The 144,179-nt window shown below is 44.9% G+C and overlaps 1 protein-coding gene and 1 pseudogene across 1 annotated transcript; both read left to right on the top strand.

The window, feature by feature from the left end:
• The first annotated feature begins 24,224 nt into the window (after nt 1–24,224).
• ANKH (ANKH inorganic pyrophosphate transport regulator) lies at nt 24,225–141,435 on the top strand. The gene is made up of 12 exons (XM_070411920.1): nt 24,225–24,666; nt 94,946–95,162; nt 103,022–103,140; nt 106,049–106,132; nt 111,202–111,372; nt 113,919–114,053; nt 116,226–116,318; nt 120,281–120,376; nt 136,042–136,171; nt 138,651–138,774; nt 139,314–139,413; nt 140,022–141,435. The coding sequence occupies exons 1-12, from the start codon at nt 24,571–24,573 to the stop codon at nt 140,133–140,135; spliced, it is 1,479 nt and encodes a 492-aa protein (XP_070268021.1). The 5' UTR covers nt 24,225–24,570; the 3' UTR covers nt 140,136–141,435.
• LOC139008369 (cilia- and flagella-associated protein 36 pseudogene) lies at nt 83,377–89,670 on the top strand (annotated as a pseudogene).
• Nucleotides 141,436–144,179: the final 2,744 nt, after the last annotated feature.

Here is a 144,179-nt window from a genome sequence, read left to right as displayed (position 1 = left end):
CAGGGTGGGGCAAAAGTAGGTTTACAATTGTGAGTACACAAGACATAGAGTTTATTCTTGTATTAATATTTAGTAATTATTTTCCATATGAATAAGTGTAAACCTACTTTTGCCCCACCCTATACATGTTACATACCAATTAATAGGCTAGGACTAAACCATTAGTTCTTTCACTGGACTTTTTGATAGGCATCCATAGCCCACTGATTAGAATCAATTTCAGATACAGAGAGGTGTTCCCAGATTAAAGGGATTTTTTTTGCCTGCCATAGTGAGCATCGGGGCTGGATTATCACAGTTAGAAAGTGTAGACCAAAGGGGCCACATGCTAACCTAACAAGCTCAGGGAAGGCCTGTGTGGTAGACTTGCAAACTCAAAGACCTAAAGTAACCACAAAGGATGGTCTAAAATTAAACTTTAACTAAAAGCAGTTATGGTGGGTAGTTAACATCCTAGGCCAGTATCTTCACTGTGAAGTTAACTTTTATATTAACTGAGCCTATCTGTCTTTCTGCATCTTTGATAACATATCCTTGAAATGTCTGGGTAACTTGTAACTTCCCTTTTTCTGGACCCCTTGGGGTCCTTTATTGTTATTGTTATCATGTTAATTGTTGACCATTGACTATCCTGTACCCACCTAAGTATGTGGCTATTATTTTACTTTTTATCTCCTCCCCTTCCCGGATTTGCTTTCTCCCACCTCTCTAATCTATCACCAATGGATTTCATGTAACCCACCTACTTGGATTGAAATGTATAAAAATGGATGAAAACCTGCCATTCTCCGGAGCATTATCTCAATCCATTGAAGTTCTGCTTCCTGGCAATTGTTGACAGTTTGGCTCAAATAAACTCACAAAAATTCTTTACAGGTTTCAGTGTTTTTTATGTTAACAAAAGGACTGTCACGCCCAGCCAGCATGGCTCAATTGTTGAACTATGAACCTGGAGGTCATGGTTTGATTCCCAGTCAGCGCACATGCCTGGGGTGTGGACTCACTCCCCGGTGTGGGGTGTGCAGGAGGCAGCGGATCAATGATTCTCTTTCATCATTAACGTTTCTATCTCTCTCTCCCTCTCCCTTCTTCTTTGAAATCAATAAAAATATTTTTTTTAAAAAGAAGAAGAAAAAGAAAGGGACAGTCCTTTAGAGTGACTGTGTTTTGGCTGAGAATATTGTCACTGGCTTCCTATTGATATAAAATAGCAACAGCTGCAAAATAACAGGTTGTCCTTCCTCTATGAAGGAAGACTACAGTGTACGTGTTAGCCACAGAGTAGGAGGTGTAGGAGGTGGTATGCAGTAATAAGACGCCCTCAACCTAATGACTGGAAGTGACTGAATTCATCTGAGGGAAGAGGTTAGCTCTGAGGTTCCCACAGGAGCAAATATTAGGGAAATCGCCCACCTGGCCTGTCTTGCAGCCAGAAGCCACTCCCTTCCTGAGGCCTAAAGGCCCACTAGAGGAAATCCAAAAAAAATAAGCCTGAGGACCAGGAAAAACAAATTTGCAAAAGAGGTAGGATGAGTTTGAAGTCTTCTTATTGGATTAAAGGATCTTACAATCAGCTTGTATCCTATATTGGTACAGTACTAGTGGGAGTATCAATTCCCCAAACTTTTGGAAAACCATTTTGGTAATGTGTATCAATAGCCTTAAAAATGCCCATACATTTTGAACCCATAATTCTATTCCTGGACATTTATCTTAATGGAATAATCAGAAACGTACGATGCTCACAGTCTCATTATTTACAGTGACTAATCACTGGAAATAGTTTATATATCTAGGTATGGGAAAATGATAGAATAAATTGTAATTTATGCAGAAGATGAACTATTTTGAAGCCACTGAAAGTCATGTATTTTTTTTTTCTGTTAATCCTCACCCCAAGATATTTTTTCATTGATTTCAGATAGATTGGAAGGGAGGGAAAAGGGGAGAGAGAAGAAGGGTGAGAGACACACAGACATGAATGGTTGCCTCCCCCACCACCCTCACTGGGGCAGAAAGCAAACACAAAACCCAGGTATGTGCCCTTGACTGGGAATTGAACCTGAGACCCTTCAGTGCAGGGAGAGGGGCAGAGGGCTCTAACCACTGAGAAACATTGGCCAGGGTGATAGTCATGTCTTTAGATGATGACAAAGGAAAATATAATACGTTAACTTTAAAAAGCATTTTATAAAACTGTATATACAGTACAATTTTAAATATACCATTTATATACACATCGTGATAGGACAAAATGATGACAGCGATCATGAAACCGGACAACCAATGGGTCCAGGTTGCCTGTCACTACTTAAGCCAATTCAGCAGACAGGGTTGAATAATATATGAGCATTTATTCCAGTACTGCTGGCAGTATGAGAGAGCATCAGGTCATCCACATCTGCAACCCCCCATAAACTACCTGCTTATATTAGGTAGGACAAAGATTACATGGGGAAGTAGGGATTGCAGGCATGGGGAAATAGGCAATGCAGGCTTGGGGCGGGGTGGGGTGGAGGGGGTGACTTCATTGTTTGATCAATAAGGTTTTTAATCTTTCCATGATAATAGGCAGTTCTTGAATGAGAATGGACCACATTCCAGAGTTGACTCCAAGATCTAAGGTTGACTCCCAGGTTCCAGGGGCATATAACTCCCAGCCAGGATATAATGTCCTTTCTTTAACCAGGACAAGGCAATCACAGTTAACAGAGCATGATTAATATTTCCCATAACCATAGTTAGTCCCCAATATTCTATTTTTACCCCTAACAATTATATCTAAATAGTTACTTGCTTCTTCTATGCTTTACTTTTTAAATTTTCTACAATGGGCACAAAAAATTTTCCTACATAATAAAACGCTAATATGCAAATCGACCAAATGGCAGTACGACCAGTTGCTATGACGTGCACTGACCACCAGGGGGCACACGCTCAATGCAGGAGCTGCCCCCTGGTAGTCAGTGTGTTCCCACAGGGAGAATGCTGCTCAGCCGAAGCTGGGCTCATGGCTGGGGAGCACAGTGGTGGTGACAAGAGCCTCTCCTGCCTCCGTGGCAGCACTAAGGATGTCGATTGATGGCTTAGGCCTGCTCCTGGACTGCGAGAGGGTGCAGGCCAGACTGAGGGATCCCCCCGAGTGCATTAATTCTGTGCACTGGGCCTCTAGTCTATATATATAAAAAGAGGTAATATGCAGATTAGGCCAGGACGCAATAACAGTCACAACCAGCTCAGGAGGAGGGGCCTGGCACAGGCCCAGAGCCTGAGAGAACAACACGCAGGGGGCCGGCCCCCAGCCCCAGCCCCGTGGCCGCAGCGCTGGGCTGCTGGGGCCAAAGTGGAGACACAAACCAGCAGGGGGGCCAGGTTCAAATATTTGAGGAGGAGGAGGAGGGGGGGGAGGGGGAGAAGGAGAAGGAGAAGGAGAAGGAGAAGGAGAAGGAGAAGGAGGGGGAGGAGGAGGAGGAGGAGGAGGAGGGGGAGGAGGAGGAGAAATAGAATATTGGAGATGACATTTGAGTCCACTTTGTTCCTAGTCTCAGACCCTCTCTTCCTGAGTATACATTCATCTAGTCTGGGGTTTTTTTAAATTAATTTTTATATATTATGCTTTTATTAACATCATACAATATTGCCTTTTGTGTACTTCAAAGTTTATGTATATTTTATTACACTACGACCTACTTTTTTCACTAACATTAGATTTTGAGAGTCATTCAGGTTGCTATGTATTGAACCAATTTATTTATTTTGACTGCTTTAGAATGCTTATTAAATATACCATAATTAATTCATTCCCTTATTGACAGACATTTAGGTAGCTTCCCATTTTTACCTATTACAAAAAAGCCTTCATAATCAGAAAAATGTCACTAAGTTTAAGAGATGGATAAAAAGATGAAGAGCCTACTAAATCTAATGAAAGGGCACTTTCGCTTTCCAGACTCTTTGCCCTGGGACCCTCCAGAGGCCACCTGCCTCAGGGTTCCTTCTAATGCTATAAAGATGACCCAAAGGCCCAGGGGTCCTTGACTAGGTGTCCTCTCTCCTGCCCTGTACCTTTGCACCAATACCTTCAAGTGCTTGGACACCTACAGCTCAAGCAGTGCCCCTGAGATGGCTCACATCTGAACAGTGTGCTGGGAACACAGCAACCTTATCAACTTGTTTATCTTCATAACAACCTGATCTACTTGTCTAATCCTCACCATGACATTATCACCTAGTACCATGGTTTCTCCTGCTTTTCAGTTAGGAGGATGAGGCAGAGAGTGGAGTAACTTGCCCAAGGTCACACAGTAAGAGTTAGAACTGGATTCAGACTCAGGCAATGTGACTCCAAAGTTCACACTCTTATCCTCTGTACTCTGTGGCCTCCCATAATTTGCCACTGGCCACTCCTTATCTCATTTCTCTTTTCAAAGCCTCACCGCTCCCCTGTTTCCAGGGAGAGAAGAAAGGCTGTCCTGCTTCCCCGGGCCTGGACTCTGACTCCTCTCCCTGGTTGTCAACCACACTGGCTCCTGCACTCACTGCTTTAGCCTCTTAACCACGGGTACCCCACCCCTCAAATAAATCTTTGTATTTATAATTCTGGTTGTGTCATCACTTGTATATTTCTTGAGCCACTCAAATCCTAACTATCCTGGTCTCTTTATTTCTCCTAATGGTGTAGGCGGTGGGAACGGTACCAGGTGTCCTACCGGTGAGGTTAGACCAAACCTGGATTTAGCAACCTTGGTACTTGGGTTCTGGCTAGAAAAGAATCAGAACCAAGACCCAAACTGTAAGAGACCATGTATCTGGTAAATCACAGACATAGAAGAAGTAATTCCTAGAAGAAATGGACTTAGGAAACAAGTTATGAAGGTAAAGGAAGGGCCCTTGGAGCTTGGGCGTGAGGGAGCTAATGGTAAGGAGCCTGAGGGTGAAAGGTGGGAAGGGAAAGGGAGAGGCATAGGCGTGCTCCTAAGGGTTTTAAGGGTAGAGATTTTAGGGGAGGTCCCAGGAAAAGATCTTAATAGATTATTCAGCCTTACCCAGTTTGGCTCAGTGGATAGAGCGTCAGGTCCCGGGTTCGGTTCTGGACAAGGGCACATGCCCAGGCTGCAGGCTTGATCCCCAGTAGTGGGCATGCAGGAGACAATCAATGTTTCTCTCTCATCATTGATGTTTCTATCTCTCTATCCCTTCTTCTCTGAAATCAATAAAAAAAATATACATTTTAAATAGAATATTCAGCAGTTGTCCGAGTATGTCCTTTCAGGGTTATGGTCTCCACTGATTGATTGGCGGCACCAGGGCAGGGAGTCATTATTCCATGCAGCTGATCCCGACATCAGTGCTGGCTGGTTTTGTTGCTTTTCTGGGCCTGGAGCTGCAATACAACTGAGGCCTAGATGTTATCTCTAGGGAGGTAAGGTCAGGGGGTCCATACCTCATGGCCAGAGATGTGCTAGGGGAGGAAAAGGCACGCTAGGGGTGAGCTCCCACCCCACAATCGATTGTCCTTTGCTAGGTACCCGGGGCTTTCCATCCTGGCCCAACATTCTTGCTCTACTTCTGTACCTGGCCCATCATCCTTGCTCTGCTCGTGTCTGTCGAACTGCCTGAAACACTAATTTCCCTTCACCGAAGCATTGGAAGGTAGGAAATAAAGCGGGAAAGTTGCAAGCTATTCCCACTCTATCTTTATAGAATGTCTGTGTAACTACTATAAGGAGGAACCTTTTTAATAAATAAACCAAAAACTGGCCAACACTTTGGAGACGCCCATGATTTGAGGATTGAGCTGAACTAGTGCTTAACCATGGACAGATGGATATAACCACCGACATCCATCTGTCGGTGGTTAAGTACTAGGTCATCTCAATGCTCAAATCAAGTTGGTAAATTGCATTGCTCAAATATTTTGTTGTGTGTACTGACTTTTTTCATGGAAGAATGTCCAAAACTGTAGAGAATTTTCATAAAAATTTAGTTGAGCCAGAAAGAGGATAAGAAGCAAGATTTCAACAGACTGAGATAAGTGTTTTGGATAATTACAGCTTACAGCTTCTTTTATGCATTTGAAATGACAGAGGGAATCTAAGGAAGATTATGTGAAGGGGAGAGGAAGAAATTTAGAAATAGGATTATAGGGGAGTTAAGATTATGTGTTCTCTTGGTGGGTCTGAAAGGGGGTATTTCAAAGAAACAATTGGACAGGCCTTGCTTAAGGCAAAGATAGGCCTTTTACGTAAAGAAGTTACAGGCCTGGGGCATGACTACCCATCATGATCTGCCCAGTTAGGAATTTATGAGCAAATCACTGTTTGACTTCACTTTCCATAGAACCTCATGTTTTGTCCACACTGCTTATTCCATCAGTTACTGAGAGATATGTGCAACAATATCTATAACTCTAATGTGGATCGTTTTTTGTCCTTTTAGTCCTGCTAATATTGGCTTCATATGGTTTAAAGGCATGCTATTAGGTGTATACGATTTAGGATTGTCATGTGTTTTTGTTGAATAACTTATTTTATCAGTGAGATATTTCCTCTTACCTAACCTACCTGGTTTGATCCTAATATCACCACAACAGCCTTTGGCCAGCTAGTGTTTGTGTGGTATATTATTCTCCATTTGTTGGCGTTCAGCTTATCTGTGTTTTTCTATTTAAAATGTGTCTTTTACAAGTAATATATAGGTTATTTCTCATTAAGAATGACAACCTTTGCCTATTAATTGCAGTGATTGTCTATGTGTTAGTTTCCTAGGACTGTCATAACAAATGACCAAAACCGGATGACTTCACTGAAATGTATTCTCTCAAAGTTCTGCATGCCTGATGTACAAAATGAAGGTGCCAGCAGGACCACACTTCCTTGGAAGGCTTTAGGGAAGAATCCTTTCTTGCCTCTTCTCACTTCTGACGGTGTGGCAGCTCTTGGCGTTTCTTGGCTTGTGGCAGAATAACACCAGCTTCTGCCTCCATTGGCCTCTGCCTCACATGCCTTCCTCCCTGTTGTCTGTTCTGTCTCTGCGTCGAAACCTTCCCTTCTGCTAGTGACAGCAGTCATTGGAATAAAGGCTCACCTAGCTCAGTGCGACCTTAACATTTTCTTTCCAGTTTTATTGAGATATAATTGATATACAGCACTGTATAAGTTTAAAGTGTGCCAAATGTGTTGATTTAACATATATTGTAAAGTGATTACCATGGTAAGTTTAGCTGACATCCTCTCATAGAAATACAAACACAAAAAGAAAAGAATTATTTTTTGCCTTGTGATGAGAACTCTTAGGATCTACTCTCTTATACCTCCTCTCAACTTGATTATATATACAAAGACGCTATTTCCAAATAAGATCACATCCACAGGTACCTCTGGATGTACTTGAACATACTGTATCTTTTGGGTGTGCACACAATTCAACCCACTATAGTCCATGATTACTGATACTGTTGTGGGGTAGGAAGGAGGTGTTAACGTGCACCAACAGCATAGGTCAAAGCGTGGAGGAGAGCCTTCTGGTGGCCACTGTCCTTGGTTAGTACAGATCTCATGGTTCTGTGGTGGAATTAAGTTGTCCACTAGAACAAATCAAATAAAAATAAATGTGTTGTTATCATTCCAGACTGTTTAGAAAGTTATTGCCTTTCCAGTATTTGTGAAGTGACTTTTGTAAATTTTCTTTTACTCTAGATGGTTCTCAGATGTGTCCTCTTGCTACTATGCTCCACAGCCTTTGTTTTGTCTTTTTGGCGATCTCAGGCCTCTCTCCCTCCTGCCATACCTCCACCGTCTCTTCAGGGTTGTCCATAGAAAGGACTGATCAGCTCAAACCCCATTCCTCTAGCCAAGCACTTACAAAGCTATTTTATAAATGCTAATGCTCTATAAAGTGCAACGTTTATGACCTGCTCTGCTAGCAAAGAAAACAAAAGAGTAAGTAGTATCTGCTGAGTTGGCAAATAGCAGTATTGTCTGCAATAATCACATACAGAATAAAAGTCTTCAGTCTGGTTTTCAAAGCTCCCACAATCTAGGCCCATCTTGTCTCCCAACCTAACTGTACTGCTCATCACTAGGAGCCCTACTTTCCACCTGCCCAGGTTACCCCATGGAAAAAAGCCCTGTGCTTTCAGACTCATGCTGCTTCATCTTCTAGGAATGCATGTCTTGATGCACCCTAATCTTAATTAGCACAACCCCAAATGTCTCAGGTCCTCTTCTAGACCCCACCCTGAGGGCTCAATGCAAATGCCAGCTGTTCTGTGAAGCTGTCCTCCTTGCCCCAGCCAGGAGAACTCCCTGCCTTCTCACCACCTCTGTATCTCTCTCCAGCCCTTCATCACTTTCTACCTTTTATTAGGGTTATGCATATACATATCTTATATCCCATCTAGATTGTAAGCACCCTGAGAACAGAGACTCCATCTTGATTGTCATCCCACTGCCAGTCTCCAACGCTTCCCTGGGAGGCCAGACGCTGAGAGTATTTGCTCAGTGCTTTCATTGGAGATCCATTATATTCTGAACCTACAAATACTTTAATCCCACCCTCACCCACAAATCAATAAAGATATAACATAAGTTTAGGGGTCAGCTCTCTCATAGTGAAGAAATATTCCTGGGCCATTCTCTCCTTTGCCATTCAGAAGTCCTTGTCCCTTTCTAATATTGAAATATTTAAAAATGAGAAATGCCACCAGATTTGATTCTTAGCCATTGCTAATTTCAACATTATCTGGTTCAGAAAAAGAGGCGATGTACATGAGACATAATAAATCCATTATGCGGCGGGATCATTCCAGTTCTGGTCATATGCAATCTTTCTGATGTTGCTCTGATGCTTGTTACCTCATGTAGGTGGCTTTTTAACTTTTGAGCTACTCAGCATCGAGGGGTAGTTTTACTACCTGGGTGGTGAATTCTGCTGGAAAGTGTGTCAGCATTTATTGGGTGCAGTGATTCATGACTCACCAAGGGGACAATAAAAATGAAGCCTACCACATACCACGCCCTTTCTGGGGTCATGGTACATGCCTAACTGTCTCTCATGTTTTGTGATCTACTGCTTGACTTTTGATATTCCTGTAGCTGTGGGTACCAGATCAGTTCTGTTAGGTAAGGCTGCGTGTTGTAAAGTGTGGGTAAGGAAGAACATAATTACCCATATTTATCCTGTCAGTCACTCTAATCAACAGCAATGATATGAACACAATGAGAAAGAGATCTTGCATGACTCTAGTCTTCCTGAATTGGAGAAACTATAAGAATTCCACCAGCTCATTTGACAATTCCATGTGGAAACTAGCCCATTTTTTATGACATCATGGGAGTTTTGTTTGTTGTACTTATTTTTATTTGGACTTTTGCTTTCCCCATTTCTTTTTTTTTTTAATTGAGATAACATTGGTTAATAAAATTACATAAATTTCAGGAGTACCACCATTGTAATTCGATATCTGTATAATCATTGTGTGTTCACCACCAAAAATCTAGTTTCTTTTTAAAATATATTTTTATTGATTTCAGACAGGGAGAGAAAGAGAGAGAGATAGAAACATCAATGATTAGAGGGAATCATTGATTGGCTGCCTCCCACATGCCCCCTACTGGGGATTGAGCCCAAAACCTGGACATGTGCCCTTGACTGGAATTGAACTTGGGACCCTTCAGTCCGAGACCAAACGCTGTATCCACTGAGCCAAACTGACTAGGCCAACAATCTAGTTTGCATCTGTTACCATATATTGGTTCCCTTTACCCACTTCTCCCTTCTCCCACCCTCCTTTCCTATGGTAATCACAATTCTGTTGTCCATGTCTATGAGTTTATTTTGTCTTGTTTACTTATTACTTTTTTGTTTCATATTCCACGTGAGTGTCATTACATGGTTTTTGTCCTTTTCCGTCTGACTTACTTCACTTAGCATAATACCCTCAAAAGCCTCCGCATTCTTTTATCTTCTCTCTGTGCATTTGATTGCCAATACTCTTGGGTATGCCCATTATTTAAGACTTGCTCTCACTAGCTCTGTTCCCTCACTCAAACACTCCTGGCCTCTCTGGGAAGTGCCCTGTTCTCCTCCCTCTACTCACCCCTCAACCACCCTCCTGCCTGGAATTCCAGCTGCCTTGCTCTCAGTCTTTAGAAATGTATGCTCTCCAAGGACCTCATTTGAGCAGAACTTTTAAAAAGACAAAGCTTGAAACCATTTTGCTCAAATCAAAGGGGTGTTCCTCTCATGGATTTGGTGTGGGGGGGGGGGGGTGTCTTATGAAGGCCTGCTCAGAGTCAGCAGAGCATGATGGGAAAAAGGATATTTCTGAGAAGTAACTCTTATTGCAATCTAACAATCATACACTAAAGGCACCTGCCTATCTGCCCTCAAATAGGGACTTTGGTTGATTGTTTCTTAATTGTCTCTAGAACAGTCATTCCCAGGCATTGGGATTTCACAGAAGTCTTTTTTTTTTAAGGGATTCCAACTAAAAAATGGTCAATTTTGCCAAGTAAAAATGTTAAAAACAACAGCAACAACAAAAAACTCTACTAATAATGTAAAAATATCAGAAAAGAATGGACATGATCTTTCATAAAGGAAGTTCTTTAAAAAAAATGTTTTCATTGATTTTTTAGAGAGGAAGGGAGGGAGAGAGAGAGAGAGAGAAAGAGAGAGAGAGAGAGAGAGAGAGAGAGAGATAGAAATATGCATGTGAGAGAGAAACATTGATCAGTTGCTTCCCACACATCCTCCAACAGGGAATCAAACCCAAAACCTGGGCATTTTTTCTGATCAGGAATCAAACAAACGAACCCTCAGTGCATAGGACAATGGGATGGCGCTCAACCAACTGTGCCACACTGGCCGGGGCATAAAGGCAGTTCTCTAATAGAACAAATTTATTTTATATTCAGAATATTCTTATACTAAAGACTGGTAAATCTTTAGTCCTGAGCTGACTCTGGCCCATGGACCAGCACTGGGAACCATTGCTCTGGATAGCACGTGTGGCCTGCTAGGGAGGAAAAATTTTACTCTACCCTTCTAGGTTCTTCTGGCTGGTCTAATCATAAAATTGGCATGAGATAGATTAGCAGGAGAAAAACAAATTAAAGTTTAATAATATGTATACCTCCTGTATACACGGGAGGGGCCCAGGTAAACTGAGTAACTTGCCAAAGACCAAAGCCATCACCTTAAATACTACCTTCAGCCAAAGACAAAAGGAGATGGTGGTGGTGGCGAGTCAGTTAAGGTAGGTGATGGGGAAAGCACAGTAAACAAGCGTAGGATGGTTATGCAGATTTAAGTCCTACCTTCTCAACTGAAAAGAGTTTCTAGGGATTTAGATATGCACCTCTTCCTAGTACACCCTCCCAAATGGGGATGTCCTTTTACAAAAAATAACTGCTAGTTTTTAGAGTTTCTCCCCTGTCTGTTGTTTCTTAAAGTATCCAGCCTAAATGATCAATATTCTCAAAGAGACATATTTTGGAATGGCAAACTCTGGTCCTATGTGGGGTAAAAGCTATGATTAGCCACCTACGCTTTGCAGGTTATGGTAAACATAAAGTTCATTGTAGGTGCATTTACTCATTCAGTCATTCCAAAGTGATTAGAAAGAATGTGGCTGAGGAGCCAGACATACCTTCATCCAAGGCCCAGTTCCACCACCTGACAAATGGGTGACCTTAGGTCCATCACTTAACCTTTCTAAGTTTCTGTTGCTAGGTCTACAAACTGGAGCCATGCCTGACCAGTGTGGCTCTGTGGTTGAGCAATGACCTATGAACCAGGAAGGAATTAACGGTTCGATTCCCGGTCAGGGCATATAACCGGGCAGTGGGCTCGATCCCCAGTGTGGGGCGTGCAGGAGGCAGCCGATCAATGAATCTCTCTCATCATTGATGTTTCTATCTCTCCCTCTCCCTCTCCCTTCCTCTTTAAGTATAATCAATAAAAATATATTATAATTTAAAAAAATGGAGAGAGAGCAAAAATTCACTGCATAGTTATAAGGATTAAATAAGGATTACCAAAGAGTGTTTGTCTTGTTGAGGTAAGAACGTCCAAACCTGCAAGAATTTTTATGAGTTTGTTTAAGCCAAATTGATGACAATTGCTGAGAAGCAAGATCTCCAATCTTCTGGAGAATGCCAGTTTTGCAGTTTCTTATATGCATTTGAAATTAAGGAGGGAACCAAAGGGTAATTACGTGAAGGTGGGAGAAAGCAAGGCAGGGATTAGATTACAGGATCGTTAACAGGGCCATGTGTTCTCTTGAGGGTGGTTACTCTTCCCAGGAGTCTGAAAAGTAAACATTTCAAAGGTGTGTTAACCTACATGCACAGAATCAATGAGCTGGGCTTGCTTAAGGCAAAAATCCACCTTTCACTAAAAAGTTCTATGCCTAAGGCATGACTACCCACCAAGACCTGCCCAGTTAGGAATTTATGATCAGATCACCCTGTGAAGTTCCTTTCAGTTGGATTTATTAAGGAGCCTTTTCCCCCCCACAACTTTTATATGGTGGGTAGAATAGTGCCTCCCAAAATATACCTCCAAACCCTAAGCCCCAGAACCTGTAAATGAAATATTTTTTTAGAGAAAAGGGTCTTTGCAAATATAATTGAGAATCACGAAATGAGATAATCCTGGCTTTCGGATGGGCCCTAAATCCAATGGCAGCATTCTTACCTGAGACAGACAGAGATTGGGGTGGAAGCCCAGGAAACCAAAGGCAGGAATTAGTTCCGATGCCACAAACCGGGGGATGCTGGAAGCCATCAGAAACTGGAGGAGTCCCAGGAGATGCTCCCCTGGAGGCTCCGGAGGGAGCATAGCTCTGCCGACACCTTGATTTTGGACTTCAGGCCTCTAGAACTGTGAGAACATAAATTCCTATTGTTGTAAACCACCCAATTTGGAGTAGCCTAGGGAGCCTAGGAAGCTAATTCAGACTGAAATTAAGGGTCTGTTCTTCTGTAACCATCATCTAAAAACTATATTGGCACCTACAGCCTGTAAAAGGTACCTACTCTAGATCCATTCAACTTTAGATTGGGGAACTTAGATTTGAAAATCTATGTTCAATGTAGTACTGATTTTAAGAACATACCAGCAGGAAATAATATATGTAAAGTAGGGCAGTGTATTAGCTACTTTTTTCCTCAAAAATTGAAAATGCCTTTTTATGCAAAATATTTTGCAGTCAATACATAACATTCTTTAGTTACTTATGCTATTTCTACAGTGTCCTAATTAGGTTTTTTAATGTGCACTAAGCATAAAAGAGAGGAAAAGAAAAAGAACAAACACAAAGAGTTTAGATTGCATACACAAATCTGTTTTGTAGCCTGCAACCTCTCAGAAAAGCCTGCAAATTCCCCACTACATTTTTTGGCATAAACACTTTTTATTTTGAGTCTCTCTCTCTCTCTCTCTCTCTCTCTCTCTCTCTCTCTCTCTCTCTCTCACACACACACACACACACACACACACAAACACACATACACACACACAAGTGCATGCTAATAAGAACATTATAAAGCAATCATGAGCTCAAACTGGAGAAAAGTGGTAAGGCAGGGTTCTCTTAAATGCGCTTATCCTCTCTCTGTCCTCATTTTGAATCATTCTCTCAAAAGATTTTGCAATAATCTGTCACCCTCCAAATGGAGCGGAGATAGGCTTCTTCCTTAGAGCATTGTCCCTGTTTACCTGGGAGGTGAGGTGAAGAGTCCATGACTCACACACTGGAAGTAGGAAGGGAAATGGGTGCCCCAGCGTAGTCCAGGCAGGGAGCTGTGAGACCTGGGCTTAGCCTGGCTGGTGTGAGCCCCAGCAAAGTTACTAAGCCTCTCTGAGTCTTGCTTCCTCATTTAGAAAGTGTGAATAATTCTAGTACCCACCACACAAGGTTTTGAGATTAACGGAATGCGTGTTGTTAAACCCTGTGGCCAATTCTAGCTTCATCTTACTTACTAATGCACTTGATGCAGTTGGTCACTTTCTTGATTTGATGTCAAAATAGGCACTTTCTCTTGGTTTTCCTCCCACTTCTTTGAACTCCCCTGAGCACCTGTCCATGTCCTACCCAAGCATGTTGAAGTACTGTATCTTCTCATCCAGGCCCATGACTTCACATAGCACCTTTTTTGCTGATATCACCAGATTCTAATCTCCAGCCTCCCCTCTGAGCTCCAGGCTAATTTACCACTCAACTGTCTCTCTGACATTTCCACCTGATGTGTAATAAGCATCACAAAGCATCACTAAACTTGATTTTCATCTCCAGGTCAGCTCCTCCTCCGGTACTGCCCATGTCTGCAAATGGTTTTGCTAGTTTGGATTCAGGTCAAAACATGCCTTCTCTCTCGTTCTCACCACACATCCAAATCCATCTGCAAATACAGCCATCATAACTTCAGGGTATTTCCGGAATTCACTTTTCTCACCTCCTCTAATTAAGCTTATGGCTTCAAGCCATCACCATCTCCCTCCTAGACAAATGCCGTAGTAGCCTCCTAATTGGCCACCCTGCTCCCAACCCAGCTTTCCTCCACTCAGCAAGTGGACAATTCCTTTAAAACCTATATCAGAACATGTCCCTGTGCAATGATCTCCAATGGCTTCACCTTCCACTCAGACGCCCAGCCACCCCAGGACCTCCTCACCAATCACTCTTTCTCTTGCTCCCTCTTTCAACACGCCAAGCCCTTCCAGGTTCAAGGCACTGCTATTCCCTCTGCCTGAAAAGCAGACAGATACCTACTCAGCAGAACAACTTCCCTTGGTCCCTCTCTGTTCCTCTTTATCTGTGCTCAGATTTATTTTTCTTCTTAGGGCTTGTCTACTTTGCATCATATGTGTATTTGTTTGTTGTCTGTCACACTACTAGAATGTAAGCTCCATGAGAGCAAGCCTTCGTTTAATTCATTGCTGTATCCTTGGCACCTTGGCACCTAGAATGCTGCTTGACTCATAATAACTGTTGAACAATTGAATGAATGAAGAATGGATGAATGAATGAGGAGGTACTGCATTAAAGCACTGAGTATAGTATGGCACCTAGTATGTCACTGATAAATACTACCTGCCGACGTGCTTATTATTTTTATTATTAATTATTATTTGTCTAGGTGCTTTACACATCCTGCCTTTCTTCCTGGCCCTTCAAAATCTAGACCGCCCATGATCACACCCAAACCTCTGCACTGGAACCTAAGAACAGTAAGAAGAAAGAAATGGAGATCACCAAGGCAAGAAGGAATGTCATTGGCTAACCCTCTTCTGTTGTCACAGGGTTTGCTTCTGCCAGATACACACATAAGGAGGACAGTTGGACTAAATTGTCTTCTCGTACAGCCAGCAAATGTCCTGGACATTTTTTTTCCAATTCCAATAATGTGTTCTTTCATTTTTACATTCCAGCTAAAACTTAGATTTCTGCCTCTAAACTACACCTCTAAGACTGGCTTTGGAATGTAACCAAAGATAGTATCTGGAGTTCAGAACACAGACTCAATCTTACCTTTAATGACTATTGTGCTGTTTTGAAGATTGTTTAGAGTTAAATATATGGAATTTGGGGGAGAAAAGTTAGGGAAGTCCTGGGAAAGCAAACCAAATAAACTGGTCCCATAATTTGCATGGGAAACTGCTGTCCAATGGCTCTCTCAAATCTAATTTATTATTGATCTACACATTTTTTAAATGTGTTTTTAATGATTTGAGAGAGAGAAGGGAGAGGGAAAGAGAGATAGAAACATCAATGATGAGAAAGAATCATCAAGTGGCTGCCTCCTGCACATCCCATACTGGGGATCGAGCCCACAACCTGGACCAGAACTGAAACACTGACCTCGGATTTGAGCTACACATTTTTTGAGCTTTGGCCACATGTTCTGCATGGAACACCAAGAAGAGGTGAGCACATGAGCAATACATCCTTGTGAACATGCCTTAAAAGCATTAAGCAGAGTTCTTGGGAAATGCTGGGGCAAGTATGAGATGCTTTTCTTTACTGCTTGGATGAGGCCTCCTGCAAAACAACTCTGGCCTGGTAGGCAGCCAAGCCACCCCAAGATAAGGCTCCTCGTGGATACCTGGTCTGGTAGACACCCTGGCTACGGGAGCTGATGGGGTTAGTTAGTGTCAGATTCAGGTCAAACGTCCACCTGGAGCCCAGCACCAGGAGAGAACTGGAAAATTCCCAACTCCAAGCTAAGAGGACTCTGTCTCATTCCAGAGCCACCTGAGCCCCCATCTACCCTAAGGGCAAAACATTCTTTTGGAGTCGAACTGGCAGCATTCTTAGACAGAGGGAGAAAAAAATCACTGACTCAGGAAAACCAGACCCTCTCTGGAGGGGCTAAGTCTCTTAAGACATGACTGGAACATTTCTTGGGTTAGGCATTTCACCAAAAAACAAACCTAGAGGTTCACCTCCAACCAAAACAAGTCTCTCTGTGAGCAGCTCCCAGCCACTGCCTCCACCGGGGTGAAGCCACTCCAGCTTCCCTCAAGTCCAATCTTGACCTTGGCCACAGAGACCACACCCTGATGTGTCCCAATTCCTGACTTGCCACAGACCCCAGCCCTGCCTGCAGGCTTCCCTGCCTCAGTCCAATTTGGGGCTGCCTTCCTCAGCAATTCCTAGCTCAGTCCACCTCGGGCAGCAACCCCAGCTCAAACTCAGCATGGATGTGGCCAAGCCAAAAGGAACTTAAGAGAAAGTAACTGGGGGAACTGGCTTTGGAGTCAGAGAGACCAAAAATTCTATGTCCACCGTTTGCAGCTGTGCAGATGTGTAGGTCTGCCTGGTGAACTACCATGAGTGCTTTTCTGTATTTTTGTTTCCTGGCAACCAGGCAGTGGGTCCAAGGACTCAATTCTACCAAGCCAGCCACCTGTCAACCACGCTTAAATGAACCAGGAGGCCAAGGGTCTTAGGATCCACAAATCAGAACCACAACTAGGCCATAGCCAGAAAGGAGAAAGGAAAGTTGAGAGTTTTTATAGTAAAACGCACATTCTTAAGAAGAATCCGGCCTACATTCTTAGCCTCTGGATTGGTCCCTGGTTCTAGTCCTTTCCTGAGGGAAACTGCTATGGGCTTGGGTTCTGTGGGTCATACCTGTGTCTTCATAATAAATCCTTCTTTTCAGCTCAGGCTAGTTTAAGATAACTCCTCTTACATTCAACAAAGGGACTCAACTAATATACCTTCTCTTAGATTAGTTGTGAGAAATGAATGGTTTTTGTATGTGGTTTGTGCTTTTGATGTGGATCCAAGAAATCTTTCCCTAATCTAAGGTCACAAAGATTTTTTTTTTTCCAATAGGAAGGGGGAGGGAAAGAGATAAAAACATCAATGCTGAGAGAGAATCATTGATTGACTGCCCCCTGCATGTCCCACCCTGGGGATCGAGCCTGCAACCTGGAATCGAGCTGTGACCTCCTGATTCATAGGTCGATGTTCAACCACTGAGCCACCGTGGCCGGACACAAAGATTTTTCTCCTATGTTTTTGTCTAGAAGTTTTGTCATTGCATTAAATCTATAATCTAATATTTGTCCATTTGTATATATGACATGAAGTATGGCTCGAGGATTATTCTTTTGCATATGGATGTCCAATTGTCCCAGCACCATTTGTTGAAAATATTATTCTTTCGCCATTCAATTACCTTGGTGTTTTTGTGAAAAATCAATTGGCCATATATGTGAGGATCTATTTCTAACTCCTCATGCTATTCCCCTGGTTTGTATGTCTATTGTACCAGCATCACACTGTGGCGATTAAGTCTTGAAATCAGGTTCTCTGCGTTCTCCAGATTTGTTCTTCACATTGTTTTAACTATCCTCCATCCCCTGCTTTTCTTTTCCAAAGGATTTTGATTAAGATTATGTTTAATCTGTAGACCAACTTGGGGAACATTAAAGCTTACTAATGGTTAGGTTTCTGATCCATTAACACATCACACCTCTCCATTTATTTAGGTCTTTTTAAAGTCCTACTGTTCGTAGTTTTCAATATACAGGCTTGTACATGTTTTGTGGATCTATTCCTAAGTATTTCACAGATTTTAATACTATTGTAAATGACAGGGTGTTGTTTCTTTTTTTCATTTCAATTTCCAATTTTTTACTGCGAGTATATATAAGTACAATCATTTATTGTATATTGACTTTGTATCTATCCTGTGACCTTGCTAAGCTCACATATTAGTGTGTAGTTTTCTTATAGAATCTCTGGGATTTTCTATGTGAATTATCTCGTCATCTGTAAATAACAAATTATTTTTTTTCTTTCCAATGGTGTATGCCTTTTATTTATTTTACTTTCCTGATTGCATTGGCTAGGACCTCCAGTATGGGGTTGAATAGGAGTGGTGAGAGAACATGTCTTTTATTCCGAATCTTAGTGGGGTTATGCTTGTTTTATTCCATACTACATACCCAGCACATTGCACCAGGCCTGGCACACCGTAGCCACTCAAAAGAGGTTGCTGAATGAATTAAAACAACTTTAACTGATCTATATGGAGATTTCATTAACACCTTGCTTAATTAATCAATCTATTGAGTCACAAGTGAAGTTATGTAATAAGTAGCAGGATACTATTTTAAAATCAGGAACATTTTGAAATAAGCAAATGCTCTGGTAGGGATATAGGAATCTAAGGATATGCTATAGGACTAGGTTAATGTGAAGGTGACACTGTACTACATATTTGTCTGATGAATTAATACCTGCTCTACTTTAATGAGTAACACTAAAAAGAAAAAATAGATTCTATTAAATAGAGTAGCAATCAAAAGAAACATTCTCTGTCTACTGCTTCTCTGGGATAGTAAGGTCTGAGAAGCTAGGAATCTGATTTCTATGTATTATTAAAATGTTAAGGATGCCGATGTACAATGGAAAGGATAATACACTTGTCAATTTGCAGATTAAACATTAAAAACTGCCCTGGCTGGTGTGGCCCAGTTGGTTGGGCATCTTCTTGTGCACCTAAAGGTTGCTGGTTCAGTTCCCAGTCAGGCACATGCCTGGGTTGAAGGCTTGATCCCCAGTAGAGGTAATGCAAGGGGTAGCCGATCAATGTTTCACTCTCACATCACGTCGATGTTTCTTTCTCTCTCCCCCCCCCCCCCCGCCCCCCACCCCGCTCCCTTCTTCTCTCTCTAAAAATCAACAAAAAAATAATGAAACAAACATTAAAAACTCAATTCAAAACGTATTATTTAGTGCCTATTATTGTCTGAGGAGGGGAAGTGAAAAGTAGGGAGGAGAAAGAAGATAGAATAGTATTTTAAATAGTTCCCAACCTCAGGAAATTTAATATTTTGTGATAGATATCAGACTTATATACTAGAAATAGAGACTAATGCAGCTCTCACTCTGATTGCCAAAATATAAAATGAAAGAGAAATTATCAAAGTGAGATAGAATTATAGAGGAAATATTTAAGACACAATATGTTTAAAGAACTTTAAAAGGTAAGTAGACCTTGGATAAGTAGTAAGAATAAAAATGTAAACATTTAAAATATTTTTAATTATAGGCATTTTATGTTATTTTGGTCACTTAAATAAAACAAACAAAAGCAGAAGTTGAAGAGAGAAAAAGGGGAACAAAAAGTAGTTACATTTTAATCTTAGTTACATCTTCCATTTCATTCGCTTCATTAAGAATTGCCAGACCTTAGGTTTGCAGGGCAGGATGAGTTACATACACACTGACCTCCTGTGTTTCACCATAGAAGCCAAATATAAGTCAGCAAATCATCAAATGCTCACCTACAAAAAGTGCATCTGTTTCAGAGCTCTGAAAGTCAGGTGATGGTGGTGGTGTTCTGAGTGGCATGAGCAGAATCCATCTCCAAACTTTTGTTTCGTAGGCCACTACTCAGATGTAGGAGTGAGTTAATAATTGCCAATACACAATGTTGTCAAGTTACATAATTGACCTGGCAAGAGGCTCCCAAATGTTTTATTTTCTAGCAATTACAGGAAAATAAAAATTTATAAAAGTGGTTAAGGCATATATCCTGTATATCTCTGCTCTGATGAAAGCTGCCTCAAATCCTTTTCTCATATTAAAAGAGGAATAAATAAGAAAAAAACAAACATGACATTTATGTTTGCTGTCAAAAATTCTTTTCTTTCCATTTAACTTTATGTACAACACTAGAGGCCCGGTGCACGAATTCATGCACCAGTGGGGTCCCTCAGCCTGGCCTGTGGGATCAGGCTGAAACTGGCTCTCCAACATCTCCCGAGGGGTCCTGGATTGTGAGAGGGCACAGGCCAGGCCGGGGGACCCCACCGGTGCATGATCGGGGCCAGGGAGGGGAGTTTGGCCAGCTGGGGAGGGACTGCAGGAGGGCTTCAGAGCATGTCCAGCCCTTCTTGCTCAGATCGGCCAGAGCCCAGCAGCAAGCTAACCTACTGGTCAGAGTGTCTGCCCCCAGTGGTCAGTGCACATCATAGCAAGCGGTTGAGCGGCCTTAGCATATCATTAGCTTAGTACGCTTTGATTGGTTGAATGGATGACCGGATGACCGGATGAACAGACATTTAGCATATTAGGTTTTTATTATATAGGATGAACATTTCCAAAGCCGGAAGTAGATAAGGAGGTACATTCAGAGTTCTTCTTCCATCCCTATTCTATCGTGTCCTCTTCCTCCTAAATTAAAAATTATTTAGAAATTTTTGTTTTATACTTCCAGTGTTTTTTTCCACAAATATAAGCAAATACACATATGCATACACAACCATATTAATATTTCTTTCCCTTTTTACCACAAAACTAGCATATAATTTTATAGTCTGGCATCTCATTTTTTTCTCAAGTGCCAAAATACTCTGCAGATCACTCCATACCAGCACGTACAAATTTTCCCCTTTCCTTTTTTAACAACTCAACATTTTGAAAGCATCCATGTATTTTAAAAATACACATATGTAATTTTTAGTTTCTCTTTTTGTATTAGCTTCTTCAAATATTGGAGTTAATAATTTAAGGCATCAAAATAATAATATATTGCTGGTCATTTATAACATTGTTCTGGGATAATAACTTTTCTGTGCTCTGAAATCAATGCTAACTTGCACTTCTGATGAAGCTATGTAAATATTTTTTTTATTACTTAAGGTATTACAAATGTGTCCTCATCCCCTGTAAATATTTTTAAAGCTCTTTTTTTTTTTATAAATGTATAAATGTTCATTGAGTTAAAAACAGAAAAGGTATAAAAAAATATGAGTACTGATAGTAATAATAGTAAAAAATTATAATAATGTGGCTATAACCATTGTTAATAGTTGAGCATATTTTCCCAGTACTTTTTCCTACACTGTATGTACTTTTTTTTCTTACACTGTTGCATATAGCAATCAAATCTAACCTGAAGACTTTTGAATTGAAGATAAAGTTATACCCTCTGAAAAATAACAACCTCTGGATCTAATTTAAGTGACTGGGATGGCTTCTTGGTGTTCTGGGTAAGAGAGAAAACTTCCTATTAATTATCATCACTTATATTCTGAAGTTGTCTTTTCAAACAACTATTAAGTTAAAAAGAGGAAGAGAGAGAGAGACCAAAAATTTCCCTAGAAATCTATCTGATTTTGATAGTTTTTTCTTTTTCTTTTCTAAATTAAATCTTTACTGTTAAAAATATTACATATTTCCCCCCCCTCCCTCCCCCATTGACCTCTTCTAGCCTGTCCCCCGCCTCGGCTCAGGCCTTCACCACCCTATTTTCTGTGTCTATGGGTTATGCATATACTAGTATGCATATAAATTCTTTGGTGAATCTCTTCCTACCCATCCACCCTCCCCCCCTTCCCTCTGAGATTTGACTGTTGTTCCATGCTTCAGTGTCTCTGGATCTATTTTGTGCATCAGTTTATTTTGTTTCTTTGACTCCACATACGAGTGGGATCATGTGATCCTTGTCTTTTTCAGACTGGCTTATTTCGCTTAGCATCATACTCTCCAGATGATTTTGACTCTTTGATAGAAAAAAATAACTAAATGTCTCATTCACTTACATATTGCCACAGTGTGATTAAAATTGAGGCCTTTCAAATCTAAAAAGTGCTCTTTGCCATAATCAAAGATGATGCTCTTAAATTGCTCATTAAAAAAATACACTTTTAGAATACTCGAGCAGGGATGATGATATTTCATTGACTTACTAGAACTCTCACCATTCCTCCTTTGGGTCGCAGGTGTGTGTTTGCATCAGTCAGCAGCAGCCGTGTATCCTGTCCTTGTCTAGGGACCAGCCAAAGCAAACTGCACTTGATGAGGATTGATCCGGGACCTCACCAACCCACAGTCTAGTCAAAGGCCAGTGTAATTAGATTGTTTTAGGTAGAATGAGCCCACAGAAACCTAGACTAACAGAATGGATAAACTGTAAGGTGATATTTGCTTTAGAAAAGAACTCCTTCCCAGAGAATTCCTTTAATAACAAGCTCTCTTAGTATATTTAAAATGAGATTTGACTATATTAAAACACACCCTTCAGGAATTTTCTACTCAGGAGAGTCCGAAACATGAGAACTTCCTGTTTTGCTGGGCAGTCTTTTCAATAAATTATTTGACACATTTATAGTAACACAATAAATAATTACCAAAATTTCTTTTTAATTACCGAGGATGCAATTTGAGGTTACATCAGAGCCACAAGGTAAATTAGCTTCCTCTTTCTCAAGGCCTTGTTCGCACTGTGTGGGTTTTAAAAAGGTCTCTTAAAGGGCATAAAATATGGAAAACGTATAATACTTCCAAATAATTGCGAAACATCGGAAACCAGGGCGTCGAGGTCTCAAGCTCACTATTGACACAAGCTGTACAAAGCTAAATGTGAGGTGACATTCCTAGGTGCAAACTTACTTTATTACTTTTAATAATAAATTACTTTAATTCAATATGCTAATTACACGTTAAAAGATGCTTGTGGTAGTGGGGGGAGTGCAAAACAGTGGGAGCAGGACTGGCTTCGTCATTAAACCAGCCACAGGTCCTTCTAGGTGCCGGGACCTTGGTGAAAACTGCACATGAAACTGGCCATACACGAGGCTCTCCCCCGCCCCCCCCATCCTTTTAATAGTCCCCCCCCCCCCCCCGTTTTTAGCAGTTTTTGGTTCAAGGAAAAATTGAGCGAAGGCACGGAGATTATCCATATATCCCGGCCTCCCAGGCCCTTCTCATTCGTCAGGGCCTCGAACCCTGTCACAGTGCGCTGGGTGCAGAGACGGATGCTGGCCAAATTTGCTGTCAGATGGCTCTGAAGTTTTAGTTTACGTAAAACACTCCGCACAGCTCTTATCTGCTCTGAAATCCCTGAGCCACAGTATTATAAAACAGATTTGTCTTTCTTTCCCCTGGTTTATTTCAAAAGAGACAGACTTTTCTAGTTTTTGTTTTGTTTTTTTACAACCGTGCTGCATCAAGAAGAATCTCGGCTCACTGTCAGCAAACTGTGGCGGGGGCAGGTCTGAACGCCCTTCAGGGCGGCCAGCCCAGCCTGAGCATCTTTCTCAGTGTGTCCAGAGGCGACGGTGACCCGCGTTCCCGGGGCAAAAGGCGCAGTGGGCCTCCCAGAGGCACCTCCGTCTCTCCGGGTCCCTACTTGCCCGGGTGTGCCCGAATCGGACTACAGCCCCGGCCCGGAGCAGGCGCCTCCGCACGTCCCCGCTGCCCAAACCCGCTCCCTCCGGCCACTGTGCCCCCGATGGCTCACACACACACACGCAGATCGGGGACCCCAGCCCCGCACCGGGATGCAGAGCCCGACCTCCCCTTCCCTCTTCCCCCTTCCTCCGGCCTCCGATCGCCTCCTGCCCCCGCTGCTCAGTCTCCCCCCGCCCGGCCCTCGGGCTCCGGGGCGCGCCGCCACCCCCGGGCCAGCGGGAACTGCCGCGAGTCCCAGCCCGCGCGCCCCCGGACGCGGCGGAGGCGGCAGCTGGCGGGTGGCCCGGGAGGCGGCTGCCCGCGGCCTGTGCGTGCGCAGCGCCCCCTGCGGCCGCGCCTGGCGAAGGCGGCGGTGGGAAGGAGGGAGCCGCCCGCCCTCCCTCCCTCCCTCCCGCCCGGCCTCCTCCCCAGCCCGCCACCCTCCCACCCTCCCACCCTCCGGCTGCCGGCGGAGTCCGCGCCTCCGCGCCCGCCCCGATTTCCTCCGCACGGCGGCGGCGGTGGCGGCGGCGCCTCGTGCGCGCGGTTATTTATTTATTTCCGGGCCCGGAGCGCTTATAATGGAGCCGCTGTCAGCGGAGCCTTCTGCTGCTGCTGCTGCTCCTGCCGCCGCCGTCCCTCCTCTTTTTTTTCCCGGCAGATCTTTGTTGTGTGGGAGGGCAGCAGGGATGGACTTGAGCTTGCGGATCTCCTGCTAGAGCCGCCGCGCTTGGAGAGGGCGCCGCAGCAGCGACCAGGAGCCGCCGCCGCCGCCCGAGGCCCCGCTCGGCCCGCGCGCCCTGAGCCTCCCGGCACAGTCTCTTCGCGGCGGCAGATGTGTGTGGGGTCAGCCCACGGTGGGGACTATGGTGAAATTCCCGGCGCTCACGCACTACTGGCCCCTGATCCGGTTCCTGGTGCCCCTGGGCATCACCAACATAGCCATCGACTTCGGGGAGCAGGTAAGCCCCGCCGCGCCCCCCGCCCCGCACTGGCAGCGCCGCCCCGCGCCCCGCTCCGGGTTCGCTCTGCCTCGGCCTTGGGCGCCCTATGGCCAGGGGATGGGGGCAGATGGGAGTCACCTGCTCCGAGTTGCTTTTTATCCCGGAACAGTTGGTTGGGTTTGCCGCCTGTCAAGGATGACTTTTCCAGCAGTCCATTCCCCCTCCCCCAGTTATTCAGCAGAGTTTTCCAGCTCTCGCTTTCTCTCTGGAAATTGTTAAAAGATAGGCGGGTTTGACGCTTCACCTATAGAAGGGTTTTTCCGTGCACAGTAGGGGTATTATGTAATTTGTGATTATGTAAACCGCAGGTCTGTAAGTAAAAGGTAGTTTCTAGTAGTTCAGGTGCTGGTTTGTTATTTATCCGGGGTCGGAGGTGATGGTGATGCTGATGATGGGGAGATTTGTGTTTTCAGCCCAGCTATGGATTAGGGGTGTCCCCAGTGTGTCCTGACAAGCGACCATTGATCATCTCTACTTTAGGATTTGGGGGTGTGTGTTTTTTCTTGCACCGCTAAAAGGGGGGGGGGTACATTTTTGATCGTTGCTTTCTTGCCCTTGTTTCTTTTCCATGTTTTTCACCATTTGTCTCCATGTGGCGTCATTGCAAAACTGGCGCTGCAGGCTCCCCAGCAGCGAGGCATCGGTGCTCTGCACTTAGCCGGTGGGGACCGTTTTCTCGCAGGGCCTCAGCGGAGTGCAGTTGCATTTTAAGGCCAGAGAGAGGAGGGGGTGGGCAGGAACATGCCACCTTAATGTGCAGGAGTTGGAACTGGCCAGCGTGTGTAATGGGCAACACTCCGGGTGTTTCGTAGCACCTTATTTATGTTCTTTTTAAGTCAAGACATTTCAGAGGATGTTCTATTTTTTAAAATGCACCTATTTTGATGAACTTTTAGTTGTTGTTTTTTTTAAAAAAGAACCGGGTGTTTTTTGTTGTTGTTTTCTTTTCAGAAATGCATTGATTTGGCACCTCCTTTTGGTGAATATCTGCTTGCATTTGCTTGTTTGCTGAGAACTTCTGATTGATTGCTACTCTATAAGCTCCCTGATACTTAGTGACATTGTAAGCTACTTTTACTTCGAATTTTATTGCAGATACGTGTCCGCAGTGTAGCACAGTCTCTAGAGACCTTTGTCTGGAAGCCCAGTAATTTCCTTTGATTAGCTACGATATCTTTTCTGTTGCCTCTGTGCCCTGTGAGTACCACCTCAGTACTTCCCTGCTGCTCCACCTTCTTCCTGCCCACCTTACCCTCTTGAATAATTCACTGGTGACTTTGGGCATTTCCTATCATCTGTGGAAAGGCTTTTAGACCCACATTTACTACATGGCACATTTAAGGTGAGTCAAATGCTGTATGTTCACCTGAACCTTTTACTATATTAAGGCTTATTTTCTTGGAGCTGCTCTAAAGGTTGTCAGCACAAGGATGCTCACCTGATCGCTTCACCCTGAACTGTAGTGTGTGTGTGTGTGTGTGTGTGTGTGTGTGAATTATATAGGGATAACTGGAGGAAACAAGAGTATTCTTTGTCATAATTAAATGGCCTGAAGCATGTCATAGTGTTGTCTCACATTTGCTTTGATATTTTAAAAAATATTTTTAAATATTTTTTATTGATTTCAGAGAGGAAGGGAGAGGGAGAGAGAGATAGGAACATTAATGACGAGATAAAATCATTGATCGGCTGCCTCCTGCATGCCCCGCAATGGGGATCGAGCCCACAACCTGGACATGTGCCCTGACCAGGAATCGGACCGTGACCTCCTGGTTCATAGGTCAGTGCTCAATCACTGAGCCACGCTGGCCGGGCCATTTACTTTGATTTAATACAAGGCTAATATTTGATTTTAGGGTAAGGGAAAGGATCTCCTGAATTACAAAAGGGTGGATAGACATAAGAGATGACTTTAGATGGTTTACCCTAGTGGGTCTACTAATTCAAACTCATCCTTACAACATTGCTAACCTCATCATCATGGCTGACATAAGCAACGTACTAGAACAGTTATCTTTTTGCACAGAAGCAAGTTTTATCAACAAACAAATGTTATTTGAGGTCCTTATCCCTTAAATGCCGGCATTCGTAGGAGGGGAAAGGCTGCCTGGAAGTGGAGATATTTTATCAGAGTTAGGGGTGGAAAGATGCAGGGAAGAGATTCCTAGGTTCCCAAAGCCTTGCTTTGCCTTCCAGTAGCAGATGATAATTGTTTTGCAAAATGTGCAGGGTGAGAAGAATGGAGCTTTTTTTTTTTCTTAATTTTAAATGAGGGAAGAATTACAGTGTGAGCTAAAGCATGACCTGCTCATATGTGGGTAATGAATACAAGGGCATTTACCCCAACTGCTTCCAAGCACAATAAAGATGAAGAGAAATGCAGCTATTTGCAAAAGTGGGTCCATGTTAAACTTTGAAAACATACAGTTCTTGACATGAATTTTTATTAAGTTCTAGACAGAGGGACACATGCAGATCTCTCCCATTCTTCTTTCAGAATGAGCGGGTGTCTGGTGCCTTGGCCTGAGTGAACAGTGATTTCATATTTCAGTAATTGCCTAATCGTAAAGTATGGAGGTGACATGGGAGTGTAAAGATCCATAAACAACCCCTGGTTCTCATGCCTTTGAGATAATTAAGAAACGCAAAATTAGAAAATAAAACATCTCATCAGCTTTTAAGTCTGACTTGTCTAGGACAAAAGGATAGTAAAATCATTTTAAACGTTTCTTAGAGGAGGGTGTGTTTATGATTATAAACATCTCGGTTTGTGGTTTCTGTAGAAAATGTGGGCAGAACTTTTAAAAAAACTTTTTTATTGATTTCAGAGAGGAAGAGAGATAGAAACATCAATGATGAGAGAGAATTAATAATCAGCTGCCTCCTGCCCCTGCTGGGGATCGAGCCTGCAACCCAGGCATGTGCCCTGACAAGGAATCAAACGGTGACCTCCAGATTCATAGGTCAACGTTCAACTGCTGAGCCACACCGGCTGGGCCAGAACTTTTAAAATGGAAATCCAACTATATATAAAAGATTCCACTGAAATTTGAATAATTGGCACATATGTGATTGTGTATAGGAATTGCACATTAATTATCTCAGCTATTAGTGTATCTCAGCTATCAGTGCCTGTGGGGTTAGGGGTCACGAGGAAGCCTGTAACGATCTATCCAGAGTGTCCTGATATTCTCCATGAACATTATCGGCAATGTATGTAGATTTCCCTGCAATTTCATAGCTCAATCAGGGAGGAACCCAAATATTATGGGCTATTTACTCTAACAAGACTAGCAAAACCTATTACCATATTTTCAGTTTTGATGGTGGCAGTCATTTAAGGGAGGAGGGAAGGTTGAATTCTACACTGAAAATAAAAACTATATGGAATAGAATGTCCTGCTTTATAATATTAAACATAGGGACCATAGAAAAGAATGTGAATATATTCATTATTGAAAAATGTAAAATGACATTTGTAGAGCCCGGTAGGTGAGTAGATACTTTATGATACGTACAGTATATCTAAAATTATCATTTTGTGTTTATTTTTATAGATGGATAATCAAAAGTACTAATTACTTCCAGTTTTTGAGCACTTCATATGTGCTTACAATAGCTCAATACATGTTCAATGTGAGGAAAGAATGAGAGGCCTAAGCATGTTACTTGTCTAAGATCACGCAGGCAGTGCAGGGCGGAGCCTGGATTCACACCTATATCTGCCTCTTCTAGTTACACTCACACACTGAGATAGGCCCAGGAGTTTTTATTATTATTATTTTTTGAATATATTTTTATTGATTTCAGAGAGGAAGGGAGAGGGAGAGAGATAGAAACATCAATGAGAGAATCATTGATCAGCTGCCTCCTGCACGCCCCCTACTGGGGATCAAGCCTGAAACCAGGGCATGTGCCCTGGCCAGGAATTGAACCATGACCTCCTTCCTGTTCATAGGTTGACACCCATGAGCCACACTAGCTGGGCTAAAGCTAAATTTTTAAATAACTGTAAAGGGGAAACCTTTCCCCTTCCAATTTATTCTACACTAATGGAGTAAGTTTCAAAATAATGTTTATTTTTCTAATTATAAAAGGTATATGTGCTGTTTGAAGTTTGGTTAAGTATAGAGGGAAAAATAACTATAATTATGCTCTAAAGAAAAAAAGAACCCTCCTTTAACATTTTGGGTATCTCCTCCCAATCTTTTCTTTCTCCAACATAATTGAGGATCTTCCTCTGTTTCTCTCCCTTCCCCCATCTCTCCCTCTCTTCCTCTCTCTCTCTCTCTCTCTCTCTCTCTCTCTATATATATATATATATATACATGCACATTTCCCATATATTTAAAAAGTCTTTAAGTATGATTTTAAGTAGCATAATATTTGATTATATTCGCATACTATAATTTCCTTTGTGGTATATTCCCCTATTGTTTAAATGGTGAGTTTGGGGGGGGGGGGGGTTGTTATTGTTTGGTTGGTTGTATTTTTGTAATATAAAATTTCAGTGAGCCTCTTTTTTGTAATAAGGTGATAATGTTTTCTCTGACAACCTTGGGCTTTCTGCTTGGCATAACTTGCTGCCTATTTCAGCTTCTCATTCATACATAGAAAATGAGGTCACTCTCTTCTGGCAGTCCATATTTAGTCAAGGACACAGTGACCTCCTTAATACAATTGATACAGACTTCTCTGCCATGTTTCCCAGTTCCCTGCAGATGTACTTCTACATTTAAAGGTTCTCTTTCGATGTACTTAGGAACGCAGACTGTTCCTAGAGCCATGACGGTATAATCAATCCTATGGTTAGTTTGTTTGCACATTTATTATTATTTTTTAAAATATATTTTTATTGATCTCAGAGAGGAAGGGAGAGGGAAAGAGAGATAGAAGCATTAATGATGAGAGAGAATCATCAATTGGCTACCTCCTACATACCTCCTACTGGGGATCAAGCCCGAAACCGGAATCGAACCTGGGACCCTTCAGTCTGCAGGCTGATGTTCTATCCACTGAGCCAAACCAGCTAGGGCTATTTGCTCATTTATTTATCAAGGTGGTTTGATGGCCTACCTAACTATTAATTTGTCAAAATACTTCTTTCCAAGCATGTCCTTCACAAATATTCAGATACCACACACATCAAGACAATATCTAAATCCCTTTCTAGTAATATATCGAATTCTTTAAAAGCAGTTTTTAAAGTGTTCTTTGTGCTATCGTTTATGCTACTGTCGCACTTTGTAGTCGTGACAAGCGCAGTTTTGTATTAGAGGTAAATAATTTGGTCTCTGTGCCGTTTCACTCTCACTTGTCTGTTTGAGGCAGTGAGGCAGAGGGTTTGTTGGGGGATGGGGGGACAAGAGACCATGTGTGTTGGAATAAATAAATCTCATTAAACTGCTGGTGTAACATACTTAAGTGACTTGGATGATGTCTACATTTAAGAAAATCAGTCTGGAATTTTTTTAACATCTGTGATTCTATTAGTTGCTGTGGAGATGAATTAAAAATATAGAAAACCATTTTATGCAGTGTTATGTGGGTATGAACTATCTATGTGATAACTGAAGCTTATCCTTTTTAAAAAATATATTTTATTGATTTCAGAGAGGAAGAAAGAGATAGAAACCTCAATGATGAGAGAAAATCATTGATCGGCTGCCTCCTGCACACCCCACACTGGGGATTGAGCTCGCAACCTGGGCATATGCCCTTGACCGGAATCAAACCTGGGACCCTTCAGTCCGCAGGCTGACACTCTATTCACTGAGCCAAACCAGCTAGGGCTAAAGCTTATCCTTTAAAATGCAAATTATTGCTTTTTTCTTTTTTTAGTATGAAAATTATTGTTGCTGGAAATCTGTGTTGCCCATTTCTCTATTGCCCATTTCTCTATCTTATTAAATAAACATAATATACAGAATGTACCATAAAATATTTTTTGGTAATTTGTGAATGTCTGTTGTTGTATTGGGCAATTTTTGGATATACACTGCAGGTGATATTGGCACCAACCAATAAAGTAAAAATAATCCTATATAATAAAAGCCTAATATGCTAAGTGTCCGGTCTTCCAGTTGTCCATTCAACCAATCAAAGCGTAATTTGCTAATGATATGCTAAAGCTGCTCAACCACTCACTATGATGTGCACTTACCACCAGGGGGCAGGTAGTCAACCGGTTGACCAGTCGCTATGATGTGCACTGACCACCAGGGGGCAGACACTCAATGCAGGAGCCAGGCTCACGGCTGGCGAGCACAGCTACGGTGGCAGGAGCCTCTCCCACCACTGTGGCAGCACTAAGGATGTCCGATTGCCAGCTTAGGCCCGCTCTCTAAGTCATCAGTCGGACATCCCACGAGGGCTCCTGGACTGTAAGAGGGCAAAGGCCGGGCTGAGGACCCCACCCTGAGTGCATAAATTTTATGCACCGGGCCTCTAGTAATCTTACTAGAAAGAAAGTAGAAAATAAAAGAAAGAAAGAAAATAAAAGTAGCTAATGCATTTGACTACTTGCTTTTTAATTTTCTGCTTTGGATTTGCTCTGGGTACCTAAACTTCGTTAGCATTCCATGAAATATGAAGAGCAAATAATTTTGGAGGCCTCCTTTGGGAAAAAACATCTATGCTCTGTGCCTTTTGCCTTCCTACCCTGCGCGGATTTTGTTTCTGTTCTAGAGAGATTCTAGTTACCAACAGTGACGTGACCTGAGCACAAGAGAAGCGTTGCCATATTTCACACAGCCCCTGCCCTCAAATTGCTTGGATCTGGGTTAAGAAAACATACATGAGCCCTAGCCAGTTTGCTCAGTGGATAGAGCATCAGCCTGTAGACCAAAGGGTCCCGGGTTTGATTCTGGCCAAGGCTCCTTCCCTGGCTGGGCCCTGGTCAGGGCACATGCAGGAGGCAACCAATTGGTGTGTTTCTCTCACATGGATATTTCTCTCTGTCTTTCCCTCCTCTTCCACTCTCTCTAAAAATCAATGGAAAAATATCCTCACATGAGGATTTAAAAAAGAAAGAAAGAAAGAAAGAAAGAAAGAAAGAAAGAAAGAAAGAAAGAAAGGAAGAAAGAAAGAAAGAAAATGTACACAAAACACCTTTGCAGTCAGCACCGTGGGGCAGAATGTCTAATTGCACAGTGCAGTTGATGATAGCATATGGCGAGGTGCTTAGAGATTGCAGTAGAGCAGCAAGAGTGTGGTCGAGGCAAGCTGTTTAGACGTAGTTCTCATCTGGAGGTTGTAGCCTCTGCTTCTAAATGGACAGCACCCATCTGAGATGGTAAAGATAGTTAGAAGGTAGGTAAAGTAGCCGACTTCCTATCAAGCCCTACAAACCCAGATTTTGTTCTTCATTTTTGCTATTTCCATGGTGTTGAAATCATTCAGCTGCTATTACAGCAACCAAACACCACTCGCAGTGCTGAGAACAAATGAGCTGAAAATGACAAAGACAATAGTTATCTCTGTCAACTAGAAGACGTATGCATCCCTGCTTTCTGGTTCTGCTATGTGGTTGCTTCTTCAGACCAAAAGTGTTTTCAAAGTCCATCTGAGAAGGGGCGTAAACTTGATTATTTGTCAGGGCAAAGAGGGTGCTTATTCCCCTAGATCAGTGGTCGGCAAACTCATTAGTCAACAGAGCCAAATATCAATAGTACAACGATTGAAATTACTTTTGAGAGCCAAATTTTTTAAACTTAAACTATATAGGTAGGTACATTGTTATTAACTTACTTAGGGTACTCCTAAGGCTTAGGAAGAGCCACACTCAAGGGGCCAAAGAGCCGCATGTGGCTCACGAGCCGCAGTTTGCCGACCACGGCCCTAGATAAAGAGTTATCAAAGAACAGGCTGCCCATCTGGTTCAGGAAATGCCATGGGGTCCCTAGACAGATGGACCAACTTCATTTCTAGTTGGGAGGAATACAGTTTGGTTTGTTAGCTCACAGTTCCTGGCTGGTTTCAGATTTTTTTATGGTGTTTTGATCTGACTAGATGGATATGGTGAGGCTTTCAATGAGTCGGACACCTTTGGCGCTGTTAGAGGATTGCCTCTCTGTAAAGATGGGTTTGCTGGTATGAATCGGCAGTCCTCTTATTGACATGTGTCAACGTCTCTGTCCCCAACCTTAGGGCTGGAGGAGGGACTGTGTGTATGGCTCCTTAACCTGGAGCTTAAGGAGGTGAGAGGCAGCCCCATGCACCTCCAAGCCCTCGTTCCCAGCGCACTTCCAATGCCCCGCCAGTGTCTGCAGGTTGCCTGTAACCCATCAAAGCGCCTGGACAGAGTCTGGCAGTGGAGACGATGACTCAAGACTGGGAGGATTTTAAAAGCCAAAGTGGGGATTCCTGGATAAGAACTTTCAAAGATGACTAGGAAGGTGAGGCTCCTCTGGGCATGTAGTTGGAATTAAATGGCTAAAAGGCAGAATGTCTTATCAGTAGGAGCACGATGAGCCAAGAAGAAGGGGCAGAAGTTGACCAAGGGGATATAATTTTCCTAGCAAGGGAGAAGTTAAGGTAGCTTATTTTTTGAGACCCAAGGAGGACTAGCTTTCGGGATCATTAGTCTGGTCCCTCAGGTTATTGTCTTCCCTTAATGAGTCCACACCAATACGTTTTAATGTTATTAAAAATATAACATTAAGTCTATGGAAGTATTTGAGTCCCTGACTGTCCCTTTCTAATTTGGCTTCGGTGTGTGGCTGTTTTGTTTTTAAAGCTGCTTTTTAGACCCATAAGAAATCCGTGTGCTCTTGAATGCTGCTCCACGGCAACCCAAGATCTGCCGGCCACTGGGCCCTGCATTTCAATAAAAGGACGTAGTAGTGTGGAGAATCTAAAACAGCAGATTACAAAAGGGGGAAAAAAGTTGTCTGACGGTCTGAGAGCTTTAAATGGCTTGGCAGGAAATTCACGATGACTAGGGCAGAGAGGCCTCCCACAATGCGTAGCCTAAACTTGACATTCCAGGAAGACAGACTGAGCTGAGGAGAGTAACAAATAACCACAGACATAAGAAAGGTAACTTTCGCCCTGGCCAGTGCCGAAGCCGGAAGGACACCTTGCACGCAGCCTGAGTCCGGCGTCTCAGCTCCAGACTCCACACTCGGACGTGGTTCCCTGGCCCGCTCTGAGACCTCGTTTCTCCTCTGGGATGGGTATGGTCCTTGCCCGCCCTTTTCAGCATTTCCTCACCAGGAGCCCGGTGTGCAGTCAGGTTGTACTGCTTTCTGCTCCCACACAGCTGCACACCTTTAGGTGTTTCGCCACCTGGCCTCACCCCTGGTGGGCGGTGTACTAAACCAGGGCAGGTTCCTGGCACTGTCTACAGTTTGTCCACCATGCGGTCCCCAGACTTCCCCAGACAAACCAGTGTTTCCGAAGCCAGGACTTATTTCCAGGGGTGGTGGAGACCCACCGAAGGGTCCCTAAAGCAGAGGGTGGCAGTGAGCGTCAGAGGCTAACCTGAAGAACCACTTTAGTTTTTCTAACATTCTTATTTACTCTCATTTCCTTTAGGCACAACCTGCCTTCTTTCAGAGGAGGGGGCTGTTTTCCTCTCATCTTTAAAAATCAAAGTAAAATTTACATACAGTGAAATGTACAGATCTTATGTATACAAGTCCACAGGTATTGACAAATGCCAAATGCCTACCTGTACAGAAGCCACACCCCAATCAAGGTGTGGGACATTTCCATCAGCCCAGGCGCCTTCCCCCAGCGACAGCCACTGTTCTGAGTGGAGAGCCTTTTTAATTGCTTGTCACACAGGCATTTGGTCCCAGATAACTGCATTGGGGGTCACTGATGTTATTACTCTGTGTAGCACTGTTATTCTTTCCCGTCGCAAAATAGGGCTCAAGATTGTGAATTTTCGTGGATTTAAAGCAGCTAGACTCAGAGTTTGACTTGGAGTAAAATAACTTTTTTCCTTAATTTGTACTATTTGGTGCTTTTAATTCTTCCATTGACATACATCCTTCATTTGTATGAACTGCTGATCATTTTGAAGTTCAGGCATGCTTAAAATTAAAAGTCTGCCTAGAAAGCTAACATCATAAAACAAAATGTGATCTGTACATACAATAAACATTTATTCAGCCCTAAAAAGGAATGAAATTATGATGTGTGCTCCAGCATGATGCTACATGAAATAAGCTAGACACAAAAGGACAACTATTATATGCTTCCATTATCTGGGGTGCCTACAGTAGTCAAATTCATAGGGCCAGAAAGTAGAATAGTAGTTACTAGGCTTTAGGGAGAAGGAAAAAAATGGGGAGTTATTTTTTTAAATATATATCCTTTATTGATTTCAGAGAGGAAAAGAGAGAGAGAGAGAGAAGAAATATGAGTGATGAGAGAGAATCACTGATCAGCTGCCTCCTGCACACCCCACGCCGGGGATTAGGCCCACAACCCGGCCTTGTGCCCTGACCCAGAATTGAACCATGACGGTTTGCACAATAATGTGAATGTACTTACACCATTGAACTATATTAAAAATTGTTAAAATGATCAATTTTATTTACATATGTATATTTTATCAAATTAAAAAATTTTTTTTAATTAACTCATTTTTTCCCATATATTTCAGCATGTTTTGGACCAAATACGTACTCTGAGTGAGGTCAGGCATAAGCTCGGAAGGCAAAGGATTGTGTTGGTTTTATTTCCATTTTTCTGGGAAGATACCTGTCCCTGCAGGTTTCAAGGCAGAGAAAATGCTCTGTGCACGCGTGCGTGTGTGTGTGTGTGTGTGTGTGTGTGTGTGTGTGTGATGAGTTCAATGAGGCTCAAGGAGTTTTCTTCCCACAACTTCCCAGTGAACATGTGGGAGAGGAGAATGTCCTGACCTTTCTAGGTGCCCAGGCCTGCTCTAGACACATGGGGTGTCACCTTGCCTACTTTATTTATTTATTTTTTTTACATATATTTGTATTGATTTCAGAGAGGAAGGGAGAGGGAGAGAGATAGAAACATCAATGATGAGAGGATCATTGATTGGCTGCCTCCTGCACTGGGGATGGAGCCCGAAACCCAGGCATGTGCCCTGACCGGGGATGGAGCCCGCAACCCAGGCATGTGCCCTGACCGGGGATGGAGCCCGCAACCCAGGCATGTGCCCTGACCGGGAATAGAACCGTGACCTCCTGGTTCATAGGTCGACGCTCAACCACTGAGCCACGGCGGCCAGGCATCTTGCCCACTTTAAGCATGAATTGAATAGCTGTGCCAGGTCAGCCTCTCTACAGCAACCTGGCTCCTCTGGCTGATGGCTCATGCTTAGCATCTCATAGGACATTTGGTGTTGGCTGTGTTCTTGGGATACGGGAGCTAGTGACATTTAGGGAGATGGAAGAGAAAATGTTCTCTCTTTCCTACCACCCTGACCACGGTTTCCTCCATCTACCCCGGTCTCCTTGCTATTTACAGGCCACCTTAGAGGAAAGGGGCAGAGCAGAGGGAGAGGGCAAGAGGTTCCTGCTCATTCTGAGGTGCACGTGGCTGCTCCTCCGAGGTTTCCGGCAGTGGTGCAAGCTGACCACAGCGTGGCTGAGAGGAAGAGCACCCACTCCTGACAGTCAGGACCCCTGGATCCGGCCTCTGCCCCTGCACCCACTGGCCCTATGACCTTGAGCAAAGAATTTGACCTCTGTTGGATTCAGCTTTCCCAACTGTCAAATGGGGATAAAGGGTTTACTTACCGTCTTGTGGAGGTGTAGACCAAACAGAAACTGGGCACAAAAGTGCTTTGAAAAGTGGGAAGTGTTACACAAAGGTAAAGTAGTATTGCATAAGACTTGAGCCTGGTATGCTGCTGCTACACCTGTTTATTTTTATACATTGACTAGCTGACTTTTCTTGCTTTTCATTGATTCAGTGACTTGCATAAAGGGGATTTCTTAAATTAGAACCAGTTGGGTTGAAGGCTAGCTGAAGCATGCTGGAGGACAGATGCTGGGACACTTGGATTTTATATGTGTGTTAGCAGTATTGTTGCTGCTGATTGTGTGTTTTTTTAAAAAAACATGTTTGTATCGATTTTTAGAGAGAGAGGAAGGGAGAGGGATAAAGAGAGAGAAACATCAATGAGAGAGAAACATCATTGATCGCTGCCTCCTGCACACCTGCTACTGGGGATGGAGCCCACAACCTGGGCATGTGCCCTGACTGGGAACTGAACTGGTAGATCCGTGCTAACCACTGACCCACACCAGCCAGGCTTGTTGCTGCTGGTTTTTGTTTGTTTTGTTGTTTTTGTTTTCATACTTTGTGGAAAATACATTTAAGGCTGGATTTGTTCAGTATAGGTTTTTTGTTTGTTTTTTTAAATATATTTTATTGATTTTTTACAGAGAGGAAAGGAGAGGGATAGAGAGTTAGAAACATCGATGAGAGAGAAACATCGATCAGCTGCCTCCTGCACACTCCCCACTAGGGATGTGCCCGCAACCAAGGTACATGCCCTTGACCGGAATCGAACCCGGGACCCTTGAGTCCGCAGGCTGATGCTCTATCCACTGAGCCAAACTGGTTAGGGCCAGTATAGGTTTTTTAATGGAATTATTTGGATTTAGGCAATGCGCTTTTTGAAATGATGAGTTAAATTTAATTTCCCTTTGATTATAGGCTGTTGTTGGACACAGCTTTGGAGGAAGGTGGCTACATATACCACTGACCCCTTCTCTGATCTAGATTTACCAATGGGACCGAGCTTTTCTCTGTTTTGTTGACAATCATGGCAGTAACACACCAAGGTGTTTGAAGTAATGTATGGTGGCTGCTTAATGAGATGAAGGTTATGCCTCACTTCCCAGGTGCTAATACACGACTTGGAGTGTTTTCACTATTAAATAATGAGGACTATGGAACACAGAGGGCAAAGGTGTCTTCATGAGTGAGTTCATTCAGCAAATGTTTCTTGGACACCTACTACGTGTTAGGCAGTCACAGGACAGAAGAAGAAAAGGACCGATGCAGTCCTGGCCTGCACAGAGATTTATCCCGAAGGGCAAGCAGCCAGCAGGCGCTTACCAAATAGTGTGGTCAGGTCTGAGACAGAGGAAGAGCAGGGTGTTCAGAGGATTTGTTTCAACAGAGGGTTCAAGGTTCCTCTTACAGAAGGAGCCTTTAACCCGTCATCCTAAGGGTCCACGAAGCTTTCTGTTCAAGCAGAGACCTGAGACCTAAGGCGGATGGTGTGTCCCTATCCTGGAAAGCCAGGGAGTTTCGGGTGAGGAAAGACGGGTGCTTGGTTCGGTGCTTAGGTGCTTAGTTCAGTTGGAACAGGGCAAAACCAGGAGGGAGCAGGCGGCGGGATGAGAGGGTGAGCAGCCCCCAGTCAGCGTAAGAAGCTAGGCCTGGATCCTGAGAGCCCTGGGAACTGGGGAGGTTTCTTCGATGGGGTGTGGTCTGATTCGCATATTTGAAAGATAATTTTGGTTTCAGTGTAGCTAATGAATTAGAGGGAGGTGAGAACAGGGGCAGGGAAATCCATTGAGAGGCTCTTGTGATGACTACCAGAGAGGTGGAGGTGGCCTAGATTCTGGATTAGGCATGGGTGGGCCGGGGGGGGGGGGGGGGGGGGGGGGGGGGGGGCCGCGGGGGGGGGGGCGGGGGGGGGGGGGGAGAAGCTAGAAGCAAATGGATTTTGGCCGCATATGATTGGGGTGGGAGGGGATGGGCGGGTGAGGTCACCACCAAACTTTAGAAGAACTTTGGGAGCGAAGAAAATGGGTTGCATTTCAGTCACGTTGTTTCTTTAATACATTTAGTGAAGTGTTTTAAATTGCTTGCCTGAGAGAGAATACAAGTTATGCATAATGGTGGGAGTGTCTGGATAGTTTCTCCCCCCACCCCCCTCACTCTCTCTGTCTCCCAACCCCCTCCCTTGACCTCTCCCCACCTCCCTTCTTCCTGGGGCAACTTCATTAGTTCTCTGTAAAAGGGAGATTTTTGTATTTTTACCTAAATGCAAATGCTATAAATATTTATTTTTTTTCTTTCAAAATGTAAATCTACTTCATTATAATGTAGTCAGTTCTCAGCTGTTTGCCTTAATGAAACAGTCCTATGGATGATTCAAAAACATTTATGAATGTTTGGCCTTGGAATACGCTATTAGGACTTGGAGGGAAGTCCTCATTTCCCTCCGCATCACCTCACCGAGCTCTGCTGAGGATAGTGTCAGAGTTGGACCAGGTGCCTGGTGACAGGAGAGGTGCCATCTGGATTGGCTCTGCTGCGCTCCCTCAGTTTGCTCTGTCTGTACATTAAATGTTTACTGTGTAAGCAGCAGGGAGCAGGCTAACCTTGGACCGGCTCCTGTCAGGGCTGTATGTTTGTTTTTCATGTTGTCCTCAGCTTGTAGTCTGGTTGTAATTCATAAAATGATTTTAAAATACCTTTTCCTATGGAAATAATATTACAAAATCATGGTTAGGTTTCCAGGCCACTCCACCACAAGTTATGTAGCCCCTAGTATTATTAAAATATTACATATCTGCCAGGAAGAGGAGTAAAAAACCACAGTTAGAATAGTAGTCACAGGGAAAGCAGTCATATGGAAATCTATTTCTTGTCTTCGTTGACTTTAAGAATAGTTGGTTTAATAACAATGAAAGGAAGGCAAGGCGGGTGCCAGTTGGGAGGGGGGAAGGTTGGTGCCACACCTTACAGATTGGCTTCATTTACAATCAGCTTCTTCTGGATGCACGTGACTCTGGCTGTGAGCACGCTAATTGGAGTGCCACACGCTCCCAGGGATGACTTGACAAAACTTGGAAGAGAGGAGGATGGATGTTAATTCCCTGAGTGGAATTAACGAGTGGGGCTGGGGTGAATTCTCCGGAGTGGACTGTGAGAGACCAAGGGCAGAGGAGCGAGAGACTGGACGGCTCTGTGGGCTGCTGCCGGATCCTGCTTCCCTCTGACCCCGGCAGCAGGGTCGGCTGGGGGTGGTGAGCCAGGGTGGAGGAGGCTATGTGGGGTCAGCCCTTTGCGTGTGAAGCTGTTGCCTGTGACTTGCCACAGTCCGAAACATGCTGGTGGTGAGCTGTCTGCTGGAAGGCAGCGTTAAATGCTTCACACGGAAAATGACCGATTTCTTTATGGTTAGAGAAACACTTGTCATAATCAGTATCCACCTGGATGTAAAGTTCCTGTGATTTATTGTTCCCCAGCCACGTCTCGCATGCCCAGTTAGTTTCCAAGGGCCCTGCCACTTCCATGTCGTGTTTCCTGTTCCCTGATCAGTCCTTCAGTGGCATTCAAGTTCTATTTTTAAATGTATTCTTGCTATGTTTTCTAGTGAGAGTGAAATTTAAAAACACCTACCTGCAGTTACAGACTTAGGCTTACTTGTGTCTCCATTCCATGGACATCGGCAAAAAGCAGCAATTACTAGGAAGAGATCATAGCTACAAGGAAGAGCAGAATTTTCTGTAATTAGACCACGTCCATATTGTAAAAGAGATACCTCTAATCGTATATATTCTATTCAAACACTCACATACGCTTACATTCACATCTTCTTTATTTTAGAATCAACCAGTATAATACAGATGGCTTAGATTGAGAGTATGGAAAATAAATGCTTAAGCCCTTTTTTTTTTTTTGTTTACTTGAGCAGAATTGGGCGGTCTGATTTAGGATGCAACAAGAGAAACATTGCCCTTTCCCTTGCCTGGTGCACGCTTCTCATGCGTAGAGTACTTTATAGTTGGTACATATATCCTCATTACATGTAATAGTGGGTCTAAAATGCACAGGCCCTGCCTGGGAGCAGGGGGAAGCCACCCCCAGCCTCACCTGTAGAGGACAGGGGAGCCCGCTGGCCCCAGCGCCCTAGGCCCTCCTGCGAGGAGAGCTCCATTTCCCTCCCGCATCCTGGCAGGTACTTCCTAGCGGGACTGCAGGGGTCCCCTCAGAGTGCAGAGGAGCATGGAGTCCAGTCGTGGAGTTATAGAAAACTGACCCGAGAGCAGAGAGGCGGCCAGGCTCAGAGCTGCAGACAGCCCACGATTGTGCTTGAGGCAAAGGGCCACACCATGGACAGCTGTCCCTTCTCGGGATGCTTCTGAGTCCGAACTGAGTCCCGACCTCCTCCTGTCCCCTGTTTGAGGGCCTGCTCTGCCACAGTGAGGAGGATGGGTACTCCTGTCAGCACTGGGGGCGTGGGGGGTTGGGTGGGGGGGAGGTGTCAGCACAGCCTGGCAGGTGCAACGTCACCTGCAGGTTCTGCCCAGGCTCCTGAATTCTGACCTTATACACACAGCTCCCTAATTCCTTAAACATTCATGACGGATGGCTCTGCCTTCGCAAAACCACTGGGCCTTGTTTCACCCGGCCCCACCCTGCCCTCCTCAGAACTAACACGAGTGCCCCAAGTTCCTTATCTAGGCTGCAGAGTATTGTTTTTCTTCCTTCCTTTCTTTCTTACTTATTTTTATTTTTAAATTAAATTTATTGCCTGGCTGGTGTGGCTCAGGGTTGTGTGTCGACCTATGAACCAGGAGGTCATGGTTCAATTCCTGGTCAGGGCACATGCCCAGGTTGCAGGCTTCAATCCCCAGTAGGGGGCGTGCAGGAGGCAGCTGATCAATGATTCTCTCATTGATGTTTCTCTTTCTTTCCCTTCCTCTCTGAAATCAATAAAAAAATATTTTTAAAAAATGTATTGGTGTAAACTAGTTAATAACATAATTTTCAGGTGTACAAGATTTTAATTCTACCTCTGTGTACTCTGTTGCATGCTCACCACTTGAAGTCTGATTTCCTTCTGTTTTGACCCCCTTAATCCACTTCACTCTCCCCCAAGTATTACTTTCTTAAAATCTAATCATCAGGTGAAAAATATACTCAGTGGGGCTCTCTGGGCTTTAATTGGCTGAACCTCCTGGCAGACATTACACTTTTCTTTGCTTTTCAGCACCTTTTCATAAATCAGGTGTCTTTTTTTTTAAAGATTTCTTTTTCCTTCTAAGCATTCATTAAGTTCAGATTAGGTAGCCTGCATGTCTATGGTGATGAGTTTCTTGCCTTTTCATGGCAGCGGCTCCAGAAGAGGCCAAGAGAGTCACATTTATTCCGCCTACTGGGAGGCGCCAGGGCTGCTGCCATTGTCCGGTGCCTCCTTCCGTCTCCGAAGTCCACCCCGAAGTCCACCCATCGGCACATCTGTCTCCTCATCTCCCCACGAACCCCCGAGGGTGGGCTGGTGTGGGGCTCCTCCTTGAGCCTGCCTGCTGGTTCCTTCCCTGCAGCACTCAGCACAGAGGAGGAACCTGAGAAGGTGCTGGAATGAAATAAATAGATGAAGTGACTAGATGCCTGAACATAGAAGCAACAACAAATGCAGCTTGCTCAAGGTTAGTGCAGGCGTCCCATCTTCTATCAGCTGAAGCACATCTGTCCCTCTAAACGAGAGGACAACAGAATTTATTATGTTTCCCCCTGTGCACACTCCCCGTGCATGCACTTAGCTCAGGGGGCGTGGCAGGAGGATGTCGATGTGTTAACGTGCAAACAGAATGGCCTCCCTTCACTGCCACGTTGAGTGTGGGACCCTGTCAGGGAGGGCATTGCTAGTGGCATGGACTTGATACTTGGGTTTGTCTACTGGTTGTCATGTAGACACCAGTGGCACTGACTACCCTGACAAACAATTTGTTTAAAATATTTTTTTTATTGATTTCAGAGAAGAAGGGAGAGGGAGTGAGAGAGATAGAAACATCAACGATGAGAGAGAATCATTGATCAGCTGCCTCCTGCATATTTCCTACTGCGGATCAAACCCACAACTTGGGCATGTGCCCTGACCGGGAATTGACCATCGGATTCATGGGTCTGTGTTTAACCAGTGAGACACATTGGCTGGGCTATTCTTGAGTTTGGGTGGGAATCCTTTCCTGGTGAAAGAAAACATGTACAACCAAGCCTTTTGCATGAGGCGATTTCACCTAAGGGAAGAAAAGTCAGGCTGATTTGAGTGCCATGGAGTTGCTCCTGGTGAGAAGGAGGAGATGGGAGTGCAGGTGGGAGGGATGCTGGAGCCCCCTCCCCACCACTCCCAGCCCTCAGCCCCAAGAGTCCACAGAGAAGACCAGCTTCTCTCCAGGGGTGCATATCCCAGTAACCGTGGAAGCGGAATCATAGGGGATGGCAGTCTGGTCTGATTGACATGCATGTATCTCCATCCAGGGAGAGGGATCATCCCGCACAGCCATGGCTAAGAATTGGACTGAACAGACCAGATGCAGAGCAATTCGAATGAGAAAGAGTGGCTATTATGTTAGCTATTCTCTCCTAGTAACGAGCATTCTGCACTTGGCACTTTTGATCGTCAGAGTGGGCTGTGGCCAAACCGAAAAGCTTTTAATATGCCATAATAATATGTAATCATAATGGCAATGTTATATGGCACATCATAGCATGGAATCCAAACAGAGAATAACTAATATGTCAACTAATGGCTAGTCAGCAATATTGCTATTAAGTCTTCTCCACCACTATCACCATCTATTAAATTTGTAGGGAAATAACCTGTGATAAATTTCTATGCAAAGAATGTTAACATAAATTATGGACTATATATATTTAACATTGTAAGAGGGGAGATTCCTTTGCTGTGGGGATTCTGAATTTGTCACCTCCCTTACGATTAGACAAAGGGAGGGGCGATGGTCCAAAGTAGAACTAGAATGCTTTCCCGCCCAAAGTCCAAATGAGAAGATAGAAGCAAAAGTGCATTGGGGACTTAACCTGCCTTCCAAAGTTTATAAAGAAGAAATCTTCCCTCTAATACTAGTATATGCCAGCTCCTTAGCCACTGAGGTGGAGATGCAAAGTCTAAAGGGAAAAAATGGAAGTAGGAGTGATATGTTTTCAAAACACAATACTGTTTGGTAAACTAAGGCCCTGTCTTCCTTACTTTTTAGGTTCTTAAATCATTGACTACATGACCTTGGCAACATTTTGATAATTTTCTGTGGTTTTCTGTAAGGGGTATTTCCCTTAGCCTGATGTAAAACATTATGGATTGTTTCAAATAAGCCAGATTTAAAAGAAAAAAAAGGATGGTGTTCCATTTTTTAAATAAAGAAAGTAAAAACATTAGCAAGCAAAGCATGGATTTGCCATAAAACTGATAGGAGGGCTTTGAAAATAAAGCCTGCAACCCAAACTGGATGGGAGTTAATCTTTTAGCAACTCTAGGCTCCCATAGTCTACATATTATTATTTCTACATGTCAGAGGGTAGGAGTAACCTTCTTATGCCTGTGCTATTATTATTGTTATAGGAATGGACAGTTCCTAGGCATAAAAGCATTTTTGTTCTTTTATCTTCTCTTTGAGGTGTGTTTTGTTTGTTTGTTTGCTTTTTATTTATTTATTGTTATTATTATTTTTTTTTTTGGAAGGCTGGGAGGATGGGGGTGGGGTGAGGGGGAGAATGGAGGAAGATAAATCACTATTTTTCTTTTTCAAATAATTTATAATTTAACTTCTCATAACAAATAGCATTTCCTTCCTAATAATTACTACTGCTTTATCACAGAAAGATGCAAAATGACACACGAAGATTCCTTTCTCTTAGAACAGAGTGTAACATTTTAAAGAGCAAATCAAAAACCCTTATTGACTTTTCGACTGTCGTTTCCATTGGTTTCATAATGAGCCCTGGTTTTTTGGAAGCATATGGTCCCCATACTGAATGACAGAAACTGCTTATCCTAAGAGTGTCAGGAAGACTGGACCCATACCTACAAGCACGAAACACATGGACCCTTACGTATGTCTTGGCAGCCTGAGCATCAGATTGTCCCTCAGCTGATGGCCCCAGGCAGTCATGGACCGAAGCACAGCTGAAATGAAAGGCTTGCCCTATGCATAGGTGGCTCCCGGTAACACAGAGGCCACCCTTGCCACGCCATCCTTCTTGATTATGACCCTTTTGTTCACTTAGCTGCACTGTGAACTTGCTGCTTCTCTTTTGCCTTCTCTCATGTCCTGAAGGATTACACGCTACCTCCGTTTTTAAAATTTTTTCATTTATTGTTGAGAGAGAGAGAGAGAGAGAGAGAGAGAGATTTATTGTTCCACTTATTGATGTATTCATTGGTTGATACTTGTATGTACTCTGACCGGGGATTGAACCCGCAACCTTGGTGTATTGAGACAACGCTCTAATTCTAACCAACTGAGCTACCTGGCCAGGGCAGACTCCCTTCCTTCCCCCTCCAGTCAGGGCATCCTTCTAACAGCAGGTATTCAGAGCACAGTGGTGGCAGCCTCCACAGCAAAGTCAATTTTATTGTTTTATTTTATATTTTTAAATATTTTTTTTATTGATTTCAGAGAGGAAAGGAGAGGGAGGGAGAGATAAAGACATCAATGATGAGAGAATCATCCATCAGTTGCCTCCTGCATGCCCCCGACTGGGGACCACGCCCGTGACCCAGGCATGTGCCCTGACCGGGAATGAATTGCGACCTCCTGGTTCATAGGTTAATGCTCAACCACTGAACCACGCCCACCTGGCAGCAAAGTCGATTTTATTTCAAAAATCATTAATAGCAGTTTTTCCCCCTCAATGACCTCAGTTTTCTTTACTGGCTACATAATCATTCATTTTGAGGTGCCTACGTTTACCTCTTTGTCTTCCCCCCTCCCCCGCACCCCCCCCCCCCATATGGTTGAAAATAATACAAGAAAGATTTTGCTCTTGCCCACTGTGCTTTTAGTGGTTCCCTGGCCCCCTTGCTCTCCTTGGGAGCAAGGCACTGCTTGTGATGAAAGGCCCTTCATCTTACAAGACAACCTGCAAGGCTCCGGTTTGAAAAGCACCTGATTTGAGACTCATTCTCGGCAGTGCATTTCGCCTTAGCCGTGCACCTCACCACTTAAGTGTGCCCGCTCCCTCTCAAATGAGTGATGCAGAGCGACATGAACTAGTCCCAATAGAAACAGCCCCAGAACAATCAGGAGGTGCGTATCTATGGTTTTGTCGTTTACTCTTGAACTCCCATTGCCCACTTATAAAATGATTTTAAAAAAGAAACCCTCTGAAAAACCAAATGACCAAAAAGCACTTCCGAGTGATTATTAAATAAATCTGTCCACGTCTTGTCATAGTCCAAGCTCTGTCACACCTGATATATGTGAATGCATTGTAAAGATGGCTGTTTCCTACCGCTCCTATTGTGTGTGCTTGTTGTAGGGAAATTAAAGGAAAGAGGTGAGGGTGCCTTCTTGAACCCTGGAAGTAGAAGTCTTAGACAGTTTGGTAGCAGTCCTTAGACTTTTAGAATTATAATCACTTCCTGGCAGTTTGAGGTGGTACTTTAAGCCTGATTTACCAAAAGTTACAAGGTTGAGATTTCACTGTGTCAAAATAAGAGTTTTACTAGAATCTCTTAGCTGGTGAAAAGCCTGCATAGGGATTTTCTGTGGCCACAGTTTATAGTACCAGGGTGATTAATCCATTACTTTTGGCTCATCGCTAGTCAGACACCCTAGGTCTTCTTGCACCTATGGTCATTGGCCAGTGTTGTAGGATGTTAAAGCCACCCCACAGAGCCCACTGCGGGGAGAGTCACACTGGGCTCTGCCTGGCTCCCTGGATGGGTTGGAATCCTAGGGGAACTCGAGCACCCCTGTGTGGTTTCTCTGAGGGCTGGGCCCAGGGGAACCTTCTCTCAAGTCACTGCCAACCCAAGTCTTTGTGTAGGGGTTCGGAAGACCCTGTACATATATGGCACTATATGACAAGGGCAGGAGGCACTAACATCTTATGAGGCACTCTTCCAAGATAGCTCTTCCTGGACACACACCCCTAAACACACACACACACACACACACACACACACACACACCATTTTGATTACTTTATGTTGCCTTGTATCTTCTTAATTAAAGCAGAAAAGTTAAAAAAAAAAAAAAAAGCAAAAAACACAAACCACCATGTGTTCTGCTGACAGTGAAGCCTTAACCTCAGAAGGGTTGTCTCAGGTATAGAACCAGGGGCGGGGAGAGGCGGGGAACAACTTGGCTCATTTCCACCCAAACTAGGCTCTCACCATAGTCACTCATTAGGTAGACAGGTAACATGATGCTTGTTGGTGTTTTTTTTTTTTGCCAAAATAATGAAATGGGGGAGTTACTGGAAAGCATGCTTCTGTCCGCACCATTAATCTGGATGTTAAGTGATCAGATGCGTGGTTCAGGTCTCGCCTGAAAGTTCCTTGGTAAAGAAAGGCTTTTCCCCTCCCATGCTTATGTACCCGGGATAGGAGAGCAGGAAGAAGTGACAGTGTGATCGGTTGGAAAGCAGTTTCTCCCCCTGAGGGAAACATTTTTAAGTAGAAAAATGATAGCCACCTGATGGTTCCAGAGCTCCTGGAAAACAGTCCTAGAAGTACCGGAATCCTGGATCCAGACAAAGAACGTGTTATACACAGAGAAGGGGAGGGGTGGGGGAAGAGTGGGGGGGAGGGGGCACAAAAGACAGAAATAACTCTCAAACTCAGGCAAATGAAAAATCCTTCAGGTGTGAGGAGTGCCAACCAGCACATCCCGGATCTGCAAGGTCTTCTTATGCGTCCGTGAAGCAAATGTGGCAGCTGGTGCAAGGGGTCCTCTTCACACAGCCGCCTGAGGGAGGCACATGGCCAGGCTTCCGCGTGCAATTGAAAACAGAAAAAAACAAAAAATGTTGCCGAAACTGGTTTGGCTCGGTGGATGGAGCGTCGGCCTGCGGACTGAAGGGTCCCGGGTTCGATTCCGGTCGGGGGCATGTACCTGGGTTGCGGGCACATCCCCAGTGGGGAGTGTGCAGGAGGCAGCTGATCGATGTTTCTCTCTCGTCGATGTTTCTAACTCTCTGTCTCTCTCCCTTCCTCTCTGTAAAAAATCAATAAAATATATTAAAAAAAAATGTATCCTTCACCTCCGCTGTCCTCCAGATCTGAGCGGTAGCCACGACCCCCTAACAAAATGGAAATAGCCACAACGAAGGCCCAGCAAAGTGAGAGCGAGTCAGAAGAGCTGGAAGGCCGCAGTTGAGAAAGAGACAGCACTGGTGTCTTTTAGGTTGAAGAGCCTCTTCTAAACAAAAGTCTAACTGCTGCTGATGAGCTAGGAGCCAAGAAGTCTGGAGAAAGCACTGAAATAGTGCGTGTAGCTAGAAACACCTTAGGCCAAAAGTGAGGTCAAGGAAACTTGGCAAGTAGAAGGTAATTGTGTGTTTTAGGAAATAAGCAAGCCTGTTGGCTTATTGTGTAGAGAAAGATGGACTTCGGGAGAGAAACAAAACATCGGAATTGTCCCAAGACTGCCAACCTTGGGGAATCTTAAAAAGAAAAAGAAAAAAGACTTTATGTCATAGCTAAATTCGGGGGAACTAAGGCCGGAGGCAGAGGGAGACAGCTCCCGCAGCCCAGCTAAGGAAGTCGCCTGGTCTGTAGCCAAGGCCGCTTGCTCTCCTGTCCCCCAGCGGAATCACAATGGGAACAGAGCGTGCCCGGCACAGGACACGGCTGCCCGGCACAGGTGTTCGATCTCAGCTTCTTTATGTGCTCTGCCCTGTGTGTCCAGAACATTCTGCTCTAGGTGCCACTACTGAGAGAAGAAGGGGAAGTAAATCTCCATGAGGTGGTGACATGAGCGGTCAGTCATGGCTCACGGGCACTTGGTGAATGGAGGACACACTTCAGTGTTTGTCACACTAAAGGTTTTTTTTAAAAAATATATTTTTATTGATTTCAGAGAGGAAGGGAGAGGGAGAGAGAGAGAGATAGAAGCATCCATGATGAGAGAGAATCGTTGATCGGCTGCCTCCTGCACGCACCACGTTGAGGATCGAGCCCGCAACCGGGTAGGTGCCCTGACCGGGAATCGAACCATGACCTCCTGGTTCATGGGTCAACACTCAACCACTGAGCCACACCAGCAGGGAGCACTAAAGGCTTTGACACTCTGCAGGCCTGGATGACCCGTTCATTTCAGCTCCCCTATGTCTTATGCAGAGTGAGGCATAGCTGGTTGCTAAGGCCCTAGGAGGGCCTGAACCAATGGGTATGCTATGGGCCAAACCACACTACCCAGGACTGAACCACCGAGGCTGCCCCAGGACTCCATAGAGTTGCTGAACTGGTGTGGGCCTCCCAGGCCAGTCTCTGGGCATGTTGCTTGGTCACAACTGGTCTCTGTCCTTGGCTTTCAGATCTGCCAGTGAGCTGAGCTTTACATGTGGTTCACTCCTACCTGAAACCATCTCCATACCCAGCAGGTAAAGAGATGATTGGCAGGGCGATGAGCCAGTGAGAAGCCACACCCCACCCTTAGGGAGATAAGCGCTATACAGAACACAGCAGCTAGCTGTTTCACGTCACCAACTTGGTAGAAAACTGTAGCAGAAGCAACTTTTAAAATGTGGTTCTGACCTAGGACAAAATGGAAAATGATGGGTTTTGCTGGAATAATATAATGTTCCTTTCTAAAAATCTTTGAATCTTATCTCAGATACAGAAAGAGGAAAAAATGAACTGTTATAAGAAAAATTGGGGGAATTCCTTGTTCTGGCCAAATGCTCCATTTGTTGAGAATGAAAGATTGTTGGAGTCTCTTTATGAACAAATCTGTCCATAGGGTATGTGGTCAGGATGAAAGCAAAGTGTTACCACCCATCACTTATATGGCTCTTGCCATGTAAGAACTTGCATTTAAGAACTTTCCATAGTTTGATCTCCAGTCGAGGCACATGCAAGAGGCAACTGATCGATGTTTCTCTCTAACATCAATGTTTCTCTCTCTCTCTCTCTCTCTCTCTCTCTCCCTCCCTACCTCCCTCTCTCTAAAAACCAATAAATAAATTATAAAAAAATAACTTCTCATATATTTTCTAGCTCATTCTCTGAGGGTTTCTGTGACATTCGTAGAGGTTGTCACTAAATGTTATGGACAAGGCCAGCGTGGACATTTGTTTGTTTTTTAATATATTTTTATTGATTTCAGAGAGAAAAGGAGAGGGAGAGAGAGATAGAAACATCAATGATAAGAATCATCAATCATGGGCCTCCTGCACACCCACTACTGGGGATACAGCCCGAAACCTGGGCATGTGCCCCAACAGGGAATTGAACTGTGACTTCCTGGTTCATAAATGGACTCTCAGTCATTGAGCCATACCAGCCAGGCAGCATGGACATTTCTGATGCTAGTTCACAGAAAGGTCAGGCAGGTATCGACCATTTTCTCTGGTTCAACCTGCAGTTGGTTGCATGGTGCTTGATAGTCAAGACCGAGTTTCTACTTCTGACAGTGTGTGTCCCATCTTCACATTTTTCACAGGTGAAATTAAACCCTGGGTTCTACAGACACCCACGACATGCATAAAGTGTCTTCTTTGTGGTGCAGAGTTAGAATATGGAGCCCAAAAGCTAACAAGTGAGTGCCATTAGGACTTTCATTCTGTTGTCCAGTGTCTTGCAGTTTCTTCCAGGAAAAGGAACATCTAGGGCTTGGCATTTTCTAGTCTTGATTTCAGGCTGAAAGTAATATGAGTTTGGAGACTGATCAAAATCTAGCCAGCCTTGAAAATAAAACCAAACAAAGGCTCTTTTATATACTTAAGATGAACAAAAAAATGGTCTCTCTCTGGGTTTTGTTCTAACTGATAAAACTCTAAGAATTCCGTCTAGACGCTTACCTTTGACAGAATACACCCGTATATTGTGCTACAAGAGGTATGCCAAAACCGTGTGTGTGTGTGTGTGTGTGTGTGTGTGTGTGTCTTCAACTTACAAGGTTTTTAATTTAACTTACGTTAACATTTTTAACCTGTGTTCAATACTCTCTATATTAAGGATTAAAATGAAATAACATAATCTTTCCTTTTCCAGAAATAAAAAAGTAAGCCTGTATCTTTTCTAATTCAGCACTTAGGTTTAAACCTAAGGATGCAATTTAGGAAGTGAAAAATGAGTGCCATGGTCACTATGGCAACTCACACATACATCTCATGCTTTATTCTCAAGACCTCACCCCTCTGTTAAACTTCGTGGATAGCACTAGGCTCAATTTGCTAAAAGTGCAGGGCAGATTAAGTCAAAATCACTTTCAGGATCTTTGCTAAGACTTTTATGAATAGTTTTTCATTTGGGTTGTTGTTCAAAGAGATCCTCAGACTGTTTACAAACACCCGAGTCCCCAGGGCTCAGGCCTGTGGTGCCCTTTACCTTCATGTGGATAGTGATTCTCTTTCGAGGCCAACATATGTACACCTTTGGGGCCAGGAGGGGTTTGGCTGGGGGTTGCCTGCGCACACCTATGGTTTGTATACCCTGGCAGAAAAATTCACACTGCACAGTGCTTTGTTCTGTGCATTAAGTGACTTACTGGAAAAATAAAGTTTCTAAACTTTCCTCAGTCAAAAAGTGTGCAAAGAATCATCTGCCAAATAAAATAATCCCATTGGAGTTAAGCAAACAGCTCCTATCTTGGGGACCCGTTGTTAGCGTTGGGGTTTCTCCCTTCTGTCTCCCCTCCTGTCTCCTCTCCCATCACCTCCGGCAGGCAGCGGTCCCTCCCGCAGGCCAGGCGAACTTTCTGACTCCAGGCTTGCAGGTAGGAAGGGCATGGCTCCAAGTGAAAGATGCATGTGGTTTTCTAAAGATGGAGAGGGTTGCCCCGGAGTGTGATTCTGTCAGGAGACAAAGAGGGTTGAGTGGTGAAGCAGAAAGACAAACAGGAAAAGTGATTCACAGCCAGCAGGAGCAGCTGCCAGACTGTCACATGCCAAAAGGTCACAGTAAACGCTGTATGGGTGTCTGTGGATCTCCTGAGGGCTCACTGTGGACTAATGCTAAGCTGGGTGAGCTGGCAGTTAGGGCAGAACGTGGGATCTGAGCTGCTTCTTATCACCAACACACCACGCTACCGGAAGGATGAATGGTGTGGTTATAAAATTGGTTTTCAGGGTCAGTAGTGCCGGACTTGATAAGCATTTCAACATGTACTGCGCTGGGTACGGGCTGTTAGGTGTTTCTAAGGTTTCCTTTTACAACGAGACACACTCTCCCAAAGACAAATTATTCTAATGATTAACCAGAGGCACACATTCATCTCTTTAGCAACATCAGTCTCTCTTAGTCTCAGAATAAACAATAAGCATGAAAGCACTCAAATATTTTATAAGCTCTGTCCAAATCCAAATTATTCATATGTATTGATAGCACCATAGAAATTAGTTGTATTAGTATCAGGAGTTTGATTCATTAATATAATTGATATAAATAAGCTTTCTTTCTGACATTGGCTGAGTATCTGAGTTGAGAACAGTGCTTTTCTTTGGCCTTACGATGGTACTAGCAGTCATGTAGCCTGGATTGCTCTAAGTGTTTTATGTATATTAACTCATTAACCTGCTAAATAACCCTACTGTTATGATCCTCTTTCTCCAAGTGAGGAAACAAAGGTACAGAGACATTAAGCAGCCTGCCCATGACGACACAATTGTCTTTACACTTTTTTAAGAATCTCGAGAAATGCCCTAGTAAATCAGCAATACATATGGGCTTCCCTACTAATGGTGTCCATTTCTCCCTGTGCTCTTTGAGCCTGATTGCCTGTACTGAAATTAGCAGTAATAATCCTATGTAATAAAAGCCTAATATGCTAAGTGTCCAGTCGACCGGTCAGTCGTTCCACCAATCAAAGCATAATATGCTAATGATATGCTAAGGCTACTCAACTGCTTGCTATGATGTGCACTGACCACCAGGCAGCAGATGCTCCAACTGGTAGGTTAGCTTGCTGCTGGGGTCCAGTGATCAAGACAGAGATGAGCAAGATGGGCTGGACACACCCTGGAGCCCTCCCTCGGTCCCTCCCCTGCTGGCCAACCTCCCATGTCTCTCCCCAGCCCCTGATTGTGCACTGGTGGAGTCCCTCGGCCTGGCCTGTGCCCTCTCCAATCTGAGACCCCTCGGGGCATATTGGAGAGCCAGTTTCAGCCAGATCCCGCAGACCAGGCCAAGGGACCCCACTGGTGCACGAATTCATGCACCGGGCCTCTAATAATTAATAGCAGTAATAATAAGCCAACACTATTTATGGAGGGCTTATCACTCTAGGCCTTATAAAGACTAAGCATTTTTTTATATATCTTTATTAATGTCAGAGAGGAAGGGAAAGAGAGATAGAAACATCAATGCTGAGAGAGAATCATTGATCAGCTGCCTCCTGCACGCCCCACACTGGGGATCAAGCCCGAAACCCAAGCATGTGCTCCAACCGGGAATCAAACCATGACCTCCTGGTTCATAAATAGATGCTCAACCACTAAGCCATGCCTGCTGGGCGAGCATTTTAAATGAATGCTTACCCTATGATGCACTGCTGTTATCCCCATTATACAGATGGGAAACGAAAGTTAAAGACAGCAGATAACCTGTCCAGGGTCAGACAGCAGAGCTCTCCTGCGTGCCAACAGGCCAGCGGTAGTGCTCACGTTTTTTACCACGTCCTCGGTCCTTTTTTCCTTGCACTTCTAAATTTTACATAGAGTCACTATAGTCTGTCTTGGTACCTTAAAGATGCTTATGAACCCCGTGGAAGGGAGCCACATTCTGCATTTAGGCCAGGTTGGTGCCTGAGCAAACAAGAATCTTGTTTTGACCTCTCTTGCTCCCGTTACTATTAAAATAGGTATTTCCCACTGCTAAACAGGTTAGTTAAAAAATGTTTTTAAATTTTTAAAGCTTTTCTAATCTGTTACTCATTATCCCGGATCACTAACACCCTTGTTTGTGAATGAACAACCACCACCACCACCCATGCTCCCACCAAAGACCTGAGCTGTAGACAGCAGGGGGTGTTGGACTGTCAAGATATATCTCATTTTTAATAGTGTGTCAAGCCAGTTTTTATTTTCAGTGTTAATTCTCTGATAGAACTTCCAACAGAGATGGCTAAGCTATGATCTGAGAATGGAATGGGTGTTCCTCTGCCCCTGGGACATCTGAAGATACCATGTTAAGAAACAAGCCTTCACAAGGCGGTTCTGTTTGCTGCCCATCTGCTCTGAGACAGGAATAAGAATGCCAGTTGACGGAGCCTCCCCACCAAGCTGGCCCAGCTCGGGGTCCACCAAAGCAGCAATATGACTTCATCAGGAGATTGAAAACATCATAGGCACCAGAAATTGCCTCTGGCCACTCTCTCATTGGGTTGTAGCTAGCTATGTTTTCGTTGTCCATTGGAAGGCAGGCTGGAAATAATTTTTGTGAATTAGTTCAATTTCTCCTCTTCAGAAAGGTTAGGTGTTGGTTTATTTTCCAGTATCTCAATGGTCGTATGTCTTCCAAATTTTTCATTGCTTTCATGGGGGAACAGCGATCCTTATCCCTATTTTAGAGTTAGGAAACTAAAATATAAATAGTAATTAAAGCTTATTTTAACCTTTTTTAGAAATTTACCTCCTCCAACTCTTCTTGCAAAATTTTAAAAACTTTTTTATTGAATTTATTGGGGTGAATTGGTTAATAAAATTATATAGGTTTCAGGTGTACAATTCTGTAATACATCATCTGTATATTGTATTGTGTGTTCACCACCCCAAATTAAGTCTTTTTTATCACCATTTATCCCCCCTATACCCCCCTAACCTCCTCCACCCGCCTTTCTCTCTGATAATCATCATACTGCTGTCTGTGTCTATGGGCAACAGTTTCAAATAAATCTGTTAGAACTTGTTTTTAATTCTTATACCGTTTTCTAGATGACTTGATCAGTTCTATAAACCACTTTTTTACTGAATGTACTCTGTTCATTTTCCCCGGTGTGTAATTACCCTTAGAACTATTACTTAGCAATTTGATCATTGACTTTGGTTATTGAATTTTTAAGAAAAGATACTGCTTGCTTATAATCTAGAACTATTTCCGCCCCCCCATTCTATCTACTTTGGAACCTTATAACAAAGTACAATAGTGGAGATGATATTTATTTACACATGAAAAGCTGTCAGAATTTCCACTGAGACAATAAACTTTTGGCTGTGGTAGGAGCCTTTAGTAACTTTTAAATACTTTTTATTATGTTTGATTTTGAAAAGGTGACTATTTGAAGACTGATTTCTTAGTATAATTCTTAGGTCAAAAAACCTATATTGGGAGGTTATTGATCTAAGAATTGTTTTTCTGGGAGGAGGCTGCTGGAAAATTTCACTGTGATTTTGAGTAGAGCTGAGCACTGTTGGTGCTGTGAGCTGTGAAGAAATACCAGTAGAGAACTGGATATTTCACTTGGCAAACATTTCTCCCCCTCAAAATTTAGAGTAAGTTTTATTTATTTATTTATTTATTTATTTATTTTAAAATATATATTTATTGATTTCAGAGAGGAAGGGAGAGAGAAAGAGATATAGAAACATCAATGATCAGAGAGAATCATTGATCGGCTGCCTCCTGCACGCCCCCACTAGGGATCAAGCCCGCAACTTGGGCGGGCATATGCCCCAACCAGAAATCAAACTGTGACCTCCTGGCTCACAGGTCAACATTCAGTCACAGAGCCTCACCAGCTGGGCTAGGGTAAGTTTTAAACGAAAAATTTCTTTCATAAATGATTAAAGCTTTGTTCCTTAAAGGTTATCCCACTTCCTTATCTTTCTTGGTAATTTAATTTGGCGATAAAAGGATTAATCTATGGGAAATAGTCTATGGTTTGGTAAATGCTTTTCCCTAATTAGCAAGATTAATATGCTAGTTGAGGGAAAGATACTGTTTGTTTTCAATTCTGTTTGTTTTCAATTCTACCCCCATACTCTCTTAGTTGAGCTAGTTTCCCAAAATACGCTGCAGGATAAGAAGAAGTCTTGGGTGAAAATTGGGCCCTATGACCAAGTAAGTTTAGGAGGTGAGAATTCTGCCCCTGAACCATGAGTGCCCAGATTCAAGTAAGGCTGACAATATTGGGTTGACTACAATAAAGTAATTTTCAAAGATTTTTTTCCTGATCCCTGACCTTTGTAAAGGATTAGTATATATTTAAATAATCATGGGGGGAAAAGGGGTTCTGTGATTTTTTCAAAATCAGCAAATGAGTAATAGTTGTCTCCAGAATCCCAAAGCAGTGACCTGAGGGAAAGGGCACCATTGGCAGGCAGCCTGGGGTCATGGAGGAGCCTGAAGGGGCATCCAGGGCCTGATGCAGTGCCCCAGGCATTTGGCTACAACTTCGGCCAAATCGTGGTCCTGCCAGAACGAGGAAACTTCCTTGCGTCCTGGGCCCTTTCCTGTCTTTGCTTTATCATGGCACGTCCTCCTCTCCAGAGAAAGAGGGAAGCAAGAAAGTATGGGTGGTTGGCATTTCATGTCCAAGAATGGAGAAGGGATGGAGCGAAGTATTGGTAAGGGGAGATAAATAGTAAATCTTAATTATAAAAAAAAAGAAAGAGCAAAAAACTAGAGATTGCCTTATGACTTTAAAAACAGCATTAGATACGTTTGAATTTGTCACTTTATGTGTGGTCCAGCATTGAGGATATTCAAGCTTATAGTTTCCACCTGGCCAAAGTGGCTCAGTGGTTGAGCATCGACCTATGAACCAGGAGGTCACGGTTCGATTCCTTGTCAGGGCAGATGCTGGGTTGTAGGCCCAATCCCCAGTGGGGGGCATGCAGGAGGCAGCTGATCAGTGACTCTCTCATCATTGATGTTTCTAACTCTCTCTCCCTGCTCCCTTCCTCTCTGAAATCAATAAAAAAATATTTTTAAATGATAATTTCCATTAAATTATATTCTATGCATCAAAAACAGGCAAGTCACTTCATCTAGAAGTGTGTCCTTAAAAAAAAAAAAAAAGGGACAATGGAACCACCTCTCCATGAAGGTATACTGAGAGAATGAGTTAACAGGAGACAGTGACCAACAGTGACCAACTAGCCCAGTTTGCCCCGACTGCAGGGTTCCCTGGATCCTGGACTTTCGGTGATAAACCAGGCAAAGCCCCAGGAAAGCCAGGCCTCGTGGTGCCTACTGAATGCCAGGCACCAGGCACCATGTGGGGTGACAGTGAGTGAACTTCAGTGCTTTGCCAGCGGGTCTGCCCTGGGCTCTTTTCCTGGGCAGTGCATGTGAAGGTGGCCAGTGGGGAGGCAGTTTGGGGAAACAGACCTGCAACCTTGGACTCTTAACTGCTCTTTGCTGATGTGTTTGCATTTGCTGTTGTAACCTTTTAGTTGTGGCCAAATTTTTCTTCTAAATTAGCAATATTGCTTTTTTCCCACATGGGCCCCCCCCCTTACACATGCTCATGCACACACAGATACACTCCCACTCCCAACCCACCACATTTAAATACCCTGGCCCATCAGAGAACATCTCGGCCACTGCCTTTCCCCCCAGACCCCAGTGTGTTTGATTTGGCCTCTTCACTTAGCATAGGACCACGGGGGCCTTGCTTTCCTCGATTTCTTATTCATATGGTCCCCACCTCACTTACCACAGCCTGTGTAAGTGTGTAACGGGAACGAGGCATCCCAGTGTTAGGGGCCAGCCACAAGGAATATGTCACTGTGTTAGGAAAACATGTTTGCCCAATGAGCCCAGACACAAGGATTCTAAGGTTTTGAAGGGCAGCCTCAGATACACAAGAAGAATTTTTTCTAACTGTTTTGCTGGCCAGAGCCTCTTTTTTTTAATCCTTATACGAGGATATTTTTCCATTGATTTTTAGAGAGTGGAAGGGAGGGAGGAGGGAGAGAGAGTTTGAGAGAGAGAGAGAGAGATGCCAATGTGAGAGAGACACATCAATTGGTTACCTCCCACACGTGCCCTGATGGGGGCAGGATTAAGCCTGAAAGCGAGGTATGTGCCCTTGACCAGGAATCAAAACCGAGACCCTTCGATCCAAAGACCAGCACTCTAACCACTGAGCAAGACTGGCCAGGGCTGGCCAGACCCATTTTAAAGAGCATGCCGAGTAGGTATCCTTAAGTCTACGTTTGATCTGTCATGGTGGTTTTAGTGTATTATTTAACAAGGTGCTTTTCAACTTGAAACACTGTAATTTCCTGACATTAATTCTTCCCTCCAGCCATCTTCCAGATAAGGAACAGGAGGGTGACTACCCCGTGCTCCAAAAATGGCAAAAGCAGAGTCAGAGATTGAGCATTAATAATTCCCTGACTTACACAACATGGTACAAATATTGGGAGGGGTTATTTTAAAGAGTAGGTTGATGTTTTCCAGGCTGAATCTATTCAGTTGAGAGAGAATTGATGAACTTTGATGAAGACACAAAACTTATTCATGTATTTCTAGATCCCCAGGATGCTTATATTTGTTGTAGGTCCCTTTCTAAAACACAGGAAATATGCAACAAGACTTTTTATTTGGTTTGACTTTTGTGGGACGGTTTCCTCAAAGACTGATTCTCAAGACACATGATGTGTAATGGTTGGGCCGCGCAAGCCTGGCAGTGAATTCTACATCATGTCAGGCATTCCTGTTGGATTCGCTGCACGAGAACAAGCAACTTGCCCAAATACGTTCTTCCTAAGCATTTGGTAGTTTATTTATAAAGTAGGGATTTGACACTTCTCAGAGAGAAGCCTGTATTATTTGTAGAACTTGACATTTTTCCGGAAGAAGCAGAATTCAAACTTTATAGTATGTTTGGCTTTTGATTATGTGATCCGGTTATTTCTAGAAGTCTCGCCATCCAGATTGAAGAAGGAGAACAGAGGGAACTCAGCATCTGCGTATCAAAATAAGCGTTTCTGGTTATACCCAGTATGGTATACTGACAAATTTACCTGATCACAAGTACTGGCTTTGCCACTTACTAATGGTGTGACCTCCGTTACGTCAACTTCTCCCAGCCTGCTTCCTCCTCTGTAAAAGGCTGGTAAATAGACGATGCTAAAACATATTTCATAGGGTAGTAGTGAATGTTAGACTAGAGAAAACATGTGGGGTGCTTAGCACAGAGCCTGATATTGAAGTTCTTCTGGATTCTATTCTTTCTCTTCATTATAATGGACAACAAGAGTCATCAGTTAACTAAAACAGTAGCAAAAGGTCCATGTTTTGAAAGTGCTTCTTCTGAATGATTGTCCCATAAGGAATTCCCTTGAGTAATTCAGACCTTAAAGATAGGTGCACTGGACTTGGGCTGGTTCTTTTACCTCTGATTTGGATATAGTGAAAGGAGATGTGTCTTATTTTGAGAAACTGATAATATTCCAATAGCATGGCTATAGTTGACTCTAGGCCATGAAATATTTTCAAAAGTAAATTTTTTATATAATGAGATCCTTACTAAAGGGCATATATTATTACCAATGCGTTTTTTTCCATGGTGGGGGCCCAGAGAACTGCATTAAACACAAGCTTGTGTAGATAGATAGATAGATAGATAGATAGATAGATAGATTGATTGATTTCAGAGAGGAAGGGAGAGGGAGATAGAAACATCAAAGATGAGAGAGAATCATTGATTGGCTGCCTCCTGTATACCCCCCACTGGGGATTGAGCCCGAAACCCAGGTATGTGCCTTGACCGGGAATTGAACTTGTGACCTTCTGGTTCATAGGTCAATGCTCAACCTCTGAGCCATGCCAGCCGGGCACAAGCTTGTTTTTAATGATAGAAGATATCCTTGGATGGAATCCAAGTTGAGCTGTCATGGACAGCTTAATGGCTAATTGTGTGGTGAGATTACCATGGTCCCTTTTTCTAAACAGCGTAAAATAGATGGTAGTACTGAAAGTAGGGTGTTGCAACAATAGCTTAGAAACAAGGGGATGTGTTTCACAATTTGTCTGTAGTTAATATGTTTTCATCCTATGATACAGCAGTGCCCACATGGAATGATCAGCAGTGTGCCAAATATTCCTTTTTATTCAAACAAATATAACCCCTACACCTACCTGGAGATGTTGGAAACTATCAGATTAACCATTTCAGATGATGGCATTGTCTCTTGAAGGCTCCTCCTAAATCTCTGTTGAAATAAAAAGATAATCTGAGAAGAGAACCTTGACATAACCATCTAATTGCTGAGTTATAAGCTCTCTGCCAGTAGAATCACAAGAAAAATAGGTCATAGGTCACAAGCGAGAGCAGTTTTGATATAAGGAGAGATGAAACAAAGGTCAGAGAATTTATGGAATGTGCCCAGATTGGATCCTTAGTTAGAGACCAGGGAAGCCAAAGGAATGATGAGATACCTGCCTAACAGAGAAAGTGAGAGGTGATATGAAAGGGAGCTTTGAGGGCCTTTTTATTGACAATGTTCTCAGCCCTTGCTGGACTAACCCAAAGTAATTGTGCGGGTAGTATGTGTACCTTTATATTTAAAAGGCAGTATAGATGAGTGATTGAGAACACCAACTCTAGGGCTAGACTGTTTACACCCCAGCGCATCAACTTGCCTAGGCTAAGTTGTACCTTGGTGTACCTTAGATAAATGATTAAACTCTTTGTATTTCACTTTCCTTATCTGAAAAATAAAAAATAAAACACCTGGCTCATAGGATTGTTGAGAGAATTAAAAGAGCTAATATATGTCAAGCACTTAGAACTGTGTTTGGCTCAAGGTGAAAGGATTAGCTGTTATTGTTACTACAATAGGTGAGAGTCATGCCTGAGGGAAGGAGAAAGCATGGATTAGGGTCTGTGAACTGCCTGAGCAAACAGTGCTGACATCTCAGTTACTTAGCATAATAAAAGTTTCTTTCTTGTTTGTGCCACAGCCTGTGACAGTGAGGTGGCTCTGTTCCATGTGGACGTCTAGGAATCCCAGTGCCTTGCATGTAATAGTTCTGCCTCTTGAGTTTCTTCACTGATTTTCAGTATCCAACTGGCAAGTGAGGGAAGATAAGGTTTGTTTGCTGAGTGAGGATTTCTTAGGGGCCAGACCTCCCACATTCCCACATCTTCCACATTCCATTGACTTTATTACAGTTCATTACTTCTTTCACTTTCCATTGGCCAGGACTGGTCACATGCCCCCACCTAACTGCAAAGGAAAGTGGGAAATGTAGTTTAGCTACATGCCCAAGAAGCAGAGAAGAACATGGAAATTGGTCAGACCATGAGTAAACCAGTAGCAAAATGAGGACTTTAATTGGTTTATGGTTTCACTATGAAGCATAAGCATTTTTCAGTTTCATTTTAAGAATGAATGGGAAAATCTGCTCCCTTTATCTGGCACACAACACCCTACTTCTAATGTTCATGCAGAAGAAATTCAGTGACATTATCATTTCTGAATAAAATAAAAAGCTAATATCAATGGAGCACTTACTATATAAAAAAAATAGTAAGAACTTTTACATTGCTTATTTCATCTTAAAAAAATTAATTTATTTACTTCTCACCACATCCCTTATGAGATAGGTACCAGAATTGTGCACATTTGATGGATGAAGAAACTGAATTACAGAGAAGCCATTAATCCAAATGAAAAAAAAAATTGTTGAATCACAAACAGGATTAGCCAAGCTGCCAGTTTGTGTTTTCCTCTATCTCTTTAATCTATAACTTGATAAAACTGGTAGAAAGCAAATTTATTGTCATCAACTCTGTTTTCTGCTTAGGGAGTCAAATCCAGGTGTACAGCAGAACAGACTTAATCCAATATGGGGTGTTCACTCTACCTGATACAGCACCCATTAATTTGTTATGAGCTGGGTGGCTTGGCAAGACAACCTAATACACATGCCATGGAAAAACACACATTGGTGTGTACACTATCCTTTGGTTTACTTTAGTTTATTTGCTTAAACATGCTGTTTATTATCAGGTTAACCATGCATGCATTGTACTAGTCTGAAAAAGGAGCTTTAATGTCTTAACCTCAGATACCTGTTTAGATATTCCTTGAAAAATCAGTTAGGTCCCTTGCATTGGATCTGCAATTAATATTTTAATCACAGGGGTTAAATAACCTGATCTCACTGGCATGAGTGCTATAATCTTTTGAACATAACATCAAAGAGAGAAAAAATAAGAGTACAATTTAAGACTGATCTTTGAATTAGGCATTTAGTTTCTTAAGGGAATCTGCATCGTCGGTTCATTGCAATCTTGATCAATTCCAGAGATGTCAGATTTCTATATGGAACTAAGATATGTTTGTAACATCTCTGAAAAGTTGAAATTTACACAGACGTCAGAAGGCAGCAGCAGATGTGGAATGGTACAAAGGGTTTTGTTAGGCCATAGACTAGCTGAGTAATTAGAATTTCTGTGTGCTGGCGTCCCTACTTAAACACTTCTTTTGGCCAAAACACAGGACATTTGGGTGTTTGCCCAGTTGTTTGTGGCCTCCTCTGCCTCTTGAAAAGTCTCAGTATGGCAACCAAGTGAGGATGGCACCTACTTTTGAATATTTGGCTCATATGCTTGATTTCATTTCTATGCTGCCATGTTTTGGTTTAATAAAAACATGAGAAAATTAGGCTGCCTGTTTGATCTGTCCATTCCTAACACGTATTAGTCCTATGCTTTCACCTCTAGGTCTCTAGGTGTTTTTCCACTGTGCAGAGTTTAGATATTCCTTGAAAAATCAGTTAGGTCCCTTACATTGGATCTGCAATTAATATTTTAATCAAAGCGGTTAAATAACCTGATGTCCCTGGTATGCGTGCTATACTCTTGTGAGTATAGCATCAAAGAAAGAAAAGATAAAAGCACAGTTCTGTGAGCCCTTGTAGGTGAACAGTGTGATCATTGTCCTTATCACATCTGTTTTTCAAAGTAATCTTCCCTGAGTTGATGAAGTGACATTGCTCATCTTCCAGGGTGTGTGACCAGGGCCCTGGGGCCCAGAGGTGAGCTCTGGCAGGCCACGCTCAGGTCTGGGCCAGGCAGAAAGGGGAAACATCCAGGGCCAGCTTCGTGGGCTGTAAGTCTGGTAATTTAGTAGGGACTTTGGACTTGGGACCTCATCCTTGAGAGCCAGGGACCCTTTTATAACGCACTAGGAACCAGGAGTGTTGGCAGTCACTCACATCAGCCCACTAAATGCCCTCACACCTGCAGAATGTGTCACTGAGTTTATTAGCTGGCATTGTTTGGAAATGACTGCTCATTTTGTTTTTTAATTCTCACCCGAGGATATTTTCCCATTGATTTTTAGAGAGAGTGGAAGGGGGAGTGAGAGAAAGAGGGAGAGAGAGAGAGAGAGAGAGAGAGATCGATTGGTTGCCTCCCATACTCACACCAGGGCCAGGGATCCAGCCTGCAATGGATGTACATGCCCTTAACTGGAATCAAAGCTGGGACCCTTCAGTCTACAGGCCGATGCTATATCCACGGAGCCAAACCGGCTAGGGCTGACTGCCCATTTTTATTATGTGTAGCATAGCATGGTGATTCTCATTCCATGCACTGCCCTTGAGGGTATCTTTGGTGCTGTGGCACATAGGGCTGCTGTGTTAGATTTCATGACCATGGACGTGCATGATCATGCCTTCCCTAAATCAAAGCAGCTCACTTAGAACATTCAAAAAGAAGCCACTTTTGCTATCTGTACTCATGCAGTCATTATTGCCCTTTAGGCTTCTAGTCCAGTGTTGGTTTTGATTTCTAACAGGAATAGATTGTATGTATCAGACGAACTATTTCTAGACTAAGGCTACTTGACTTTCATTCTCCACACCCCCCCACCCACACCCCAACCATTGAAAAATGGGGGGAAATTAGTTTTCCATCAATTTTTAACTTTTCCCTATTCATATTTCATCAGAGCCTATGTTTTTCCTCTTTTAAGGAAGATAATCTGGCTGGGAATATGTCGTTTCAGCCTTGATATTTGTGGAGACAAAATGTCATGGGGATGGTGTTTTTTCTTCAGTCAAGGCTGTCTGAAGCTTCGGCAGACTCTTCGTCAGTATGATATTCTTGCTACCACCTACTCGTTCAGTGGGTTTCTGTCTGCTGCCTGTTTATCTGGGCAAAGGCGCAGCAGGAAAAAAGGAAAGTTTAAATGTGGAAATGACTTCTTATGCATCAGAGGCTGTGAACTTGAAAGGCATTGGCTAGTTTTGATCTCAAGTTGGCTTGAAAATAACCCACATTTTCTCTCTCCATTTCCCAATTGTTGAGTTGTTTGTAGGAGGATTGCCCACTCAGACTCTGTGCTCTGATTGCTGTCTTGCCACATATCATTGTAAATTGCTCATTTCCACAGCAAATTTGTTATTTTGTAAACAGGATCTCTCTTCTTTTTAAAAAATCATTATTTTTTAGTTATTGCTGTTGTTATTCCTAGATATAACTAGAGATAGACACACTGATGTCTAAATGAATCACAGAGTCCATGCACTTAGAACCAATAAAATAAATAAACTGAAGTTATTTCCTTATACTGTAGGTTAAAAAAAAATAGTATGGATTCAGCATTTTGACTGCCCAACCAACCATCAGCAGTAATCTCTGAAGTTCATACTTTGCCCTTTGCAACAGCTATAGTCAATGTCAGATGTGTAGTTGAGAGTTTGGTGTCGTTTAGTGTTGTAAAATTTCATAATGGTGTACTTAATGTCACCAGGCCCCGATAACCTCAAATTAATACTGTTTTAGTGGTTTTAAATGGCAGGTACGTAGGGCACAAGAAAGGGCAAAAGTGGTTTTCCTGTATTTCTTGGATTTGAACATTTGTGGTCATGAAATTTCTGTTGTTTATTGGCAGAGTTTTTACTATTGCGGTTGGTATTGCTTCTGAATGCATGCTGTATATCGTTGAAAATGAAGGCCATTCTCTTTTTATGTACAGTCAAAGGATTATATAACAGAGTTATATCAGTCTCTGAGCAGATGGGCCCTGGTAGGGTCATTCTGTGATTCTGCTGGTGTGCTGTTTCTGAAGTGTGAAATACTCCTTCTGCTCAGCTGGCTAGGAAAAACAGCCTTCCCCAAAGAACTGGCTAATGCAGCCCTGTCCTCCACTAAAGCCACAGGAGCCACGTATGTGATTCAAAATTTTCTAGTAGCCCCATGTAACAGGTAAAAATAAACATGAAAAGAATTTGTGTAATATATTTTTTTAATTCAGTATGTCCAAAATACTATTACTTCAATGTGTAATCAAAACAAAATTACTAATGAGATTTTTGTGTGCTAAGTCTTTGAAGTTCAGTGTGAGTTTTGCTCTTACAGCACATCTCCGCTCAGACTGGCCACGGTTCAGGTGCTCAGTAGCCACATGTGGTTAGTGGTTGCTGCATTGGACAACCCAGGGCGAACCTTTTCAGCAAGTGAATTCATTGATGGTCTGACTGTATTCAGATAGGAGGAAGGAAGGGATTATGTGAAAGGTCTGCTCATGTGCAGAAAACTGAATGTTAGTTCTTGAAAAGGAAAACGTTGACAGGACTTTCTGGGAAATATAACTTAACATTTGAATTCTTTATTTGTACAGGTCAAATGCTGCTCTACAACAGTGTTGACTTTGTCTTTATGGGGGAAAAACCCCACTAAATCTAATGTTAGTCATTTCCTAAAGGAAATTAAAATTCAACATCATAGAGTCTTAATGTAAAGGAATCCTTTCTCTCACTCATTTATCTGGGCCCACTGTTGCCATAGCTGCATGGATGCAATACAGTCAAAAATAAAGACTCATTTATAGTCACAACGCTTTCCTTGGTTATCATATTACTTTCCAAATAATGGTTGCTTGTATTGTAATAGGCTTATGCCCCTGAAAATGTGGAAGTTTTGCTTAATGAATGCTCATATCTTTATTTGGTCAGGTCAGTGGGAAAATGGCACAATGCTATTCCAAATGCCTCGAAGCCCTCACTTACAGCAACTGTAAACTGTAATTACCCAAACAATTAGTGTTAACTTATTACCAGAACCATTCACAGAGTCTTTATTTGTGGTGAATTTCCTCCTTGTTGCTTCCTCTGGAAGTTGGGGCTATTTTATGCCATTCCATTTTGAGAGTAAAAGAGCTGTGACCGTAATTCTAAGTAGGTGATAACATGCTGTGTCTCTGTGGTCAACCAGATGGCCCTCATTCTGAAGAAGCTGTGACCTTTGAGTTTTCTACTGTTGACTGGAGAAGGAGGTTTTGCTGGGTGATGCCCTCAAAGGATTAGTAATAGAGGCACGTGCTCAGAATTAACGTGGGCCTCCTGTACAAACCCACAAATCCGTCATCCTCTTGATGTCAGGCTTTCATAAAGTCTTTGCATGTTTTTGAAGTTCAATTACTAAAATTTTTGGTATGGTAGGAATTGACAAAGATTTTATCTATAACCAATTTTTAGTTAGCCCTGTTCTTTACTCGGCCTTGAACCAAGGTCTGTGTCTGCCCTTGCCTGGCCAGCCTTTAGCAAGAATCCTTCTGTCAGTTTAAAGGGAATCCCCCACGCTTGACATCTGATCATCCTCAATATCTGATCAAGTTCCTCATTCCCCACCCTCCATGTCTAAGTCCTTGGCCAGCCTTTAGTCAGAACCCTATTAGGCTAGTTTGGCAAGAATCCTCCTACCCTTGATGTCTCCTTTTAGTAATTTTTCATCCCTAACTCCCTCACTCTGCTCATTGGCTGGCTATAAAACCTAACTTGTCCTTGCTGTATTTAGAGTTGACCTTGATCTCTTGTATTGCAGTAGTATTGATCCCTTATGGCAATAGTCCTGTATAAAGTCTTCCCTGCTATTGAAAACAATAAGTTGCATTGAAAACCATTCATTAAAACTTTAGGACAATTTTATTTTATAATGATACATAAGTTCTTATTTATTCCAACTTTAAAAAATACTACTTTATGCAGGCTAAAATAAAGTCAATGATTAGAAGCAAAGTTCTTATTTAGAAAGTTCATTGTTTATTACTCTTATATTACATAGAGATTTTATTATACTTGCAACCAAAGTGTAGAAACTGGCCTAAAACTTAAATAAAGCTTATTTGTAAAATACTGGATTTTCCTGGTCTTAACAGTTTCTGTAGGAATAATGTATTTTTATAGCAAAAATAATTTCTCGTTATAATTTTTTATTAAATTTATTGGGGTGACATTGGTTAATAAGATAATATAGTTTCAAGTGTTCATGTCTCTGATACATGATCCGTATATTGTATTGTGTGCCTACCACCCAAAGTTAAATCATCTTCCATCACCATATATTTAGCCCCCTTTACTGTTTACCCCATCACCTCTCCTTCCGCCTGGAAACCACCAAACTGTTCTTAATTTATACCACGGTGTTCAGCCCAAAATATGTGGGCATGTATTTCTGGGTGATGCTCTCTACTGAGTTGCAAAGGTTTTCAGAGATTAGATTTAATTTATTTTAACCCACTTGCTAGAGGTCAATGAGAGTTCACATGGAAAGTGGCTCTCTCTAAGGCAAAAGTAAGCATACTAAAAAGATGATAAAGAATTACATTGTAACCTTAGAACAGCTTTCACTGCAGAGAGGACCTCGGGTATAAATGCTGGGCCCCTGGGGGAAGGCTGATGTCATTGGAGAGTCCAGGACCCGGTGCAAGCCTTCATGTCCCATGGAGCATGGGGATGCATAGACCTGTGCACCGGTCTGTTTCCCGACAGAATGGGTTTCCTCAGTGTTTGGCGATGAGTTATGCCGAAGAAAGAGAGAAAGACAGCACAATAACATAGACTGTCAGCATTTCCTTTTTCTGAAGATGACTATGGAAAGTCCCCAGAGAGTCACTGTCCAGGCCTGCGATGAGCTCCTTCAGGACACTGGCCCACTGGGACAGTGAAGGGGCAGCTCCTGCCAGCAGCCTGGTCATGAATTCCCTGTTCAGAGTTGAGCTTATAGTGAAACTACTCTGGTCTCTCTGTTAACACCTCGATAAACTTAGAAAAAGGTATTTCATGATTTTTTTTTAATTAGCTCTTTTTGGAAGGAGCGCTGCAGAAGCAATTCAATATGAATTCTTTGTTAAGCCCTTTGCTGAAAGATCCTTTACTTAGTGTCTATTATGTGCATATTTCAAGGGATCAAAAACCAGAATGACAGTATTTCAGTGAGGTATTGTATGTCTTTGTGAGAGAAGCCAGGGCAGAATCGCTACATTCCTGCTAGAAGGGTGGCAACCATGAGACTGGGGGTATGTGAAAGCTGGTTGCATAGAAGCAGCTGCTTTATGGGTATAATCCTTGTTCTGCATATGCCTCGATAAAAAAATAAAAAGTAAAAAGCTGGGACAGCTCAGGGGGGAGGGGTAGATGCCAGTGGAGGGGGCTAATTTCCCCCTGCTGCTTCTTCTGGAGAGCAATGAAAACTTGAATGTGGAGTCTGGGCAAAACCCTGGCTTCTATGTGAAATCAAGGCTGTAAGAGAAAAAAGCTAAAGGTTTCACCTGGATGCATAACGGGTCATAGCCATTATGGGCAGACTAATTGGATACGTAACAAAGTGTACCTAGCTATTGGTGTCTTAAATCTTGCTCTTTTTGCATCCACTTTTAATTTTTTTATTTTACTGCTATTATTATAACAGACTCTTTATCTTGCACCATGAATGTGTGGGTGACACTGCTATCCTGGTAATGCTCATCTATGCTGAATGCTGCTCTTAGAAGCTGTGCAGACTTGAGACATGGCTGCCACTTGGGAACGATTCTCTAGGACCCTGAGGAAGTAAGCACTTAGACATACAAAATGATGGCCGGTGTCACACTCTTGTCTGTTTCTATATAGGATAATACAGTGGGGTGTAGAAGAGGTGGTTGGACCATGAACGCAAGTGTATAATTGAGGAGGGTTGATACAACACTGCATATATATCCCATCTCATAATAATTCAGAAATATCTGTGTTTCTTTCTTACATTCATGTGGGCTCTTCAGGTTTTCTTTTTTTAAATATATATCTTTATTGATTTCAGAGAGGAAGGGAGAGGGAAAGAGAGATAGAAACATCAATGATGAGAGAGAATCATTGACTGGCTGCCTCCTGCACGTCCCCTACTGGAGATCAAGCCCGAAACCCAGGCATGTGCCCTTGACCGGAATCGAACCTGGGACCCTTCAGTCTGCAGGCCCACGCTCTTTCCACTGAGCTAAACCAGCCAGGGCTCTTCAGGTTTTCTTTAATCCCTTTTTATTCCTCTTATTTTCATCCTTTCATTTCACTCATTTCCACTCACGCTTGAGAGTTTCCATAGCGTCACACACAGAATCCTCCCCCCATCAGCCAGCACCACGAAGAGTCAGACAGCCTCTGACACATGTGGCACAGGCTGCCAAGACGCACCATGGAAAGCCAAACAGACTTTGTCAGCCTTGATTCATCATTTCTACCCCACGGCGACCAAGCCTAGACTCTTACACGATACATCCTTTCCATCTGCCTCCTTGGCAAAAACAACAGAAAAATGAGAAACCATGTCTACAGGAATTTAAGCATTTTATTCAGTGTAATATTTGAATTTAGAAAATAGCGTGCCCCACAATCATCAAAGCAGATGTACTATCATTTTTAAATTTAAGAAATATATCCAGCAGAAACTCATGGCAATACATGTAGCAAAGACAAGATCCGTAGAATTAGATGTAAGTACGTGTTCCCGACCCGGGGCTGCTTCTTTCTTCATATCCCACAAGAGTGTTTTTCTTTCCCCTGTGGGAGAGTTTGTTTTGCCATCACGCTGCATTCTGGCCGGAGCTCTCGGCTTGTCGTGTTGACTGCCCTGCCTCTCGGTTGGGTGAATTTTTGAGAAGCTTTTCTTGGTGCCAGACCAGCCTGTTACAGAGGCTTCACTGAGGAACAGTCAGGTGGGCTCGTCATCCTTATTCCAAGAAAGACAGCGGAAAGGCTTGGGTCTCATGAAAATATTGACGCCTGAATAAGAACGTTCTGTGAGAGAGGTGATCCAGAGAAACGAGCCATCAACAAGACTTCTCCATCCCCTGTCAGAGGTCACGGTCCGTTCTCCTTCTACCTTTGACCATTTCCGATCTGAACCATTCCCTCCCTCTGACGCCTGTTCCTTTCTTGTGCCTCCAGTCACTCTCTAATGGAAATCAGATCGTTGGGCGTGAAAGTGTTATGAGAAAAAAGTAATCAGCAGTGCAGCTGTTCGAGGTAGGAAAGAAATTAAACTTAGACCCATGTGAAGTAGCTCCTCTCTCTTTGCTTGGAGCTTCTAAACCAACCCTCTTTTATTTTATACTAGAGGCCTGGTGCACAAAAATTTGTGCACTCAGAGGCATCCCTCAGCCCGGCTTATGCCCTCTTGCAGGCTGGGACCCCTCAGGGGATGTCCACCTGCTGGCTGACAGTCAGACATCCCTCTGGGAGCCCGGGAGCCCTCAGGAGATGTCCACTTGCCAGCGGGGAGCAAGCCTAAGCTGCAGTCGGACATCCTTAGTGCCGCTGAGGAGGCAGGAGAGGTTCCCGCCACCACTGCTGTGCTGGCAGCCATCAGCCTGGCTTGTGGCTGAGCAGAGCTCCCCCTGTGGGAGTGCACTGACCACCAGAGGGCAGCTCCTGCATTGAGAATCTGCCACCTGGTGGTCAGTGTGTGTCATAATGACCAGTCATTCCCAGTCGTTCTGCTGTTGGGGTCAATTTGCATATTACCCTTTTATTATATAGGATGTAAGGAAACCAAGGCCCAAACAGGTGAGCTATTGAAGGTAACACTCAGATCTGGCAGATCCAAAAGTAGACTGTCTCCTACGACAGCCACCTCCTTCCTTCAACCACTTTACGTCAACAATGTAAAATATTTTTAGGTTGGGAAAAGAAAAAAATTCAGCATAATATGGCCTCTGCATTAGAATAACAACTGGGGACACTCTGTAGGTCAGTAATACTGTTCACCATCTTATCTACAGTGCTTTGTCAACCAATTTGCCAATTTGAAGGTAGTGAAATTTTATTTAGAGAGCTGAGGGAGGGCAAGAGAGAAAGAATTGAATTGGGTGACTATTAGTGAACTTGATGACCCCCAGGAGGTGTAGGTTGAGAGTGTGAGCTGTTGCAGACGGATAGATCCAAGGTGTATTCTTGAGTCTGAGTCAAGGAATGCCATAAAATGTACCTTGGTGTTGGAAACAGACTTTTGAGTTGTTAACAGAAAAACATTCAAACCTGTAAAGAATTTTTGTGAGTTTATTTGAGCCAAACTGTCGACAATTGCCGGGAAGCAGAACCTCAACGGATTGAGATAATGCTCCGAAGAATGGCAGGTTACCTCTATATTTATACATTACAATCAAAGGAAGGGACATAGGTGGGTTCCATGAAATCCATTGGTGATAGACTAGAGAGGCGGGAGAAAGCAAAGGGGGTGGGAAGAAACCCCTGGGATTGGATAAGAAGCAAAATGATAGACACATACTTAGGTGGGTGCAGGAACAATTAACATGATAATTTGTGTTATCTGTACTGGTTGGTGCCCAGGCACATTAGGTTGTGCCCCAAGGGGTCCAGAAAAAAAAGGGAAGTTACAAGTTACCCAAACATTTCAAGGGTATGTTATTATAGATGCAAAAACACAGGCTTAGTTAAGGTAAAGGTTGACCTTGTCAGTGTAGATACCGGCCTAGGATGTAACTACCCACCATAACTGCTTTTAGTTAAAGTTTAATTTCAGACCATCCTTTGTGGTGACTTTAGGTCTCTGAGTTTGCAAGACCACCATGCAGGCCTTCCCTAAGCTTGTCAAGTTAGCATGTGACCCCTTTTGTCCACTCAGGTAAGAAAAAAAGGGAACTGGCTTAATCCATCCACTTGGTGTCCATTTATTTACATTTTTAGATACCTGATATTTGTCAGAAGCTGGGCTAGTACATCAACTAATCACATGCATTCACACCCATATCACACATGCAGTCTTCTGTCCTCACATCATTTATGGTCTAGTTGAGCAGGAAAACATGAAAATAACTTTATAAAGCTGTATGTGAATGAAGCACATGCCATGCAGGGACCAATAATTGTCTATGGAAACAACATTGGAAAAGGAATAATTGGTTCTAACATGAGAGAAGGGAACACCGTCTCAAGCAAAATGGGATTTTCTGGACTGAAACATGCAGTGTTCCCCTGGTCAGGATGGCTTTCCCGCTCTTGTCTGGTGGAGTCAAAGAATGAAACCACGGACGAAAGGTGGTATAGCAAAGGTGGAAATTTATTGAAGAACAAGTACAGACTCCCACGTGGGGAGAAGGAAAGAATTTCACAGCACAGACTCCCACATTGGGAGGGGAAAGAGTCCCACTGAGTCCCTTTTTCCTAAGGTTTATAAAGGCTACAGATCTTTAAGCCTTGATATCCCCTCTGATTGGTCACTATTCCCTTAGATTGGTTACTATAGCAACTCCTGAGCTCAAAGGTCCAACCTCACACGGGACACTGAGGCTGTCCTCCCCTCCTTCCTCATTGTTTCCCTGTTGCCTCTGGGCTTTCTTCCTCCTTCCCTTTATTCTGTAAATGTGTATCTTTTGCTATTCCCAGTTCCCTTGTCTTATGGAAATGTAACTTCTGCTGCTCCCTCCTCCCTTGTCTTATGGAAATGTACCCTTTTGCAACTCTGTAGCCCTGTTTTTTCCATGGACCCCTTAATTTCTAAAATTTCCTAAACCTGCCTATTTCACCCTAAAAATTCCTTTCACAAGGACCTCAGCACCTGAGCTGCCCCTTGAAGGATAAGTGGACTGGGGTGAGGAGGGAGGCAGGAGGGAGGAGTGCCTGACCTGAGGAATGAATCCAAGCAAAGCACAGAGAAGCAATGATGGGTCAAGATTCTACTTTATTCACCTTTTGATTGTCCCCCATATTGAAGAAAAATTGTCTGGTACTTGTTAAAATCATAGAGAAGACTTTATTCAGGACTCTTGCAATTGGGGTGAAGATGACCTCAATCGGAGAGAGGTCAAGGTCACCTTCAAATACAGCAAGGACTAGTGGGCTTTACAGCCAATGAGCAATGTGAGTGGATAGGGATGGAAAATTACTAAGAGGAGACATCAAGGGGTAGGGGGGATTCTTGCTAAATTGACCTAACAGGATTCTTCCTAAGGGCAGGTCCAGTGCTTCAAACACCGAGGGTTGGGGTAAGGAATTTGATCAGATATTGAGAGTGATCAGATATCTCTGGTGGGGAATTCTCTGTAAACTGACTTAGCAGGATTCTTGCTACCAGTGGACTAGGCAGAACAAAGACAGCCTCAGGTCAATGAGGCCTCTTTGAGAAGAGGGCTCAGAGGATCTGGCTAAAGGAAAGAGTCCTGTTACCTACACACCCAGTAAGTGCTTACTTACATTTTGGCACAAAATGACTTTTTGATTTTAGTTTTAATTTGAGGAAACATTAACGCTTAAAGATTAATTTGTTTTCAAATTTCTTGGGGCTCTTTCGATTTGGTTTCTTTTTAAAAAGCCATATACTCTTAAAACAAAAAGAAGAAAAAACAACTATCTTCAGGATCAAATGATTAAGAGTATCTAGTCAATAATTTTATAGAAAGAAATGTAAATATAGGGAGACAGGGAGGAAAGGACTATGATGGTACCATGAATTGAAAGAGGAAAATATATTCTTTTCTACATTCAAACTTGGAAAAGGGCTACTATTGAGCCACCGAGGAGTCATGTGCTTTTCCTCTTGGTCTTTAGACCTTAAAGGATTAGAATAGAAGAAGAAATTGAATAAGATCGATAGTGTCAAACATGGACTCTATAAAAAAAGTGAGTATGATATTCTAGCCCTTGTTGCCAAGGTGATTTGGTTGTTTAAGTGGGAAAAGCGTTAACAGCAGTCAAGAATTTTCTTTTTAGGCAGAAAACAGGAACTTGAAAGAAAGTGCCAAAGTTCCTCTTTGAGTTGGAACCCAGGACAAGGAAAGGGAGTTCCTCTGAAACCGAAATGTGTTCCAATGTTAGCAACCTAACATTTCAGGGGGTTGGAAAAAACTAAAAGTTTCAATATTCTCTTTATTGTTGTTTTTTTTCACACAAGGTTAATTGTTTGCTTGCACTTGGGGACAATGTGTGACATATGCAGAATGCTCTTAAACTGGTAGTCCCAACAGTACACACCCACAAGGCAATTACAAAGGGTCTACAGTAGACTGGGGGTTTTCTGAGCTGAAACCAGCAATCCTGCCTTCCACTGTCGGCGGGCAGTTGCACATGGATGCTTCTTCATCTGAAGTGTATGTCTGGTCTGGGCGGCCGGTGGAGCCCTCAGAGAGTCCTGGCTCCTAAGCGTTGAGGTTTCTCCTCTTTTCCCCTTCCCTGTCTCTGGGCTGCGGTCATTGGTCAGCCCTGTCTTTTTGTAACGTATGAGTTAAGGCATGAGTGGCTGAGTTTATCTCATAGGCAGAGCTGAGACTTTGGAAAGCCAATGACTGCTCTGTTACCAGCCCAGTCAGAGTTCAGAATGCACTCTGCTGCTCAGGGCCGTGGGGTTCCCGTACTTAGGAGGTTGTGTGACTGTGCTGGACAGATCAGGAGCTGTATTTACAGGAACATGGTTTATCTTTGGCTTTTAATTGTCCATGTGTTTCCCACCTGCCCTCTTCACCCACAGTGTCCTGGTGAAATCATAGTTCTCTGTAATGTGACATTTTCTCGCTGCCGAAACATTGAATCTGGGATTTTATGAATGCCCTCTGCTACCATCCAGTGTAGAAGAGGCAAAAAAAAAAAGAAAAAAAAAAAATGACCTTGATGGTGATTCACGAGGTTCGATCTCCTGCTAAATGTTTTTCTTTTTGCAGAATTTGCAATTTAGAAACAGGAAGTTCACTAAGAAGTAATAAGGCAGGGAGGCAAGGGCAGACAAGTAGTGGCTTCTGAGGGCACCGAAAGTAGAAGGTAATATGCAATTATCTCTTTAGTTTCTTGGTGTTGCAGGAGATTCCTGAAACCTGAAAACGCTGGAATAAATGGCCAGGCACTGAATTCATAATTAGTCTTGTTACTTGGGTTCTTTAAACTCAAAATCAGTGATCGTTAATCCTGGCCTGACTTCTCAGTGCCATCAGGAACTGCTTGTCATTTTAAAAGTTAATAATTGACATGCTTTGATAATGGTTATTCTCCTCTCCCATGAAATTCAGAATTGCATCTTGCGTCTTCCCTCCCTTGGCCAGGGTACAGAAGCTGGTGGTGGTGCACGGCCCCTGACACATCAGAATATGGGGCGGCACTGCCACCAGAGACTGGAAACAGAGTCCGTGTCTGTGGCTGCAGTCCAGCTGGCATCCAAAAACTAGCTTCCTGTTTAGGCTTCTTTGGGAGCAAAAGCTTGGTTTCAGACCTTAATTCTGTTTTGACTTTGGGAGCCCAGCACCCACTCTAAGGGGACAGTGAGACCAAGCTGACTCAGAGGAAGGAACCTCCTGTTGAGTCAGCCGCCCAGCTCCCCGTGGTCCGAGGTTTTCTTTAGAGGAACCCTGGCCCCAGCCTGAGAGGTCTGGGCTACCAGAGGGATGAGACTTGAACAGTGTAGGTCGTACTTACTTCTGTATTTTCTCTCCCTAGAAAAGCATCATTTTATCCAGGGGTCCTCAAACTACATGCAGATACAAATATTGTATTTGTTCCCGTTTTGTTTTTTTACTTCAAAATAAGATATGTGCAGTGTGCATAGGAATTTGTTCATAGTTTTTTTAAAAACTATAGTCCGGCCCTCCAGCGGTCTGAGGGACAGTGAACTGGCCCCCTGTTTAAAAAGTTTGAGGACCCCTGATTTTATCTCATGAATGGTTTATTTCAAGACCTACAAAACTGGAGGGGGGCAGGGGGCAGAACTTTCAAACATGTCCCTTACCTGTGCTACTTACTCTAGGGGGTCACAGTGCCTGCTTTTTAAAGATTTATAATCTAAGCCCAGCCGGTGGCTCAGTGGTTGAGGACCCCTGATTTTATCTCATGAATGGTTTATTTCAAGACCTACAAAACTGGAGGGGGGCAGGGGGCAGAACTTTCAAACATGTCCCTTACCTGTGCTACTTACTCTAGGGGGTCACAGTGCCTGCTTTTTAAAGATTTATAATCTAAGCCCAGCCGGTGGCTCAGTGGTTGAGTGTTGACCTATGAACCAGGAGGTCACAGTTTGATTCCCAGTCAGGGCACATGTCTGGGTTGCGGGTTTGATCCCCAGTGGGGGGCATGCAGGAGGCAGCCAGTCAATGATTCTCTCTCAGTATTGATGTTTCTATCTCTCTCTCTCCCTCTCCCTTCCTCTCTGAAATATGTGTGTTCCCTCTCCCTTCCTCTCTGAAATGTGTGTGTGTGTGTGTGTGTGTGTGTGTCACAGATGACTCTACTACAGGTATATGTAAAGACACACATAAAAATTGAAAATATTTTAATAGGCTTACCTTTCTCACAACTGGTTAAGAATTGGTACCTAAGGAAACAATGCTCAAGAAATATTAGAATCCTTAATCTCATGAACTCATTGTGTGGACTTGATAACATAGAAGGGATATTATGGCCATCCCTGCAGGAGAACCCTGTTGCTGGGACTTTGGTAGTTGATTTAGTGCTGGGGTAGTAAGAAAGAGGCATAAGAAACATTTCATCACATGGAGTAAAAAATAAGAAAATATGTTTTTAGGTAGAACTGTATCTTCTGAATTCATGACCACCAATCCTGTTCAGGATTGTATATCTAAAATCCCATGGGCTTCCTACAGGGAAGAGCTTTGCAGTGCAAAGGTACTTTGTTTTTCTTTCTCCTTTGATAGTGTATCAGGTGCCGACCAGTTCAAGGGCCCACTGTCTTTTCTGCATTTCCCTTTTATACTTACAAGAGGTTTCAAGAGGACAGTTCAAACGGATGATGACCAAAGATAGATCACATCTGATAGAAGAGCCACCACGGCCCATTCCCACTAGAAGGGCCTCCAAGAACAACACACACAGGAACTCGCCTTTCCATTCTGAATGGTCTACAAAGTCATCTCTGCCCTCCTAGCAGGAGGATGATCTCCAGCCAAAGCCCAGCGAGCACTCCTCCGACCTCCTGAGAAAGGGTGGGGTTCATAGTACGAATGGTGGTAAAATACAAAACGCTCACTAGGCATTGCCATAGGAAGTGTTCCATTGGACTCCAAGAGAATTATCCAATGGTGATTTAAAAATTATTAAATTGTGATGAGTATTCCATTTAAAACATTAAGTCCCCTGTTTTGTTATTGTTTATATTTTTATTGATTTCAGAGAGGAAGGGAGAGAGAGAGATAGAAACATCGAAGATGAGAGAGAATCATTGATTGGCTGCCTCCTGCACACCCCCTACTGGGGATTGAGCCTGCAACCCAGGTATGTGCCCTTGACTGGGAATGGAACCCTGACCTCCAAGTCCAAAGGTCGACACCCAACCACTGAGTGACACCGGCTGGGCTTAAGTCCCCTGTTTTAACCCTGTTCCAGCAGTAGGCTTATATAGATTGTTTCTACCCCTCAAATATATTTTTGATGGGTTGTTTAGAGTTTTGTTGTTGTTGTTGTTGTTGTTGTTGTTTTGGGGGGGGAACAGGGGGAAGGTGTAGTGAGGGAGAAGAGGGGCTACATGGGGGATAATTCTCTTTCATTTATTAACAGTTTCATTTAACAATTATTGAATTAAGCAGCTTATACCTTTAGTATTTATAAAACATAAATGTGTAGACATGGCAAGAGTGTGGAAGAATTGAGAGTTATGGCACGAAGTCACACCCAAGTGTATGACTATATGTCTATTGTATACGTTTACCGTATCTCCCCACCTTGATTGTAAACAAGTGCTTAGCAGCACAGACCGTTGGAGCCGGAGGCTATCAGAGGACCTGTCGAGTGACAGCGGGTTAAGGAGGGTGCCCTGGTATCTAGATAAAAAGCTGTGTCTCTTTCACAGTCAGAGCCTCCCTCTGCTGTTCCATCCCCTCCTTTCTGTGTATCCCAACTGCAGCCACACTGGATTCATAGGCCAGGCTGGGCGCACAGGGAGCTGCAGGTCACCCTTCCAGCTTTAGTAATCTCACTTTTTTCAGGTCTCCATTCACTGGGGCTAAAATAAGTGTCCTTCTATAGGCCCTGCGGCCCCAAAACAGGCTGGTTCCCAGCAGGCTTCCCAGGAAGGCTTCCCTGCCTGAAACTGCCAGGACTTCCCATAGTCTCTACACACCACGTCATCTTTTGCTTGAGAGAACAGAGCTATGCAGTTGCTCTGACTTCTTTGCCATCCCACGGGACCTGGTTCTCAGCAGTGTAAACAGATCTCAGAGATATTTCTGTTTATCCCAACAGAACGTTGCCATCAGATAAGTGTCAGCTTAGCACAGACATTTGCTTTGCAGCCGCCAATGCATCATTGGTTAGCATGACTTCTCGCACTTAGAGAAACACATTTTTCCCCCAGTGGGCGGTCACCCCGTTCATTGTTCAACAGTCAGTAACAAAGAAAAGCAATGATAGCAGATGAAGAGGGAGAGAGCAAACGGGGCAGGGAACCACTCCTGCCAGGGCCCTGCTCACTGCCTCCCGAGGCCACCCAGCACCCTGGGCCACTGGGTCATCACCTACAAACTTCCAGGGCAAACTCACTTGGGATTGGGTGTCTCAAGTGAGGAGCAGGCACAGTGAAGGCAAGGAGAGCAACAGGGCCCCCTCTTGCCATCGCCTGTCGGACCGTCTTACTCCCTGTCCCCCCAGCGCTGTCATTGTCCTGGTTCTGGCCCCTGGCCCTCTCCTGTTCATTCTGCCTCTTCGTCCCTGTGCATCTCAGACCACTTAGTCTGCTGTCCTTTTTCAGGAACTGCGCTGCTGGATGTCCGGTGGCTCCCTGGCCCTGATGCCCTGCAGTCCTTACCAGCTGCCAGGTCCACACGGGCACAGCCTCTCAGGGCAAAGCCCACCAAAGGCGAGGGGCACTTAGCGGTAGGGGACAGCGGGGTCCTGTGAGCTGTCCTTGCACACAGGGTGGGATCAGTGTGTGGCTGACTGAGTGACAAAGTATAGTTAGTCTACAGCAACTCACCATATCCTTGTTGCCATTTTTCATGTCCAGGATCCTCAGATGTCAGGGTCAAGGCTGACAGAGACTGAGGCAGCTTGGCGCTGGCCAAATGTCTTTCCCTATGGATTATATTCCCCTTTAAACTTAGGCAGGAAGTTCACCTCTTCAATTTTAGGCTGCGTTGTAATGAAGTATTGTTTTATTTTCATTTTACATGACTTGGAGAATGGGCGGTCCCAGGTGTTGTTTCCAGCTTGTGTCACCGGTACCCAGCTACAGGCAGTGACACCCCTGCTGCTCCTCAGCTAGACAACTAATGTTGATTGACAATCTAGAGACAGGCCCCACCCTCAGGGAGACTGACTCAGGAGTGGGGTGTTCCAGGCAGATGAAAAACAGACCTTATTTCTTACATCAAAATAAATGTTGGCTCCCAACTTTCTTTCCCGCCACCAATGCCTTAGGTCCTGGATGCCACACCTGTTCCCTGGGATTCTGTGGCAAGAGGTGGTTTTCTAACTCTACTTTCTTGACATTTTAGTCCATTACACACGTTCCTACCATAAACTCTACCCTCACAAGCTCCAGGTCTTTCCTATTGCCTATCACATCCGATCTAAATTCCCGTGCCTGGGATAAGGAAATAGAGGAGGGTTAGGTAGTCAGGGAGGGGACTATGGGAGGGAAAGTAGACTGGGGAAGACTAAACCCAGCTAGGTGGGAGTTGCTAGGGCAACCCAACTGGGAATAACCAATAGACAGAGAGTTTCCTCTTTGAAAGAACCAATCAGAAGCCAGCAGGGCATATATCTTACCCCGAGACAGCTTCCAGGGCAACCCACTTGGGTCCCCTCCAAGCTAGAAGGAGTCTGTCTATCTCTCAATAAACTTTGCTTTCGCTTACCTCTTTGCCCACGAACTTATTCTTTGATTTTTTGAGACAAGGAGAACTTGGTCCCAAATACCGCATTTTGGCATCAGGATCACGTGACCCAAACTGACCCTCCACACTCAGCTCTCCTTTGAGCAGTTTCTCCATGATCCCAGCTGCCGGGGTAGATTTCTAACTTAATGAGGTGTCGCTGAAAGCTACTTTTGAACGTGTACATGGCACACATTGCACACATTTCCTTCTAAAGCTGTCAGATTAATGAGAACACGTATTACGTCATGAGAAGCTTGCTTGATTTTGCTTAGATACAGCTGCTTTTGACTGAGGCGGAATCTTTGAAGCCAGGGAACCATGCTTATAAAAAGAAAATGAGGGCAGACGGGGCTATTAAAGCTGGAGGAGCCTGGCTGGGCAGCCCTGGCACATGGTGTAGGAGGTGCTTTAGGAAACACTTCGTTGAATCTGTGTCTTTGGAAATCACAAAGCAGCTACCACCATTATCTATTTCCTTGCTGCCCCTCTCCTTCCTACTGATGAGAGGCAAGAACTCTCAGGCAGTTTGGGTCTGCATGGTCACTTCTGGAAAACTGAGCTCGTCCAACACCCAGAGTTAGGGTCCTTCCCAGCCCCCACCGGACCACACTAAGGGGCCAAGTGGGAGTGACCCCATGCATCCAGGAAATCATTTTTGCCTTGAATCACTCCACTGACTGTGGCTATTTTAAAAAGCAAGAAGATATTTAGACCTGCCACAGGTCTTTAGGGCTAATTTTTTTAATTAAATTTATTGGGGTGACATTGGTTAATAAGATCATATAAGCTTTAAGTACATTTCTATGATACCTGATCTGTATATGGCATTGTGTGCCCATCACCCAAAGTCAAATCATCTTCTGTCACCATATATTTGTCCCCCTTTACCCTCCATGCTCTTCCCTCTGGTAACCACCATACTGTTGTCTGTGTCTATGAGTTTCTTAAATTTTAGTCTGCCCTGAACCAGAACTGCATCCTGAGGCCCCATGGGGGCTTGGGCATCTCTGATGTGTCAGGGCCTGTGCTCTAGGTCAGGGATTCACATCCAAACATTGGATCTCCGATCCTCTAATTAGAGGAGGGAGAGGGGGTTGATGACATGCCTCCTTTGGTACTAAGCACTGTCACACACATAATCAGGAGACCAATTTGGGTGAGCATTCCTATTCTGCTATTCTGAATCCCAGAGAGATAAAGTCATGTGCCCAAGATCACACAGCTAGTCCGGGAGGAAGCTCAGATCTAAGTAGATGGCCCACATGCTTTTCAGAGTCCCCTGCTGGATTTAGAGGCCAGAGTATCAATTCTGCTACTAATAGCTCCGTTTTTCCCTATGAGCCTCTGTCTCCCCATCTTCCACAAGAGCTGAGACTCCCTACCGTGCTGGGTTTTCAGAGGATCAAATGAAAAGTGATAACTCAAGAGAAAATGTTCAGCGCAGACCCCTATACCTGCTTAAGAGGTTGCTTGGCAACAGACGGAGCTTCCTACAACTCTACTCATCTATACAGGGAGGAACATGAAAATAATTTGAGATTTCTAGTTAGCAGTTCCTCTAAAATATATTTTACAAAAGGAAAAAGTAAAAAAGAAGCAGTAAAAAAGAGAGTTTGAGTCTCCTTCCGGAATATTTTTAAAGCTCTATTCCTTTTCAAAATTTGCAGCCAATATCAACAAATACTTAGTTTGTCTAATCTTCCAGTGGTTTGCATAGAAGGTGGAATGAGATTTTTTTCAAAACTGGGACTTCCTGTTTTTCCCTGGTCGGTGTTTTTCTCTTTGACTTCTTCAATTTTTGCATCAGCCCAGAAAACATGTACTAGTAGTACAGACATATGGGATGAGTTTTAAATGCATAAGTGTTTGAGAGAGTTAGAAATTACATGATGTAATAGTTTATGTCATATTTTCTTTATTTAGCATACTTTCATCTTTACATAGAAATAATTATAGAGAAGTAGCTTTTGTTTTGTGGAAAGGGTCTTTTAGAAAGACCAAGGGGAAAATCTGAATGCATTTTCATTTGTGAGGAAACATATTCTGTGTTGGGCAATTAACAGGCATTATAAAGCTTATTTTAAAAACAGATTAAATTTTACTGTCAGAGTTATGAATTTTATATAATGAGAAAATCTATTTACTAATCAAAGTCCAGAATTACCATTATTTTTGTCCTTACAGTGCAATTTTTAAAAATCTGCACTTTGTCATTTAGAAACTTAATAACCTTGGAAAATTCCCTTTTACTTCCAGTAAAATAGGAAGAAAGGTTTATTTTGTTTTTTTTCTTTAGTGTTAAGGAGAGTTTACCAAGCTAAGATACTGAACACTTCAAAGAATTTCTAGAAAAGGGTCTTCTGAATCACTGCCCCTTTGGAAAAACAACATAAGTTTAGGGCAATTGAACTAGACTAGGGTAATTGAAATGTGTTGTGGGAATATTCAATTGCTTTTTTTAAAAAACCACATTTAACCCATAAGGAAGCTCAAGATCATGAGACGTGGTACGAGAATCCTAACATTGAGGTTGGAATGATTCTTAAATTCTTATATAAATGCTGTTATAGGTAATGTCAGATGAGTTTAAATGTGGTTATACTAAAAGAGTTCAAGCTAATTTTTTTTTCTTTTGCACAGATATTTAGGTCACATTCCATATATTTTTGTTCAGCAGTTCCCTTTTTGACCCATTTGATCAATTAGAATTACTGTCTTGTCTATATGATTTGTTTTTTTTTTAATTTTTTAAATAATTCTTTATTGTTGAAAGTATTACATATGTCCCCTTTTCCCCCCATTGGCCCCTTCCAGCCTGCTGTCTATATGATTTGAATAGCTGTAGTGTTGTGTTTATATTTTAGCACACTTGTTTCTGTGATAGCCCTTCTATATGTATCTCTCTCAGCCTTTATACTGTCTTCCCCAACCACCACGTTTTCCATCTTCAGGTCCTCAAATCTGTCCTTCTTGTCATACAAAACTGCCCTGGTCCTTACCACAGTTAACCAGTGAGTAACAATTCATACAAGCCCCTAGTTCTAAGATTTGTGAGGGATATAAAGAAAGATTCAAATATATGTAGGGAATATGTCCTGTTGGCCTGGCACTGTGCTCTTCATTGACTAATGTGTGTGACCTGGTGGTCATTAAAGGTTAGCATGTGTTTGACCACCATATTGTTTTCATTGGTCAATAAAGAGCATGGTGCCATGCCAGTAGCCATACTTACTTAATGTATTTGAATGAATGAAATAGTTCTATAAGTAAATAAGTGATGACCTGTGACAGGAGCTGTCCTGTGGCTGAGACTGGTTAGGGAAGGGTTCCTGGGGTAGTGTGAGGGGGGGGGGGAGACTTGACCTTGATCTCAGAGGATGTGCGGAAGGGACAAGGAAGATGCTGGCATTTCAGCTGGTATTAAGAGGTAGCTCAGTGAGGGAATTCAAGGGGGGCATTGACAGCCTCCAGGAAGCTTTCTCTGACCCTGCAGACCGCAGACCGGCAGGGTAGGTGCCTTTATGCTCTAGTCAGGCTGCGTTAGAATATTTGTTTTACCTATTTGTAAATAAATCATGATTTAGGTGCTAAAGTCCAAAAAGGTGGAAGTAGGTCACCTTAAGTAAGCAGCAGCAGGACAGAGTGTCAAAGAGAGAGGGTTCCTCTTCTCTCCTGCCCCCAGGTCGACGTTTTACAACTGCCTTTTGGCCAGCACACAGCTTCTAGTATTCAGCCTTGTTTTTAAAACCGTTGGAAACCATGGCGTATTTCAAGTGAGACAAACAGAGGGAATTCTTCTAAGAGGTCTCATCCCAGGTATTATGAAAAGTGTGCCAATAACATAGCAATGTTCGCTTTATGGGGTGGTTACTTGGCTTTGCACCCCAGGAATTTGGCGTTTCATTTATTTTGATGATTCAATTTGATTCTAATTGATCAAAATACGTGGAAATGAGTGCATTAATGAAGTTGCCTTTTTTTTTTTTTTTTTTTACTTTAAACTATCAGAGCCTTGGTTGTAGCTCTACTGGTTTGATAGACACCCTTCCCAGGCTCTCACAGGGACCTCCCTGGCAGCTTCTGCCAGGCAAACACCGAAGACAGCTTTGTCACATTAAATATTGTCTGCCTGAGTTTTGTTGGGATTCCTTTCCAGGTGTGTGTGTGTGTGTATGCCTGTGCATGTGTGCATGTGTGTGCATGTGTACGCAGGTCACTGGTATAGAACATCCGTGGACTAGATGGACTGACCTGTTGAATGCCCAGTTTTTACTCTCTTGCACCCACCACATAAAGGCAATCAGTTCAAAAGCCACAGTCCCTTAGAAACCTTTCACAAGGCTTATGTGTACCAGTCATATAAATACCAGCAGCGAGTCATAACCAAACCCCAAGCAAAAATATATGAATTCTGCAGCTGAGAAGCCAATAAATTTTTTGGACAAGTTGTAGGTACTGGGGTGACGCATTATCCCATCTATGAAAGAAGCCCATAAACATCCTTGTCCACTGTCAAGAGCCTCTCTGAGCATCGGGCCACACTGGTGCTGGTGGAGCAGGTGCCTGAGCTCAGGGAGGCCCCTGCGGGGCTGTGGTCGCAGGCGTGTACTCGTCCCCACGCTGTGCGGTGCCGATGGCAGAGCATAAGTGACCTGACTTTTCTTCTTATTTTCTTGTCACAACTCAAATGTATGATGACTTCAGTCTCACTCCATTTGTCTTCCACATTTGCAGGAGCAGTACTTGCTACACATTACTGTTGAAAAAATAATCTTCACTTCAGGACCTTTGACAATTTTTGGCTTTATCCAAAAGTTGTCTTTGATCTAATCAGCTAATCCTCTCTGTTTACAGAAGCAATTGGCACTCTCTATAATATCTGAAGCGAAGTGGAAGGAGGGCTTGGTTTCAGTGTAATAGAGTGATGGTTATGATCAAAAGACCTGAGGTTAGCTGTCTGGATTCTTCTTCAGCTCCCTGTCACCCTGGCAAAGTGACTTGGCCTCTCCCTGCACCAGTTTCCCCACCAGCAAGCTGGGAAATAGTGGTACTAGCCTCACAGAGTTGTCGGGGGAAGTAAAGATCTGAAAGCAGCAATTGTCACAGCGCGAGCCCTCGGCAAATGTTAGTGGCTAAGATATTCTCATCACCATCGTTATTGTGCTTACTGGGTTTCATGAGATCCAAATGCAAGTAGGCATCCCCTTTTCCTTCTCTTTGTATAAATGCATTATAAATGTCAATAGGAGGCAATAGACACTTCCAAATGTTACGGTTGGAAAAACAGAATGGCGCTTTTGAGATGCTCAGAGACCCACAGCTAACTTTAAGGTGCTGGAGTAATTAGTATGTAGGCGGGGAGAAAGTTGGGGTGGTGGGGGGGACACAAAAAACTCCCCGGATCTCAGGGTCTATTCCAGACTATTTTTTATGAAGTTGTGTTGTTATTTTTTAATATAAAAGCATTGAAAACTCAGTTCTGAAGTAGAATGGATGTAATCTTGAGATATTAACCAATAAACATTATCATTTGGGGATGATATAACTTTATAATTGTAAAAAGTATGGGCATTTCTGTAATAAAGATGCGCTCTCAAGGTGAGGAATAAGTAAAGATTCTCAAGTGGCACAGGAAACTTTGGGGATTTTTTGAGCACAGCAGGATGTTCATAGTATTATCTCTTCCCTATGAAGCCTCCCACCATCTTGAATTAAAGTTAAATTTAGGTGAATATGCTTTGTTTTTAAATGAAAACTCCAGAGGATTTGAGGAGGGTCCTATGACACCACAATATATTGAATGAACTAACATATTTCCAGATGATGAGGTCAAAAGCAAAATGCTTTTTATTTCCCCTGAAGTGCAGAAGAAACCCACAGGAGAAAACCAAGTTAGCCAGACTTCGTACCTGTTTAGTAGTGTATCTATTCTGTATAGAAAACTCCTCTCCAGGTGCAGGAAGTAACACAAGTGTCGTATTTTGGACTTGCCCTGAGTGGCCTCCGGGTTTTCGGGAAGCACTAAATATGGACACTGCCCCACGGAGCCAGGCCTTGGACACCGAGGAGGCCAGGTTTCATTTGACTGCTACTCCCTTTAAACCACAACCTCGTGTGTGGGTGTCAAGTTCTTGGCTGGCGCGCCAGCCAAACAGAGTGAGGGTGTCTCGTTTAGGGCACTATAGATCCTTGAGAAAATAAAGCATGGCTTGGAAAACTACCGGGAAGACAAATGATCTAATTTAACCCAAACCACTTTTTAAAATACAGACCAACAGAACAATAACAGTGGAAAATTACAGCACTCGGGCTCCTGAAGACGATTGAAGTCCAGGATGGTGATGATCCACGTCCTTGGGAGAAGCGGTTCCCACAGGTCGCGTTGCCTGCGCGTGGGCCTCTGAATTCCCACATTTCCACAAATGTGCATTTTCTGAGGATCTTGGGTTTGAAAAAGATTTTAAGACCATTCCATCTGTGGCAATAGTGAGTTTGCTTTATATTGAAGCTGTAGATAGGAGTAGTCTTTTATCAAAGAGATTAGATGGCAGTCTATAGCAAGACAGAGTTCTTACCCGGCCCTGTGTCCCATTGGTTTCTCTAATCCAGGATGAGGCCAGCGAAGGAAGTATTCATCTTACTCAAAGTAAAAAAAAAAAATGGGACGTTTAGCATCTCATATAATAGTCTCCTGCTATTTTAAGGAACAATACCAGTTTCCAACTCAGCACCTTTTTGTGGAAGAAATTGAAATGCCATTTCTATATGAGCAACGTGATCAATTTCTTTTGACCACCTGGCCATGAATATCAGTTACAAAATCAGGGTCCAACAGCCTTTGGCCCTCCCTGAATCCTGTGGCCGTCTCTCTCGGTGCCTGGTTACCCTCCCAAGCACCCCCCTTTCAGAATGTGGAGGTCATGCCCTGGTTGTCTGGGGCACACTGAGTTCTCAGCAGGGTTCTCTCCGCTTCTCCAGGATCTGGGCAGGAGGTCCTCTTATCCTCCGAATCTGAACTTCTTATTTGCTTCTGACAGCAGCTGACTTCTGTTACAGGATTTGACTCCATAGGAACAGTTTGTCCCGTATCCCGTTGACATCCAAAGGACATGAAAAAAAGAGAGAGAGAGAGAGAGAGTCAGAAATAATCTTTGCTTAAGCTTTATACCTAAGAGGCTAATCATGTGACCCAATATTGAATTCTATTTATGTCTGTGTGTCTACGGTTCAGCAGCCAACCTTTATCCAGTAGGCACCGGTGCCAGTATGGCAGAGGAGATATGCCAGTGGAAGTCCTTGCCTGCCTCCTGAGATAACGTCAGGACTCCAAGAAGGTCTATGGTGCTACCACCATCCCTTTGCATATTTTAAATACATAGATTCTACCAAACATAAGTTTATTTACCCAGAAAACCAAACCTGCAGTTGGAGATTTTATTGACCAGATATAAGATACCAGATTTGCTACCAGATCTAGGCTGTGTGTTATAGCTAACACATTCATTTTTTCACGTACTGATTTTCGGCTGTGCTCAGCACTGTGCTGAGTAGATGTAGGAAAACTGGTGACAAATAAGCCAGTTCCTGCTTCAAGGAGTCTAGTGAGATGGGGGTCAAGTACACAGGCAACCACAGCTCACCTGGCGAGTGCAGTGGCAGGGCCCAGGGTCCGCGTAGGTTGCAGAGCACAGAGGAAGGGCTAGGCCTAGGAGACAGCTTCCCAGAAGATGCGATTCCTAAACTGATGATGAGTTTACCAGGTGAATGGGCTGGGAACAGGGGTAAAGGTGGTTCTGTGTAGAGAAAAGAGCTTAAGCATAAGCCTTTGAACGAGAGAGAGGATGGTATGTATTAGTATATCCAGAAAACTGCAAACCTCACTCATAAAACACTCAGCACTCCTGGCAGGGCGACTGTGGTGGCAACTCTTCCCAATTTGCTCTGGGCAACATGAGGCTAAAAGGCCTTAGCTGGCTCTGTGGGTCTGGCTTAAGGTTCCATGGTACCCCGGAGGGTAGGATGGCTGTGGAAGAAGATAACAAAGTAAATGGGTGGTGGAGAGTATCGCCGGGTTCCCTCGAGGCCCGGACTGGTCCATCCCCATCTTGGACATCATGAAGCAGAAAATGTGAAGTCTCTGATGGTGAAGAAGAAGGCAAATTGACCTGTGCTGAGATACATTAGGAATACAAAGAACTAGTTGAAGAGTTGTTAGAAAGTTACCTCAAAGAAGTTGAAACTAATGAAGATCAATTTCCAGAAGTGTGCACTTCTCCTCTTGCAAAGACCTGCACATCACAGACCACTTTGCGACCTGTGTTGGCCGCAGAACATTTACTCTCTTTAAAGCAGTGATGGTCCAGAAAAACATGGAAGTGCAGCTGAAAGTCGTTCGAATAATTCAAGGGAGAAGTGGTGTGTTCCCTGACTGCTTAGCAGATGGTTCTGCTGTGGTCAGTGATCTTGAACAGGAAGCGTTGGACATCCTGAGGGAAGTTCTTCGAAAATCAAAGGAGGAATATGCCTAAGAGGAAGAAAGGAAAAGAAAAAAAGCAGTTGTCAGAGGCTAAAACAGAAGAGCCCCATGCATACTAATGAAACTGCAAACCTGAAGAATTCCCAAGGGATGGTAAACATGCACACCCACCCTCAGAAGTGAAAGTGCATTTTGCTAATCAGTCAGTGCAACCCTTGATTGGAAATATTGCCTGAAACTTCCTCTCTCTCACAAAAAGGCCTGGAGAGGTGGATCTGAGACCTGGCGCCGACAGAAAGTAATTGAAGTTGTGGGAGGGGGTGGGATCACTGAGCGAGAATGGAGAATGAAAAGAGGAAAGGGCCCAGACAGATCCCTGGGAACACCAACACTTATGAGATGAAAAAAGAGAAAGCCTCAAGGGGAAAGAGCTGAAGCAGAAGAGGTGGGAGAGAAACGTAGAAACCTCAATGTCATTATAGCCAAGGGGGAAAGGGATTTCAAAGAGACCATGGCCAACTGGGTTAGATCTACTGAGAGGTGAGACAGTTGAGGACAGAAAAGTGCCCAGTTGGTTTAGCAGGAAGAGCATGCGTGGAGGAGAAGGCAGAAGCCAGAACACAGTGTGTATTTAACAAATTATTACTTATTGACCCTGTAATGTGGCGAGACCATGTTACAGCTGTAGTTCTGGGGGTACAGACCAGGTTCCTGCAGTTTGGGAGCTGCTATTTGGACAGGCTGAGGGGTAAATGAAAAAAAAAAAGTGCAAATGATGAGAAGTTACCTATGAAAGGGAGGTGAAAAGGAAGGTGGTAACTAGAAATAGAGAAGAGTCACGAGCAGGTTTATTTTTAAAATGGAAGAGACTTATGTTTGTACAAGTAAATGTTGGGAAAGAGCCAGGTAAGTAGCAAAAATCAGACAAACAGGAGAGGAAGATGGTGTCTTGTGACAAGGCTCCTGGCAAGGTTGGAGGGACACAGATATAAAGACCCAGGTAGATAGCCCTGTACTCGCCCTGGTCAAACTGACCTTTCCGTTGGATCAGGAGAGAGGAGGTGAGGAAGGGTTGGGCACAGATGTGTTTTCTTGAGGTTTGTTTTAAGGGGAGAAGCAACAATATATTTTATTTCTACATAGTGGATTTCATACACCAGATGAAATAAGAGGTGAGTTTACCTGCTGAGAATGGAAAAGATGGAAGGATAACGGAGCAGCCCAGTTGAGGATGGAAACAATAAGTGTGTTGTGGTCACAGTCTGTGTTGTTGTATGTTTGATTCTAGCCACTTTCAAAGTCCAAGTAGACGTCTATAAATATAGATAAGAATGGAATAGGTAAATGATTCAATGACTCCAAGGTCAGAGAATTCAGATAATAAGTTGTGTGTGTTATTGACATGGGTGTGATTAAAGGAAAGATCATAAAATGTAGGCTAGAGTAGTAAGGAAGGACAGACAGGAGGAGCCAAGATAGAGGAGGTAGAGGAATCAAGAGAGTGAAAGTGAGAAGAATAGTGAGGATTAGAATAGAGAGCAGGAGAAACAAAGGGGGAGCCTCACAGATCTCCCAGACAGAAGATAAGCTGTGCTCCAGACCTGCTCTCAGGGAGGAGGTGTCACCGCCTGGACCGGTTCCCCAGGGAGCACAGCATTCCTCCCAGCTAGCGAGGGATGCTTGCTGTTAACAATGGCATGAGGTGATGGGAGGTGAGTTGGTGACCCTTGGTCTGAAGACTCCATCTGCAGTACAGAGATGTTTCTGGTTTCCAGAGCCCAAGTTTGAAATGTCAGAATCTCCCTTAGGGTTTAACGATCTAAGACCGCTCATACCAGGGAGATGACATGTGGGATTTTTTAGCCATTTCCCCAGAGTTGTGTGATATTGCATTTTTTTTTTGTTTTTTGTTTTTTACTTTTTAATATTCTATCATTTGCTAACTTTCGGAGGCAGGGGGAGGAGGAATCATACAATAGAACACCATGAAGTTGGCAATCACTGTGAGATACTCAGGCATGTAGGACCCACTAAACACCTTCTGGACCCCGGTATGTTTCTAAGTCAGATGTTCCACATTGCTGGGTTTGAGCAAGGCCCTATCCCATTCCATCAGGGACCAGGCCAGGCCGTGGCTAAAGGGCAGCTTCATATTTACCATAGTTGGAGTACTGCAAGATATGGCTCTCATCTAATATGTGTTCACTTTTGGAAGCTCCTGAGTGTTTAGAAACTTGCCTGTAGACAGCAGGTGAAGCTACTTATGACTATCTGGGGACAGTATTCTGACTCAAGGCCTAATTCATTCTAAAGACATCGCAGACATTTGTTTAGCTGAATTTCAGGACTGTAGCTCTTCCTCTTTATCAGCCACAGCAACTGTTCTTTCTGGTCTTGGCGAGAGATGCAGCCCGTGTTCTGGGGTAACACGGCCAGAACAGTACTGGCTAGCTCATTAATGCTGAACTACAGCATAGTTCTAATACTAGTGTAACATGGAAAGCTTGCCACATCCTGACGGTGTTTAATCTATAGGGATGAATCTCGGACTCCTTTCATTCTATATTCTGTCTAGATTATCTCATTTAATTCCTGCCTTTCAATACTGTATTATGTCGGTGGCCCAGACATCTCCCCTGGACTCCAGACTCATGTAGCCAACTATCCTACTTGACTCTTCTGTTAGAATTCAATGGGCAGCTCAGACTCCACAGGAGCCCCCAAATGGAGCTCTTGCTTTTTCCTTCCAAATCTTCCCTTCCCAGTCTCCTCATCTCAGTCAGTAGCTACACCATTTGACCAGTGACTCAAGCCAAAAAATTCAAGTCATCTTTGGTTTCTCTTTCCTTCATGTCTACCCTGTAGTCCACCATCAGTTCCATTCTTTTTACATCCAAAAGAACTCTCAAAGCACTCTGCTTCTCTTCATCTCCTCTATCCGCCCTAGTCCAAGCCAACGCCTTCTCTTTCCCAGGTGACCACAAAACTCTTGACTTCCTACTTCTGCTCTTCCCTCTCCAGTCCACTCTTATCCCCACAGCCAGTGTGAGCCTCTGTCCACCCTCTGCTCTGACCCTTTAATGGCTTCCCACTGCTCTTAGAACAAAACACACATTCTTCACCATGACCTGGAATGACCTCGAGTGGCCTGTTTTTCCAAACTCACCCTATCTCCCTCTCTGTTCCTCTTACTGGCCTCCCTTCTGTTCTAAGCCCTCCTGCAGGCCTGTGCCTTCCTCTAGCTTTTCATTCAACTGGTTCATTCTAGTTCTTCAGGACTCAGCTCAAATAACACGTTTGTGGAGGTGTTTCCTTGTCTAGTCCATCTGAATAAACTCCTCTTGGGAGTCCCCAGCTCATTAGCATATTTCATTTCTTCACCTGCCTCAGTAAACATTTATACTGCTTGTGTCCACTTCACTACATTCTCTCAAATAGTGGTCATGTGACCCCCTATCGTGTTGTAGGGATGTAGCATGGACCAGACAAAGTTTCCTATGCCATGGAGCTTGCTTTCAAATGCACAAGAGAGACAATAAGACAAATAACAAGTAAACAGACAATGTAATGTCAGGTGATGAACATGCTCTGAAAGAAAACAGAGTAAACAAAATGAGACAGACAGATGATGCAGACAGTAGGTGACTGAAGGCTATGTAAGAACTAATGACTGATAAGGAAACATCCCAAACAAATGAGTAATGAGTGTTTTATTCAAGAAATGAACTATTTTGAGAAAATTAATTTTAAGCCATATCTCATAGCATAAGTTCCAGGAGGCTTAAAAAGCTAAGTGTGCAAATGAAACCATAAACTAGAACAAAATTACCTTATCTGTGGGTGGGTAAGAATGCAGAGTCCATAAGTATGGGAAGAAACTCCATGAAATGATTGACCGACTACATAATAAATATTTCTGTGTCAGAAGAAAATTATGAAGTTAAGAAAGTGAACAAATTTGAGGAAATGCTTGCTACAAATGGGAATAATAGAAAGGCTGATAATGTTAATATCCTCAATTCTAAAGCTCCTTTTTCCCCTTGCATTTTAATATTTCTTAAAATCGGGATATGTTTTCCAATCACTATGTACATTTAATGTGATCACTAAAAATGTCAAATCAATGGTTTATCTTACAAGTAATAACATCTTGTAATAAAATATTTTTAAGTTCATAAAAATCAGTATGAACATTACAGTTCCTGGTGGGAAATAGCTCATTCATTTAACAAATATTTGAACTTTTGTGCTGTAACGAAGAGGTGGGTGTAGAGTGGTAAACAAAATATGCAAAAATCCTTGCTTTTAGTGCCTTCTCCAGGCACTGCTTGGTGTGCCCTGTACACCGCTTGTATCCAGTCTAAGATCAGTTGGGCTGTTTCAGCAAGAATAAGGACCTTGACCAAGGCCACGCCGTAGTTTAGTGATAGGAGCAGGTCCAACTGGGTCTGCGTGGCTCTAAAGCCAGTGCTCTTTCCTCACATGACCAGAAATGGTGAGCTCAGTGGAGCTTTCACACTCGGTGTTGGGGACAGCGCTGTCACTCCTGTGCCCTTTTCCTTCTCACCTGCCTCAGCACTGGGCTTCCGGCTCAGTCAGTGAACTGTTGGTACAAGTAGAAAGCATTAAAAAAAAAGCATTGCAGTGGACACATACGAAGTCTAAATCGACATTATTTAGGTGCCCTCCGGTATGCTTTTAAAACTTGTACTAAGTCATATGTTCGTTTAAATTTGAACAAACATTTCAGCAATGAAAAAGTAAACCAATGTACAGTTCTAGATTCTGGGAAGGACAAGAAGGAAAAAGAACCAACCGTAACCGTTCTCAGCAGCTGAGAGGAGTGTAATTAGAAGGTGTCCTGAGTTGAGTTGGGTTCTGTGGAAGCAGACCCCGTGTTGGGGAATTCTTGTCCAAGTGACTTACGGAGCAAGTGTTCTCAGGAGGAGAGGGGAGCAGTGGGCGGTGGAGAAGAGTTAAGTAAGGATGTGGTCTCCTCTTTAGATTCGCTTCCACCTGGTCCCACATGGAGCTCTGGAGCACCAAGTGTGCCAGAATGGTCCCTCACTGAGGCAATGGTCCCTCACATGAGGCAGCCATTGGCCCCATGCTGCCTGGGAGTCAAGTGTAGCTTAACCTACCCAAAGTGGCTGGGGGCAGCTGTGAGCCATTAGTGGACAGATCACAATATCTGGGCATGGGTGCACTGCCCAGTACAGGGATCTGGGTGGGATGACAAAGGGTTAGAGATATAATGGGAAATAATTACCAGAAACTAGCTTTGTCAGAGAATGATACTGAATTACTATAGCTTTTATACATTTTTTAAAATATATAGAGAGATTTTTATTGATTTCAGAGAGGAGGGGAGAGGGAGATAGAAATCAATAATGAGAGAGAATCATTGATTGGCTTCCTCCTGCACATCCCACACTGGGGATCAAGCCCACAACCATGGCATGTGCCCTTGACCAGAATTGAACCCGGGACCCTTGAGTCCACAGGCCAACACTCTATCCACTGAGCCAAACTGGCTAGGGCCTATCATACATTTTAATTCTAGATTTTTCTCAAATCATTTTGCACATTGATACTTTCTTATGAATTCATTTTTGCTAAGTGCTTTGCATAGAATGTCCAACTATATAATGGTGGATATATGTCATTACATGGTTGTTAAAACCCCTAGAATGTATAACACCAAGTTGAACCCCGATATGCACTGTGGTCTCTCAGTAATAACGATGCATCCATTGGAGGCCCATTGATTGTAATAAATATCCCACTGTGGTAGGTGGTGTTGACATGGTGGTGGGGGGTGGCTGTTTGTACTGGGGCATCGGTTGTATGGAAACGGTCAGTACTTTCCGCACATTTTACTGTGAATCTAAAACTGCTCTAAAACATAATATCTATTTTTAAAAGTATAGAACTCTGCAGAAAGCTGACCCTTCTGCTCAGTCAGTTGTCTGTACATAAAGACCAAGACAATGTTCTGGCAACATTTAAAAAATAGAATTCTCTCCACTTGGACATCCATTCCCACCATCTCCAGTGTAATTGATTGTCTAGTTGATGGGAAAGTTAGTTTGGAAATGCCACCCTGACCAGGCCAAGCCCTTGGTGCCTCAGAGGGCCCTCAGGGAGGTTGGTTAATATAATCAGAATAGTCTATGATTGCATCTTGTTGAGCAGGCATTATTTAAAAACAGTATATTTGGTTTAATGGTTTTCTTTTCATATCTGTCTGCACAGAACTTAGGAATATATTTCAAGTTAAAGTACAGTAAGAATCGAGTGAATAGCATCCATTGATGGCATAATAAATTCCTTCGATACCTTTATTCACAGCACAGAACTCATTCTAGGCCGTGAAGAATACCTACCTAATGCACACACAATATTTCAAGTACACACACACACACACACACACACACACCTTCCTTTAAAGAAACAACAAATAATTATCCACTCCATTTAAAGTGGTTGACTCATTTCCAGAATGCCTATTGCTGTTATATAGATTCAGCCTACTAATAGCATTTAACGTGTGAAGCTTTTAACCAAAACTTCTTAGAATTATTTTCTGATATTAGCATAAAATGCTCGTTGCGTGTGTTTTATGACTTTAATGGACAGGCATCTCCCCCGCAGGAAGCTACTTCAGACGGAAGCTAATATGGATGAAAATGAAAACTAATAACTTTTATGAAATTACAGTGAGATTTGCCCTATAAGCTGCTTAGCGTTTCCATGGAAACGTGATCTGTTGAGCTTTGTTTTAGAAGTGTGATTCCCCGGAGATGAGAAGGGCTTTCTAATGCTGTTTGTGGGTTGTCTTTCCCCTCGCAGGCCTTGAACCGGGGCATCGCGGCTGTCAAGGAGGATGCGGTGGAGATGCTGGCCAGCTACGGACTGGCCTATTCCCTGATGAAGTTCTTCACGGGTCCCATGAGTGACTTTAAAAATGTGGGCCTGGTGTTTGTGAACAGCAAGCGAGACAGAACCAAAGCCGTCCTGTGCATGGTGGTGGCCGGCGCCATCGCCGCGGTCTTTCACACCCTCATAGGTAAGGCTGTGGCCCAGCTTTGGTCATTTCGCATCCCTTTGCATTTCGTTAAATCTATGTGTTGTAATAAGTGATTTCTTCGGTAATTATTAAATCTTTGTCATGCAAATTTCAAGAGCCGGAGGGAATGGAGCTCGTGCTCCCAGCTCAAGAAAATGATGGGGTAAGGCCTGGTGGTTTGCCTTTTTAATGTAGCCTGGAATGTGTATTTTCTCTGGGAAAATGTAGTTCCATTTCTCTGATTCCCGCAGAGGGAGAGATTTCATGAACAAGTGATGCGGTCTAGGATCAGCATTCAGTAAGGCCCACAGGAGAGCGGGTGCTTTCGTTAGAGACGTGCATTATTGTACACTCACTTAATCTGAAGAATTAAAATAAAGTTATTTAAAATGAACACTTATCCGTAGCGAGAACAAATGACAGATTATATATTAAAATTAACTTCTTCCAAAGGGCTTCGTTTTTCTGTTTTATTCAAAGACAAAACTAAATACTTTCGGCACAACATTCTTCCCATGAAACAACAAGGAAGCCGTATCACATATATCGTCACTTGCCTACAGTTTCACCAGGACCCTGGAAAAGCACCTACCTGTAGGGCCACAGCTCTGCGTCTACTGCCTTCTCAGTGGTGATAAAACCCAGAGGCCATAATTTCAGAACTTCATGGCTTTTAAACAGTTTGGCTTACCTGGTGTAAAAATTGAATGGCACATGTATTGAACCCACTTGCCCAGAACTTGCGAACGACACTTCAGAAACCCCTTGTGAACCTTAAAACCAGCACTGGTTGAATAAAGGAGCCAGGAGATTAACCCAAGCCATTTACAGTGTACTCAGATAGCAGCTAATGCTTACTCACATAACTGCGAATCTGAAAGGAAATGGGGTAAGGCCTTTGTGTTCTGCCTTTTTAATGTAGCAGAGAATTTTGAGCTAAGAGCAGTGGGGATGGGAAGACACTACACATGGGCCAAATGTTCGGCCAAAGGGTTGATATTCATCATTTAATTTAGGCTCAGAACTTCAGGGCATGGGTTGAGAGGAGGAGCTTATCTCTCCCCAACATACACCCTGAATACTAACTTGTGGACTAAGTTTTGAAGAAAACTTCTGCAGCTAGATTTGATCTGGGCCATTTTCAAAGATGACGTATGTATTTGAGAAAACTCCATACATGACATATGTCTAAGCAGGTAAATTCGTTCCCTTTTGCTGCTAGTCTTTTTATATGGATTTCTGAATGAGCCTACCACCCGGTCTCAGTCACAGTTGAATAAGACTTTGGGGAGGAATAGCTTATTAGTAGCTGTTAGTAAATATGGGAGAGAAAAGTTAAGTGTCCTATGTCATTGAAACCGTTGTGAGGAGCATGTGGTCATGGAGGAAAACGTCAATGTCATTTTCAAGTTAAATCTAAGTTTTTCATTTTTTTTTTTAATATATATTTTATTGATTTTTTTACAGAGAGGAAGGGAGAGAGATAGAGAGTTAGAAACATCGATCAGCTGCCTCCTGCACATCTCCTACTGGGGATGTGCCCGCAACCCAGGTACATGCCCTTGACCACAATCGAACCTGGGACCTTTCAGTCCGCAGGCCGACGCTCTATCCACTGAGCCAAACCGGTTTCGGCAGTTTTTCAATTTTAAAATAGAATAATAAAATCTTAAATTTGACCCAAAATGGTTCTACATCCCAGATATATTTAGCAATCCTTTTTTTCCACTTTTAATATTTTTATAATCTTAGCGCTTTTTCTTCTACCAAACAGATGCTTTCTCCAATTGCTGAGAAAGCACATGTCAGTTTCTTCTGAGCACTCAACACTCAGATTTTAATGATTTGCCCTCTTTCTAGTTTGTTGGCCTCATTTCACTTTTCTGCCTAACCCTTTAATCACTCTTGCCTTCTGCTGTCTGCTGCATCAAGCATCTTTGCTCCCCTTCCTCCTCCTTCTTTTTTTAGTAACCCCATTAGCTTTTCCATACCTTGGTCTTGTTCATTTATTGTTTCTCACTAACTTGACCACAGGCTCCCGATGGCATGTTGCTCTGTCACCATCCCCAACCTTTTCCAAAACTATTTTTCTACCATCAATAAACACCCTCCCCATTCAGATTCTACTTTATGTGTCAACTACATGGACATTTAAACCCATGTTCACGTTTTAGTCCTGCTGAAAACAGCTACTTACTTTTCTCCTTTAATAATCACCTCTTGGATAGCTATGCTTGTGGCAGGGGAACAGTGACATAGATAAACCAAAAAGGCAAATATTCCCAATACATTGGACTCAAGAAGTCATTGTGGGCTCTCAGGCCATCTTCCTAACGATACTTAGTTAGACTGATATGGAAATGAATATCTACTCCATTCATGCACAGCTCCTGAGGGGCCTGCAGGAAGCATAAGAATATATATATATCACAAACTCACCAGGTTTATATATATGAGATATATATATCACAAACTCACCAGGTTTAACTCACAGAGTGGAAATATGAACCAGGGGAATCCAGGCTTGAAACCTAACTTCTCTACGTTCTTTCGTTCAGGTGAAATTAGCCTAATGGTCTTCAACTTTCCCTTTTAGGTGCTATTTCCATAGCCTTAATGAATTTATTTTTTAATCCGGATATTACAGTTTTTCTTTTAACTTTTTAAAAATATACATTTTTTTTTTATTGATTTCAGAGAGAAAGGGAGAGAGAGAGGGAAGACATCAATGATGAGAGAGAATCATTGATCAGCTGCCTCCTGCAAGCCCCCTACTAGGGATCAAGTCCACAACCTGGGCATGTGCCCTTGACTGGAATCCTTCAGTCCATAGGCCGACTCTCTACCCACTGAGCAAAACAGGCTAGGGCAAGATCTTCCAGCTTTTCAATGGCATTTATATGAGGACATGTGAGCATAGAGGAGGAAGCGATTCCTTCTCTCGGGGGTTGGTTTGGAAAAGCCTCCTGGAATGAGTGGGTCATCTCTTCACTGGCTTTGAATGCATTTGTATTTCAGCACAACTCTTTCTAATTTTCCCCTTCTCTTTGATATAAGACAGAATCAAGAATTTGACCCAGTGCTCTAAATTAATATTTTGCTCTAGCCATGTAAAATTCCAAAAGGTGGCTCATGATTGTAACAACACCCTGGTGTTCTGCAGTTTTTCAGTTTCATGGCCAACTCTTATCACCTGCATGGATTTAGTGTTGCCTGACTCCCTATTTCACATAGATGTAGAAACCACTGCTGTGGATTTATTTCTTTACACATCTATTCTCAACAGTGACCTGTAAGCCTCTTCCATGTCCAAAACCTCCTGGGCAGTCAGCAGAGCTCAGAGCAACAACAGTTTTGCCGTGAACAAGTGAAGTCATTTCTAGAGTGGTTCTGTTTCTCAGTCTTCCCTTGTCAACAAATTTTTCCATTATTCATGGATCATAAAGCAGCCCTCTAAAGGGTGAATTGGTACAAGTTGATGTAATTTAAACGAATGAGGGGGCTAGGCATGAACGGGCAGTTTCAGTACAGTCTCACAACTTATCGCTATAGAACCAACCACCGCTATATTCAGTGGTTCACAACACAAGCATGTGTTTTTGCTCACCAGACCATGGGTTGGCTGGGTGGTTCTTTTGGATGATGGCTGTGCTCATGCCTCTGTGGTCAGCTGATAGGAGCAGGCTCTGCTGATCTTGGTGGGCTCGCTGGGGGGCTGTCAGCTGACTGTAAGCTGGTTTAAATGGCCTCTGATGGGACATTTTTGCAATCAGTCTGTCCCAATCACCTCTTTGGGGGTTATGGATTCATGAATTTATTCAATCAATATATAATGAGCACCTCCTATGTTGCAAACACTGGGCCAGATCTGGGAATTCAGACATACTGAGGCATGTTCTCTAGAGAAAAGCAGGTATTATACAAAAATCGTTACAAAACCCTCTCTCCCATGTCTTGATGCCAGTGAGATAGAATTGTTCTTGTATTAATATTCCACATTTACTTACTTTGTGTATAGGTTTATGCTACCTGTCCAGGGTCTGGGCAATATTTGTACCTCCCATCCCCATATCTTCCAGATGAATGTTGCACAGTGCAGATTATGGATGAGCTGATCATATGTCTGTGAACCAGCCTGATGCAGATGACCGGACTCTCTACAGCTATATGTTAGGTGGCACACTGCCCGACATGCAGAAGTCATTCAACCACTTTTGTTAAAGTGATTTCAATATCAGTCATGCAAACACACCACTTTGGAAATGATACGTTAGAGACACAGGGGTGAAGTTACCGGCCCCTGTGTCTAATAAACAGAACATAGTGGGCCAATCAGTAGTGAGACTTTCAAACTTCGGAACTTGGGGATTTGAGTTAAAATTCGGTTTCTCAAATTTGCCTCTTGGAAATACACATATTATCCTGTTCCTAAAATGGGAGGAGGGCTTTCTCCTCGATTCCATGGGAAAATGCAGGTATATAGACTTGTTTTGGTGAATATTAATGTTTCATGGCCTTTTGCAACAAGAGCTGGTTAATTACTGGATGAACAAGCTCGAGAACCACTGATCCTGAAAAGGGTCCATGACCCTGGCAGGCTGAGGTCAGAGGAGCCCGGATGTGGATGGGCCCTCTGGTGTCTTCTTGTTTGGGCAGTCAAAACTGCCGACCTGTAAACAGGTCAGGCCAATGTCCTCTTACTGCGGCCCCGGCAGGAAATCCATTTACATCTGCTTAAACACCTTGTTCAATTTTCCTGTTTAACATTCTGCTCTTCATAAGGACTACAAGCTGTTTCAGAACAATCTTGGGAAGGCAGTGTAGAAATGTTGAAGGTTACTCGATGTTGTTGAGGCAGCTAACCTGGTAATTAGGGACTCCATGCAAAGCCCTTTAAACAAATTACCCCCAGCCAACAGCTCAGCCACAAACAGCTCCAGGGCACAGGCTGGGAGGGAGGGGGGGTGGCACAGACAGCTGCTCGGATTTATATCCCTGCTCACAGGGGGGAAACAACCTTTGCAGTTATGACCAGTCTCTTCTGCGTGTAGGGTAGGAGTAGAGGGAAGAAAGAAAAAATGAAATAAAATAAAATAAGAACAGGAGAAAAAGCTTTTATTGGCCTCCAAATTTTTCTAGTACCTAAAGGAGGAAAAGAAGGGAAGAGAAGCAAAGGCAGCCTTGGACCCACCGGTCCCCTAAGTACGCTGGGACCGGGACCCTGGAGAGCTCAGCACCAGCTGCAGGCTGCAAACAGCAGGGATGAGAAGACCCTGCTGGCTGCAGGAAGCTGGGCGGGGCTCAGCACCATCAGCCTCAGACCCTGCTAAGCTTTGAATGTTTCCTGCATTACTCTGCAGAAAGGCCTGTTTTCGCTGCTTTAGTCACACTCTTCTAACATGAGGAGGAATATTTACCAAGGCCGAGCAGCTCATTTGCATTGATCTCTACCCTCCCAGGCCACACAGCAAACATATGCCCGCGGTCAGCACAAGTCCCATCTCTCCTGCCGCTGCCCTGGAGTCTCCCAGGAAAAGAACCCTCTCCCTTTCCAAGGAGGCGCCTGTGTGCGCAGCGTGGGCAGCTCAACAACAGAAATGGGCTGCCTCCCAGATCTGGAGGCCAGAGGATCAGGTGTCGCAGGGTTGGTTTCTTCTGAGCCGTGAGGCCACTGGTCCAGGCCTCTCGCCGCTCCTGGTGCTTTGCTGGCACCCACGGCCGCCCTTGGTTTGTGCAGGCGTCACCTGCCCTCTGTCTCCCCGTCCACGTGGCGTTCCCTTGTGCGTGTCTGTCTCTGTCCAAATTCGAAGAACACCAGTCCTATCGGGGCGGGAGCCCACTCTACTCCAGTATGACCTCATCGTAACTAATTATATCTGCAAGGGCCCTGTTGCCAGATTAAGGTCACATTCTGAGGACTAGGGCTAGGACTCCACAAGGGAATTGTGAGGGGACACAGCTCAAGCCGCACCACCACCCTCCAGCCCGTCACCCGTTGTGCGGCCCAGCTTTGGCTGTTCAGCCAAGTCCACTCAGCTGGCGTTTTATATCGACTCTAACCTTTAGCAGGGAATTCTAGCTCCTGTGCTATTCATAGCCAGCGCTGGCCTCTTGCACTTGGCATTGTGCCGCTCTGCTCGCCAGCCTGACTGCCTTGTGTGTGGCCAGCGGCCTCTGCCAGGGTGGGGCAGTGGTGTGGGCAGGGTCAGCACCACCTGCTTGCCGGTCCCAGGGGACGTTTCCTGAATGAATGAAAACACACGTACAGATAAACAGCAGCAACAATAGATTCTGAGATGAAATTTCCAAGGCTCAGCACCTAAACTAGACAGTTTGCATGCTAAAGCACATCATCGTGTTACTCTGTGATTCCGTCAGCTTAGTTCAGGTCTGCATGCCTCCGTCATGCCTTCTCTAATCCACGTTCGTCTGTGTGCCTTCTGACTCAAACACAGACATCGAAGCTGCCTCCTTCCTTCCTCGTCCCTTGCCTGTAACTAATCCCACTCTCCCACCCTCTTTCTGCCACGTGACACCTACCCCCCTGCATGGATCTTCTTGTTGTCTCAGTGGCCTGCTGCCAGGGTGGGGCAGTGGTGTGGGCAGGGTCAGCACCATCCATACCTGCGCCCATGTGTGCATTTAAATATCCTTGATAGCATCCTACAGACCTCACTTAATTCCTGTAATTCAAGAGGCATCCTGACAACGGATGGAGAGTCATTTCTTTTTACCAGTTAATGTGATAATAAGTCGTCCCCGATCTTTGCAGGGGGATGGTGGGGGGGGGGGGGGGTCGTCTTATTGTTTCTCATGAAGTGAGACTCTCGCTGCATTCTCTCTCCTTTCTGCTTTCAAAGCAGCTTCTGTGGTTGTCAAGTACGTGAATGCTCATATTTATAAAAGAACGAAACCAGCAGGGCACTTCTATTAAAGCGCGATGTAAAACACCGTGAAAAACACAAAGATGATCATCTTCCTGGATAGTCTAAACATGAATCAATGAGGTAGAAAAAACGTAATCATTTACTTCATCTTTGCTGATCCTGTCTGTCAGAATGCCTAGCTAACGCATGAGGAAGACCTTTCTCTGTCTTCCCGTTATGCCTAGTTGGCACCTGCACATTCATTCAGCCCTCGTTAGTTCAGTGCCATTATGTTCCAGTCACACACTGGTCACAAGTCCTGGTGTTGGAGGGACTTTAAAAGAACCTCAGAGATACTATTTTTCCACCATCAGGGCTATCCCCAAGGTTGCTACACTCTTCCCCCAAAAAATGAAACAAAATGAATAGCAAATGGTGAAAAGCTAGCTATAAAATATTTCCTGAGAAGGCATAGTAACATCTAGGAATTTTCTCTTAGTAAATAATTAAGAGTATGTTTAAACCCTTTAGCTTCAAACCTATCCATCAAGCCTTCTTTTATAATATCAAAATAATGGAAACCACCTAAATATACAATAATAGGAGACTGAGTACGTTGATACTAAGTAAACCTACAGAAAGGAATTCAGTGCAACCATGAAAATGTAGAAGCATGTCAGGAAAAGGTGTTCACAGTTTACAAAGGAGTGTATGTAAGTATGATCACATTTTCTCTTAAAACACATAAGCATACACCACATACTCCCGCCACACACCCCATAAAAGAACTGAGCGATTAGAGCCCAGAGTATTCATCATGACCCCCGCCCCCCACCAGGTAGAGGGTTGAGATTGTAGATGGTTTTCTTCTTTTTGCTCATCTAAATTTCCTAATTTAAAAAAAAAGTATTACATTTAAAATAGTTTTTAAACTGTTGAGAGAAAAAGCATATAAAAAGAGCGTTTTCTAAATACCACTCTGTATGTTTGCAGCTTACAGTGACCTAGGCTACTACATCATCAATAAACTGCACCATGTGGACGAGTCTGTGGGGAGCAAAACGAGAAGGGCCTTCCTCTATCTTGCCGCCTTCCCTTTCATGGATGCGATGGTGAGTAGGGAAGATGGCTGGCTTGGGTCAACTATGGCAAAATATACAGAATGTAAAATTTAGCATTTTAACCCATTTTTATGTGTATAGTTCAGTACATTCACACTGTTGTGAATCTTTAGAACTCTTTTCATCTTGTAAACTGAAACTCTGTCCCCACTTAACTCCCCATGCCCCCTCCCCAGCCCTTGGCAACCACCCTTATACTTTCTGTCTCTATGAATTTGACTCCTCTAGGGACCAAATATAAGTGGAGTCATACAGTATTTGTCTTTTTGTGAGCACCTTACTCCATATAATGTCTTCAGGATTCATCATGTTGTAGCATGTGTCAAAATGTCCTTTTCAAGCCGAATAGTAATCCATTATATGTATACTTCACATTTTGTGTATTAATTCATCAATGGACATTTGGTTACCTCCACCTTCTGGCTATTGTGAATAATACTGCTATGAATGGGTGTCCAAATATCTCTTCCAGTCCCTGCTTTAGTTCTTTTGGGTATACGCCTAGAAGTGGAGTTGCTGGATCATATAGTAATTCTCTTGTTAATTTTTTGAGGAATCATCAAACTGATTTCCATAGTGGCTGCACAATTTTATATCCAGTAATCAGAAGGGTTCCAATTGACCATTGAGGGAACCAGTCCACCTTGTCAGTGTATTTTATGAGAATTATCTGTACTTACTGTAAATTGTGGCAGGCAGCAAGAGAGCCCATTTGAAAATTTTGATTGAAATGTGAAGTTCTATTCTGATATATTCATGATATGGGAGATCAGGATGGCTTTCTGATAAATGCACCACTTGTGTGGTATGAATACCTAAAGCTTTTTAGAATAAGAATCTCTTTAATATACTGATTGGATTTCATTCCTTTAAACACCAGCTTTACCACATTAGTTAAGGGCAGCTCACTTCCATAGATTAAATTCTTTGTCAGGATTCTGAAGAATTCTCATGCAATGCTTTTCTTCTATCCATGTGTGTTATACACATAAAGGAGACTTAGCAAAAAAAAACCAAATATATATATATATATATATATATATATATATATATATATATATATATATATCAGTCATATCCAATGCTGAAAAATAAGTCCAAAGAAATTCGGACTTCATTTTAAATTACCCTTGGAAGGAGACTTAAAAATATGATGACCAGTACAGTTTTTACCATCCCTACCTCAGGTTTTATTTACATCAGACAACTGAGGTAAGTAGATATCTGTATTAAGGTGATGCAACAGCCCCAAATCCATGGAAGATGAAACACGGTAAAATATATATGTGGCCCATCTTCTCAGATCTTACCAAAAGGCTTAGTTTGCCTACAGTTAGATCAATAACAGCTTTCTACAAGTTTGCAGGGTAGCCTTAACTATTGAACTCTTAGGTTTGATGCGAGGGTTCTGATTTTCAATTGCTATGACTTCACTTTAGTGGGAGAATTTAGCCATCAGAACACGATTATCTAGATTTTGTTTTTTATTTATTTTTTTAATCATCAGGTTGACACATAACCAGAAAAAAAAGAGAAAAGCTAATGGGTTGGGACCCATGGAACCAGGTTCCCCAAGGTGTCCCTGCTGGCTGACCGTGACCCCACCATGCTTTCAGATCAGTCAGAGCTGAATGAAGTGACAGTCTCGCTTCCCAGACAGAGTCCAGGATATTGCTCTGTGCCTGCCCACCATCTGCATGGGACTCTGTAAACACAGACAATCACACTCACACAGTGAATTCAGGAAATGGGACTATTAGTAAAAGTGAATCGCAAACTCTTAGTTGCCCTGTATTCCACTTTTCTTCAGCTGTATTCATTTCATTTGCCATGATAGAGTTTCTAACACTTAGTATAACACCAAAATATGATTAGTACCCTTTTCTTCCATGTTTCATCTGTCAATTCCCCAAAAGACTCCAAAGGTAAGAGATTTCTAATAAAAAATAAAATGAACATGTAGAAAGAGCAGGTCATCTCCCCCAACACACACATGCACACACACACACACACACACACACACACACACACCCCTACAGCATGGCCCTGATATATTGGTTGGAGAGATAATATTTGAAAACCACAAAGCTTATCATCCAGATGGCTTTTGGTCAACAAAGATAGCCCCGACGCTCTTTGCAAATGTTATCTACAGTTTGCATTTCTTTTCACATTTGGCACCTTGGGACCCATAAGCTGAGGAAGGAAGTAGATGTGGCAGCTGCTATGTAAAGTCTTGGCACAGAGCCGTTTAGCTCAGATGAGATGTCGTTTCTGTGTCAGGCCAGATCGGCCTTTCCAGGTTAGGAAGATGATCCTTAAACTGATCCTACCATGAACTTCAAACCTGCAGTCCCCTGCACTTTTCATGTCTACTCCCCTTAAAGGACCTTCTTCTTCCTTCCCTCAAAGGCACAAAGTGGTAGATCAGATCCCGCCCAAACTTGAAGAGAAGGAAATAGTGGGACCTTAATTAGTCAGTGAGAACCAGTAATGACGGTGGTAACTCAGAACCAAGTTGAGCCCTCTTTATGATGGGCTGCTGCTCTGTGATTCCAACTGCTGAGAGAGAGAGAGAGAGAGAGAGAGAGAGATTCCTCCATTCTTGGTGTTTTCCCAGCTCTCCCACCAGGCACGTGACCCTAACCAGTACACTAGTCTGCATACAGTTGGTACGAGATAAATGCTGTGCAGTCACTCATTCCTCTTAAAAATCTAACAGGGATGTAGCCCCCAGGCCCAGTTATAGACATTTTACCAACCAAATATTTACCAGCCTGCACTACAGAGGTTTTAGGCGGTATAAAACTTATTCCAGGAATGCCCAGTACATCACAACAACCAGAAATAATATCATCCCAAAGGTGTACCTCATGCCAAATTCTTTTTCTTCTGGCAGGCATGGACCCATGCCGGCATTCTCCTAAAACACAAATACAGCTTCCTGGTGGGATGTGCCTCAATCTCAGATGTCATAGCTCAGGTAAGTGTGGTCTAGGGTCAGTCAGCATTCTCAGAACTGGCAGATGCCTCCTGTCCATTCATTCACTCTGCGGTACGTCAAGCGTAAATGTTTGTGAATCCAATGAGAAAAGGAGTCTCCTGTGATACCAGTCTGTATAATCTCACTAGAATGAGGGTTTTAGGAAGTTAAATTAGTATCAGAGGTTCTGACCTTGACTTTTAAAGAGTTTGCGTGTGGAATGACTCTAAGGTCATAGCTGGGACCTCTTGGGGTGGCCATAGGGTCACTGTGTACTTGGCTGCATGGACCCTCGGCCCTCCATGTGGCTAACAACACATGGCCTATCGCTCAGTTTTAGAGAGAGCACTTAGGAATTATTCTTAAATGTTGTTGCTAATGGCCTGGCCGGTGTGGCTCAGTGGTTGAGCATCGACCTATGAACCAGGCGGTCAGAGCTCGATTCCCAGTTAGGGCTTGTGCCCAGTTTGCAGGCTCAATCCCCAGTGGGGGGCGTGCAGGAGGCAGCTGGTCAATGATTCTCTCTCATCACTGATGTTTCTATCTCTCTCTTCCTCTCCCTTCTTCTGGAAAAAAAATGTTGTTGCTCATGTTGCCCCTCAGGGCTGCCACCCGCACATCATTTCCCACATTTAAAAGAACCAGGAAGTCGGATGCTGCCGGAGAAGAAGCCTCTCTTGCACTTTGTGCTCAGTCCAGTTCCCTGGGGTCTGGCTCCAGCCCTGGTTTCCATTCTCCGTTCTTCCTTCTTCTACCAGGGATACCACATGAAAGATGTCGGCAGAAACTTAGATTCTATTCCTGTAATCTAAAAATTAGACTTAGTTCAACATTCAGGAATTTAGGAGGAGGATTTTTCCATGGAGGGGGAGGCTGGACTGATTTCTAAGCTCCCTTCCCAGTTCTCCATTCCATTCCATGAACATTTCCGTGCTTACCTTCCTGGTTTTCCCCTATTGTCCATGCTAGTCCTTTAGCCATCTTTTTGGAATAATCTACTGTTAAACTGCTAGCCCAGCCCTAAAGACCAAGAGTTAAATGTCCAGATTCATTGCATTTACTCCATGGATCACAATTGAAAGCAATTTAAATTCATTCCTGCTAACACTGTGTGTGCATGCCTGCACACGCATGTCACACACCTGTGCACGAACCTACAGCCATGTTCCTTCTCAGCATTAAACCTGGTCCTGGCCCTCGCCTGTTGGGAGGGCTCCCAAATTCAGAATAAACGTGTCTGGTTAGTAGGAGCCATGGAAGCTGGATTCAGTTGGCACCTGGGTTCAGTCTATTCCTGGCGAAGTAGTTATTTTAAGCCCTGTAGTTTGAGTTCCTAACACAATATGGTTGGGGGAGTAAATTTAATTTTTGTTCTTAAATCTTTTACTTCCACCCCCACCCCACCCTCAGCTTCATTTCTCTTATTACCTGAAAGCATTTGTTAATTATTGAATTTGGAAATGAGTGAATAGTTTCTAGGAAAAGTCCTTTGAAATACTACCTTGGCATAGATGGCAAGTAATCGCCAATAATAAAAATGAAAATAGTTGATAATGCTTTGGACTGCAGTGGCAATTCCCATTATTTACAAATTTTACTAAGCTAATTGGTTTCACACTGTTGCACAAAAAGGCTCTTGGTTTGGTTCAAATGTGCAATGCTTTTCTGTGCCGCTATTATTGTAACAGTCATATGTTCCAATGATATTGCCAAGGGATTTATGAAAAATGTTGCTGTGTTTGTCTCCTTTCATGATCACCTGCATGTTCTTAGCTTGCTCAGTATCAAAATGAGAATTTTCTTGAGGCTTTTGGACCTTCCTGAGACCTTCAGTCCTTTCATCTTTCTGCTGTCATCAGCCCTTGCCTTCGGAATCATCTAGACCCCAAGGATCTGGTCAGGCACCTGGGACCCAACCTAGAGCATCCCTCTTCATCACCAGGTCTTTTCAGTTTTCATCCTAGACTTTTTAAAAAAATATATCTTTATTGATTTCAGAGAGGAAAGGAGAGGGAGAGAGAGATAGAAACATCAATGATGAGAATCATTGATCGGCTGCCTCCTGCACGCCCCCTAGTGGGGATCGAACCCAAAACCTGGGCATGTGCCCTTGACTGGAATCGAACCCAGGACCCTTCAGTCTGCAGGCCAATGTACTATCCACTGAGCCAAACTGGCTAGGGCTAGACTTTTTAAAAAAATCTTCCCTCTTCTCCCCATCTCTGCTGTGCTCACCCTGGTCTGAGGAACCCCCTGTCATCTGCACTACCTGAGATGCCTCCTAACTCATGAGCCTTCCCCTTTCAGCCCTGGATGTCCATCCTTCCCCCTCGGCCACAGAGATCTATTCTCAGGGAAATTCCCATCCCCTCACAACTGCCCTAAAGCCCGCTTTAAAATTGCTTCCTGGTGTTCATGAGATAAAAGCTAGAATCCGTGGCCTGCACGTGCTAAAGACCCACAGCCCGGCTTCCTCTCTGTGGGCCTGTCCTCCTGCCCCCTGCTCTCTGCACTCCCAGCGGCAGGTCCTCCTTTTGGGGCCTCGAGAGGCCCAGCCTCTCCCACTGGGGTGTTTGTGGATCCCTCTGCCCAGAAGGAAATGTTCTGCCCCAGCTCTCCTGCCTCCCTCTGGCTCCTCTCCCCTCCCCGCTACTTCTGCTGAGGTTGTAGGTCTCAAACACACTCCACCTGGGGTGCCCTTCCTCCCCCACAGCCTGGCTCCCCAGCCGTCGCCCTCTTTCCCTCAGGCCCTGTCGCAGTTTGCCATCATCGCTCACTGGCATCACTGATCCCCATTTCTGGCTCCTCCCCTAGACTGTCAGCTCCAAGACTACAGAGCCCGGGATGTGTGATTTATCACTGACTCCCCGGCACTTGGTAGAGGGCCAGCACATAACAGGCTCTCGCCGGGAAAATCCTCACCATTGACACAGTAGGTTTCCCTCAGAAAATAACCCGACATTCTTCGATGGCTATATGAGATTCAAACTCGTAATTCTAGATGGAAATGCCAAGGCGCAGGGTTATTTAAATTGATAAGTGATACCATCCACCATGAAGACGTAAGGGCTATGGTAAGTGTTGGACCACGTGGCACCACGTCCTTAAAAAGACAGGAGAGTGACAAAACCTTCACCCTGAGCTTTACCGGCCGAATGCACCCTCCTGCCCCTTTGTCCCGCTCTTGCTCGCTGTGCTTGGACCATTTTCTTGTTATCTCCACACTTATCGCTTTGCCCATGGCTCCCTGTTCCTTCAAGTCCAGATCCTCCTCCTTGATCCTGCGCGGCCATCCTGATGGCACCGGGAGCCTTCCTGGACTTGGCAGACCAGGCGTTGGCCTTCACCTATTCATTTTTCATACAAGTTTTAAATCTCTAAATATGGCCCAGCTGGTGTGGCTCAGTAGTTGAGCACTGACCCATGAACCAAGAGGTCACTGGTTCGATTCTGGTCAGGCACATGCTTAGGTTGCAGGCTTGATCCCCAGTAGGGGTCGTGCAGGAGGCAGCCTATGGATTATGTTTCTCTCTCATCGAAGTTTCTATCTCTCACTTCCTCTCTCTCTAACAATCAATAAAAACATATATACTTTTTAAAACCTCTCAATATAATCATCTCAGTTTACACGGTAGGTTTGCATGCGTCCCATGTTACACTTGCTGTGGACACACTAGTCTGCATTGCATGTTGGGGAGACTTAGAGGCCTCTCATTCATTAAAGAAATTTATGGGCATCTTGGTCCACTGCACAAAAGTCTCAATCTTCTGATCCAGACACAGCGGGTTCTTCACGAGGCTTCCCTGCAGTTCTTAGTTAACACGACAGTTGTTCCACTGGGAAGCAGTGGTCATGGCGACAGCCATGGGCATCTCTGCTATGTCCTTGAAGCGTGAGTGTGACTGTGAGTATTGCTCCAGCTGGTGACCCCTCCCTGTGCTGCGGGCAGCCTGGTTTGTCCATGGGGCCCCACAGCACCTCGGTCCTGCATTCCCTGAGGACATCTGTGCTGGGGTCTGTCTCATTTACTGGGTTTGAAATGACTGCCTGCGTATAAGCAAATCACCTCTATAGCTAATACTTTTATGTCGTTCAGAGAGTTTCTTGGACCACCCTGCTTTTCTGTGGGCACGATGGCAGTGGATGTGCTCATCAATGGGTCTTGCTCAGTCTCCAGCTTCGTTTCTAACTTTCTCTCGTCGCTGATTTCTTGAGGCTGCAGTGATCAGGAGGAGCCTCCTTTGGTCAGGGTCACTCAGAGGGGCTGTATTTTTCATGCCTGCCGGTTGGTGGATATTTGCCTATTGATGTAACTTGGGGATATCTCCCCTCGCCCATTGCCCTACTTCTGCACTCAGTACACCTCAGTGGTCTTCGGAATGTGTGGTCCCAGGACTCTGGACAGAGGCTGGGCTGCTTCTCGGATTTCTGCAGGACAGAGAGGGTAAATAGAGTATTACATTTGCTTTAGAGACTTAGTTATTATTTATAACCCTCTTGACTATTTTTTGACCTATTCCATTTTTATAAGTTGATATTTTTGAGTTAGCTTGTTTTATAATAACTGGTATTGGTACTTTTGCAGCATTTTTAGTGAATTCCATCTTATAAACACTAATGTCTACTCTTCTGTGTACTATTGTCATTGATCACCACTGTGTGTGTGTGTGTGTGTGTGTGTGTGTGTGTGTGTGTAAGGTAACTTAGGGCCTCAGGTATCTAGCCTCAAGAGGGTAAAGCTCTACTGTATCTTTTGGGGTTCTGGGAAGCGAACATTTCTAGATATTATTTAGCAATAACCTTAACCATATGTGCAGTTGCCTTAAAAGAATCTTGGTGGTGAATATAACAAAATGATGATGTGCTCACCCTGTGAATCCCAAATATCTGACCATGAATTCTGTGAGAGCAGTATTGAGTCAGAGCCCAATTTCTGGTCTCTTTCTCATCAACATGGAAGTTTCCCCTCAGAAATCTGTTTCCTTTGGGTACAAGAAATTGGGCTGTGCTTCTGTTGACTGGTTCTGACTCCTCTCCTCTAACTCACTCTCGTCTACCCATCTCACAGGTCGTTTTCGTAGCCATCTTGCTTCACAGCCACCTGGAGTGCCGGGAGCCCCTGCTCATCCCCATCCTCTCCTTGTACATGGGCGCCCTTGTGCGCTGCGCCACCCTGTGCCTGGGCTACTACCGGAACATCCACGACATCATCCCCGACCACAGTGGGCCAGAGCTGGGGGTACGTCCTTAGAACTCGTGTCAGCCTGTCTGTGGATCTGCGTGGGATGAAATCTTACCCCGCCCCTCTATGAGATGAGAAGTCAATACGCTGAGCACACTCACTGAGGTGTCAAGTGCCGGGGAGTGTCCACAGGGACAGACAGCTGGAGAATTCATGAGCTCTGGAGGTGGAAGGGATCTTAGAGGTCGCTGTCCAGCTCCATATGTCTGTATGAAACTGAGGCTCGGTGACTCAAGTCAGGCTGAGGAGTGCATACAGCATTAATGGTTTTTCTTACTCTTTTGTCAACAGTAAATTATTCTACAGTCATCAAAGACTTTAGCCCCCATGGTCCCTTTGAACTCACATTTGATCATTTTTCATTTACACCAGGGATCCAGGCGTTGTTCCTACACTCTGTGTTGGCCAAACACAGTCGCTCATTCAGGTACCTGGTGTGGAGTGAGAAGAGCATTTAGGCACCATAGGGGGACACAGAAATTTTTAAAATATGTTCTCCACTGTCAGGCAGCTGTATGTCCCTATTTGGCAGATAAGACCAGTACAGACACGAACCCAAGACAGTGCATAGATGCAGTGAGAACACTGCAATGAGAACCACTGACTCTGAGAGGAGGAAGTGGGTGATGTGGCCGACACGCCTCCCTAATGGAGGCAGAGCTTGGACTGGGCCTTGAAATTTGAGTAAGATACAAGCAAGGTATAATCTTATACAAACGACCAAAGCTTCCTTTCCATCAGAGGTGTACACAGGGCCTGATTTATACGTATGCTGATCTCCTACCCTTAGGTACTAGACATCATTTGGATTTATTTCCATCTGGCTATAAGGCAGATGTGCGTGATTAAATGTAACCCTGAATAAATCACCACACTCCACCCCTGACCCCACCTTTGACCACATGTTACTGTCATCATGTCAGAACGTTAATTGTATTGCCCACTTACCTCAATCCCAGGTCAGGCCACCAATAAAACCGGAACTAGTTATTTCTGTCCCAAGGACAACCACATCTAATTGACCTCAATGATGGCACTCCATCTAAAACAGGCAGCCAGCAGCAAAGGAAAGCACATTAAAGTGGCTGAGATGGTCCCATGATGTGACTTTTACCCTCGTGAAGAACCAAAACCAATGTTATTTAGTGAAAGCTGGGCTGAAGATAGCACACATCTTTGCTGTGGCATTCTCAACAAAATTCTCACATTTTCGTTACCGTGCTTTTATTTTACTTATGCTTCCAAACATTTACATGATTTCTGTTAGAGCTTTTTTTTTTCCCAGAGAGGAGAGAAGAGAGAGAGAGAGAGAGAGAGAGAGAGAGAGAGAGAGAGAAACATCAATGATGAGAGAGAATGAATCATTGATCGGCTGCCTCCTGCACGCCCCCTACTGGGGATGAAGCCCGCAACCCAGGCTTGTGCCCTGACTGGGAATCAAACTGTGACCTCCTGGTTCATAGATTGACACTCAACCACCGAGCCACACTGGTTGGGCCCATTAAAATAAGAACCTCTGTAGGAGATGTACATAGTGCCCAAATAACCAACCGGGCATATCTGTGAGCTGATTTCAATTTTTTTTTTAATTATAAAAATTTTTTACTTTTAAAAGTTACCTCTTCAGGGGTGGGGGCGGGGGCAGGTGGAAGAGGGTAAAGGGGAGGTAAATGTTGCTGGAAGGAGACTAGACTTTGGATGGTGAGCACACAATGCAATGTGCAGGTGATGCACTGCAGAATTGTACACTTGAAACCTATATACTTTCATTGACTAATGTAACGCCAATAAATTCAATTTTTACAAAAGAAGAAGAAGAAAAAGGAGTTACCTCTTACTGACATGGCTTCCAGCCAGTCAGCTTGATGATTTAAACAAAAACTAATTTCCAACTTGTTTCTCGGGCCATGGAGTTGGTTTCTGCCTGGGTTAGAGTTGCCCTGTTTGGAAAATAGTGGTTTGGATCGCTCAAGGCTAAATGTGTGTTTTGATTTCACAGTAGCATGCCAACTGTCTGAGTTCATTTCATTTTCACTGTACATTTTATTTTAATTCAACTTGGCTAGTCTACAGAGGTTTTTCCTTATATTGTTTTTTAAATTTAGTGAATTGACTTGGGATTGACATCAAAAAAGAAAGGCTTTGGCTCCTAATTGTTCTTCCTGTTCCACTTCTAGCATTTAGTGAACTTTTGCCTCCCTTACTTTTTTTCTTTTTCCTTTTATTTATTTTTTCCCCATGGCCATTTATTCCCTCTGTGCCCTGTTCCACCTCCACCCACCCCTTCCACCTCTGCAATCTCCACACTGTTGTCCATGTCCATGAGTTCTTTCTCTTTTTTTTTCTATTTTGCTCAATCCCTCCATGCCTGCCCCCCGAACACCACCACCCCCAGAGCTATCTGCCTGCTCTCTATCTATGAGTCTGTTTCTATTTTGCTTGGTAGTTCAGTGTGTTCATTAAATTCCACATATGAGTGAAATCATATGGCTCTTGTCTCTCTCTCTGACCGGCTGATGTCCTGCCTCCATTTCTTGATGCAGGGAGATGCAACAATCAGAAAGATGCTGAGCTTCTGGTGGCCGTTGGCGCTCATCTTGGCTACACAGAGAATCAGTAGACCTATTGTCAACCTCTTTGTTTCCCGGGACCTTGGCGGCAGTTCTGCGGCTACAGAGGTAGGGCAGTTTCCGGGGATGTGGGCACTCCTCACTTTTGTAATGAGTAGGGGGGCGTGCTGGTTACAGATTTGTTTCCAGTGCATCCTGAGAGCTCAAATAATTCTGTGATATTACATTATATGACACATTCCCACTAGGAAGCCATGAGGAGCTCGAGACTTATAATCATGTAATTCCATATCTTCGTGAGTCTTAAAGAAAACATGTCATTCATCCTTCTCAATGACCGTTTGAGGAAACTGAGGCAAGGACACATGGTTAACGACACAAAACTGGCAAGAAGCTGGGCCAGTATTAGAATCCAGGTTGTCTGGCTCTCACCCAGTGACCTCTCCATTTTTCCACGGAGTCCGCATGATGCCTCTCCGCTGTCCTTGCAGAGGACAAGGGAGCAGGCCACCAGCTGCAGAAGGGAAAACACCCAGAGGTTCGGGGCCCTTGCTTCCATTTGGACCCACCTGCTGTCACCTGTTTTTTCTCTGCCCTCCTGCATGTACCACCCAACCCATCGTGGCTTTCTGTGCTCTTTGGCCGCCTGCCCTCCTCCAAATGAGGAGCTCACTCACAACTCAAGTAATTTACCTGGAAACTGGCAGCCACACTCCAAAGAAAGAGTTGAATCGCTTTTTCCATCTTCCAAGGATGGTATGAACAAATAAAATGACTTCATTAGTTTCCGCCGCTGCCTCTGCCCGCTGGAGAACCAAGCCTGTCTCTGGAACGGCCGACCCTTCAGGAAGGCCAGTGGCTGCTCCTCGGGCCTCCTGTTTACACTGCGCCCTGACAGCGCTGTCAGCCTGTCTCCAGCCTGGGGTCTCCTGCCAGTTTCCATGTGCTGGGAAGCCGCTCCTGGCGGCTTGGAAAGGGGAGCACATAAATCACAAGCAGAACCCTTTCTCTCACCTCAGTTTGTTCCTGGATTTTGTGCATTGTGTCATATCATCTTGGGTGGCTTCTGACACACAGCAGCTGTGTTACTTAAATACGGCAATCTAGGTTGCCCAGTAAAGAGAAGGTGACCCCGATCACCTGTGTGCTAGAATTCCATCCTCCCCTTATAATAAATAAGGCAACTAATTTATTTATTAGAGCCCTTTTTCAATTGACCTCCGTAGCATAGAGGCACAGCCCATGGGGTACAGAATGGACATCTATTGATCATCTACTTGTGCACATTTCGTTGACTCCCCATAACCCTGTGGGATGGACGTTGTTATTCTCCTGGTTCTGCTGGAGGAGCGGAAAGGGAGGCTTGGCAGGTGAGCACACAGCTGGCAAGTGAGGAAGTGGAGGTTTGAATCCAGGCCCTCCTGATTCCGCCCTCGTGTTTCTTGCACTGTACCAGTCCCCACCGCAGTTTCTTCAGCCTGCTGGGAACGCCCCTCGTGTTTCTGGCGTGGCTGTTACGTCAATTAAAATTGAGGAAGCCTGCACTCCTCCTTTGCTAGCCAGCTAGAGAGTTGGACTCTGCCACGGTGTAGGGTTAGATGCTTTGTTTTCATTTCCTTCCTTGTCGTACACAGAAGGACAGAAACCCGCTTTCATGGAAGAACATGTTTGACTTCCTGTAAGCAATAGTTATTTAGTTTTCTTAAATTAAAACTAAACACCGGGCTATGCTGCCTGCACAGATTGGAAGGGAGTTGAGTCAGAAGGAGAGAATACGTAAAGCCATCAACCAACACGTGCCATCAGTCACCCTGAAGGACAGGATGGAGGCGGAGAGTGGATCCTGAGCAAAGGCCACCCAGAGAGCAGCGAGGGCTCAGAATCACAATTGGAGATTCAAGAATTGGGCTGGACTAGAGGGTTTGGTTTGGCTCTCTGGGGAGAGCAAAGATTTTGGAGTCTGGACTTGGGTTGAACTGGCTTCTCGAGCCAGCAATCTGGACTTGGACCTGTTTCTTGTTGGACTCGTGTAAAACAAGACCCATGCTCCTGGTCCCAGGTGCTCTCCCGGGGCCAGCTCGTGCCACCCCCAGGGACACAGTGGAGCACCTGCCCCTCCCAGGCCACCCTGGGGTAGGCCGATGCCTGTCACCCAGTGTGGAGTGACTTGTCAGCGGTGGCCACACTGAGGCAGCTTGCTTTGCCGCATGCAGAGGGCTGCTACTGGAGATGCTCTCCGCCAATGCCCAACGCTAACTCTGCTGGCTCTTCCTCTTGCAGGCAGTGGCGATTTTGACAGCCACATATCCCGTGGGTCACATGCCATATGGTTGGTTGACGGAAATCCGTGCTGTCTACCCTGCTTTTGACAAGGTGAGAACCTGTGCGGCGTGGCGTCTGAAACACGCTCTGTAAATTAGCATTTGATAGACAGGCATCTCTGGCGAGGAGCACTTCGATGTTTGCCAATCTCTCCTCCCTTGGGAAGGCTAATGTGATATTGGGGATGATGAAGGTAATTGTGGAATATTTCCCTCAGAAAATAACAGAGGTAAATTCAAGGTTCCCTTGATGCTGAGCCTATAATACCGCTCCAAAATGATGGTCACGTTTGGGTTAATCTACTGAGAAATTATGTGTTTGCAAAAGGGAAAATATACTCTCAAAAAAAAATTAATACTTTGGATTTTGTTTCTGTGGGTTTTGTTTTTTGTTGTTTTTTTTGTGTTTTTTTTTTTGTTAAACTAACACTAACTTCGTAGCAGTTGTGAAGGCACAGACAGGAAGTGTGTGCTTGAGCTCAGAAGTTTACGGAAGTCTTTGGTGTGCGGGGTCCATGCACACCGGAGTGGTCTCTGCAGCGGGCATAGGTCCTCGTGGGTCTGGATGCAGCAGCTTGTTGCAGCTGAAAGCTGTTGACGGCAGCTCTGTCCCCTGCTGCTGCTGACACAGCCCAGGGAGCACATAACCCTCTGGTCATGTGGCCTTTGGCTGGGTCAGGAACATCCTGTAAATGTCTGTGTCATCAGGCTTAATTAATTGAACCTAAAACTAGTAGCCTTTTATCCTAAAACAAATGTCAAAAAAAACAGACCCCAAAAAAGATAGTGTGCAACGTTTTAAAATAAAAAATGGGGAAGAAGCACACAACTGCTCCCGGTACTCTTAATAGCAACTATTGGCCTTGAGTTCCTATAGAACTAGTTCAGAGCCATTGCCAATGTCATTTTATCTTTTTTCCATTTACTTTTCAACTAAAGTTGACATACAACATTATAATAAGTTCCTAGTGATTAGATATTTGTATACCTTACCAAGTGATCACCAATATGATTTTATCTTATCCCAACAAAAGCTCTGGGAGGCAAGGAGAGGAGCCTCTTTGCCCAGGGGTCTCCAGCGGGTCCTTATTCCCACACCCACAATCACCCATGAATAGCAACTCACCTCAAAACACTCCTGGGATTGCCACCACACAGCCTCACGGGAGATAGAGCAGCTGTGGTACCCAGAACGCTTTACCGGGAGTGGAGTTTCCCCAGGAGACCATCAATTGGACCATCCACCTATTGCAAACATTCTTTGCAACCTCAGGATGCAGAGCATCTCTTAGAAAAAATGCATTTGATTTCTGCTTCCCAGGCCTCTAAGCGCAGACTTCAGAGGCACGAGGCACTTGCTGGAGAAGGTGGGCAGCCCGTGTTTGAGTGGGTTTCATCCAATCTACTGATAGAAATCATTGTTCTCATTTCAAGGAACATGTGTATACAAGTAAATCCTGGAAAACCAAAATGGGTTTAAGTCTTCTTGCTAAATCTCTGGCTCTAGGAGAACAAGATTATATAATAAAACTTGATGAGCGTAGCAGGTATTGAAGCATTAGAACCTCCTGGCCATGAAAGTCTCATCTGAAATTGTTTTTGACTCCCTTGAAATAATAAAACTTAACAATACAGCACTGTACAGTTTCGCTAGGCGCATCCAAGAACAACATTGTTTTATGCGTGATCACAGAGGCTGGGCGCTGTGAGACAATTCCTTTAACGAGCGTACCTCTAGCCAGAAGCTGGAGTTACTTACTCAGAGCCCTTTAGAAACCCCACCCATTGTTTCCAGGCATTCTGCTGGGCTGCTCCGGCCATTCCTGTGAATGTGTCCATTCACCCAAATCTTAGGCACCTCTGTGTGGACTTCCAGAATTCACCACACTGACAGTTGAAATCCTTCGCCTCTTTGTGGGTTGCAGAATCAGAGATTTAAAATTTCTCGCATAACTTCTGAGGGTGCTAGCTCAACATTGAACTAGTTTTCCACTTGCACACATTCTCTCTAATGTTCAGTTCTCATCAGCGAAAGAGCATGTTTCTGAGCAGATTGGACAAACAACACAAAGCACAGATGCCAATCTAGTGACACGTGCTAGTTTATTCTAACCGTACTTGCAGAAGTAGTTGCTATTTTAAAAATAAAAGTGTCCCTGAAGGAGCCGTGGCACGTCACTGTCACCTCGGGCGACCTGTGCTTAATTCCTTCCAGCGTGGCTGCCTTCTTGCTCGGCCCACGCGGGCACCATTCACACAGATCCCTAAGGTGGGTGGAGATGGACAGATGTCCTACCACTGTGGCCTGCCCTTGGCCATGGCAGCAGATATGCATTAGAGACTGGAAATAAGGCCATGTCAGCTCATCCAGCGTTTGTGCTGGCTGCATCTGCAAGAGGAAGGGATTGGAGAGATTGCTTTGGCCTCTGAAGTCGGGGAAACATCAACAGTTCCTTTCCAGTTGGACCTGTGATATCTCCGCTGTGTGTCTCTCTTTGGGTGGGATGCGGAGTATGTTTTTGTTAGTCTGCTCTGGGACTAATTGGATCCACAACGAGTAGGGAATTGTTCTGCTCTGCTGGTTTCCACAGTAGAGGGCCAGGCACGCACTTGGACTGGGTAATGGCATGCTGAGCAGTGGCACTGAGGTGGCCTCAGCAAGGCTCAGATTCAGGGATGTGTAAGAAAACAGCAGAGCCATCTGTGTTATTTGCTTAAAATTCAATGTCACAAAGGCTGTTGAGCACTTTTTGTGCTTGGGGTAGATTGTGCTGAGTTGCAGGAGCTAAAGAGATGGGTGAGAAACACAGTTCTTTATCTCAGAGAGCGAGCCCACCCCTCGCGGGGCTTTGACGCGAGCCCCAAGTACAGGCTAGGATGCTATCCCTGGCTTCGGGGTCTATACTGCAGGAAGGGGCAGAGGCAGTTTGGAGGGGAACGATCAGAGAGGCTTTAAGGAACCAGTGGGCTGTGAGGATGATGAGCCTTGAATAAAGGGGTGTTTTTGATCATCAGAAAATCCAACAAGAGGAGGAGAAACAAAAGTACAAAAGCCTGGAAACACCCAAGTGGGTGAGGGGAAGAGCAAGCGGTTCCCTTTGGGATTCGGGTTGAAAAGTCACGGCGGGGAAGGGAGTCTGGGTCAGGGCAAGCAGGGCCTTGATGGTCACTCCATCTTAGATTCCGGCTGGTGGGGAGGAAGGGCCCAAAGATCAGAGAGCAGGGCCATGGCATTCAGGGAAGTGCCCACAGCGGCCAGGAGAGGGCACACAAGGCCCTGGACTGGCTAGGTGGGCACCCAGCATCAAAGGGAGGCTACTGGCCGCTGTTCAGTGTAGAACTCTCTCTAGATACTGTTCACATCCAGAAACCTGACAGCTGTCTGAGAGAGAGACTCAAAGTGACAGCCATCTTCCAAGCTGTCACTTGAAATCTATACTTTAGACCAGGGATAGGGAACCTTTTTCCTGCCAAAGGCCATTTGGATATTTATAATATCATTTGCAGGCCATACAAAATTATCAACTTAAAAATTAGCCTGCTATATTTGGTCAAACATTTTATTAACTCACCCCTAACGCCTTGGCAGGGCCAGATCAAATGATTTCACAGGCCCTATCTGGCCCTTGGGCCGATGTTCCCCACCTGTGGTTTAAACTCATCACAAAGAACACAAATGAGATGCTTTTTTTTTTTTAAATTCTCACCCGAGGTTATTTTTCCATTGATTTTTAGAAGGAATGGACGAGAGAGGGGAAAAAACAGAGAGAAACGTCAATGTGAGAAAAACACATCGATTGGTTGCCTCCTACACAAACCCCGACCAGGGCCCGGGCTGGGGAGGAGCCTGCAACCGAGGTGCGTGCCCTTGACTGGAATCAAACCCGGGACCCTTCAGTTCAAAGGTGGATGCTCTATCCACTGAGCCGAACCGGCTAGGGTGAGATGCTTTTTAAGGTGCACGTGCGGTCAGTCAAGGATGAGTCCAGTCACCATTGTCCTTTCTCCCCCTAGAACAACCCCAGCAATAAACTGGTGAGCACGAGCAACACGGTCACGGCGGCCCACATCAAGAGGTTCACGTTCGTGTGCATGGCCCTGTCGCTCACGGTAAGGAGAGACACCCCCCCCCCCGCCCCCACCATGTTTTTGGAAAAGGAGAAATGGTTATATTAAAAGGAGATGTCGTGTATCCCCAAATGTGATGTTATGCTAGGTTAATTAACAACCTCTTCAAAACATTTTACGAGTGATTGTTATTTGAGGAAGCCATTGAATCCAGGAACCAAGGGTCGCGGTGTTTCTTGGGACTTCTTACATGCTGAAGGAAGGCGGACCTTGCCTTTAATTTTAATCAGACTCTTGTCTTGCTGAATAATTTCCAGCCCATTTCTGAACATCCGGAGTCAACCGTATTACCCTCCCTGTCCCTTTTCCAAACTTAACTGGTGATATTTTGATTTCCCCGGTGAAAGTTCCTTTCCTAATTACGTTGATGCTGATGTCGCATATTTATTTATTCTCCTTGCAACACGTATCGATGGAGCACCTACAGCATCCCACTCTCTGTGCCGTCTTCCCAGGTACAGCTGTGAGTAGGTGCCCCTCACACTGTGCCGCTGGCAGGGCCTGTGGGCGACTGCACAGCCTTAAACAGCACACTTCCTTCCTTTATCAGCTCCCCATGGCAGTTCAGATGTAGAAGATAATGCTCAAAAACATGGAGAAAACACGTACACGCACTGTAATCCGCAGCACAGGGTATATAATTTAATGTTGATTATAACACTTATCAACAGAGCACACACACCATTTATAAACAAGCTTACATGGTAGACTGTGCCTTTTGGATGGAGACAAGAAGAGGATCAAAGGAAGTACTGGTCTTTTGAACCCTGTTGGTTTCCCTTTGTTGTGGTGGTGGTCCGCATTGCCTGTCAAGTCCTGTAGAAATTCCCCTTTTTTCTAGTACAATATGAGGATCTTGCTGAAATGCCTGTGTGGGTGCAGTTCTCAGCAACAGTGACTGATAGCGGGACCTAAGGCAGTAAAAGGGATTGGGTTCCGCTGGTGACAGGGACACAGTAACTGTAGCCCTTCTTACCGTCATCACGAGAACTGTTTAGCTGGATGAGTCCTGGCAGTGGTCCTTTAAAATCAAGCCCTATGTATGTTTTAAACCTTTAATGGATTTTTTAAAAATCCACAGCTTAATACTGGATTCGTTGATCCAACACCTGAGTAGATTATAACAAGGGCAACATGGGACAAAGAGCCCATCACATAACACCTCTGACAGCTGATGACCTTGTGTCTGTCCTCAGCTGCCCGTCACTCTAACCCAGCCCCTCATGAAACTGGTGGGGTGTCAGAAATATATTCCAGTGCCACCTGACCCGAGGAATTTCTGGTAGCATGCCTGTGCGAGTCAGGACAGGTTACCCCGTGCAACCCGGCTCCCCTGTGTTCATTATTTCTCTCTATGGTGTGCAGGTTTTTCCCTAATTCCCTAAAATATTAGCAAAACACAGAACAACCTTGAATCTGTTTAAAGAGTAATTTAGGGAAAACAGAGAAGGTTTCTGTTGCAGGAACAGGCCTCAGCGTTGGGAGACGGGTTAAGTGACTGGGAGTCGCACGTCAAGTTGGTTGGGATGCCAGGTTCTGTGACTTGGACCCCTTTCGCATAGAAAGCTGGAAGCTCTGGGTTGTTGCTGGCTCTCCTCATCCGTCTCCTTTCGCTCCATTTAACCATCTTCCCACCGCTACAGTGAGTCCGAGGGGGAACTTGACCAGATTGGATTTGAGGATATTTTATCTCTCCTTCAGTTCACAGGCAATAATCTGTACTTCTAAATCAAGTACAAGTTTATTTTGAAATGACCACTATCTAAGATCTAGAAACATGTTTTGGTTTCCCATGTAGAGGTTTTTTTAAATGTAGTTATTCTAATGCTACCTTCTGTAACTAGAAGTATCTGAGGGTAGATTTTCACCAAGAAATTAGAGACCCAGAATCCTCTCTTGGAAAGAAACTTGGAGATGACCCATCATATTTTAGGAAAGGAAATGACTCAGGGAGGTTGAGGGACTTGTCCGTACACCAGCTAGAAGACAGCCTTGCAGGCTCATTCTTCATGCCCCACCCCCTTCCTCTGAACCACACAAGCAGGTGGTGCTGGTGGTGCTGGTGATGGAGATGGAGATGGTGATGGTGATGGTGATGGTGATGGTGATGGTGATGGTGATGGTGATGGTGATGGTAGTACTGGTGATGCTGGTGGTGCCGGTGGTGGTAGTGATGGTGATGGTGATGGTGCTGGTGGTGTGTGTGTGTGTGTTTGTGTGTGTGTGTGTGTTGCTGTCACTTAAGGCCGAGAGGTAGGTGAGTCTGCTAGTATGCCATAAATTACATTGCTTCCCACACTAGGGTACAAGGTCTGAGGCTAGTGACTATTACTACCTAAGGCTCTGGTTCTCTTTTTTTTTAAAGTTAAAATACGTTTTTATTCTGGATCTTTGTGAGCTTTGCTTTTTTATGTCAATGGGTGGTAAAAAGGGGAAAGTGTGAATTGGCACTCAAATGTGAATCTTCTACTCTAATTTGTATGGGGTGAATTGTGTCCACCAAAAATTCCTATGTTCAAGTCCTAACTCCCAGTACCTCAGAATGTGGCCTCGTTTGGAAATAGAGTTAAGGTGAGGTCCTGGTGGATTAGGGGACCCCCCACCCAGTGTGCCTGGTGTTCTTATAGGCGGGGGCATGTGGACACAGACAAGCACACAAACACCATGGGAAGACTGAAGTTGTGCTGCCAGTAGGCAGGCGATACCTGGAACAGATCCTTCCCTGGCACCTGCGGAGGGAGCATGGCCCTGCCCACACCCCGCAACTGTGAGGCAATACTGCCTTTTGCTGTGGTTCCAAACCCCCGTTTTGTGGTACTTGTTGCAGCAGCTCTAGCAAACTCATACACTGATGCTTCTGAAAGAAAGGGATCTTGTCATTTATGGTCACATGGATTGATTAACCGGACATAGCTATTCAACTGACTTATTTTCTTTTAAATTCTCCATTTAGTGATTCTGTAAGACACCTCTTTTATTTATTTCCATATTCTCCATGTAATAATCTGAGTGAAGGATTTGCTTAGACATGTTTTTCACGTGGTACAGCCCTGTGCCCACATTTAGATGCTGAATTATATCTTTGCGAATGGCTTTGTGGGAGGCGGTGTAATTGGCATCATAGCATCCACTAGAAGTATTTGTGCTAGATTTAAGTTACTTTGCTTTTTTGGTTTTATTTTGCTTTCCATTAGTCAAATAATGCAATGTACCTCGGCCAGGCCCTTGCAGAATACACTCACTGTTAATACTGAAAAGCCAAAACAGTCCCCAATTTTCAGGGGAGGGTTTGGTATCTGGCAGTCACAAACTGTTGTGCATGAAAATGGCAAAGTAACTCAGTGGGGATTGACTCAGAGACGTCCAGGAACTTTATTTTATTACTCTCTATGGCTTTTTTTTTTAATCATTTGTATTCGTCTCAGCTTAAAGACAGAAGCAGTCTGGGCACATTACAGTGTGTAGGGCCCAGGCCCTCCTGACAATAATCACAGTGTGAGTTGGGAGCCAGAAACGCTGTGGTGCTCGTGGCGTCTCGGTTTCTGATCTCAGCACCTGCTCACACCCCCATGTGCGTGAGGCTCTGACCACGAGCACGTTCCTGGTGGCCTGAAACTCTCCATGTCCTATTGACTGACATCAGGTCAGCATGCGGGGAGTCAGCAAAGCCCAAATCAAACACCTCAAAGGAGTTTTTGTAAATGATCTCAAATAAATTAAGAAACACCCAGTAGAGGAAGGTCCATCAGGTATTGTGTTAAATGAGCGTGACAAGGACACAAACACCCAGTTAGCATGCTAAGTGGTCATTTTGTGTGTTTAATGAAGCCAGAAACCATTAGGCCCAGGAACTAAGGAAAACAATCAGAAAACCACCTGGTCCCACAGAGGTATTCCTCCTGGCTGACAAACTACAAAAGTGACCTGGAAAGTAAAGTTGCTGTTTGCAGAGTGACCTAGGGCCTTTGCTGAAAACATTTCTTATTTTTATCCTAATGAGTTTGTTACTGCATTTCCAGCTCTGGGTCAGATGGCCCACTGGTTCCAGCACAGTGAAGTCAACACGAGTTGTGCCACAAGATTATTCTGGGGGTCTTCCCGGACCTGCTTCTGTCCTTAAGCTGAACAAGGTTCAGAGAACCAGGATGTGATGCTGAGAAAACAATAGTGCCTGGAAAACCTACTCACCTTTAACCAGGTGCCAGGAGGTTTGCAAGAGCCTGTCTGTCTCTGAGAGGTGGCACTTAACCATGTGGTTTGAAGAATGAATTGGCCTTTACAAAAAAAAAAAAAAAAAGACGTTTCTAGAAAGCCATGGTGCACCCACCAAGCCAGCGCCTCTGAACTGATTCCCTGCATGCCCCTAGGACTCTTGTGGCACCTGACTGCCCTCTTTATTTTAAAGGGTTGAGAAGAAAGGGCCAAAAAAGAAGGATTTAGCTCACGCTTGAATTCGGGACCACACAGCACAGTGCTTATGGATGTGGCCCTTGAAGCCCCAGCGCCTGGGTTCAAGCCTTGGCTCCATCACCCACCAGGTGGGTGGCTTTGGGAAGGTCACTTAAACGTACCAGCCTCGGCCTCCCTCGCTGCCACAGGGGGAATAAGAAGACCCATCTTTTAAGACTTTAAAGAGAATCCAAAGCTTACATAGCACCAGGCTTGGTGTCAGCAAAGAATGGGCGCTGTCGCCTAACGTTCCCAGAGCCAGGGGCTTCCGAGTGAGGGTCAGAATCTGTCCCCTGCCTCCAGCCCCGGTGGCTCTTGGTAGAATGGATGCCAGTGAATAACGTTTTCTTCCCTGAGGCCTGGGAAGGCTCTGGATGTCCCATCACACCTTCCTGTCTGTAGCCTCCAGTCCCAGGGGCAGACAGTGCCCACTCCAGTGGTCGGTTGTCTTGCTAATTTGAAATGTCGGTTCCACACGAGCTGCAGTGAGAGCAGAAAGAGAGAAAGTGATGTATTTAGGCTTCTGGCTTAGACGTCCCATAGATCTGTACACACCAACCAGATTAGAAATGCCAGCAAAGGGAGATTATAAGCCACATGTGTATGTATTAAGATGTGATTATCAAAGCCTGGGGCTGTGGAACAGACACTTTCGAAGAGATAGATGGTGCTGAGGGGTTCTCTGTTTATGGGCACAGCTCTCCAGAGAAAGAACACATACGTATTTATTCCCGAAGTCATTCTACACATGCCTGAGCCCCTGCGATGCCCCGGGCTCTGGGACCACCACAGTGAAAGAGATCCACTGGCTTTTTTCTTTTTTATTAACTTATTGTTTTAATTGATTTCAGAGAGAGGGAGAGGGAGAGATTTATTCTCTCTCATCATTGATGTTTCTTTGATCAGCTGCCTCCTGCTTGCCCCCGACTGGGGACCAAGCCCGGGGAATGGCATCGTGACCTCCTGGTTCATAGATTGATGCTCAACCATGGAGCCATGCCGGCCGGGCCACAGGCTCTTTTCTTACGGAATTTATAATCTCAGAGAGAAGACAGGCAATAAGCATGCGCGGTGGAGTGTATTTGTTTCCTGTGGCTGCTGTGACAAATGACCACAAAGCTGATGGCTTAAAACAGCAAATTTATTCTCTCACAGTTCTGCAGGCCAGAGGTCAGTTTAGGTCATGGAGCCGAAATGAAGGTGTCAGCAGTCACACTCCGTCCGGGGACTTTTAGAGAAGAATCTGTCTCTTGCCTCCAGCTCCGGTGGCTGCTTGCATTCCTCGGCCACGTGACTCTGAGACTCCGTGACTCCCATCTCTGCCTCTGTCTTCACATCCCCTCTTCCTCTCTGTGTCTGCATCAAACCTTCCTTTGCCCGGATCTTACACAAGGACATTTGTGATGGTATTTCAGGCCCACCCACACAATCCCAGCTAATCTTATTTCAAGACCCTTAACTTAATCACACCTATTACCATATAAAGTAATGAATACTTGTGCTGGGGACTGGGGGTGAATATATCTTTTGGGGTGGCCATTATGCAGTTTGCAACAGAGAGTCACAGGTGCTCGGGAGAAAATTAAGTGAAAGAAAAGAGGGTGAGGAAGATGCCTAACAAGATGGTCAGGGAAGGCCCCCCTGATGGGACACATTTGCAGGTAATCGGATGTCCGGGAGCCCAGCAGCCCCGCACGCCCTGCGTATGTATTCGTGACCCGCCATGGACATGCACCCGAGTTTGAGGGCACCTCGGTGCATATTCACCTGCATTGCTCCACCCCTCCTTTCTGCTCGGGCACTGCCTCTGTTTCTCCCTCCCCCTCCAGTTTCAGCCTCTCCCAACTCACTGCTTTAAATATATTTAAGGCTCCCAACCTTTAAGAAAATTAAAGGAAACATAAAAACCATCTCTTTTTCCGCAGGCAGACTACTAACACATTTCTCCTCTCCTTCCTTCTGAGGTTGCTCCTTTGATTGGTGTTTTGGCCCATCTCCTATCTCCTTACAGAGCTCACCGAGGTCCCTACTGTCTCATTGCCCAGCTCCAGGGGCCCCGTCCGGTTCTCATGTTTGGGGTCTGATGCAGCCCACTCCTCCATCCATGCTCTTGCCTTGCCGTGTGTGACACTGTCCTCGGCTGGTTTTCCTTTTCTCTTTCTGATTTTTCCTCCACAGGCTCCTTGGTGGAAGCCCCTGTTCCTCCCTATGAGTGAGCCCCAAACTCTGCCCTCCTGCCTGCCTCCTGACCCCTCTCCCTGCAGGGCCTGGCTGAGGACATGGTCGCTGTCCCCACATGAGCGGCATCTCCTCCTGGGCCATCAGGCTATATCCATGGGCCCCCAGCTTCCCGAGATCAGCCTTGTCTGGGGGATTAGGTTGGAGGTTGCTGGAAGGAGAAGAGGTGATTCGCAGACAACACAGCGGATGGCCTGGTCACACCTTGCCTGCCAGGGCCCTAGAGGTCAAGAGGACTTAAAACATTTTAGTTCCAAAGCTTCAGAGTCTTAGGCCTGAGGGCCTAGGCCAGCAGGGGAGGAAAGCAAAAGGTGGCCATCAGAGAAGGAGACAGTCAGGCTCTCTTTGTGACTTACTGAGATAATCCCCCTCCTGAGGTTCAGCTCATCCTAAAACACCATTATGCTGTTCCCACTGGCATAGGGACCCAGCCTCAGCTTCCTGCTGCTGACCTCACCCATGAGCTGTCACTCAGCCGTGGGGCAGGGACACCACAGGCCTTATTCCGGCCGTGGCCATGGTGCCACGCCGACCCTGTGTCTCCAACAAGGACGGCCTGTTTGTGGCTTTGTTTCTGCCGGGCGGCGGCCCCACCCCCGCACCCTGAGACTGCCTTCTCATTGTTCCCAGGATCCGGCAGAAAATGACTCTCTTGTGCATTGGGGGGAGGACAGAAAGGACCAAAGGTAAATCAGCTGAACTGAAACCCTGTCATCTGGCGCCTCTGGGAGCATCGTGTGGACCGCTAGGCCCTTTGGGCATCTTTAGACATCTCAGATACGTGGAGGGAGCAAGGCTTCTAGTTCCCAAGGCCAGGGTTGAAATCCTGGCCCCACCCTTTCCCAACGGGGTGCCCTGGGCCAAGTCACACAGCCCTTCTAGGCCCTGGTGACCCCTTTGGTAAAGGAGTAGAAAATCCTGCCTCTCTCCCAGGATTTTATGAGGGTTGAATGAAATCACCAATGGAAAAAGTTCTTGGTATGTGATCATGGATGAGTTCCCTCCTTCCCACGGGCCCTCTGCCCCCCCTTCACACTTTAGTAGCCCAGCATTCACTTTTTAAGTCATCATTATCGCAGATTTGAGGGGTTGACTGGTTTGTTCAGGGGAACTCAGAAGAGAGTAAAGCAATTAAGAATGGTCCCCAAAACTCTACCTAAACCCTTGTGATAAAAAGGCAGTACAGATCCACAATGCAGTCTTAAAAAGCAAGTGAAGGAGCACACCGTGATGTTATGAGCAGGCTCCAATTTTTTAAAAGTAGTTTTAATTGTGATCAAATACACCTAACTTAAAACTTGGCACCTGGACCATTTCTAAGAGTGCAGGGCAGTACGTTCACATTGTTGGGCTGCTGTCGCCTCCAGCCGCCATCGATCTGCAGAACTCTTTCATCTTGCAGAATTGGAACTCTAGACCCATTGAACACCACCTCCCCCCCCCCCCCCCCCCCGCCGCCCCAGCAAGTTCCAGTTTCTGTTAACAGTCAAGGAAAAGTAAAGGCTAAACAGAAGCTGGATTGGAACCTTCTAAATATTCTACAAATCGGAGTAAGAATAGGAAAGAATTAAACATTCTGCAAATGGATGGAATGGGCAGAGGTTTGACAGCTGGAGCACCCACTGCAGGCTTGGTGCATGGCGCCCCCTGCTGTTGGAAGTGTGTTTTGGCCTTCCTAAGAATTGTGCGGCTTAGGTCAGAAAGGAGCACTGAGTGCTCTGACGAAGTGTGCCTGTTTGGCGGTTTTGTTAAATCTAAACAGCAGTTGGGGTGATTGCGCTTTCATATTCTTTAAAAATGACTGATTTTAAACCAACATCTGAAAATGTTAACTTTTTACCAGTAGATGTGCTATAATAGTGGTTTCGTCAACTCCCTTATGAAGCTATTCCAGATGGCTGTGTAACCGTGGTTATAATGGTCAACAAGCCACATGGAGAATACTAAGTACCACGAAAACACTGTGTCAAGTGCTTATCCAGGCTCCCTACTTTAACTGAAAACAAAGCTCTGTTTTCCTTAGTAGACGGAGTTTACTCCATCTGTTTCAGCCCCATAAAAATTTTACCTGCCTGACCTTACATAAAAAGTCCCCTGCATCTCCTCTCTGTATACTATTGCAATAATAGTATATATTGTAATCCAATATGCATTATATATTATGCATTATAATATATATTATTATATCTATATAGATATAGATATAAAAGGCTAAGCGACCAGCCAGCCAGCTGACTGGCTGGTAGGTATGATGCACACTGACCACCAGGGGGCAGACGCTTAATGCAGGAACTGCCGAGCGACAGCAACTTTACAGAGTGCCCTCTCACACTCCAGGACCACTCAGGGGACGTCGGGCTGTCAGCTTTGGCCCGATCCCCACAGGCCAGGCTGAGGGACTCCACCTGCCAGAGGGACTCCACTCACTTTGCAGATGCCCTTCGAGCCCCAGCACCGCCCCAGGTGTGGCTGACCAGAGAGGGATTATGGGGGGTTGGCTCCAGGGTGTGTCCAGCCCGTCTCGCCCAGTCCTGCTCCACTGGCCACCTTCTAATTAATTTCCTTTCAATGTGCACGAATCTGTGCACCAGGCCTCTAGTATTGTAATAATACTAATGATCCTTCCTCACAACGTGCTCCCTACCTGTGACGTTCTCCTGTGCTGTGCTGCGGTTTCCCTGCCCACCCACCTGGCTTGTTGCCCAGCCCCCCTTCAGAGCATGGTCAGCTCTGCAGGGCAGTAGCCCCCTTCCTCTGGCCATCAGGACAGGCTCACTCCCTGACCCTCTATCATGCTTCTTCCCAGAAAGTGGGCTCATTGGCCTTTTCACACATTATGTAGACTTTAGGGATTTGCGCTCTAGTAAAATGTCATATTTTTTTCTTCAGAATTGGGATTCCCCTGGTTCCAGAGTCATCCTAATGGAATGCCGTGTCATCCAGGGGGGTGTGGTGACTTCTCACGGGCTCGCTGTTAGCCTTAGGAGGGCTCTAGGGAGGGAGCCCATCTGGCGGTCAGCATGTGAGAGTGAGAAATCATGGACAGGACAGGCCGGAGGGTCCCCAGAGGGCGGACAAGCGTCCATCCTGAAGATAGAGAAACACTCTCTCACCGCACCTCACTCTCGTCATACCCCACACGGGTCCCTCAGCATATCCTGTTAGCACTGAGTGCAGATACCTCCAATTCCACCATTCCCCACCTCCTGATGACCCCAGGCCCTCTCCCTTATGTTACTATAGCCCCTTGGCGGGACTCCCTGCTTCTGCCCTGCACCCCCACCCCCATACTCCATCCTCACCCAGCCTATCAGTCAAAATGGCAAGCATCACATCTCTCCTGCACCTGCCACCTCCCATGGCTCCCATCTCTCTGGGACCATAAGCTGGAGTCATAACCAGGACCCACAAAAACGCGGTGAACTTTCCCACCCACCCACCCCCCTGCCACCTATGTGCAGCCAGTGCAAGTTGGTGCTAAGAATCAAAGGCCAAATGGCATTCCTGGGGTGTACATCAGCGCTCTCTCTCTCTCTCTCTCTCTCTCTCTCTGCCTTCCTCTCTCTCTCTCTCTCTCTCTCTCTTCCTCTCTCTCTATCTCTCTCTCTCTCTCTGAAAACTCGAGCAAGGTAGGCGTGTGTGATATCTGACAGTGTCCTGCCTTGTTCGGGCCCCTCCATCACGGGGAAATCAAATTAGTGTGCCTTGTGTGGAGTGACATCAGGCACAGTGTCCCGAGACGCTCTGTGAAACCCAGCTGTCAGCCCCTCCCTCTGAAGCAGGACTTTGCACATCCCTGTCCTAAATACTTATTAAGATGGACAGATACAGGGGCCCCTGTTATTTTTAAATGTGGGGGTTTTTTTCTGGTAAAGAAAAAGGAACACATGCTCTTTGTGGAAAACGGGAAAGTCCAAAGAGGAAAATAAAATCAATCCTAATCTCACCACCTACAGAAAGCTCACTAGTAGCATTTTATTCCAGAACCAGGAAACCTTTAACAGTAATGATAGTAAGACTGACTGGTCCCACTCACTGTGCCCCTGGCGGGTAGTAGCATCTGTGGGGGTCACTGGGCCATAGACACGCTGGTGGTCTGGTCATCCGAGGGCTAAGGAGCTGGCACCAGAATGTAAATCCACTTACTCACCATCTTGCAGCCCCAAGCGAGGCTGAAACCACCTCTTTGTATGTGGTATTGTTGAGGGTTAACCTCAGGTTTAGGCAGTGGGAGACTTAAACCCAATTAAACAGTTGTTGAACTTTTCTTACTAAGTAAAGGCTCCAAACAAAAACAATGCCTAGGGCCAGCTATTTTAATTCATAACAGCTGCATACATTTCACTTCTTCTAACTGCAGGGGACAAGACTCTCTGACTTGGTACTAATCCTGATTATTCAGGGTAACGGCGGGAGCTTCGGGAGCTCTGGAACTGCGTCAAAACCAGAGCTCTTGGCAATGTTCCCTTGTGGGCTGGAGCCCTCTCCGGCTGTGCAGCAATGGCTCCCCCTTCATCAAATGCTGATGGAGACAACTGGCTTCTTCAAATCCCACATTCTTGGGAGAGAATCTGAGACTGTCCCAGGGCGGGTCAGAAACAGACTCTGTGTGGGAGGAGGGTCCCCCTTCTGTGGGTCTAGTCACGTGGATTCAGACTGTAGCATCTCAGATGGGGTGTTATTTCTGTAAGGGCTGGGACTTGCTTCCTCCTTAATGCATACTATAGTCCTATTTGGGGACCTTAATCTACGGTAAAACTTAGTCATCACTTAGTTCATCGTTACAGGGGTTTAGACATGAAAGGTTAAATGCTGCCTCTGATGTGGGACAACTCCATACAGGTAAAGCCTGCTTAACGGGCTGCTTCTAAGGAAGATGCTAAATTACTCATTGATCTGCCCGACCAGACCATCACTAGCAACCTGACCATGGCACATACACTAACCAGAAACTGCATGGGAAGGCTGTGAATACAAGGGCTGCAGCCCAATGGGGGTTAGTTTCCAAGGAGGCTAATGTGATGGAAGAAAAGAGATGCCAGTGATCATGAAGGCAGAAGGTGTGTCCGGAATGGACTACACTTTACGAGCGATGAATATATGTTGAAATGCCAATAAATGTTTCAAAGTTCAAAGTAAAAATTTCATGGTCAGTATCTGGCCCTCAGAAAAAGAATCACATAGTCTGTCAAATAAAAGGGTGTTGGGTCATAGGTCTCCTCCTGTCTTCCTTTCTTTCTTCCCCTTCATCACCTTTTTATTTCAGAATTATCTTAGGTTTACAGAAACATTGTGAAACTAGCACACACCCTTCTTCCCTCACTTTGCTGTGGTTCATTTGTCACAACTAAGCAACGAACATTGATACGTGGCTGTGAACTGAACACAGTGGATTCAGGTTTCAGTAGCTTTTCCCTCACAGCCCTTGTCATCTTGTCTCCTTAGCCCCCTCTGGTGTGTGAGTTCCGCAGACTTGGCTTGTTTTTGAGGCGTTCCCAGTTTCAAGGAATGCCGGTTAGGTTTTGTGTAAATGTGCCTCAACTCGGGTTTGCTGAGGTTTTTCTCGTGGCTAGAGGGGGCTTTGGATTTGGGGAGGAAGATCACCTGGGTCAAGTCTCGTCATATCTTATCAGGAGCACATGCCATCAACATGACTCATCACTGCTCATGTTGACTTTGACCATCTCTCAAGGTCATGTTTGCAGGTCTCTCCACTGTAAAGGTACTCTTTTCCCCCTTTCCAAGCCGAGTTCTCCTTGGAGGGGAGTTGCTATGGTCAGCCCACACTTCTGGATGGGGAAATATAGGTATGCTCACCTCTCTGGGAAGGGAGTATCTACATGAATTAGATAAAATTCTGGGCCAGAGATCTGACCCTATTTGCTTATTTATATCAATATTAGAGGCCTGGTGCATGGGATTCATGCACTGGTGGGGGGCGTGGCCTGCAGGGATGGGCCCGATGTGGGAGTGCTGCTCATCCGGGTCAGCTGAGTGGCTATGGACCCACCCTCTGAGCGGCTGCTCCCACTGTGGGAGCACCGCTCATCCCAGTCAACCAAGTGGGACTCCCACTGTGGGAGCGCACTGACCACCAGGGGCCGGCTCCTTCGTTAAGCGTCTGCCCCCCTGGTGGTCAGTGCGCATCATAGCAACTGGTTAACTGATCATTCTGGTCGTTCTGCCGTTTGGTCATTGGGCTTTTATATATATAGATTGACTCATGGGTATTTATTGTATACTCTGTATTCAGTACTACAGTATTTATTTTGTTGCTGAAATTGTTCCAGCTTTACCTGTGGGGAATGCTTCCTGCTGGGCTCTTGTGTCCGTTGACATATTATTCCAGGCAGATCTAGAATGAGCCATTTCTCCAGGCAGCCCTGGTTCCTTCTATTGAAAAATAAATAGAAAAACCAAGATCTGGGCACTGAGTGGGTGGTTCTATGCAGCTGGCTGCTTCCTAATAAGGTAATATTGACAGCAAGCTCTGCAGCAGAAAAGCCAGCCCTGCAGCTGCTCTAAGGAACAAATCACGTTCATTGTCAGGAGTTTATTAGGTTTGTTTTCCTGGTTTGGAAAAGTCAATGTCGTTAGGCTCTGCAAATATTTGAGGAACACAGCATGTCGTGGTCAACTGGGAGGGCATGTTCTGAGCCAAGCCTCCTCTGGGTGAACTCATTCGAATGACACTTTCCTGAAATATTCTTTGTCAGGTTCACTTCTACAGCTTCCTGTTTTCTGAAACCGACTGGTTACCTTTGGTCTGGTTGTTAGCTGGGGCTCCACACGTTCCTTAGGGAACACTGACCTGCAGAGAGGAACTGCCGCTTTTAACCAGCACCGGACCTATTGCTATGTTGCACATATTCCTTTCTGGGCAATGCAAGAAATAGTCATGTTTTTAGGGACATACTGGCAGGCAAGGAACATTTTCATCTGGAAGCATGGCAAAGGCAAAGGGTCAAATTCAGAGACTTCCGGAAGAAAAAGAAAGGAAGCTTCGATCCATTACCCATAGCATTCCTTCACTTTCAATAATGACCTGTGATTGCTCGAGCCCCAGGCTGACCGGGTTCAGCTATGTTGTTCTAGGAGACCCAGCCTTCTAGGTGTGTGTGGCAGACAGCTCTGAAGAGGCACCTCAGGAGCATATGACCTGATAGGGGCATTCAGGGCACTCCTGGCACAGATAGGTACCAGACAGAAGAGAGTGGTTCAGTGATGCCACGTTGAATCACACTGTGGCATTTTAGAAATGGAATATCGAAACCACCCTCCTGGGAAGCTCTGTTAGGGATCCATAAAACCTTAACATTTTGTTCTCAGGGGCCGCTGTGGTCACCGGCCCAGGTTACTGGGTATTTTTGTAAATGTCTAGCATGATGTGGGTGTGCTGACCATGGTCCTGTCTTCCAACTGGAGTCCGAGGTCTTCCAAGGCCATAAAAGGCCTCAGGGTGCCCATCACCCATGCAGAGAACCCAGAGAGGGGAATCACCTGGCTTTGCCACAGACGCTGGCTGCACCCTCCTCTCTGACATGCAGTGACTCCCTCCCTTCCCCTTGGGTGTTGTAACTGAAAGGCTATTGTGCAGTGATTTTGCAAAGCAGAGAGATTGCAACAGGAGACATCGTCTCACGTTCAGGTCATTGCCGGCTACGGAATACACACGGCATTGCAGTGATTGTCCTGCAAGCTCTCATTTTTAGCAGAGTGTGGTCCTCCAACCACGGAAGAAATGCAGGGTGGCTTACTCTTTGTGGGTCCTGAGGCACAAATCAAGTCCGGATATTTCCCACTGTCCTGCTCAGTGCCATTTTGAAGTTGCAACACGAAATTGTCGCCATTCCTGAGCTGTAGGCGTGAGCGATACCTCACTGTTTCAGGCTGGCGGCTTTGCCGTGGGAAAACGATGACAAGGCCACTTGTCCAGGGCACACGGTGACAAAGCCTCTGAGCTCCGAGTTGCTACATCTGAGGAAGTATTTTTTCCTTCGTGTCAGAGATGGGCTGTAAGTACGGGCAGCAGGCAATAGGGTTAAATTATGTCATTTTGGAAAACCCCTGAGATATTAATTCCTCCCAGATGCTGAAAAAGATATGGCAGAATTAAAGCTCCATTGCAGTTAGCAAGTGAAACATATACTAGATCCTCCTAGGTATTTTTTTAAAATATTTCAACATGACACAGTAAACAGGACCAGCCTAATTCCAGGAACCCTAATTTACCCAAAGCCTAAAGGGCGTTATAGTCTAAAATGTCAGTGTTCTGTTTTTGCACAACTGTCATTCACTTTCTAACGTGTTCATTTCCGTTTTAGAGAAGAATCGCTCTCTTGCACCGTCAGGAAGGGAGAGAATTCTTTGGGAACTGGTGGGATTTTTGACTCCACTTTTCCCCCGCCCATTTCAGTTCCCGCTTTCTCAAAGGGGTTCCGTGTCCAGAGTTCCCCACTTCATAGCTGTGGTCTCTCATTCTCTGAACTAGACCTTGCAGGCTTCCGGGCCTGTGGTTAATCTCAGCGTTGCTGTTTCCGTCTCGGTTGGCTGTGCTGATTCAGGCGTGCTGCATGCATCCAGATGCTTCCAGGGCACTTTTTATTATTGGGTGAAAGCTGTAAAAATTGTGTTAATAGACATGTTCCCCCTGAACGGACTGAGCTGGTTAGCAGGCCAGCTAAGCCTTCCGTGGGAGCCCACTGGCCCCACTCAGTGCGTCCACATCTGCCCCGCTGCCCAGGCCCCTGTGGGGCAGATGCGGCAGGTGGGCCTGGGCCTGTGCCAGCGCTGAGAACAGGGCAGGGTGATGGCAGCCTGAGGACCGGTATGCCAGCCTCCTGCTTGGGCAGGTCACCCTCTCTCCAAGCTCCTCGGCATATAAGAATGCCTGGCTTTCTCATTCCACTCATTGATGCCTTTTCCTCACAACCTGGCTTCCCCCTCCCCGCCCCCTCCAGCTCTGCTTTGTGATGTTCTGGACCCCCAACGTGTCCGAGAAGATTCTGATAGACATCATTGGCGTGGACTTCGCCTTCGCAGAGCTCTGCGTCATTCCTTTGCGGATCTTCTCCTTCTTCCCCGTCCCAGGTAAAGCAAAAGCAAACGAAAGACAAGTTCCTCCTTACCGCCCCCCCCCCCCCCCCCCCCCCGCCCCAGCCTGCCTGGCTCAGTCTTCTTTCTTTGGAAGTGTTTGCAATCGTGTCCCAAACAAAACCGTAAATCTTCACAGTGGACTGGATAGATGCGGAGACATGGCCCAGTAGGATGAAAGTTCCTAACACGACACCTACAGGAATCGTCGGTTTCTTAAAGGAGAGCGGTTGCAAACACGGGGAAAAGAAAGCAGACCCCCAGGGACAGCGTGAGGAGTTCAGGGGCAAAGAACTGCCACGCACCCTGATGGTGGTGGGGACACGAGTCTAGGCCTGTGTCAGAACCCTTAGAACTGTACATTCAGAAGTCGAATTGTAAGAATGTTAATTTCAGGAGTAAAATGGGATGAGGGGAGTAGCCTGTAAAACCTGGATCCATACAGGGAAAGAGAGGGGCTGCTGGAGACAAGAATCTGGGGGCAGAGCTGAGGCCAGAGGGCATGTGGCCAGAGAGGAGAAGCCCACAGCCAAAGCGGAAGCCAGTTTGAACATTCGCAAACCGGCAGAGTAGTGAGGTGTGCCATGAGGAAGGAGGTCGTGCTTTAGGAACTGAGAAAAGCGGGCTGCAGAGCGGTTGCTTAGTATGTACCCTGTCTGTAGCACATGTACCACCCATCAAGTATGCCTGGGTGTGCTATGTTCAGGGTAAGGGCCTGCCTGTCTACATACCATTTCTAAAGGTAACTCACCAAAGGGCTAACAGTGCTTGCCGCTGGGAAGCAGGACAAGGGCCCCGCGGAGCCAGGCCTGGGAGGAAGACCTCTGTGCTATATTCCCTTTTAAATTCTGTACCAAGTCCATGTTGTTTCCTGTTAAAATTTTTATTGCCCAGAAATTCCACCCCAGACAGTGAGCTGAGAAGCCAAAATCTACAGAGAGCCACAGTGAGGTGAAGAAACGGGCCATGGAGCTCAGCCAGCCCTGTGGGCCTGCCAGCCCCAGTTGTCCCTGAATTGCACAAGCTGCCCTGTTCTTAGGGGCCAAGCACTCCTGGAGACTGGGTCCCTCGGGTGTCACCTTCTCCGCTGTGGCAGACATGGAGGGATGGAGGGTCAGGGGTGCAGGGGAGGCAGGACCCTGGGGAGCCAAGCTTTGGGAGGTGATGCCACCTAGAGGTGCTGCCCTCACAGTGTTGCCTGGAAGAGGGGCTGGAGGTCCGGGAGACTCCGCCTCACCTGTCATCCTAAGGCAGTGATGGCGAACCTATGACACGCGTGTCAGAGGTGACACTCGAACTCATTTTTTTGGTTGATTTTTCTTTGTTAAATGGCATTTAAATATATAAAATAAATATCAAAAATATAAATCTTTTGTTTTACTATGGTTACAAATATCAAAAAATTTCTATATGTGACACGGCACCAGAGTTAAGTTAGAGTTTTTCAAAATGCTGACACGCCGAGCTCAAAAGGTTCGCCATCACTGTCCTAAGGGCTTCCAAACGGGTCCAGCTTCCACCTGTCTGTGCAACCTGCGGGGTGTGGGCCAACCGGGTTGGCATTCTACCTGTGCGCCCTCACCTTTGCCCATGCCCAAACCCAAGTGTGTGTCTGAGCCTCTTAAATACAGCCCTCCACCCTGGGCCGGCAGAGCACACCGTTAGACCAGAGGACGGCAGGTCTTCCTCCCAGTGGGCTTCCTCCCTGGGCACGAGGTTTCACCCCAGGAGTGAGCGCTTCCTTAAACGCCCTCCAGTTTGAGGCCAGACATCCGGGGCACTTCTTGCTGATAACTGTTTTCCTCCAAAACCAAATTCAGGCAGCAGTTCACACATGTTGCTGGAGCCCTCCATGGCGTCCAGGCTGGGTGCCCCGCCCTCCCGCAGTTCCCATCTGGATGGGGAGACGGGGCGAGGTGTCTGTGATACACCCACCTGTCAGAACAACAGGGACCTGACAGGGGCAGGAGGAGGGCAGTGACTGAGGTTTCCGTGGTCGGGGACGGCTGAGGAAATCAGGGATGCGGACAGAGCAGCCCTCTCTCCTCCCCGACACCTGTCTCTGGGCTTTTGGTCCAGGTTTGCTCCTCCCTCAGAACCAGCTTTGATCACTGGCAGCCGTCTCTTCTCTGAGTTTTTTCTTCGAGAGAGGAAGGGTCCGAGCTTGAGGCAGGAGTGGACAGAACTGTCCCAGGGGCAGTCACTATGGAGGAGGGAGCTGCCTGCAGCCACTCGCTGTCTGGACGCTCAGGGCTGTGATGGGGCAGGAGCCGAGGTAGGGACGGGCTGCCCGGGCCCTGACTCGGAGACCAGGAACCTGGCAGGAAGACAAGGCGATGCCCAGGGCAGCAGCAGCAGGGCCTGGGTCCCAGCCTGCGCCCCAAGGACCACGGTGTGCTGCCCAGGGGCTAGAAACTACAGGCTGAGGACCCGGAGAAGCAGGTCATTGCTGACGAGCCCTTTGCTCTCCCCGCAGTCACTGTGAGGGCTCATCTCACCGGGTGGCTGATGACCCTGAAGAAGACCTTTGTCCTGGCCCCCAGCTCCGTGCTCCGCATCATCGTCCTCATCACCAGCCTCGTGGTCCTGCCCTACCTGGGGTGAGTCGTCGGGGGCGTGGGGCTGTGGGTCCTCCTGCCACTTAAGTTCTGTTTAGATGGTTGCATTTGCTTTTCCATGTGAAAGCCCCAAGCGTATCTAGAAATAGAAATGCAAAATTTCGTCCTATTCTCTGCCTGCAAACCAGATGGGAGGCTGTTGAGATCCATTCTAGAAAAGGCCTTTCAGGGTCAGGCCTATACAGACTATCTACTGAGCACCAACCACAACTCCCAGTCTCCCACGGAAGGGGCTTGCAGAGAGGAGGGCGGGAGGTGCTGCGGGCTCAGGAGGGATGGGGACGCTAGCCCAGCCGCCAGCAGGTGCTGAGCTGAGGCCCGGAGGGGGCGGGGGAGGGAGCTCTGCCTGGAGGTCCAGGTCCCCTCCCCATGCAGGTGCCCGGCTTATTAGGTGCAGACTCTGAACACGATTGTCTGGTGCCTCTTGTCTACACCTTTCCTGGGTGTCGGCTGGATTCTGACACTGTGTGTGCCTCCGCATGGATTTAACAAACTGATGGCCTTTGCTTTCTCATCCCCAGGGTCCACGGAGCCACCCTGGGTGTGGGCTCCCTCCTCGCGGGATTTGTGGGAGAATCCACCATGGTCGCCATAGCCGCCTGCTACGTCTATCGGAAACAGGTGAGACGTGGGGACAGACACACCTGCCACGGCTGGGAAGCCTCCTCCAGGTGTAGGAAGACTTGAGTGGCTCCTGTGGGCCACAGTGGGAGGCCTCCCGTCCTTCAGCTGGGCCCGCACTGCAGGGTCCAGGCCTCAGGGCAGCCACCTGGAGTTAGGCCAGGCCAGGCGCAGGGTGGGAGAGAATGACAGCAAGCCTGGGGCTGGCCCGAGGGAGGAACGCTCCAATAGCATCAGGCCGCATGCTCATCCCAGGGCCAAAGGCTCTGCAGGCCCTGAGCAGGAGGGTGGGGAGAGCTCAGGCCCTGCTGGGAAGGGCGGGCGGAAGTGGTGTCCCCGGGTAGAGGCAGGTTGCCATCAGCTGCCGGTGCGTCCAGAGGGCACTGGGGAGAGTCGTTGGGATGGGATCGCCCAGAGTGCCGGGCACAGGGCCAGCGTCCAAGTCACCAGACAGAGAGGCACACGCCGGACTGAGGTGCAGCCTCGGTGAGGTCGCCCCAACCATCCGTGAGACCCAAGTCTGAGGCCCTGGGGGCCTCCCCCTGCTCTTGGCTCTGCTGTGATGTGTACCTGCCACAGCCCACGCTTACATGTCTTCTTTGCTCTAGAAAAAGAAGATGGAGAACGAGTCAGCCGTGGAGGGGGAGGACTCGGCCATGACGGACATCCCTGCCGCCGAGGAGAGCACGGACATCGTGGAAATGAGAGAGGAGAACGAATAAGGCGCGGGGCGGACGGGCACCGCGGGGACGGTGGAGATGACACCCCAGCGCCATCTCCTCTCCTGTCGAGTTCTGGTTCTGGTTTTGGTAGCGAAAGAGGCCTTGGTTGGAAGGTTTCACGTACACTCCAGCATTCTGGGTATGCTCCACGCAGCGGGGACCGAGGGAACGGTCTCTGCCGACGCTTTGTAAAAACCCACACGACAGTTGACTTCGTGCCCCGCTTCATGAGAACCCAAAAGACATAGCTGCCTCGTGGTCCACGTTGTCTCCCCTCCCTCAGACCATCTCCGCTTGGAACCAAAGGACTGCGGCTCTGCCCTCCCTCGCCCGCGGCCACCACTGCCCCGCAGGCCACGGCCTGCACCCGTCCCTCTGCATCTCTCTGGAGAATCCACAGGTGACGACTCAGCTTTCCATGGCTTCCCAGTGGCATGGCTGCGCAGAGAGAGGTCACCTCGGTGGCCTCCACCACGGAGTCATCGCCTGTCCCCTGCACCTGTGCGGGCCGTTCCCGCTGAAGAAGGGATCTGTGAGTGCGCTGGGCAGCTGGATGGAGAGAAAAGTGTGAGATGCCCCAGGGACAGCCCGCTGACAGCACCGACCACGCTCCGCTCACCCGGCCTCCTGCTAGAGCTGGGTGAGCTCTCACACCAGGCCCCGCCGTGTACATACCAGAGCTAACGTTAACCTTGTCACCAAAGCCATCTCCGAATTTCAGCATCCTTCCGCATGGCTTCCCCCCGAAGGCTTGTTTTCCACTCACCCTCCCTGAAGGTGGCGCTAGAGCAAGGGAATCGGAGCATTCTAACTCTACCTTGTAGTTTTTACAGTGAACTGCAGCTTTAAGTCGTAATCTAGCACTCTCATGCCAGGTTGTCGTATCGTAACTTTTGAAGTAATGTCTTACCTGGTCCAGCCATTCTTAGTCATAACCATGCGGTACAGGTAATTCCTCGTGTACGCCCCTCTCACGCCACAAGATAAAGCAAGACATTTTATAAAACAACTTCAAAGTCACTATGTGATACTCCCTGAGATGATACATCTGAAATCCATTTAGTGCAGTATATTTTTCTAAGTTTTGGAAAGCGGGTTTTTTCTTTAAAAAAAAAAAAAAATATGGACACAGTTCAGTAAATTCTTGATTTCGTCAAAATTCCTAGACTGAAAGAACCTAGACACAAAACTATTTTAAAGATATAAATATATACTGTATATGTTATGTAATTTATTTTAGGCTATAATACATTTCCTATTTTCGCATTTTCAATAAAATGTCTCTAATACAATACGGCAATTGCTTGTGTGTCCACGTATCTGCCAGTTGAAACGTATTGTACCAATGAACATCGTCTCTTATTTGTAGCAGTTTTACAAAGCCTGTCCTTTGTACCTAAAGATAGGGGCCTGTAGATGACCAGAGGACTATTTTTGATCCCAGGTAACGGGTGTAAATGGGTTAGCTGGTGAAGACACTGGTGAGGGGGGAAATAGATGCTGGAAAGGGAGAAAGACAAGAGGAAAAGGCCAGGTGCTTGTATTTATTGTATTCGGTGCTGTGTGATCCTATTGTTCCTCTAGAAAAAGGGATGTGAGGGCATAAGGTCAGGCGTGTGCATCTGGGGTTGCATTCCTGTTTCTGGACACCCAGGGGCCCTCAGGGATGCCGCCACCAGGACCAATCCGCAGGTAGGAGTGCTGAAAACCGGGATGCACAGCTTTGGGGTGCTTTCAGGGGCAGATCTGAGAAGATGGGGGGAAATCTAATTGTATCAGCTTTTTAAAAAGCACATGACTAGAAAATTAAGCAGCAATATTCCTTTAACCCGGGGATATTTCATGCTGTGGGGTGGGAGCTTAAAAATTGAAAAAGCGAGAGAAAAGAAAGGAAATAGATTGAAAAAGTGAATTCTTTCCCTCTAAATCAGGGAACCATCAGGGTGGGCAAACTTTTTGACTCCAGGGCCACAATGGGTTCTTAAACTGGACCGGAGGGCCGGAACAAAAGCATGGATGGAGTGTTTGTGTGAACTAATATAAATTCAAAGTAAACATCATTACATAAAAGGGTACGGTCTTTTTTTTTTTAGTTTTATTCATTTCAAACGGGCCGGATCCGGCCCGCTGGCCGTAGTTTGCCCACGGCTGAACTAGAGACTCCAGTAGGCAACAAGAACATGTTGTTAGGACTTCCAAGCCCCCGCAGGGAAAGGTTCACAGGTGATGGTATTTTGGTAGAATTTTGGAGAACCCGGGAAGCAACTCCCAGACCACGGTGACTGGCCCTGGGACAGTCCGGTCCACGCCTGCCAACCCAGCCCCACCCACCCCAGCCTCAAGCTCGGACCCTTCCTCTCTAGAAAACTCTCGGCCTCTCAGGATGGTTCCTTCACCTGGGCTGCAGGAGCATCCTGACAAGCACACACCTCAGCCTCCCAAGCAAACCCGATTGCTGGCAGGTTCTGCATCTCTCCTGAGAACCATGGCGGGAAAGGCAGTCAAACCAGAGACGTGGGGGCGCTTCTTCCACGTTTCAGAGTAAGGAGAGGCATTCTTTTGACTTTGCTGATCAAAGAAACATCCCCAAATATTTTGCTTAAAATATTTCTATTGATTGTTGTTTTTTTTCTTTTGAGAGAGAGAGGAAGGGAGAGGGAGAGAGAGAGAAACATCGATGTGAGAGCAGAACATTGAGTGGCTGCCTCCTGCATGTCCACCCTCTGCCAGGGATGGAGCCCGAAACCCTGACCAGGAATGAAACCAGCAACCATTTGGTAACATGGGACAATGCCCAACCAACCGAGCCATACCGGCCAGGACAACACAGGTTTTCTGTTTGCTTTTTATTGCACACTGCTCCGCTGATAGATTTAGTGGTGCCGTGAGGGTCTCGTGTCAAGGACCATGAACAGACCCGGTGTGACGTTCTCCGTGCTGAGTGACTGCTTGTAGACAAAGGGAACCTAGAACTACAGGGGCATAAGGCATTTTTAGTTTAAATGCTGACAGGTGAGCTCGGGCGGCTCAAAGCAGTGTTTCTGGAGGAGGGTTTTCTCTGCACAAGCCCAGGGCAGAGCAACTCCTCCGTGGCCTCCCTGCTCTTTTGAGGGGCTGTGAGCACTCTGCCCCCAATAGCGGCATCTCGGTGGCCCTGAGCATCGGTGAGACACCCAGGATCTGAGCAGGAAGAACCAGGCAAGGCTTGCTCCAGGACGGTCTCAGTAGGATGGGCCCGCCGGCCACGTGGCTCAGGGCGTGTTGAGAGGTTTGAACGTTGGCAGGAACCTCTCACCTGTTTGGGATTCTGTAATTTGGGCACAGAAAGCCGCTGGTTTACAATTCAGGGGTCCTCAAACTTTTTAAACAGGGGGCCAGTTCACTGTCCCTCAGACCGTTGGAGGGCCGGGCTATAGTTTTAAAAAAAACTATGAACAAATTCCTGTGCACACTGCACATATCTTATTTTGAAGTAAAAAAACAAAACGGGAACAAATACAATATTTGTATTTGCAGGTGGCCCGCGGGCCGTAGTTTGAGGACCCCTGGTTTACATCATTGGGTGAAAGTCAGGTGCACCCCCTTGCTGCCTGCGTTGGGCTTATCTTGTGCCAAAGATCGTCCTCCCCCCATTTGGTGTTTTGTTTTGTGTTGTTTTAGCATCAGCAGGTGATTTGACTTTGAGACTTTTAGCTTTGGGTTAGGCCAGTGGTCGGCAAACTGCAGCTCGAGAGCCACGTGCAGTTCTTTGGCCCCTTGAGTGTGGCTCTTCCTCAGCCTTAGGAGTACCCTAATTAAGTTAATAACAATGTACCTACCTGTACAGTTTAAGCTTAAAAATTTGGCTCTCAAAAGAAATTTCAATCATTGTTCTGTTGATATTTGGCTCTTTTGACTAATGAGTTTGCAGGTCAGTGGTTCTCAACCTTGGCTGCACATTAGAATCACCTGGGAATCTTTTTAAAATCCTGATTTCTGGGCCTCATCCTCCGGAAATTCTGTTCCTTTGTTATGGGGTGGGGCCACAACATTAGTAACAAAGAA

This window comes from Myotis yumanensis, unplaced genomic scaffold, assembly GCF_028538775.1.
Source record: "Myotis yumanensis isolate MYYU_CA2020_CCGP unplaced genomic scaffold, mMyoYum1.0.hap1 SCAF_4, whole genome shotgun sequence".
Taxonomy (NCBI): domain Eukaryota; kingdom Metazoa; phylum Chordata; class Mammalia; order Chiroptera; family Vespertilionidae; genus Myotis; species Myotis yumanensis.
Note: the sequence above shows the minus strand (reverse complement) of the source record. Positions and strands in the feature narration are given on the sequence as shown.

Excerpts from the sequence above, each read along its gene's own strand:
- ANKH (XM_070411920.1), top strand. The coding sequence starts at position 24,571 with ATGGTGAAATTCCCGGCGCTCACGCACTACTGGCCCCTGATCCGGTTC. Across the intron at positions 116,319-120,280 it reads TCTACCCTGCTTTTGACAAG|AACAACCCCAGCAATAAACT; the intron begins GTGAGAACCTGT and ends TTCTCCCCCTAG. Across the intron at positions 138,775-139,313 it reads GTGGTCCTGCCCTACCTGGG|GGTCCACGGAGCCACCCTGG; the intron begins GTGAGTCGTCGG and ends TCTCATCCCCAG.